General features: G+C 36.8%; 2 protein-coding genes across 2 annotated transcripts; one reads left to right on the top strand and one right to left on the bottom strand.

The window, feature by feature from the left end:
• Positions 1 to 9,752: 9,752 nt before the first annotated feature.
• On the top strand, positions 9,753 to 19,763 carry LOC132857027 (kyphoscoliosis peptidase-like). The gene is made up of 7 exons (XM_060886976.1): positions 9,753 to 9,881; positions 11,611 to 12,258; positions 12,383 to 12,497; positions 13,213 to 13,330; positions 14,186 to 14,377; positions 15,547 to 15,737; positions 17,885 to 19,763. Exons 2-7 carry the CDS (start codon positions 11,635 to 11,637, stop codon positions 19,183 to 19,185), a joined length of 2,541 nt encoding a protein of 846 aa, XP_060742959.1. The 5' UTR covers positions 9,753 to 9,881; positions 11,611 to 11,634; the 3' UTR covers positions 19,186 to 19,763.
• Positions 19,764 to 48,410: 28,647 nt separating this feature from the next.
• Positions 48,411 to 117,882, bottom strand: gfra4b (GDNF family receptor alpha 4b). The gene is made up of 8 exons (XM_060886962.1): positions 117,641 to 117,882; positions 68,601 to 68,876; positions 65,206 to 65,286; positions 59,167 to 59,512; positions 57,450 to 57,559; positions 55,311 to 55,445; positions 52,453 to 52,616; positions 48,411 to 49,425 (listed from the first exon to the last, which is right to left on the bottom strand). Exons 1-8 carry the CDS (start codon positions 117,681 to 117,683, stop codon positions 49,285 to 49,287), a joined length of 1,296 nt encoding a protein of 431 aa, XP_060742945.1. The 5' UTR covers positions 117,684 to 117,882; the 3' UTR covers positions 48,411 to 49,284.
• Between the last annotated feature and the right edge of the window lie 26,219 nt (positions 117,883 to 144,101).

The following is a 144,101-nucleotide window of genomic DNA, read 5'->3' on the forward strand; positions in this document are numbered from 1 at the left end:
CTCCAGTCTGAGTGTGACTCAGGAGTATCGCAGAGATTTAAACAGTCAGTATATGAATACAAACTCAGCTGATTAGATGTATTTCACTTTCACATTGAATATTCTTTAAAAATATTGATATTATTTATATATATTTAAGATTATGCACTGTTTCTAAGACCCTGTTTTAAAATGTAAATAAATATTGATCAGTTCCACCTAACTCTAATCTCATTTAACACATCCATATATCTCCTCTGTGACCTTCCTCTTGACCTCTTACCTGGCAGCATCATCCTTCTACAAATATAACATCTCCCTCCTCTGTACATGTCCAAACCATCTCAATCTACTCTCTCTGTCCTCGTCCCCAAAACAGCCAAACTGAGCTGTCCCTCTGATGTGCTCGTCCCTAACCCTGTCCATCCTCGTCATTCCTAAAAAGAACCACAACATCCTCATCTCTGCTACCTCCATCTCTGCCTCATGTCTTTTCCTCACTACTACAGTCTTTAACCAATACAACAGAGCTGCTCTCACTACAGTTTTGTACACCTTTCTTTGAAACCCACAACATTTTTTAAAATGTCTTACTGTGATACTGCCTGTTATTCACTTTTCCCCTTAGGCAACTCATTCCTCCTCCTCCTCCTGCCTTTTAGATATCTTCAACGGAATTCATGCATAATAAAACAAAGATTCAAGGCATTGTAAAGCATTGTCTAAGTTAGCTTTAATTGTCAATGGAAGATGTTAGGAAAACAAGACATGTAGCACAATTTCAGGCTTGTTGTATTGGGCATTTTGGTGTTCAGGAGAGAATGATAGACCTCACATCAGCACTAGAGGGCAGCAGACACAAAGATCCAGCATTATGATCCTGTACAGTATCTAGCAGTCGATCAGACGTGGAGTTAAATTCACTGCGTTGTGCAATGGCTCACAACGTTTGCTGAATTTTTTGGGCACCAAACACTAAATCTACACTTAAAAGTCAATGGAGAAAGCAACAGAAAATAACGCATCATCAGGATAAACTGTAGCAGGTCTAAATGATGTCCATGACTTAATGAAAGTGACGTGACATACAGCTAAGTATGGTGACCCATACTCAGAATTCGTTCTCTGCATTTAACCCATCCAAAGTGCACACACACAGCAGTGAACACACACACGGAGCAGTGGGCAGCCATTTATGCTACGGCACCGGGGAGCAGTTGGGAGGGGGTTCGGTGCCTTTCTCAAGGGTACCTCAGTCGTGGTATTGCCGGCCCGAGACTCGAACCCACAACCTTAGGGTTAGGAGTCAAATTCTCTAGCCATTAGGCCACGACTTCCCACGAATAACAATAGCCCATATTACCTAAAATGTCTAATATTTGCTTACAAACTTGACATAAGCCTTTCATAAATCCTTATAAATTCATTGATAAAAGATTCATCCAATTCTTATGGATGCATAATGAAGACCCAGTGATAACAGTTTAAATAACGTGTTCCATGGCACCTACATAAACCCTTCATGACTTAAATCTACATAAACATTTATAAAGGCTCACTTCAACAGGTGTAAGATTTCATAAAATCTACCACTTTCAATACCTTAGTAACAAATCCATGTTTTTATATCAACTGATTTTGATCTTTATAATTGTTCATGGGTCCTTATTAATGGCATTATATGAGTAATGAGTAAATAAACAGATCAGCCATCACATAGAGGGTCCATGCTGACCTCTGTCCAACACCGAAAGCACCTTTAATGGACACATCAAAACTGGATCAGGGAAGAAGGTGGCCTGGTCTGAAGCTGATAAGGTTGCTTGCCTGAGGAAACGATAGCACAAGGATGCACTATGGGAAGGAGGCAAGCTGGCAGAGGGAATGTTCTGGACAATGTTCTGCCTAGAAACCTTGGATCCTGCATTCATTTGGATGCTAATTTAACATGTATCATGAAAACACGAAACATGCTGCAGATCAAGTATACACCTTCATGGAAGGGGTGTTCCCTAAGGCCAGTAGCTTCTTTCAGCAAGGTAATGGCATAGTCTCTGTGTTTAAGTCCAGGCTGAAAACACATTTTGTTTAGTGTAGCTTTTAATGAATAGCTTGTCTTAGGTAAATGAGCAGATCTGGAGGGTTCATGTACATAAAGTGCGGGATGTCCGGATGTTGTCACCTTCTCTTAGGTAAAGGAGCAGATTTAGAAGGTTCATGGGCGTAGAGTGTTTGGTGAACTGGGATGTGTGGATGCTATCCATCACATGATTATGATCACATCTAATATTTTTCTCTTTCTCTACACTGCCCCCACCCCTCCTCTCTGTCAAGCTATACCTGCCACTCCAGAGCTCCCAGTGTTCCTAGTGATCCTAGTCTGATCGCCTGAGATCGAAATTGTTGTTGGGTCTGTGGAGAACTTGGAATTTGGCCTGACCAGTGGTTCACTCAACTACAAACAGTTGTAGAAAAGACATTATTTACATTGACATTATTTACTGTCCAGTGTCACCCAAATGAGAATGAGTTTCACTTCTGAGTCTGGTTCCTCTCAAGGTTTCTTCCTCATATCATCTCAGGGATTTTTCCTCACCAACATTGCCTCCAGCTTGCTCATGTCTGTTTCTATAATTTCTGTTTCTTTACAAATAAATTGACTTGAATTAATCCTATCTGAGGGGGGGCACGGTGGCTTAGTGGTTAGCACGTTCGCCTCACACCTCCCTAAGTTGGGGGTTCTATTCCCGCCTCTGCCTTGTGTGTGTGGAGATTGCATGTTCTCCCCGTGCCTCGGGGGTTTCCTCCGGGTACTCCGGTTTCCTCCACCGGTAAAAAAACATGCATGGTAGGTTGATTGGCATCTCTGGAAAAATTGTCCCTAGTGTGTGATTGCGTGAGTGAATGAGAGTGTGTGTGTGTGCCCTGCGATGGGTTGGCACTCTGTCCAGGGTGTATCCTGCCTTGATGCCCGATGACGCCTGAGATAGGCACAGGCTCCCCGTGACCCGAGGTAGTTTGGCTAAGCGGTAGAAAATGAGTGACTGAGTGAGTGAGTAATCCTGTCTGCCACATTTAAAACATTTTGAGGAACACATAAAGTGTTCAAGGTGTTGACTTGGCTTCTAAATTCCACAGATCTGATCAAGCTGAACAAACAAGACCGATCCATAGAGGCCCCATTATTTCACAACTTAGAGAACTTAAGATTCTAACATCTTAGTGCGAGACACTACAGTACACATTCAGAGGTCTTGACACATTCAGAGGTTTTAATCAGTGCATATTGTGTATTTTATGGATTGAAGATGCTTAAAAGGAAGCATTACCAAAATACAAAGAAATGTAAGCAACATTCTGCATATTTGGTCTGCAGTTAATTAATTATTTGTGCTTGTAAGATTTTTTTATAGACACTTATGACACAGTTGCATATTAGTTACCTTCTTTGACCGTAAATTGTTTTGATTTTGATACTCAATGTGTTATCACATCACCGTTATATGAATCCGGTATATCAAAAGAGCTAGAAAAGTGAGTTGTTAAGTAAAAAAGAAAAATGACAGCTTAGTGATACCTGTTTGAGTATGAACAAATCCATTTTTGTGTAAATCATGTTAGTTATACTGTACGGTTGGTATTGTGTGGGTTTTATATTTAGCCACATGACCACCATCCTATGCCACTTCAGGTTTTACGTCAGATTATTTGGAATAACTGCTGCTCGTTTTAAAGCCTTTTTCTAAAGAAAATGCTTATGTAATCCGTATGAACACTGTTCTTATGTAAAGGGTTATTCCTTTTCTCTTGCCACAATACCAATTGTATGAACTAGTTCATGATAGAGCAAATGGAAATATAAAATTAGGAATTTAAAGAGCTGGATTAGATCCACTTTGAAGTATACATGATCTATACGAGTATAACATAACACAAACACGTCTTTGAGTCGAGACACAAGATTTGGTACAAGCTGCTTCCTTCTACACTTTTCCATCAAATGACAACAGTGCCTCCTACTGATCTGAGAAATTAGTGCAGCATATGAAGCACCAACATGCTTAGCATATCTTAACAAAGTAATTTGGATGTGTCTTCTTGTAATTTGCAGTCATGTCTTTCTAGATGGTTTTGTCTGGGTTTAAATACAGTGCTCAGATGTAATCCCATCAGCCACGACACTACAGGCTGAATGATAAGCTTAAGCACATCTTTTCCCATTGCTTCAGGTGCAATTGTTGATTGGATTGCTGTCGAATGGGGATGCATACAGAGGGGAAAAAATGAAAAGAAAAAAATAAATCACTGTGGAAAAAAGTAAACACTTCCTTTTCTTTTCTTTTTTTTTTTTTTTATTGACATAGAAATGACCTTAAGGAGAAAAGGTTAATTGAATGTACTGTAGCAATGGTAAAAAAATAAAAAATAAAAAAAAAAATACTGTCATGAGTAAAACACAGGTGAGGTTTTTTGAGATATTTACAAAAAAAATTGATTATTTCTGAAAAAGGAACACAATTGCTGTGTGGATTTTCTTTACCGTAGTTTTGTTAATGGTCCTGAAATCAGTAAATCAACCTGTGAAATTTTGAGTTTAACATAATAAATATTAAACATAACTAAAGTCTAAAGCTTTATTTTTTTTTAGTATGACATTATATTGTATTATAATTTAGCTACTGGGGATTTATGCACTGTTACACATAGATGATATCAGAATATCTTACAGCTATCATACATAGACATTACACTTTATATTAAGTGGACAGTCTTTCATTCATTAGCATTTAGAGAGTAAAGCGAGTAAATGCTCAAAATATTCTTATATGTATCTGTGTTTGGATTTGAGCCCAAAGTCGGTGTGGCCTAACGTGGGGGGATTAAAAAAACAGAGGCCAAAATGGCAGCACTGTCTGAATTCTGGCTCTGATATTTTCTCATTACTCACATTTATAATTGGATTCAGCTAGAGATGAGCACAGGGCTGGGTTTTTGTATTTACCTGCTCATGATACGTTTTTGAATTGAGATGGTTCTATTTTTTAAAATATAAATAAAAGTGCAATCTAATCTGTTTATTGCTTCCTTACACATTTGAATAGTATATAAAAACCTACCACAACTTCTAGTTTCAATTACATGCCCTGTAAATCTCTCTGGCTAACAAAAGAAACTCTTTTTATATCTGTAATTGTTGACAACACATCTATTCATGATGGAGTGAATATAGTGGTTGCTCAAGTCATTATGGCTCTGGATTGATCACGGTTCAAACCCCAGATCTGCAATCTGCCACTGTTTGGCCCTTGAGCAGGATCCTTAACCCTCCATTTTCTGGGATGCTTTATCTCTGCTGACCCTGCGCTCTGACCCCAACCTCCAAAGTTGGGATATGCGAAAAAATAATTTCCCTGTGCTGTAATGTATATGCGACAAAATAAAGGCTTCATTCATTAATAAAATATTTGTCATCAGTACTGAAAAGTTTAACCCTTGTATGTTGTTCGGGTCTGTGGGACCCATATTTATAAACATCGATCGTTTTGAAAAAAGTTGTAAATTTGTTGATTTCTTCCCACTCATAACTTAAATTTGATTCCTTTTCTTTATTACATGTTATTAAAAAACAACAAAAAATGAGTAGCACTAAAAAATGTAATGTAATAAAGGTAAAAGGCAAATATTAACCATATATGTGTCAGGACTCAGCCCGGACTTTTGGCCATATGCCTTTGTTTACGTTCCTCGTCACGTGTCTGCCCCGCCTTCGTCTGCCCCTCCCTGTCTCCACACCTGTTCCTAATCGTGTCTCATTGTCTTTTGTATTTAACTGTGCCGCGTTGCCTTGTGCAGCGCGGAATCTACTGTTGTCTTTTGTTGTTGTCGTCCTGTCCCTAGTCTGTGTCATGTTTCGTGTTTTTCTGTTATTAAACCCTGTTTATTTGTCTATCCTGCGTCTGGGTCTGTTTTATCCCGTGTTCATGACAATATGCTGTTTTTATATTGCTTTTAATTGGGATGAAGTAAACATCTGTAGAGTATTTTAACATAAAATTTTTGATTGTGTTGAATTAAAAACCCATAAATGCGGCGGGTCGACCAGACCCATGAAAACTGGCTGAGTAACAAAAATACGGACAACATACAAGGGTTTAAGTCTATCAGATTGAGTTAGCATGTCACAACAAATATTGCACACAAATTAGCTGCATTTTATGTTTTAAAATAAGTTCTACTACTTAAGTTGACTGAAACCTTGAACTCAAACATGGACACAGTGAACTCCACTTCCCACAATGCACACTTACTTCCATGTTTACAATTACCAGGCTTTTGATTAAACTCACTGTCTCCAATCTCTCTCACGCACAGTCGCACGTTTTGTCTAGTTTAGTGTTTTTGTGCTCTGCTTTATTTTTGATAACCTGTTTGCTTATCACCTGAACATTGCCTGTTTATTCACTTTTGAGATTGTCTTATGTCACTATTATAAGCCATATTTTCATAGAAAAGTTTCAAAATAATAAAACTTTAAAAAAAAAAATTGAAGGAAAATACTTTCTTATTTCTCATACAAATGTTTCTATCTTTAATAATCACTAAAAGTTTGTGTAGGTTTATCGCAACAGTAAGAAGGTCTCAAATTAAAAGCCAACAGTGCCTTGAATAAATTTATATCAGAATAATTCATTTGTTCATACTAATGGAAAATGTCTTAAGTCAATTTCCACTCTGTCAGCTCAATACTTAATAAAGTTGACTGTTAAACGTTGAATATTAAAAGACTGCAGAATTTCTCTCAGTGGACTAAGAACAAAGGTTACAAAGCATCCTGTCTAGAAAACTCTTCTATACTTGAATTCTTGAATACTGCACTACGTGGTTTGTGTTTGACTTTTAAAAATTCTCTTTTTGTATGAGTCTTTTTTTATATCTGTTTTACTGCATAAAATACAGACAAACAGTTCACGAAAGATAAGGCAGGTAAGTATTGTTTTGTCTTTTCAAACTTAAACGCCACCCTTTGTTCCCTCTGCACTTTAAGCCTTCTGTAAATCAATATAATTGTCTTGCAAAAAAAAAAAAGAAAATGTATCTTACGTTCAGTAAAGTGTCTCACAGTGATTCATGCCATCTCAGCTCTCACCTCCTGCCTGGTCTTTATGCTCGATTACTGGACTGTGGTGCCATTTAGTCACAAATTGCTCAGAGCAGTGGCTGAGAATAAGGGCATGAAATGGATTCGGGGTGGCGAGTGAGACTCGGGTAGCTATCTGAAGTACACCAAAACATCCCACAGGTGAACACAGTGCATTTTGAAGTGCATAACCTTGGCTGACTCACACAGATGTTCTAAGGAAAGATGGCTAGAGACAGTTGAGCAGTAGGCTGGATACTCAAGTCATGCTAAAAAAGCAGTGCATGCACAGCACTGGCAATTAAATTATAAGGACAAATCAGTAATACTATATGTACAGACACTGATTATATGGCTATGTGAACTACATAAAAACTAAGCCTATTCCAGGAACACTGGGCATGATGCCAGTCCATTTCAGGACACTGTGCACACATATACTGACACTCATTCATGCCTAGGGGCATTTTATAGCGATCGATCCATCTAGCTGCAGGATTTTAGAAGGGGTCAAACCTGACGTCCTGGAGCTGTTAAGCAGCAATGCTGTGACAACTGAACTAAATCTACAGAAACATTTATAAAGACATATGTCCTGTCATAAATGCTAATATTAATATACAAAACCTTATCTAAACTCTACATGACAAATTTCAGGCAAAACATTATTACAGCTGACTTTGCTGCTCCATATACAGTACATCTAGTAGGATCTGATATAATTCTGTTTCTAATATATTTATGAATTTTACGCTCTGCTTCTTGTGTAAAGATAATTTACCTCTTCTATTTCTACATCATTATGAAACTCAGCGTTATACAGAGTAAGATTCATTTGTCCTGGTGTTCTAATGAAAGTCTGTCAGGTCTAAATCTGTGAATATGTCTGCAGAACCAAACACTGATCACAGTCACACACTAACATGCTCACGGTCACCCTCATTCACACACACACACCGCACACACTCACACACACACCTGTTCCCAATCACTTGTCCTCATTGCCACTACACAAAATGATTCAGCTCAACACAAAACACACACTCAGTTCAGTCTTTGTTCTTGACATTTCCAAGCCTTATAATTGTACATTGTTATTTGTTTTTTAGCTTCTATGTTCTCCTCAGCCTTGTTTATTGTCCTGCGTGCATATCACCTGACCACTGCTTGCTTTTGACCTTGCCCTTGTCTCGCATTTGGAACATTTTCTTATTAATCTGCCTTATCTGCACTTCTGCTGCATCCTCACAGCCTTCTTTTGTATGTCATTGTCAACCTAATGTCACCTGAAAGTATTACAAACATGTGTTATACCAGCTTGACATCCAAACTGAGAAACAGCAATCTTTGACTCACTCACTCAGTCACACATTTTCTACCACTTATCCGAACTACCTCGGGTCACAGAGAGCCTGTGCCTATCTCAGGCGTCATTGGGCATCAAGGCAGGATACACCCTGGACGGAGTGCCAACCCATCGCAGGGCACACACACACACTCTCATTCACTCACGCACTCACACACTACAGACAATTTTCCAGAGATGCCAATCAACCTACCATGCATGTCTTTGGACCGGGGAGAAAACCGGAGTACCCGGAGGAAACCCCCGGGGCACAAGGAGAACATGCAAACTCCACACACACAAGGCGGAGGCGGGAATCGATCCCCCAACCCTGGAGGTGTGAGGCAAACGTGCTAAACACTAATCCACCGTGCCCCCAATCTTTGACTCATTTTGGAAAAATATTTATGAATGTTTATGCAGATTTATGTCACTTCTCATAAATGAGTCAACAATGAAGGTCATAACTAGGGGTGATGAGTGGTGCATGTAGGTGGAAGGTAGCAACAAACCTAGCATTCAAATAGAGAATATAATATAGTTTATGCAGGTGAATGTTTGAGGATAACAGAATTGTGTCATATAAGGCAATTTCAGTTAAAAATAAACATTAAGATAAAAAGACCACAAATTAGTTCATATTGAAATTAAGTGCAACTCTATAAGGAACAGAAATGTATGCATATTCTTTTATTTGGAAATCAGATTTAGTGGTTCTAGGGTCATACAGTGAAAGGGTTAACGTATTTTGTGGTAAGTTGACAGACTGGCAAACAACAAGGTTCGTGACCTTGACCAAAAGGGATGCCCTTAAATGTCACAAATGAAATAAAAAGTTCCAAGTTGTTGTGAATTGTGTTTAGTGTTCTTACTTAGAAGACTTTCTTGCTTGGGCATGTAAGACTAGGACTACCCCTTTGACTAAGATGACATTATTATGGGTTCTTACATACAGCACAGTGTGTTATTCAAAGTACGAAACATTATAAGCAGTTGGAACTCAATGTGCTTGAGTCTGCTTTTGTATTTGATTCCCAAAATTCTTATCACTACAAAACTCCCAGACTAAGGATGTGACCACAACTACTTTGGTGCCTAAAAGATAAAATGCAATGTTTTTTTTTTTTTTTAAATTCACCCTGTTTAGTTCATGGAGAGCTCTGATGGCCTCCTGGTGTCCCCCAATGCTATAACTTTCCCCTCATGCTCCAGTATCTGATGGAAAATCCTGATGTGCTTTGTAGTATTTTTAGGGCTGTCATCCACTGGATCTGTCTGAGTTACATACCCCAGCCCTGGGCATAGAGGTTATATAACAACCTTCAGTCTCCAGGAGGTTGGGGCTAAATTATCAGCCTAATGACAAAGACGACCAGCAGACACATCAGTACGCCATCAAAGAAAAAGATGTCCCATAAGGTAGGAACTTAATCTCCTATGCAAAGCAAGACATGGAATTATACAGGTGGCACAAATGAGTCAGGCATTTTCACTGCTTTGCCTCTAGCTTTTTGGCTGCATTTTTAATGGTGAGAGACAAACTAGAGAGGTGTTAGATTTTTTTATTTTGCCTTATCTTTTCAGCTGTGAGTCTTCCAGAGATTTTCAAAATTCAGTAATTCAAAGAATTAAATTAGCTGTGCAAATGTGTTTTGAAGGATGTTAGACAACTAGGTCTGCGTCCTGAATAATAATAGAAACGTTTTATAGATGGAACAAATGTAGAAATATATATGTGCAATTTTTCTCAATTTTTGGACAAGAACCTTATACCCATCTGGCTCTAGTAAATACCTTATTTAGCACTAAATGAAACAGAATTACCCACGTTCTCATGTGTACAGCCATAACGGCCCAGTGCTAAGAAAGTATTATGAGTGTCATTGGCAAAAATGTTGGATCAAATCTGTATATGCACTTTTTTTATGCTTCTTAAAGTGAACCACAGTCAGAAAATGTATGACACTTGTGAAAAGTTTCACATTTATTTGTAAATTTAATTTCGAATGCTGTAGAGCTTTAAGAATTTAAAACTAATGGGTTAGGTAAACACATACCTGGCTACAGTATGTAAAATACTTGATTGCAATTGGCTGGCAGGCATGTATTCATTTCTTAAAACGCCATCAATTTAGATGGTTAAAAAATAGAACCACAGATATTAGTCAAAAGCAACAAACCTGGAATGTTACAATGACAATGAATATAAATAATAGGATGGGTTTGGCTTTGATGGTACGTAGAATACAAAGCACTAAAGAATTCTGACAGACTATCCATTTGAATCACTATCTACATGCAGCAAAAAACTCTTCTCCAGCGAAAATAGGTGAGACATAAGTAGGATATAAGAATGTGCTTTTTATTTTTATGTCAGTCAGTTATGACTAAGCAGAATATACAAAAGCTCACTTTTGAAGAATGGTATTAGTTCACAATATAAGCAGAAAATTCATTCAAAGTGTCTTGACTAAAGACCCTATTGGAATGTTTCTATTTTTGTACATATTCTTGATTGACACATCTGGAGCAAAGGATGCAAAGCTTCTCCCTCAATTTCTTTTCGAAAAATAATCCGCTCTTAAGCATTCACCCTGTGACCTGGAGATTGTGAGTTCGAAACTCGTCGATACCGTAACCATCCCTGGCTGCCAGTCAAGGGAGCAAAACATGTGCTCTGTGTGTGGGAGGGTTTGTCATTTTCCCTTTCTCCCTTGTCAATCATAGTAACACTAGCCAATCATGGGTCTCTGTGAGCTTATGTATATGGAAGAGGGCTGAGTGTGTTCCACTGCTCCGTGATGCAGTCAGAAATGGATGTGTCAGGCTTCAACCACCCTGGTGTCACAATGTGGAGGTTGAGATGGATGTAAAGTTCAGCAGTTTAAGCAGTTTAATAATCAGAGCAGATTGGTCCAAAATGCGAGACTGGACCAAAGTTGAAAAACAGCCAAAACAAGCTGGCTGTTTGGTGGAGAATGGCAGGTGACCAAATTGGTCAACTAAAAAATTTAGGAAAAATACATTCTAAAAAAACTACATTCACATTTCACACTGGTGGAAGTAGAAATAAATCCTTATTTCTTTGAAAAAAATTCTTGCTTTACGTAATTTCTTACCTACTCTTTCTTACACTCTTTCATTACAGATTTCACAAATATAAGTGACCGTGATGTCTGCTGACCTAAAGATTTCAAATAATCTACAAGAGCTCTGTCAGGCCACTTGTAATGCCAATCAAATGTGCCGTGAAAATGAGGACAACAACAACAACATCAATAATACCAGTATAGCAGGTGAGCCCTTGCTTCTCCCTAGTATGGTGACTCAGAGCCAAGAACAAGAACACAGAAGTGAAAAGAGTTTCAAGACTCAAGGTAAAGAAGATGAAACAAACGACCCCCGAGGAGATCTGTGTAACACAGTATTCTCTACTAAAATCTCAAACAATAAGAACCAGACAGAAAAGGCAACACTAAAGCATGCTGTTTCAACTAAGAGTTCAGTGTTTGAAAAATGGGCTGCTATGGATAAGGCGAATCAGAGACCCCTTGCCAAGAGACAGCTTTCAGACATCAGCCAAACTTCCACTTCCAGAGCTGTGAAGAAGACTTTGGTGAAAGAGAAAGATCCGACTAGAGAGAAGGTGCCTAGTATTGCTACTCAGCAGGACACGAAAAATGATCACATGATCTTGAACCAGCGTGGGTGTAGAAGAAAACTGCAGAAGGAACTGATCTCCAACCTGGAGGATTTCTACAGAGTGGACTCACATGCAATCGGTGCTAGCCAAGAGGTGAGAAATATGTGTCATCTGATATACCATTTGAGGTGTTGAGGATTTGATCCGTTTATATGCTTGCAAAGTAAATTAAGGTGCTCCTTATTTAATCAGCAATGTGGTCATGTATTTTGTGCAGCTAAAGAGTAAGAAGATCTTCTCAGTACAGACTATTGCCAGAACCATCACCAAGGGAACATCTACTGATTTAGAAAGACTTCGTGCAATCTGGATCTGGCTCTGTCATAGCATCGGTCAGTTTTCAACACTTTCTCTCTTCAACATCTCTATGAACTTTGCCAGTTAAAGCACTGATCCCTTTCCCTAAATGCTAAACAAACACCTTTTTTTAGATCAATTTATTTAGAATTGTACATTCTACAATTTTTAACAATAGAAACAAAATCATAGCATGACAAGGCAGTTCTGACCATCGAGAATTGGTAAACCAAAAGTGCTATAATATAAAAGAATTATGCAATATATTTAAACCTGGATCTGAAATAGATCCTAATTAGAATGTATAAGATGAAGCTCATAAATGGCATTATTAATGATAATTATACTGGTTACATATATGCAGTTCCACTACGACAGTGTTTACATTTGCAGTTCTGGATTGCAGAAAATTATTTGTATCGGTTTACAGCTTATTTTTAAAACTTGGCTAGAGGAAGTGTGTGTATGTGTATGAGTGTGTGTATCTTTGGAGTGCAGTGAGATTTTCTTCTGTCAGTTAGGATCACCACACACACATATATATACATATATATATATATATATATATATATATATACAAAAATATTGTGTTTCTAAAAACACATAGCCTGATATAAATATGTGGTATGCAGTTGTATGTGCACTGAAAATTTGCTTTGGTTAACCTTTTTTTCCCAGTTATCAAAAAAGTCTTTGACAGACAGAAACTGAAATATATGCTGCTATTGATAACAGTGTTGTTCTGTACAGAGTATGATTTGAATGGGTACCTGGGTCTGACTGAGAAAGCGTCTTCTCCTGAGCAGGTTATTGAAACAGGTCGAGGAGTTTGCTGTGGATTCTCCAGTGTCTGCTTACAGCTGTGCAAGTAAGAGCATCGTATAGTCTACTATCTGCCTCTAATTGTCTATGTTAATTAGTAATATGAGGATAAATAATAAAATAATGTTGTAATTTATATATTTGATGAGGTTTTCCATACAATTTGGCAGGTTTTAGTAAAATATTTGCTCTAAAGGAAAAAAAGGTTTCTAGAGATGTGCCAGTATCTGCAAATAAGAAAAAAACAATTACTATACAGTATAGCAATTACTATATATATATATATATATATATATATATATATATATATATATATATATTACTATATAGCTGGATATAACAATTACTATATAGCTGGAGAAATCTTGATTTGTGCATCAGCCATCTAAGAGCCATCTTTTAATTTAATTAATGAAATGTCTTTGTTTTTTTCCATGGTAATAAATGACAATAGGATTTTACTTGTATGTAGCCTCATGCTTGTACAGCAGAGAAACAGTGCACTGCTTAAGACAGCAGCAGAGTTCCTGGGAACTGAGAACAAATGATGAATAACAATGATCTTTCAAGAATGATAGTTTGCTTGCATTTATTTGAAATATCATGCAGATTCAATTATATGTTTTTGGAGACCATTATAATAGTATTTTTCAGATATTAATATACTGTAATTTGGTTAAGTTAAGGTGTAAAGGCTTTTTTATTATTTTCTTCTTCTTCTTCTTCTTCTTCTTCTTCTTCTTCCTCTTCTTCTTCTTCTTCTTCTTCTTCTTCTTCTTATTATTATTATTATTAGTAGTAGTAGTAGTAGTAGTAGTAGTATTAATTTTTACATCTATTATATCCTGACTTATTATATTCTATATCCTGAAAAGCTAAACAAGCACTTGTCTTTCTGCAGAGAGGTTGGCATTGAGTGCAGAGAAGTGGGTGGACATGGCAAAGGTGTTGGATACAAATTGGGTCAGAGCTACCAGAACACCAAGTCAAATCATATGTGGAATGCGGTACGTTTGGAGGATCACTGGTATCTGCTGGATGCGTGCTGGGGAGCTGGAAGAGTGGATATGAACACCAAAGCTTTTATAAAGAGGTACTGTACCACATATAGAATAACATACATTTGTACCAGTACAGTATATACAATATAAAGCCAGGGATATGTAACCAACTAACCATCATGCACATATGTGCTTGTTGTTAAAAAACATTGGCATTAATATTGATTTGGCTTCCTCTACTCTCCTGGAAAGACTTTCCAAGAAATTTTGGAACATTCATGTGGGGATTTGTGTTTATTCTGCCAGAAGAGCATTAGTGAGATTGGAGACTGGCGTCAAGCGAGAAGGTCTAATTTGCAGCCGGGCATACAATTTCTAATTAATTCCAGTTAAGGAAAACCTTAATGCTACAGAATTCAAGGACATTCAAAGACTAATGTGTGTTTGTGCAACAAAATTTACAGCAAGTGTTTGGGGAAATCCTGAATATGGGTGTGATTGCCAAAAGTTTGTGGACATATGATTAAAAACCTCCCGGTCCAGATTTAGTCCACCTTTGCCTGGGAGGGAATGATTTGTCATCATTCAGCCACTAGAGGATTGAATGAGGTCAGACACTGATGTCAGTGTGAAGAGCCTATTCCAGAGTTCATCAGTGTTACAGTTCAACCCAACAGTGTTCAGTAGGGTTAAGGTCAAGTGCAGCACACTTGAGTTCTTCCACATCAACCTTGGTGTATTATCTTTTCATGGAGCTTGCTTTGTGCACAGGGGCATTGTCATGCTTAAACAGGTTTAAGCCTTTTAGTTCCAGTGAAAAGAAGTGGCAAAGCTACAGCATACAAAGACATTCTACACAGTTCACTTACAACTTGGTAGCAACAGTTTGAGTGTGATGGTCAGGTTTTTACATACTTTTGGCCATGTTTCCCCAGTAGGATCATGTTGTTAATTGTTTAATAATTACTACTGCTACTGATGATTTAATTTCCATGCATGTTAATAAGATTCTATTTTCATACTCAGAACACACCTGTTTTGAATCGAAATGAAGTCAAAGAACAGTATATTAATTCAATGTAGAATTTTGCCGAACTTGAATCTGAAAAACAAAGAACATGCTTTTAGTTTATTTTTAATTATTCGTTTTATTTTAAAACTAACGCACAAAAAAAGTCAGTACTGAAAACATAGACACTCAAACATGAATGAAACACATAAAATCAGTCAAAAATTAATGATTCTTCTTTCACTCTGCTAGATACAATGAATTCTACTTCCTGACTGATCCAGAAGATTTCATCAGTTCACACTGGCCTGATGAAGAGGAGTGGCAGCTGCTGGACATCCCCATTAAGCTGGAGGAGTTTGAAAAGAGTGTGCTGAAAACCTCAGAGTTTTACAAGCTTGGGTTAACGCTCATATACCCAAAACAATACTTACTCATTACAGGTAAGTCTCTGATCTCTCCTCTGACTAAGTACAGATTTAAATGTTTCTCTCCTAATGAGTTTTATATTGTCTTATATTAAAGATGTAGAAAAATAATTGAATTTCATATATAACAGTATCCTAATTGTATAAAACAAGCATAAATGGAAACTATGAATCCATTACAGAATACTTATTTTCCTTGTTGGTTTGGTATTTTACGTTTTACAGATAGGTTGATAATTGTGCTGGGAAAAAAAAAAACATGATATGCCCTATGATAATTTTAAAGTTTGTCTAATTTAAGAGTAAATAAATTAAGTTACAGACATAGGTTATCAGATATATGTTACTTATATCTAGAACAGGTAAACATTCCTACTATATTAATGACTGGTATTTGTAGACTATCTTTTTCCTTATTATTTCTTTGCAATTGATAAAAGGTGTAAATTTGAATTAATGCCATAAGATCTTTTAGCTATATATTAGAACATGACAGATGCTGTGTTAAGGGAAGACATGGTGGTCTGAAGCAGCATGTTTATGAATCCGACTTCTGTTGCTGTGTTTTGTTGCTCTTTTATACTACAGCAATCTGCCAACGCTAACCGATGTAACACTTTTTACTAGTATGTTGGTGTTCTATTCTGCCAGTCTTTCTATTCTTCAAGTCTTATATAAAATGAGTTAGGACACTGTAGGCTTTCAGTGGGAGATGTTTTTTCTCACTGTTGGGAATATAACCTTACACAGAATTTTAGCGATTGAAGGTACCGGCTTTGTATTTTAGATACTCATGAACAAGCATGTGGATTATATCAGCAAATAGAAATGGGTTTGATATCACCATTTACATTCAAGATAGAAATATTTATATGGAAAAACAAACCATTTGGTTATTTTGGAACTTTTCTATGAATTGTGTATAATACATATTCTATGTATTATCCCTAGTAGTGCGTTTAGTAGGCTAAAAAAAAACACAAATTTCTGGTTGAAGATAATGCTTTCAAATATTAGACATTTATGAACAAGAGCTTATGGCATCACAGAGAACAGAAATGGGTTTGATGTCAAGATTTACTTTAATGATAGAAATATTTGTAAAAAAAAAAACAAAACAAAAAAACGTATCTTATATGTAGGCTAGGAAAAAAACAGAAATACTTCTGAAAAACTACAAATTCTTAATGTGCTGAGTGTTTAATTACATTTGAGCCATTATTCAGCACTGTGGAGTGTGGCATGACAAAGAAATTCAGTCCTGACAACAAAATGTACCTCTCATAAAAATAATATTCCTTTGTATTTGTTTATTCTGTAACATTTAATGTTGCAGAACATCATTATAACAGCTTGAAAATTGTTCCCTCGTCAGAAGCTCTTTTTGTCTCTCTCTTAAAATGAATAAGGCAGAAATATTAGCTTTGTAGTGGAAAATGCAAAGTCCATCCTCCTGAAGACTTTCCAGTGGTGTAAAACTTTGTTACACATTCATTTTTTTCTTACTGTCACAAATCACAGATACTCAAAACTGCTAGCAATGATGATAAATAAATGCCTTATTACATAAAAAGACAATATCAATAATTACACATTTTAATAAATTTAGGCAGAACGTCCATCATATAAGTCTCTGACACTGTCCTTCATATAAGTTGCTGTTATTATAAAAATGCATCTTAAAATCCATCTTTTATTTGTCTTGCAGCCTGAAATGAGCCAAACAGCTGTAACAGATAATCAACAATTTCTGACTAATCAGAATTGAGAATTCATGACTTATGTGATTTTCATAACCATGCAACCACGGCTCATGACATGAGTTGACCATCAGATACCTCCGGACTCCTGAAGGACAACTTTGAAGCCAAAAGTTATAACCATTAAATATGTCTGTCTACAATCTATATAGGGTATCTTTTTAACCTAAAACATCATTATTTACCATTAATAAAAACACTGTTTCCTAATGGGATTAAAATGCATGCTAGTTGTGACTAGTGGTCTCTGATGGTGAGCTTGTGGTAAAAGGCTGTGGCTTTGTTGATTCAATGGATCTAATCGATATTCAGGTCTGTCTTTCATTTCTGTCTGTCTTAAAGGAAACAGAAATTGAATCATCTTACAGTATATTATAATCATTATCCTATATTTCTGTCCAGAGGATGGTGAGGCTTTCATATCAATGACTTTCTCTCAGCCTGTGGACTTCACATACGAGATTTCCCAGAAGCACAATGGGGAACACAAGGAGCTGAGCACTTCTATGGGTCTACTCACCGTCACACAGAACAGCATGAAGCTCCAACTGATGCCGGCAACTTCAGGAACATTTGAGATCATGCTGTTTGCACGGCCAGGACATACTTCTGAAAAGTACACCTGGGTGTGTTCCTTTCTACTGGAGTGCAGTGTGCCTAAGGCTTCAGAGTATCGCCCTGAGAACCCGTACCTGTACTGGGGAATGACACAAGATGCTGAAGATCTGGGATTGAAACCATGCAGTGGTAGTGAGGCTATTTTAATTAAATCAGGGTCATACGAACTAATGTTGCACACTAGCAGGCCACTTATGATGCTGTGTGAAATAAGTCATAAGGATTTGGATGACACGCTGGCTAAAAGATGTGTGGTCACTCAAATTGAAGCAGATAAACTTACCTGTAGTGTTCTTTGTCCATACACTGGTTTTTACAGACTCTCTATATTTGTCAAGGACTACAAAAGTGATTGGAACAGATTCCAGAATGTAGGGAACTTTCTTCTGCACTGCATCGCCAACCCAATCAACTTAAATCAGCTTTTCCCTCCAGATCTCAGCTACTTTTGTGGCCCTGGGATCAGGTCTGATGAAGCTGGCCTATCAAAGTTCAGCCACACAGCACCAATAGTGAACACACAGCAGGGAAAATGTAACATTACCTTCCAGAACCCACAAAATCTGGACCTTCTTGCCATTTTAATACATAGCAAAGAACAGTCTGGACACCCCCTTTCTCAGCATGTCTTCTTCACCCACAATGGCAGTAAGGTCACTCTCAGTGTGGTCCTGCCCAAGCCAGGAGTTTACAAGCTGAGTCTTTATGGAAAGACTCCATCCAGCCAGGAATTTAATCTTCTGTGTGATTTCATCCTTCAGAACAGCTCAGAGAGTACATGGCCCCCATTTCCATACACCTACACAGCCTGGAGGAAGGGCAGTGTGCTGTTTGAGCCACGCTCGGGCCTGCTTGAACCTCTGTGCTGGGTTCAGTTCCGTGTCCGTGTTCCTGGGGCTCGCAGAGTCATCGTGCTGGGTGAGCAACAAGTGGATCTGCAGATAAATAAAAGTCACATTTGGGAAGGAGAGGTGTTCACAGGGAAGATGGAACAGATCAAACTCGCAGCCAGTCAGGAGGAAACATCTGATCAGATAGAGATCCTGATGTGCTTTGATGTGTTAAAAACACAAAATGAGATGTAAAAAAAGGCCAGGATAGGTGCATTGTAAGGCACGTCCAGGGTCCAAGGTTCGATCCTGATGGATTCAGAGTGTATTTCCACCTTGCACCCAGATTCCCAGGACAGTCTCTGAACAACTCTCATCAGGATGATGTAATTACAGAAAACTGCATGCTGAAAAGTTCAATTCAATCTAGGATTAATTAAAAAATATACTGTAGTGATCGTGACTGATAAACATTAATTGTAAGAATTTACAAAAAGCTCTGGCAGCTTTCATGTTTGTTTTGAATTTTTATGAAACTTTTGTCATAATTTTCTTCAGGGTGCTCAAGAGATTCTGTACATTTCAATGTGTAAATGTGTTTTTCAGAAATGGCACAAAAAAAAAAGCTTTCTACCTATTAGAAATCTGACTGTGTTAGGACACTAAAAGAAATCATGCAAAATGTAGTGCTTAGGTACACTTGAGTCAGAATGAAGCTTTTAAACCTATTAATTGTAAGAAATTCCAAATAAAGAGCATGTTTAAATTTCAAGCATCATCATCATGTTTTAAATAAAGTGCTTTCCCTGTAAAAGTATTTATTCTGTATAATAATGGTGTGAAAACCCATGTACCAATCTATGCTTTTAATTAACTAGCATAATTCATAGAATCTTTTTTGCTTTTTACCATCAAGGCTTTTTTTAATTTTTTTTTTTGCATATGAATACAAAAGCTCTGCATCAGCAATCAGCACTTCAGCTCCGAGTCGCTCTGGTAATCAGCAACAGTACAGGAGCAAGGCCATGCTCTCATACACACTATATATCAAATGTCACAGCAACACATTAACCTAGCTGCTTATGCAAGCCAGCAAATGCTGTGTGTTCTCACTGTCTTTGACACACACGCTATTTTTACACTGCCAAGAACGATAACGATTGTTTAGTCCCCCTGAAGTTACAAAGACCACACAGCTAGGTTTCTGTTTGGCTAAAACATTGACAGTAGCTCTGTTGTTTATTTCTTGACACTCTTTCTTGGCTGATTAGCATTCCTGTCTCGCTCTGTGAGCGGCTGATAATGAGGGTTAACCATATGCTGGTGAATGTCAGGGTTGCCGTGTTTCAGTGAAATAGGCAGCCCAACTAAATCTAACAATGCAAAATGAAAGGATGGTGGTTTATAACAGAACAATGGCAAAATAATGTAAAGTTTGTTCATTGTTAGTTGAAACAATGAAACAGTAGTTCAAACAATGGCTGATTATTTGCCTTGAAATAAAATCTTAGCAGCTGTCAATTTTGTGTAAATAAAGACCCTGGCAACTCACATTGAATGTATAGTATGTTGGCAATATATCAAGAATAGATCAGATCACTTGACGAAAGTTCAGATACCCAACCGAGATATTTTTAGCAGTGAACTGAACTGAAAAACCTTTGTTTCTATGTAGCTAGGTCATAAGGACACTGGAAATTCATGCATTTTGCTTTTTTCTCAAATAAACAGACAACCTGAGTACTAAAGCATGAATCATCTACGTGGAAAATTGATTTACAATGCAAATCAAGCCCACCTGACTCTAATATTCAAATGCTGCTAGAGAGCTTGATTAGCTGGATCAGACACGCACAGATGTCATGTCTCATGTGGACTACTGAAATTGTTCAGCTGCTTCCAATAAGTGCCATGCCCGCTGAACACAAACAACACATTCACATTGCGGTGTGTTTGCATCCTTTCCAATCTTTTCACATACCTTATAGCTGTGAAAAGCATGTCTACTTATAAGTTGGTAGGTTGCAGAGAGGGATGTAGTTGCAGGTTGATGTTTATTTGAATAATTATGTAGTCGATTTAACATGCAGTCCAAAAAGTCGATCCAAAAACAGACAAATCCAGTAGGGACAAAATAACAACAGAAGCAAAACCAAAACCACAACCTCAAGCAAAATAACAACTTGGAAATAACACTAGGATTTATCACGTGTTTGTTTGTTTTTGTGTTTTTGTGTGTGTGCTTTTTGTGTTTTTTTTGTGTGTGCTTTTTGTGTTTTGTGTGTGTGTGTGTGTGTGTGTGTGTGTGTGTTTTATGACAGTTGAGTGCAATCAGGTGGTGGCTTAGTGGTTAGCACGTTCGCCTCACACCTCCAGGGTCGGGGTTCGATTCCCGCCTCCACCTTGTGTGTGTGGCGTTTGCATGTTCTCCCCGTGCCTCGGGGATTTCCTCTGGGTACTCTGGTTTCCTCCCCTGGTCCAAAGACATGCATGGTAGGTTGATTGGGATCTCTGGAAAATTGTCCCTAGTGAATGAGTGTGTGTGTGTGTGTGTGCCCTGCGATGGGTTGGCACTCCATCCAGGGTGTATCCTGCCTTGATGCCCAATGACGCCTGAGTGAGGCTCCCCGTGACCCGAGGTAGTTCGGATAAGCGGTAGAAGATGAATGAATGAATGAGTGCAATCAGGTTACAGAATGATTAGCAGCAGAGGATTCTGGAAGTTTGTGGTTTAAAGCCAATCTAATGATAACTGTATGTTTGGTAATTTAGCAATTTAAGTATTATTATAAATAAAAGCGTGTTACCTACTTTAGGTCACTGGTTACATTAGTTTGTTAAATTACCTTGCTAAGTCAAGTTTTGTTTTTATTAATATTGTAGCAATGATTCACATTAACACATTACCTTAGCAATGATTCACATAAGATTGGCTTGCTGGTTGACAGCTACTCTGTACAAATCAAGGCTGCAATTATGTCAGTTCAGTTTTGCAGTTCAGTAAAAGTGTAAATCACAATTTAATTTAATAATACAATTTTTTTTCTCAATATCAGCAATGTACAGTATCAGTTCATATCACTTCTCTAATGTAATAAGGAAAACAAATATATGGAGGACTTTAAAATGTGTGTAAACAGTCTGTCTGTAGACATTATATTTGAATATCAATGTGTGTGATTTATTAAATCTGGGCCATAATCCAACTGTACTCAATGAACCAGGACAGTGCATGTCATTTCTACTGAGTTTGAGCTGACACTAAAGGTCACTTCCTGTTCTAGTGTACGGACAAGCCATATGGCGGGCTTTGTACTGAGCATCCAGCATGTAATATGCAAACAAAGCATATTAAATCTTTCAGTAAGGTATGAAACTACACCATGTTTTACCTGGGGTCATTCTGGCAGAATGGAGACAGAGGGCTAGAGCTAGGTCGCTTTGTGCTTTTATGTACACTTCAAACTTTTTAGTTTTAATTGTATAATATATTTTTTGACTTTGCTGTGCAGGTGCTTCTGTACTTTATCATAGACCTGAGCATTAATAAACCATATGGAATGGCTGTCAAGTATATTAATTAATGTTTGTTTCATAGCGGGGGGGCACGGTGGCTTAGTGGTTAGCACGTTCACCTCACACCTCCAGGGTCGGGGTTCGATTCCCACCTCCGCCTTGTGTGTGTGGAGTTTGCATGTTCTCCCCGTACCGGGTACTCCGGTTTCCTCCCCCGGTCCAAAGACATGCATGGTAGGTTGATTGGCATTTCTGGAAAATTGTCCGTAGTGTGTGATTGTGTGAGTGAATGAGAGTGTGTGTGTGCCCTGCGATGGGTTGGCACTCCGTCCAGGGTGTATCCTGCCTTGATGCCCGATGATGCCTGAGATGCCTGAGAAGTGACCCGAGGTAGTTCGGATAAGCGGTAGAAGATGAATGAATGAATGAATGTCTCGTAGCATATGCTCTGACTCAATGACAGGTGTGTTTGTTTCTGGTCACTTTTTAGAATGGTGTTTGATATGAAAATTTTGTTTGGGGAAGCAGTTTAAAATTATTCCAAATTGAAAGATTCAAAGGTTTGTCTTTTTTTCCCTTAAAAACATATAACAAGAGTCTAAAAGCTTATAGAAAATGTCCTTTCTTTCTGTAATAATACTCAGATGAAACTAGACACTGCAGAATACACAGGTAAGGCTTTTTTATAGGACTGTTCTATTCTCAACACACTGAACAAAATTGTAAAATTGTAAAGTGTATCATTACAGTGTCTAAATATTGAAAGATTTAAAGAGATGTTTATAACCCAGTTTTCGTGATTCCTATCCTCTCCTACAACATACAGGGTGAAGAAAGGTCAGGGCATTATTAATAGCCATGCTTTCACATTGTCAGCTTAGGAACAGAGATTACCCATCAAGCCATCATTTTGACAGAGCTGATTATTACAGAACACTATCAGTTACTGCTGCTCTATTCGGGGTCAGCTTACAAGGGCGACAGTGGCGATGTGTATAGATCATACACTCAGGGACATAAGGGACATTTCCTCAGATTGTGTGTACTCACAGCTACAGTACATTTCTGTTATGTATTTCTACTTCTTTAGTGGATGAGATTTAATAATAAAGCAGAGGGTTCATTCATTCATATGTCATGTTTACATTTCACAACGTTGTGTTTCTGTTGATAGTTTTATAATCCGACCTTCGTCGGGAAACCATTACAAGATATGGGCTTATTTTATTTTTCTTCATGATGTGCCAAAGTGGAGAGAAAATGCAATATCTGAAAGAACAAAAAGTGCATTCTACTTCAGAGAGACAATAAAACCCCAATGGACTCCATGAACAGCCAGTCTAGACCTATAAATCTAGAGTTTCTACAGATGAGTACTACTATACTATCTCTCTGCTTGCAAATGCAATTCATTTGATTTCACACAATCTATAAAAACAGGCTGGCTATTCCATTCTAACATAAATGAACAGATCATAAAATGTTCTTTATTTTTTTACATTTTACATTTACTGCTGTTCTCCTTAAGTGGGCATGTACACATCTTAAGGATTTATGTATCCTGGAGCATAAATCAAACAAATAGGATTAGTGTCACAGTGTGTTTTTCAAATCAGTCAACAACTACTTACTCAAGGCTAAGCACATTAAGGTTTAGTCCATCATGCTAACACAGGTAAATCTGGAATTTCCTTTTATCTCTTTTGCCTGTCCATCGTCATTAAAATGATGTTTTTGCCAATGGATTAAAACGCATTGCAGTTTCCAGTCTCAAAATTGGATCAGTCTGAAATTTTGGATGATGCAAATGCATATTTATCAACAGTGACCGATGATTATCATGTAATCTCAACAATTTCTATATGCCAGAAGTTACTGTGATCCCATTTTCGGTATTAGGTTCATAATTTCATGTTTAACAGCTTCATATAATCTGTATAAGTAATATTGGTAAATTCCTGGCAAATGTGAGCATTTGTGAACATAGACATGAGAAATAAAGTTAGGTTTTTACACTTAAGCCCTCCTGTTTTGTCTTATGTAGCTCTGTGTCTTGTCTCTGTGTTCCTGGAGGAACGTTGTTGTACTTCCCTGTTTTCTGCTTCAGCTCCATATGGTCTAAATGGCAATGAAAGCTTCTTGACTTGCTTAAAGTTGTTGTGTGTTACACATTGTTGGATCATACAAGCAGCATCGTGTTGTTCATGTTGTCAAAACAAGCGGAAATGGGGGAAATTAAATGAGTCAGATATCCATTTTGCAAACCCAGCATGCTGTTTTCTATCTTTCTTTTTACTTATTGTAGCCACAGATGCTTTTGGGGAAACAGACCTGAAACTGCTGAAACACAACAATAGCCCTTTCAAATTTCCTCATGTTAATGTGCACTGGAACTCATTAAATATGGGTTTCATTCAATCTTGAATCTGAGGAAAATATGTTTTGCCATTTCAACTGAAAGACTGTAGAAAGGCCTAATCACTAGAACAAAATTATCACCAATTATATTTACAAAAGTGGATTTTTAAAGCTGGAGAGTTTCATTATTTTCGTACAGAATAACTCAACGGGTTGTCAATCACACAGTTTCATTCAAGAACAAAAATGCATTTCTATTTTTGGCTTTAACAACAGATGTCTATTACATGTTTTTTTTTTATATAAATCACAGTCTTGAAGCTGATGGTCAGTTGCTGCTACAGGTGACAGTTATGAAACCACACATGCATGTTTAATAAGTGCTGGCATTATGGGAAATAATTGACATTAAGTCTAATATTGTAATCGTGTAAGTTAACATTCAGTCATACACACATAGCTTGAGCTCATTCTCTGATGACTGAATGTTCATATCATAAGTCTTTGTCATTTGAATTATTTTAAATAAGTAATGATAATAATTATTAATCCATCTTGTTTGCATTCTTATAATTGGTAGAACATTTTGAGAAATAAATAAATACTATATACTTTTTTATTATTATTTAATCCAATCGATATTCAGTCCAATTGATTTGTATCATTATGCAGTGATGAATATTGATTTTAAAAAAATACTTATTTTAATCAGAGGAAAAAATGACAAACTATAAGGGTTTAGAGCCTAAATGGCAAATACTAAAGAGTTCAAGAAAGCATTTTATTAAAATATCCTTAGCCTAATTGACTCAATTACTGGCCTTAAACTTTATAATGAGTCCTATTGAATAACTGTATAAGTATCTCCTACAAGGAAATGATTTGTAGTTCTTTACTCACATACACAGACTATGCTACAAATACTGTAACAGGCAGGTCAAGCACATCAGTTGGAACTGGAGTATAAGGACATGAGGACTGGAATTTCTGGAAACTTCTGCACAAGAAATAGAATTAAGAACTTATTTATAAAACTTACATCCTGCATACACTAGTTGACATATAAATGCACTATACAGTGAGGGGCAAAGCTTCACAATAATGCTTATAGCAGTGAACAGAGCTAATGAACTTCAGAGTGCTGCTAAACTTCCGTATTCTCTGAAAGAGGGTCAGAGGGTTTTTGCCACCCTACTGTGATTTCATTATCATTAACCCAGTGTCAGGAGGCTGATTTTGGTCAATGATTTGCCCTCTGGCTTGTCCTGCATCTGTAATGACCTCTCTACTCGTGACTGTGATCTTTGAGGAAAGACTTCCATTAGTAAACAGATGGAGACTAGCATATGATATGTCTCTTCTACACTCAGATAGTAGAATTATGATAGCAAAGTAGCATTTTTTTTAGGAAGCCATTACACAATGTTGATGCTTATCTACAAAATTACTAAATCGGAGTTCATTTTTGATGGTAGTGAGCACCAGAAATTATGGAAGACACATTTATTTAGGGTGAGATGAAATTAAAAAACATGTGTTAGTGGTATAAAAGAGATAAAATATAAAATAACTAGAGATGGTCATGTTTCCTAAATAATCTATGACCTTGTTAGAATAAGGATTCTCAGTCAGGCCACATTTGAGCACAGAGACAGAAGTACCTTGATGCAGCCAGTACAAGATATACCTAATGATGTGGTAGCCTAGTGGTTAAGGTGTTGGGCTACCTTACCTGGGCCCATAACCCTCAATTGCTCAGTTGTATAAAAAAAAAAGAGATAAAATGTAAGTCGCTCTGGATAAGGGCGTCTGCTAAATGCTGTAAATGTAATAAATTACATCCTCAAATTCAGCTGAGAAAATATTTTTTCTAATGTTGTGGAAAGGATACTCAGTGTTTAACTCCAATTCACCAATGGCTTACTGTACTCAGAGTTTAACTCCAATGCACCAATGACTTACTCAGTGTTTAACACCAATCCACCAGTGGCTTACACAGTGTCTAACACTAATGCACCAGTGGCTTACACAGTGTCTAACACTAATGCACCAGTGGCTTACACAGTGTCTAACACTAATGCACCAGTGGCTTACACAGTGTCTAACACTAATGCACCAGTGGCTTACACAGTGTCTAACACCAATGCACCAGTGGCTTACACAGTGTCTAACACTAATGCACCAGTGGCTTACACAGTGTCTAACACTAATGCACCAGTGGCTTACACAGTGACTAACACTAATGCACCAGTGGCTTACTCATTGTTTAACACCAATGCACCGGTGGCTTACTCAGTGTTAAACATTAATGCACCAGTGGCTTACTCAGTGTATAAAACCAATGCACCAGTGGCTTACTAGTGTCTAAAACTAATGCACCAGTGGCTTACTCAGTGTTTAACACCAATTCACCAAAGGCATGACCAATGTTTAAGACCAGTGCACCAGTGTTATAGCCTTTGCATAACACCAATTAACCACTGGCTTAACCAATACTTAACAACAAAGCACCAGTGGAGTTGCCAATACGTAACACCAATTCACCAGTGGTAGAGAAAGTGCATAATATCAATTCACATGAGGGACAGTTACAATGTAATATCAATGCACATGAGATAAGCCAATAATTTATTTCAAGGAAGGATGAAACAGCTTAATTGAATTAATAAATGAGACATGCTCATACATTTAATCCAACACACCAGTGCACAAGTGGTGTTCCTAGTGTTTAACATCAAAGCATCAGACTTGTAGCTAGCATGTAGCATCATTGCACCAGTGGCTTAACCAGTGCTTAATACCAGTGAATCAGTGGCTTAGCCAATATTTAACGCCAAAGAAATGGAGTAGCCAGTGAATAACATTAATTGACCAGTACTTAACACCAATGCCCCAAAGGAGTAGTTATAATGTAATGCAATGCACTTTAGGCAAAGCTGGATGAAGAAATATGCTAAATAAAATTATGTGTAGAATTGATTTGATAAATGCTCATACTTGTCATCCAGTGGCTTAACCACTGCTTAACACTGACACCATTGCACCAATGGCTCACCCAGTATTTAATACCAATGCACCAATAGACAAATTAATGACATAGCCAGAACTTAACACAAATGCACCAGAGACATTGTCAGATTGTAACACCAGTGCACAAGAGACAAGTCAGGAATTAATTTCAGGGGAGGGTGAAGAAATATGCTAAATAAAATAACTGCATTATGTGTACAATTGAATTGATAAGTGTGACATGCTCATGCATTAATTAAACTTTTGGGTGAATTGCCAGACAGTAATGGTATTCAAAGTGTGTCCTTTAATTATATAAGGCACAATTAGTCTTATTAATGTTAATAATAGGAAATAAAATATCTTCATGACACCGTCACTTTCAGCTTATTAGGTACACTATATTCTATGCTAATCATATTCAAGGCCTGGAACTTTCCAGAAAAAGGCAATAAAAAAAGGCAATTTGGGGTTGAATAACATTAAATAGATCACTTCAACCCTCACCCCAACTGGAGATGTGGAATCATTTTAACCCCCACTTCTGCACTATTTCCTTTGGGTACAAATTCATTAAATAGTTCCAGCAAAAACAGTTGGCTTCAAACTCCAAATTATCTTCTTACCCTGAGTAGTTTTATAACATGAGGTTTTGTATTTTTTGATCCTGAACCTTTAATTGCTTTTTAGTTTGAAGTTTTGTTAGTAAAACATGTAAGGCATGATCACACTGCTTTTTTTTTTTTTTTTTTTTTTACTGTGAGTTAATACAAATTCATTATATTATTTATTTATTTAACAAAGCTATTTGTTATGTTCCAATTGGCTTCAATTACATTAATCTTTTTTATCACTTTGCCTAATATAATTTGTGCAAATGGATTTAGCAGACATGCGAGTGAGGTGTGGAAATGTGGTGAGGTGGTCAGGAGGTTGATAAATAAATGACTTTTTTTTTTTTTTGAAAAAGCAAGAATTTATTTATCACAATTTTTCTATCATTTCTTTTCTATTTTGATATGTAATAATATGGAATTTTTGTCAGGTTGCCACTACATCACCCTTTTACTTTTGATTTCATGGCATCCATTGTCCATCAATGATTTAGCCTTATTTTAAAAATCAGTAATTCTATCAATAATTATAATTGCTATACTAAAAGTGTAATACTTATAAAGTAATACTAAAAAAGATGAAACAAAGCAAGTGCCAGAGTTATCAGACTAGTCAACAAGACAGCCAGGAGTAACAGTGATCCAAATACACACAAACTGTCTAGTTGGCTCACAGTAGGATGCAAGCTCAGGTTAGTGTGTAGTTTATTAAGCAGGTGATAAAAGGTCCAAAGATAAGTGATCACAAGTTTCCACAAAGGAAACAGCAGTGAGGCTGTAACTTAAAGAGGCTTATGAAGTTGCACAGTGATAAGTGTGTGATTGTAAAAAGATGTGTTATGAGAAGCATGGTGACTTGTGAGCTTGGAAGGAACATGACGTATAACCAGAGTTTTCCCCTAATATGTAGTTTAGGACTAGAAATAATTCAGTAACTATTATCTAAATTATCTGAATCAAAGTAAACTTTAAAAAACTGCAAGTATTAAAATGCACATATAGACCAAGTTAAATGTAATAGAATGTCTTTCTTTGTAAGAATACTGCACTACTGATAACACTACAGTAACTTTCTTCTCTGCTCTCAGTCTATTAAAGGAGTAGAGAGAGAAGTAAAACACAAATGTAGACACGTGTCCAACTACTGGTTAGATTTAAGTTCATCTGGTATAGCTACATATGATGACAATGGTGATATAAAGACTTGTTTTCTAGGCAGAAAAGTCAGAAAAGTTCTCAGTGGACTTTATGTAAATAGGTGTAGTTTCCACAAAGCATATCTATTCACAGATATAGAACTACTGAAGAGAGCAGAGAAAATGTATGGCTTTTCTCTCATACCCTTTTTCTCTAAAAGCACTCACTGTGCAACTGAAAAGCCATTAAATCTCTGTTGATGAATGAAAGGATGAGTGGTTTCCTGTTGGCATAACCTCATTGACCCTTTCTTTTTTTTTTTTTTTTTTTTTTTTTTTGAGAAATGTTAACTGGAGCTATTGAGCTACTTAAAGTCATATTTCTGTACATGGTTCCTACAGCACAAATAGACCGAATGTTAATCTAAGGACAGAGTAGTTTATCACTGAGATATTTATCAGCAGACATTTGAGAAGTAACCCTGAGGCTCAGTGAGATTGTGTATCAATCCCATGTGGTTATTCTCAGTCCCAGTACAGAGCTGAAGTGTTTCCATTATGTTGAGTAGGCGTGTACCAGTATACAGAGACCTCTTAAACCTCGACCCTGTTCTGTCCAGTACTTTAGAACGGATGTGACTGGCAGTGAGAGCAGCTGGAAAAGAGAACACTGATGAAAGCTACCCAGCGATAAAGGAGCTGTGCTGACATGTGAACTTCGTCTCTTCAGCCAGATCGTTCCCTCAACACTGGCTTTAGGGCTCACCAGGCATGGACCATTTGTTTTTTGGGATACAGATTTCTCTAAGGAATAATATTTATCTCACTACAAATATATATCAAGTCTTGAGTCTATATAATGTTGTTTATACTAAACTAAATTTCCTTTCATCATTATCTATTCATAGAGACATTATCATCTATCACCCGTGGTAAAGAAAACAAGGTTAACTATAACATGATGTTTTACATTGACATGTGTACAACAATGTTATTTTTGTTTTTGCAGCACTTATAGCACGTTTATAGCACTCACACATGTTTTATTATGTTTTATATTCCATTTTTTGGCATGCTGATAAATGTAGATAAATGCTAGGTCCATTTCATTGGCTCTGCTCTATGGTAATGAAGCTGAATCGAATCTAAACCTAATCAAATAACAACATCAAAGAATTATATCCTTATAATCAAGAAAACCTATCCCAATCTGTATACCACCAAGCTCAATAGTTAAACATCTATGGTGTTTTTTAAAGTGAATTTTGTTCTTCACATATCCCAGCTTGTTGGGAAGCTGGGGTCAGGACACAGGGTCAGCCATGATAATCCAGTGCCTCTAGAGCAAAGAGGTTTAAGAGCCAACAGGGGCAGCTTGGTAGTGTTGGAGCTTGAATCCCTGACCTTCTGATCAATAGCACAAAGCTTTATTCCTTTATCTACCACTTACACTCTGTATTCTTACTACACCACCATAGTGCACTATATCTATTTTCTTTTCATTGAAGTGCATTACTAGACATGGAAGCTAGTAAATGCATTTCTAAACTAAAGTAAGAAAAACCTAAGCAAGCCTAATGATGCTGCGAGGCAACATTCTTACAACATTTAGCTATGGAAAGCAAAGTGAAAAGGATATATGTGGGATAACAATGGACAGCTGACAGACTCTGTGGCTTGTGTCCGTGTTATTGAGTAAAATGTTTTCCACTCAACCTCTACTGTCAGGTTTCCAGAGTTTGTTAAAACACTTTTATTGGTGCTTTGGGCCTTGTTCACAACACTGGTGTTGTTAAAGTTACCGTGTCAAATAACTAGCAAGCAGAGAATGTTGTGTTTAATGCTGACATTCTTCTACAAATAAGAGATCTAGTACTTCTGATATAAGTAGTCTTCTGTATGATATAAAAGGAATAAAACTTTTTTTTATGGGAAAATAATCAATGGCAGAGTAGAGTGATGCAACTCAACCCCAAGGGTTATTATTTTCCAATAACAGCATGTCCAAACACCTTTTCCTTTTCTTTTACCACAGCAATTTGATTACTGCACTGAACGTCTTATCATTTACATCCAAGAAGAAATGTTCGCCCCAAACATTTTTCCATCTTGTTTTTGAAATTCAGAAAGACAAGCCCCCATTACTTTCTCATGTCAGAAAACCAAAAAGAACATTTTTCCAAGCTGATACAGAAACCATGAACAATTACATGTTTTATTAAATCTACTACATTTTTTGTGTGTTGTCCATTATACAGTTGTCTGTGTAAGTTACCACAGTAACGATAGCATATTAAAGCAAGCCATTAACAAAATGAATTGGAATGCATTATATTATCATTTATGATAATTACTGCACATTGATCCGATTCAAAAACAGCACAGTGATATATATTTATAAATAAATGTTAAACTTTTTTTGTCTTAAGCAATTATGATCAGCTTTTATTTCAACTGTATTTATTTATTTATTTATTTATTTATTTATTTATTTAAGTTTTAGTCTTTTACTTGAGTGAAAACAGAGCTAAGAATAAAGTGTCAAATTTTCATCTCACTGAATAAAACAATGTTATAACATTGTAATGCATATATAATGATACACTACTCTCCACACAATTGATTTGTACAACAAAGACTAATCCCCTGGAGTCTGATGTACTTTTAAAAGGTTTTTGCCACTACTTATATACTAGTTATATAGAAAATGTACTTTTGACTCAGTGTTATTTGTAATAATGTGGCATGTTTTGGACATATCCACCAAGTTTATATGATCAAATTGATAAAATCTATCATTATTTCATATTTATTCAAATTTTCATGTGTAATTAGTTAACTTTTCTTAACTAATCTTGAGGATTGTGGTGCTGAGATTGATCTAACACCAAATTTCACTAATTGGGTTTCTTTCTGCCTTGTTATTGAAAAAGGCTTGTTAGTGTAAATCAGGTTGAGACTGCAGTCTTGAATATTAACATACTTTTTCTCTTGGAGTTAAAGCATTTCCAATCCCAATGAGGATTTTCCCCCTCTTTTCTTTAGGGTTGAGTCATCTACCAAGAAAGTAGATGGTGGTGGAAAAAAAAATATATATAGTAAAAAAAAAACTGGCTTTTTTGGTCTTCTTCCAGTTTCTCTGTCAGTTTGTCAAGGGCGGTATAAACAGTGGGATTTAATGCTGTTTTTCCGAGCGAGATCAGCAGATGGTCCATGGCATATCAGAGTTATAGTGTCCAATGTCAAGGAGGCATGTTATGCTAAAGCTGTTAGTGTAATAGGCTGAGCAAGTTTACGCATCTGTGCTTTAAGAAATTATAGAATATATGATATTAAACCCTGGGGAAGTTGTTGGCTATTCATAATTAAAATAACTGCAACTGAGACTGGATTAACAGGTTACTAAACATGAATGAATGGATGGATGGATGGATGGATGAATGAATGAATGAATGAATGAATGAATGAATGAATGAATGAATGGATGGATGGAGGGATGGATGGATGGATGGATGGATGGATGGATGGATGGATGGATGGATGGATGGATGAAGTATTCGACCATTGTGAGGATATTTCAACTCTGCGTGGTGTTTGAGGACAAAAACCTCCTCATCAATACGCAATTGTCTCTCAAGGTTTCTTCATCTTCCATCCAAGGGAGTTTTTCCTTGCTACAGTCACCTGAGTCACCTCAGGTTTGTTCATTAGGGATAAATACAAACACATTTAAATATAAGTCTGTTGTTAAAAGTGCTGTACATATAAATTTGAATTGAATTGAATTGAATTGAACTGATTAGAATGAATGAATGAATGAATGAATGAATGAATGAATGAATGAATGAATGAATGAATGAATGAACGGGCAATGCAGTGACGTTGATAAACAGTAGGGGGTAGTATATCTACAAAGGAAAACTGGCTTACACAGACACACACACACATACACACAAACACACACAATAAACAGATGTAACTGTGACTCATCAAAATTATTTTATATATCCCATTCACTTCTCTTCTTCTCCTACACACCCTCTTCATCCTATTCATCCCCTCAACTCATTTCATTAGCAAATAGACATAATGAGCTCATTTCTATTAGCAAATGCGATTTTGGGTGCTCAGCTGTGTCTGGATCCAATTTGACCAAAGTTGGAGTTTCTAAACCTTGATGAGAATAGCAGTGATCAAAAAAAAAAAAGAAGAAGTAGAAGAAAACTCACTGCTTGGTATCACAGTCAGCATTTTTAGAAGAATGCCTATTAGACTGTTAACAACTAATAACTTTGTCTGATTGCGTCTGAAGAACTAAAATGATTGCCTTCGCGAAAGCTCTGATTGCAACTCACAGTTAAAGGTTCAGTGCAGTTCACAGGTAATATTTTTCTCTCCACTCATCACTTGCTCTCTAGCAGTAAGCTACTAAAACTTTCATATCACGTCTTCTTCTAAGGTCAACTCCTGCAGAAATATTTAACAAATGAAAGCAGATCAAGAGATCGGGTGTTAATATCAGAGCAGTCTCCATGTTTTTGCCATCCACTGACAAATTGTTGGCCAACAGCAATCCTATACATCAACACGCAGCTGACAGAATGTCATTGCCAGTTCAGGGGAAGTTTGGAAAGACGACATGATCTGTGTGTCAGGAAATGCTAGATCAGGGCTTCTGTCTGTTTTAGCCCAAGGTCTGGCTGGCCACTCGGAGATGATGGACGGGAGCTGATAGATATACAGCTGGAGTCATTACGCTGGAAATATGCTTTAACTGAATCGCAATCCCAGACAGAAAGAAAGCAAGACAGGAAAGAGAAAAAAAGCAGGAAAATGTGCCAGTATGACAGCTAATCCTCAGCCTCAATGGCCATGCAGAGGATCTCCCTACTGACAGCGTTCTCCATGCTCCAGTCAACACAGATGCCAAACCCGTGCCAGTTATTCAGAGAGATGTGAGTTACAGCGAGTCCGAGAGCTTAGAGCCAAACTTAGAGATCATTGCAATCTGCTTCAAATCTCTGCTTCACCATACAGCCATGAATTTATAAAAACTGCTCAAGCTCTGTCTTTTTTAAGGTCAAAATGGTCATGTTAATGTCATCTGTGACTGGTATGTTTAACTTTGAAACAAAACGCTTCTTTTCTTATTGATACCTAAATTAAATTTTATTAATCACATACATATCATACATGGTACAGGAGAGGATTAAACAAATAAATAAAATATAATACAATAAAAAAAATAAAATAGATAGATTCAGTTTGATATTTTCAACAATGGGGATTAAAAATAGAATACAATTCAATAACGAAATGAAAATAAAATAAGATAAAATGCTCCATATAATCTAAGCCAAATTATACACATTAAAAAACACCCTGTTTTTAAAATGGTGATGTTGTCTTTAAGCAGACATTCATTTAACAGTTATGTAAAGAGATTCAAGTGTTTTGTTACAGTGAGTGACTTTGTTAGACTTTGATTTTAGTATCTGACACATGACAAAATTAAAAATTCTTATTATGTTCAAGAATTGGTCATTGGTCATGTCTGCCTCACACCTTGAGGGTTTCCCTGCCTCCACTGTGTGTAGATATGTGTGTGTGTTCTGTGAAAGAGTGATTGTTTATAGCTGCTGTATAGATCTGATTACAAATTGATTTTTGTAGTATATTGCAAGTTTCGCATTGGGCCACATTACTCCACCCTGTTGTAGATTATATTTACATTAATGGTAATTTATGAATTCTCAAATCTCATTCAAGGGGTTATTTACTATTCTCTATATTATATTCTCTGTTCTCAGTAACTGTTAGCAGCTCGGCTTGTCCCACCATCTCTCAGGAAATAGAAAGTTATGCATCAAGACTGTTCTCTGTCTTAGAACCCGTGGGGTCGAAGAAACTTTCCCTAGATGAATGAACAGCTGAGTCACTAGTAACCTAGTGAACCAGTATCAATGTTTTAATTGATAGAAAATTCAAAAGCATTTCTGTAAGTCACTCTGAGTAAGGAGTCTACCAAATGTCATACATTTAAATACAAATGCAAATATAGTGCTAATCCTAATTGAAATCACAGGATTATATTAAAACTACTTCATTTTGTGCCATATCACACCATGCTGTTATTTTCCATGAATTTCCTTAAGACCAAAGCTTCATTTAGGTGTGAAATGATCTATTGAACTGTGTTTATTTTAAGTCCGGATCTCATGGACGTAATTATCAAACAAGTCTACAAAAGTTCTCTCTTCATCATTCATACCACAGAAGGCTTTTGGCTTATCAAGGGTGTTTGTTCAACCTGGCAACCAAGTGCATTCCAATTACCTGGTTATGTAATGGGGAAGGCTCTTTACCTCCTGCTCCTGCTCGGCACCCTTTTTCTATTGGTTGAGCCAAGACCATCTGTGAAATATCCTTTTCTGCCTGAACACTAATGCATGCTTTGTCTGTTTTATGCTTCTGTTAAACCTAAGTATTGATTTTTGTTACCTTATTTCCTCATTTATTGAACACTATAGTATATCTGACCTTGGGCTAGCATAAAGGAGGAAGAAAAAAGCATTACAAATGAATACAGTATTACACAATTACCGTGCAGGATGTGTTTGTAAACACCGTTATCCACAGAGAAAGTGGCTTTTACACACTGTGCACAGTTCACAGGAGAACAGAGCATAGAGCTTATCGGATGAACAATAACTATTTACTTAATGACATGGGAGAGAGTAGAGAGGACGTCAGCCATGGAGAATGAATCTTCCACAGTGGAATGAGGGGCACGGTGTGAACACAGAAAACATTAAAATGGGTTTGAAAATACAACCTGCATATAGCACACACCATGGGAATCCAATATCTCCTCCGCTCAAATTACTACAGGATTCAAATACTAAATTTAATCTAATATCGTGTGCAAGGACCAAAGCCCATTACTGCAAAGTTATATTATACCTATAAACATCAAACACATATGATAATTACTGAACTTTAATTTTCCACATTCAGTGCTGTTCGGTATTAGGGACATTTTTTAAATCCAAAGAACACAAAAGCAAAACTAAAGATACACTTTCTGTAGTAAGGTCATGGCATACACAACAAAAGTAACTTTCTGATTTGATGCATGAGGCTGTCATTTTCCCATTGTTTTGTCTACGTTTAGAATAGGAGTTAAATGGTGTGCCTAATACCTTCCAGTCCAGTGGTCATGGGCAGCATGTTTTGTGTTGCACCCAGGGTTGTGTGCTCTCTAGAGAAAAGGCTGGGGATACAGAGTCCCACAGGAATTGGAGCAATACACACAATATAGGTCAACAAATATCTGAGACATTCATCACACATCTGGCATTGCAGACACAAGGGGCAGGTAAACACACACAAACAAATAAAGATATATAATCAGGTAAGCATTACACACATAAACTGTAAATTGGAAGACATGTGAACATTGACAGAGCCCATTTGCAGTCATTCATTTATTTATTCATTCTACTTCAGTTAACACCTTATCCTGGTGTTATCTTGGCCAGGGTTATGGTGCATCCAAATCTTATGCCTGGAAAACTGAGCATGAGGCAAGAATACATTCTAAATCCAAGTTCATTGCAAGGTACAGCTGTAGCTGGGCATGGCTCTTGATTGTTGGAAGTAGCTGGGCAGGGTTTACAGAAGCAGTTATTAGGGAATTGATTTGAGGGTCAGAAATAGCTGTGCAGTGTTTACTAATGCAGTCATGGGAGGGGTTCTTGAAAGTTAGAAGTTGCTGTGCAGGGTTTGCAGATGCAGTCATGGGCCAGGGATCTTGAGAGTCAGAACACCTGGGGGATGTGGTAGCCTAGTGTTTAAGGTGACGGACTACCAGTCGGAAGGTTGTGAGTTTGATTCCCATGTCCACCAGGCTGCCACTGCTGGGCCCCTGAGCAAGGCCCGTAACCCTCAGTTGTATAAAATGAGATAAAAAATGTAAGTCGCTCTGGATAAGGGCGTCTGCTAAATGTAATGTAACACCTGGGCAGGGTTCTTGAGGGTCAGAAGTGGCTTGGTAGGATTTACAGATGCAATCATGGGTCGGACGTAGCTGGGCAATGATTATAGTTGCAGGCCAGGGTTCTTGAGAGCCAGACTTTGCTGGGCAGAGATTATAAATGCAGTAATGGGGCAGGATTTTGAGAGCCAGAATTACTTGGGCAGGGTTTATAGATGCAGTTATGGGGCAGAATTGTTGAGGTTCAGAAATTAGCTGGGTAAGGTTTAAGGATGCAGTCATATGAGGCATGGTTCTTGATGGTCATTGATTACATTTTCAGTTGTAAGGTTGATGTTCAAATGGAGATGGCTTCTGGCAATCAAAAGTAGTGTATAGAGGTGCAGGTACTGTATAGGTCAGAGAGTCTTGAGAGTCAGAGGTAGCTGGGTAGGGTATAAGGATGCAGTTAAAGGATGCTAAATGTTTGAAAGTAGCTGGGCAGGACAAGTAGACTGTGGCCATGGGGAATGAGCAAATGGGCTGAGGCATTTGGGCAAAACACCAATAGTGTTAAGGTGACCAGTGTGAACTGTGAGAGCATTCCTTACTCCTTTGCACTGCCACCTCCAACCTGAGCCTGTGTCATAAGCATGTTGACATGTGACATGTTTTCTTTTCTTTTCTCTTATCCTTTTTGGTTTCCTTTTTGTCCCATTTATTCTCTTAATAATAATAAAAAAGACCCTGAGACATCCTTGATGTTATTTTGTCTTATTGCCACATCTGTTGCATACATCGAGCGCATGGTATTTTTTTTTCCACTGCCGCTTAAAGAAAGCTACACTAGGATGCAACCCAAAGACTCTATAATAAAGACAGACATGGGAGGACTAGAGGTTTACAGGATCCATTGGTAGTTAATAATATGAACAAAATATAAAACAAAGGTCAGGGTAAAAACCTAAAAAATCTATAGGTACAGTATGCAGGTAAATAGGACTCAAAATTGCAAGAAGTGAATATCTCAAAGATACAAAAACATTCAAAAACAGAACATACAAATGAAAAAGCAAAAAGAATTACATGCACAATGTTTGTTCTGAATGGTTGAATCTATGAAGCTCAGTATTTTCTCATCTACACCAATGATTTAGGTACATCTTCCAACATTCTGGCAAATAACAATCATGTGCATTTTACATGGAATTGCACAATGGCTGAGATTGTTGTCTAAAGACTATAAATATATATTGGAAGAAGTATAGAGAGTACAGAAAATAGTAGAGAAGTTGAAATGTTTCACAAGGTTTTGTGACAGGCACTTCTAGCCAATGTTGGCACAGCATACAGTACACAACTACATCATGTGTAATGTGTTTAATTAGGGAGGGCATCAGTGCAATGTTGATTTGGATCACTGTTAATGCATTTTATCAATATTTTATTTTTCATAGCTTTACACAACATTGAATATTTAGTCAATTGCTGATTTTTGTCCATTGTGTGTTATTCTGCTAAGCATTTACTTATCAAATAATGAGAAGTTGGAGATTAAATTAATCTTTACCAAGAGGCGGTGTAGAATTTAAACCACAGATTATGCTCAAGTATGGCTTAAGGAAGAAAGCGATATAAAAGACTTTGACTTAGAAATAAAGGTTTTTGTAACATTGCTGAGGCATAAATTGTGCACATCTGGGAACTTTAACACAATCATTAAATCAATTTTAATTCTCCCCTTGCAAAGTCCAGCTGAGGAAATAGTTGTGTGTGCAAAGTGTTCCTTTGAATGCCATCGCATCCTTGGGAGAGAGGAGAGTGAACAGCTAGATATAGAGCCGAGATGAAGCTGGAATGGAACGAGGTTTCGACCCCCCAGCACACTTCTCAATTGTTCCTATTGATCATGCTCGGGTTTAAGACCTTGTTGGAGATGAACTTTGGAGAAAATGGGGTATCTGCAGAGAAAATGCTATTACCAGCTCTAAATAAGACTCTTAGTGTCCTACATAAAAGTTATGCTGCAGCAAGCAATAGAAAATAACAGCACTCACATCAACAGCAAGATATTAGAAGCACCAGGTTGGCATTTTGCTTATGTGCAATAATCTTTATGTTTATCAGCCAGCAAAACAATCTCTTTCTCAGAGCTCTCAGCCCTTTTTTCCCAGACCTCTTAGCCCTACAGAAATCAAGCTCAAATATCAAGCACATATGACTTGCAAATGCCAGCTATAAAGAGTAATACATTCACAACCAATATAGACTTTCCACCATAGTAAAATAAAGTGGGTCAGGATCAGCTCAGCAGAAGGATCACCTTAAAGTTTCATACTCATTTAAATGCCATCTAGAAGGATCAGCCAAATCTAAAGGGACTTGATGAAAGCTGGTCATTACTGTGTTAGAAAAAGCATTTTGAATTTAAAGATTTAAATTGGAATTTAAACCATTTAACCATCAAATATCCACTGACAGCAGCTTGCATTATCTATTGCATTGGGTTCTACACTTCGACCATTCATTTCTGTCTTGTTCTATAAATAAAAATAAATCACATTAGCAAAGCCAGTAGCTTGTTACCCCATATCTTTGGTTTTTTTTTATACCTTCTTTACTTAATAATCATAAAATAAATACTGTAGTAGCATAAATAAAGCTTTGTCCAAACATATTGTTTTTAGAGTTGTCTCAGTGCTTTTCCACCTAGTTTATTTCATGTATATTCTAAGCTGCATTAATATATACAAAATAAAAATATTGTGTATGCCATACACAACACTGATTATGGTTCTCAGCTATGTTTCCTCATTCAGGCTCTTTTGGCAATGGTCTTTGTTCTTCCGGCGTCAAAGCCCTGCCCCAGATCTGTCACGGTATGGGAAACTCGTGGCCTTGTGTCTTACCTTTATTCAAAACTCGATCAGAAATAGAAAGGAAATTGCATTATGATTCACATTCCAAAAAATCTATCAACCAATTACCCTTTCATACAGGAGCCAATGCAGGAGTTAGATGGATTATGACGTGATGGGTTTCAGTTCCAAGGCAGATCAATTAAATGAAAGTGATGGAAATGAGGAGATGAGAAGTCTGGTGTGTGTGTGTGTGTGTGTGTGTGTGTGTATTTTGTGTGTGTGTCTTTGTGTGTGAGTGAGTGTATGCACTACATTATATTTTCATGCCTTTTTCTTTACTGTCCAGGGGCTCTTTTAGAAACAAACTGCTTTTATCTTAGCAGGTTTCCCCAACCCTAAGATTATATTAAGTTTATATTACAATTGATCCATGATGCCTATAGAAATGATCATATACTGTACAGCAGTCACTTTAAGAGGAACACAAGTGCAGCCTATCATTTGGTAGCTAAGGAAAATATAGATATACAGTATCAAAAGCTTCAGTTAAACTCGCCATTAAAAATGAAAATGAAGGAAAATGTGATCTCAGTGTGTTGACCGAGACGTGTTTGCTGGGATCAGATGAGCCGATTTAAGAATAACAGTAACTGCCAATTACTTCAGAGTTTCTATCAGACTCTGGAGTTTACACAAAATGGTGTGAAAAAAAAAATCCAATGTGTGGCAGTTCTATGGGGTTGAAATACCTTGATAACGAGAGAGGTCAAAGAAAAATAGCCAAACTAGTAAATTTAAAAGGGAAGTTATAATAATTCACATAACCACACTCTACAGCCATGCTGAGCAGAAATGCATCTCAGAATGCACAACAGCTGTAGATGGGCTACAATGGCAAAAGATCAGATCGGGTTCTATTCCTGTCTGCCAAAACCTGGAAACTAACTCACCAGAACTGGACAGCTTATAGTTTGTTAGTCTTATATGTATGTTAGTCACGATAATTTTAATAGAACTGATTCTATTTATAGCTATTATTGGCGCTATAAAGATAGCACGTTATATACATATATTTATTAAGGTTTATGCCAAATATATTTTAAAAAAGTTATGAAATTTTGCTAGGGCTTTAGGATTTTGACTTTTTCTCTAAGATTAGACCAAAGTCAAGCAGTGTTGCAGAGCTCAAGTAAAGTGCTTGTAGAAAGTGATCTAAAAATTGAGCATAACCTTAACACCATCAATGCCAGTGTAAAGTTCAGAGATTCTAGGAAACAGAGCCTTAAATTATGCAGGACATAATGATGAGTGTTATCTGTATAAGAATATGTTAAGTCTATGCTACTGATCTATCAGTACAAGCAGAAACCAGCAATTAAACCTTGAGGAACTTCTTGTGATGGGTCAGTATTTCTTTCTAAATAGGGAGAAAAGTGAGATTCTTTAAGAGAGTAATGAGTGAAGAATGTCCAGATTTAACAGATAAAGTAAACACTATCATGGCCTGTCATATTAACATCTTCTTGAGGAAAGTCCGTCAGCATCTTTTCCACCTTAGATGCTTAAGTGACTTTAAACTGCCCTCTGAAGTGCTAAGGAACTTTTACACCTGCACTGCTGAAAGCATCATGATGAGAAGCATCAAAGCCTGGTTTGGGAACAGCACCAAGCAGGATGAAGGATGCATAAATCCTCCTCCTCTACCTTCCTTCCCCCATTCCCAAACACTAAGGTGCAATAAACCTGGAACACATGAACTGGAGGTGCAAGAAACGTTACACACACACACACACACACACACACACACACACACACACACACACACACTATACTGTCATATTTGCATTACATTACTTGTTTTCAAACAAATTAATATATACCTTAGTGTTTTTCTTTTGTTTTATATTCATGCCTCTTTCTATTAACATTAACATTAACTTGTGAGCTGCTAAACAGTCTTTCAGTGTTTGTAAAACAATAGCAATAAAAATCTACTCTATTCTATTGTATTATATTCTATTCTATAGTAAAGCACCTCAACCATCTAAACAATAGACTTTTCTCTCTCTGTTGCTGTCAGAGAAGTTCTTTTGCACCCTGAAGGCCAACACAGAGAGAACGAGGAGGAGCTTCTTTCCACAGAACCTTCAGGCCCTCAGGCCCTCAACCAAGACAACAAATAGGACTAGAATAAGACTCTTCTGGATTTCTTGAACACTCACTATCTCAACCAGATTTCTGCACAGCTCATATAGCACTAATTAATCTTTTACATTTGCTTGTACAGCTAATCATATTTTTCTATTGTATTCGATTTTGTTTCCACTTTTTCACATCATACTGTGCAGGGTTATGTATGCAATAAATACATTTTGAACGTCAATTTGAATTCATAGAGAATAAGAATATTTCAGTGACTGGGGATAGAAAAGACACTATTATTAGGAGATTATTGCTCACTATTAGGGCTGTCTCAGTGCTAAAGAGAAGCAGGTACTACCCTTTCTAGCACTTGAACATTTTAATTATAGTTTGAGACTCATGGGCATCAAGGGTAGAGGGGAAAAAAAGAACAGAACAAGATTGGAAGGACTTGACTCCTTTTGAAGGAAAGAAAACTGAGAGCATAAGTAAGAATCTTGAGTTGGAACACTAATTTGATCATGGAGGAAAAATTAAGTTCAGCATTGGTTCCCAAAACTTTGGACAGAAGTTTATAGTGGCAAAGAGCATTCTGGGGGTTCCACTGCCTATTAATAATAGAGAACAAATAGATGGAGTAAACAGCATATAGTGCATCCCTTTACTTAAATGAATGTTTGCTGTACGCCAGTAAGGTCATAATGTTCTTATATAAGAACTCAATATGCTTACCTGCACATTTCATAACATAGATCATAGGTCTAACAAACGAGAGTTGTGAGTGGATGAGATCAGTCAAGTCTTAAGAGGAGCAAGGTCACTGGAAATGGCAGAAATAAATGATTATAGGAGATGAGTATATCAACAAGATTGGAGAGATCATTGATGTCAGTAAAGGGGGTTAGATGGTACCGCTGCCAAGATGGAAGAAAGGTAAAAAAGATTTGCCTTAAGTAAAGATAAAAGGGTTTCTTACAAGGGTGTTGTTAGAAAAACTGAGACTGGTTGGCCCAAACCCACAACCAAACTATATACAGTGGTGTGAAAAAGTGTTTTCCCCGTTCCTTATTTTTTATTTTTTTGACGTTTGTCTCACTTTAAATTTTCAGATCAGCAAACAAATTTAAATATTAGTCAAAGATAACAAAAGTAAACACAACATGCAGTTTTTAAATGAAGGTTTTTATTATTAAGAGAAAAACAAAATCCAAACCTACATGGCCCGGTGTGAAAAAGTGCTTGCCCCCTAAACCTAATAACTGGTTGGGAAACCCTTAGCAATAAGAACTGCAATCAGGAGGAATTTTGGTCCACTCATCTTTGCGGATTTGTTGTAATTCAGCCACATTGGAGGGTTTTTGAGCATGAACCACCTTTTTAAGGTCATGCCACAGCATCTCAGTAGGATTCAGCTCAGGTCACTCCAAAGTCTTCATTTTGTTTTTCTTCAGCCATTTCTGGTGTGTTTTGGATTATTGTCCTGCTGCAGATCCCAAATTTGCTTCAGCTTGAGGTCACGAACAGATGGCTGCACATTGTCCTTCAGGATTTTTTGGTAGACAGCAGAATTCATGGTTCCATTTATCACAGCAAGTCTTCCAGGTCATGAAGCAGCAAAAGAGCCCCAGACCATCACACTACCACCACCATATTTTACTGTTGGTATGATGATCTTTTTCTGAAATGCAGTGTTACTTTTACACCAGATGTAATGGGACACACACCTTCCAAAAATTTAATCTTTTGTCTCGTTAGTACACAGAGTATTTACCCAAAAGTGTTGGGATCATCAAAATGTTTTCTGGCAAAACTGAGACGAGCCTTTATGTTCTTTTTGCTTTCATCTTGGAACCCTACCATGCAGGCCATTTTTGCACAGACTCTTTCTGATGGTGGAGTCAAGAACTTAACTGAGGCAAGTGAGGCCTGTAGTTTTTTGGATGTTGTTCCGGGGTATTTTGTGACATCTTTGATGAGTTGTCGCTGCGCTCTTGGGGTAATTTTGGTTGGCCGGCCACTCCTGGGAAGGTTCACCACTGTTCCATGTTTTCGTTTGTGGATAATGGCTCTCACTCTGTTTTGCTGGAGTCCCAGCCTTTGTTGGAGTCCTAACCTTTTCCAGACTGATAGCTCTCAACTACTTTCTTTCTCATGTGTTCCTGAATTTCTTTGGATCACAGCATGATGTGTAGCTTTTGAGGATTTTTTTGGTCTACTTCACACCTGAGAAATGGAACTCAGGTGTGATAAACCACAGTTGGTGTGTTATGTTTTAACAGGTGAAGGCAAACACTTTTTCACACCGGGCCATGTGGGTTTGGATTTTGTTTTTCCTTAATAATAAAAACCTTAATTTAAAAACTGAATGTTGTGTTTACTTGTGCTATCTTTGACTAATATTTGTTTGATTAAAATTTGTTTGATGATCTGAAACATTAAAGTGTGACAAACTTGCAAAAAATATCAGGAAGGGGGCCAACACTTTTTCACACCACTGTATGAAAACAAAGTTAAAAGTGCAACAGATTGTTCATTTAAAATCTCTTTTCACCATACCGTTGGTATATGTAGCTAAAACAGAATAAAGACTGGATGCTTTAAATAAGAGTTTATTGTTTTGCTTCAAAACTTAAAAATCTTTTGGGATTTACTCATCAGAATCAGAATAGTTTATTAATCCCCTGGGGGATTATTACCGAAGGTTAACGGCATTAAATTGAGAAAGTAACGCTATCAAAATTCTACAGTGGAGCCACAAAGGTTAAGAATTACTGACGTCTACTCCCTGTAGTTATAGATGCTGTTAATTACAGAATAGGGAGCTGATGGTTACTTTTACTTTTAAAAATTACCAAAACAATAAAAATGACCAATTCTTCTAAACAACCACTTACCAGGTATCAAGCAATACCAGGAGCACCAGCCATGAAGAATTTCTCTCTCACACCAGCCATGAATTTGTAAACATGTACAAGTATTAGAAAGGCCATAAATTGTCTTCTATTTTCAAGTGAAGGAGAACTGGAAATGGGTTCAATGATCTAGCACCCTGGAGCAAGCCTGGTCTATAAATTATCAGTAGTGGCAGCTCATGAAATTCTACACCATTTTAGAAAAACACTTTTAAAACCAAGCACTTCTCTTTATTGGTGCCATCAACTAACCACTATGCTCAACACTTCCCACTGTCCAATCACTGATCATTGTTGTACTCAACAACCAATGACTGATCTCCATTGTTGCCTTGAACTAACCACTGAGCTCCATTGTATACATTGACCAACTACCGACAAACCACTTATCACCATCAGATGAAACAATGAACCACGGATCACCACTATTCCCATTGACCACTGATCACCATTGTTCCCAAAGTCAAACCACTGATCATTATTGTTCTCAGCAACCAATGACTTGTGTTCTTTTTAGTTAATTGTAAATTTTCCTTAGCTATATTTACATTTACATTTAGACATTTGCAGTTGTTAAAGGGGAAAATGAATGGAAATTCATTATAAAAAATTAAAAGGATTTAAAGCTAGTTCATTCATCCAATACCATGTTCCTTTGTGTCTGTTTCCTGACTGCTCACTATTATTGCTTTGTTTTGTTCTTTATTTGTGGATACACTATGTAACAAGCTTGTGTTGTCGTGAACAAAAGCTGTTTTTGCTACAAGAAATAACTTCTGTAAATACTTTTATTCTATCCCTTGCAATCCAATTCAATTCTATTCTATTCAATTCTATCCTGTTTTACTCTATTCTCTTCTACTTTATTTTATCCTATTCTTTTCTGTTTTCCTCTACTCTTCTGTACTGTAATCTCTTTTGTTGTATTCAATGCTTAAGGACCAATGACTCTAAAGACTCAAAAGAAAGTTCAATAATTATTGTCCTAGAATCCTTAAAGTGTTTTGCTAGAGGAACAAAGTCAACCTTTCCCTAACCTTAAAAGGTTATAAACTTGAAGTGAAACGTGAAGCTATAAACTTTAGACGAAAACATTTTTTTCCAATTAGAATATTGGTTACGTACAATATCGAATTATTGTATCAAACAGAAAAAAGAACAAGCTGTACAACAACTGAAACACGTCCAAAATATAGTCAACAAAGCAACCAATAAGCAACCAAACCAAATGCAAGGCCATTTTATAATCTATTGGATGCTGTGCCGATGAACATGTGCAAACAGGCTCTTCATTTTGATTGACCTTTTTATAATTTCTGCTGTGATTATAAAGAACTACTCCACTGCCACAACTGATATTTACACATGTCAAACAGGGAATCTGTGTCATGTATTTCAAGGACTAACACCCCGTCTCAACCACTGCTATTAAACATATCGTTTCTGACAGTCTCAGTGAAGTAAGTGACAAAATCTGTCAAATGTTTCTGAACATTTCTTTTTTTCAGTAAAAAGAAAACATAAGGCTTTAAATGATCCAGCATTGTTTATTGGCAGCAACTGAGAATGAAATTCCACAACCTTTAGAGGAGAGTACCATGTGACCAGCTATAGGGCACATCTCAACTTGCAAATATCATCAAATCTTCCTCTTCTTGTGCTAATAGTCAACTGAAGCTATCTCAGTTATCATAGATGAACGTTCACATTTACACTGTGACTCCCAAAGAGAAGGGCCGTATTCAGAGTCCATGAGATCCGTAATATCATAATATGTCAATATTAACACAGGGAGAGTTCTTCATATTCAAATTTTGGGTTATACAGGTATGGAAGTTGATATTCTCCATGGCATCATTCATGAGAGTTCAGATTGTTAATATTAATGATGCATCATTCACATCTCTGATGTTGCCAGATTTTGAAAAAAAAAGAAAAAAAAAAATCAAAAAAGTAAACTTAAGGAAAGAATAAGAATAAAGAATAAGAAAGTATCCTCTCAGGTTAAAATGGTTCTTCATGGGTTTTTTGGTGGTGATTGGATTATAAAGAGTTATAAAGAGTCAGTATAAAAATAAACAAGCAAAAAGATGAACATACAAATATAAAGATAAATATATTTGTGCAATGGACTGGATGCACAGCAGCAGAAATTGTGATGCTTCCACAGAGGAAAAAAAAATGAAACAAGGAAATGAACCTATGAACTATTTGTAATCTTGTACTGTGTGTGTGTTGATGGAGGCTTTTAATCCACAAATTTGAGCTCATATTCATTTAAAATGAAATCCCATTTGTTTGGTAAAATCAATGAACTCTTCTGAACACGGTTCGAATGATAATGTGATCAAGCATGCATGCTATGATTTAAATAATTCTTTGATCAGAATTTTCTCCACACTGCTTGTCTAAGAAAAAAAAAATAAATCTCATAGAATTTACATGGATAATACAATAAATGAATAAATAATATAAAATGTATGTTTTTAGGTTTAGTTTGAGTTTTTTTTTTTCTATTTACAGATCAACCTTTCCACAAATTCCAATGTGGTACATTTGGATCATACTTAATACTGTTCCTAACAGTGTTATAATGAAGGTAACTCATATAACCTACTCATGAAACCTTTAGTTATGTCTGAAATTTGAATACTGATGTACACTGTTTCTGTATTACAGTAACTTTCACTACGTGAACTCTGAATACAGCCCATATACAGTATATTATACTGGGAGAAAAATCCACACAAGATACAAATCAAAGCTGAGTTTCCTCAAATGCATTATAGCTATAAGAACATTATAAATACTGCTTGTAGATAATGAATTGAATTTATCAGTGTTAATTCAATACACTGTAAATGTGCAGAACTGATTCAGTATTGTTTATGTTACTGTGCTCCTGGACAGTTTGGTATTTGTTTTTAGTTTTATACAATTCATTTGATGCATCCCATTTTTGTCAGGCATCAGGTCTGAGAAATAAAAGATTCAACTACTGTATACAGGATTGAGTGTGTAAACTCATAGGTAAATAACATTGTAGATTTGTCCACTGTTTTTGTCTCAAATGGTCCATTGTGCTTGCACAAGACTAAAGCAACAGATATCACAGATGTTTGGTTTATATTTGTTCTTCAGTCAGGCATAGAGAAAAAGCGCTTACGTTCCTGAATGCACACACACACACACACCCAAACACACACACACGCACGCACTCACATATATATAATACCTTGGAATGATCTAGAAACAGAGATATCCCAAATATCAGTTCAAACCTTAAGAGGCCTTTTGTTTACCTCCATCAGAGGCAGCCCTAGTCTTCATCTTCAGTCAACTTGAACAAAATGACATTAAATCCCGGTTTCCTCCAAAGGCGCCTCTAAACACTTGAAGTGATGCATGAGGAGCTATAGAAAAGATACGCAAGGCTGTGATTCTTTCCTCCACACATTTCAGCCTAGTTTAGAGCATTGCACATTAATTTGGTTATCAAACGCTGCAGGCACCACACTCATAAATGTCCCTAGAAAATGTAGGCCTTGGAGCTAAAATTATTCACAAACAATAAACTCTGATATCGACTCTGCATAATGATATGTACATATGTACAAGGATGATTTCCAATTAGAGTAACCATACACCAGGCTTCAGGTCCATTAATAAACTGTCTTGTCAAATCCACCATTCCACAGAAATACACAGATAGCACAATAAAACATGGCGGAGGCAGTTTTTTTTTTTGTTTTCCCACAGTTCTGATTTAAAAAAAACAACATTGCAGTTGGTCCTTTGGCCCAGGCTCTGTGTCTGTCCCACACAAGTGTTTTACTGCTCCCAGCTCAGCAGAAGGATGAGCAGCAGACAGGTGAGTACAGGCAGATATACACGAGTAGACACCTGGCCAGAGTTAGGGTGTGTGTCGATGGGAATGGTGGAGTCACCCCAAAGTCTCTCCCTTTCGGTGTCCTGAGAAACAAATAAGCCATAAGAGATAAATTAGCAACTCAATATACTCTAAAATGTCCTATTTACTGTTTCCTGTCTGTCACTAGGTTTAACTTGGTTCTTATTCTTCACAGCTTTAGTGTTTAAAAATATATTTAAATAGTTTATTAATGAAAGGCTTATTAATGAAAGGCAGGTAAGGTGACTGTATAACAGAGTAAATATAATTAGTGAGTTGTTATGTTGTGGTTATAAAGGGGAGTTGTTATAGTATACAGTGTTATAGACAGACAGACAGAGAGAGAGAGAGAGAGAGAGAGAGAGAGAGAGAGAGAGAAATGCGCTGGAGACAAACAGACTGAGATAGACAGATGAACACAGGTATACACAGTAAATGAAAATTCAACAGTTCAACATATTTGACAAAATTAATGGCACCCCTAAATATTCCTGGGATTTGCTCCGGATCAACTGAGACCATGACCAGGAGTGGTTAATGATTAAATAAATGTGAGAATGAATGAATAAATGTGAGAAAGAATGAATGAGAGAATGCGTAAATGTATGAGAGAATGAGAATGAATAAATAAGAGAACTAGAGAGTGAATGAATGAGAAAATGAATGACTGAATTAATTAATGAACGAACAAACGAACGGACAAACAAACGAACAAATGAAAAAACAAATGAGAGATTTAATGAATGTATGAGTATGAAAATGAATAAATGAGAGAATTAGAGCATGAAGGAATGAGAGAATGAAGGAATGAGAGAAACAATGAACGAACGAACGAATAAACGAATGAACGAATGAACAGGCAGTACAAACAGACAATGAATATGAATAAATCCACTCTGGAATTGTTCAAAATTGCCATAAATTGGACCTATGAGCTCAGTGCACTGTATAATATAGTGATAAGTCACTGAATATTTGGTGCTGTTTTGTGGTTAATGGTGCAGGAGCTCTTGTGAAGATTGATAGCACCATGACTTCTGCTAAGTACCAGGATACTTTACCACAAACCGGGTTGCCTTTGTCAACAAGAATATGACTTCATCCTCAAATTGGTTGCAAATATTTGCGTCTCAAGATTTTAAACAACTGAGAAGCTTACCTAAGTATATAACAACCATTAATATACAGATAGTCTTTGTATAATATAATTACAAATAGTCACTCTGTGCTGCTATTTTATCTGGATGGGGGTGCCAATAATTTTAAAACCAGTGTTCTAACAAACAAAAAATGCGATACTACATCAACAATGTATGTTTAACCTCAGAATATGCAATACTCATTTTTCATCAGTTTCTAATTATAAAATTGAGTTTAAAATATATTTCATAATTCTAAAATTATTAATATTGGCTAACACCTTAATAAAGCAGTATTTGAACCAATACTGTTCAATGCCTTATAGGAAACTATGCAAGAACTAAAAAAAGAAGAAGTGAGTAGTTTGTTAACTCCTGTTATTCCTATAAAATTGTAAGAACTACTAGTTAATTACTCAGTAAGAACATAAGTAGGAGTTTGTTATTAGATCTGTAGGAAAAATACTGACTATCTACTAACTACTACCTAAGTATGGTTCTTTTATAATAGCTAGGGATTAATTACTGATCATACTGACATTAATTCTCTATAACAAATCCTGACCCTCCTACTGGAGATGTTCTACCCAATACACCTCAACCTACTCCAATGCCTCACTAACTAACGTAAACATTTCTGTAATTATTTAGGTTTAGAAATTGTGTAAAAGTGTCCAGTACTGGCTTGTTCTTCAGTAGTTAATGATTACATAGCATTATAACACATTGATAATGAATTACTAAATTTTATCAATTAAAAAAAATATATATTTGGTTATTACAGCTTTGAAACTTCGTAGATTTTTGTTGTCAGTTTCTCTCTTTGGACCTTGACTGGCTAAATAAACACAGCACACCAATTATCTAGGAAAAGTACCTAAATAATTTAGATAAATATTTATATTTCGGATACTGAGAAATTGAAATAGGTTTATTCAGAATATATTAAGTAATACATCAGGAGGAAGGTAACGCTTAGCTATTGAGGGTTAATGCTTTATGCTAATGCTTATTTTTTTTTTGAGGGTTAAGGTATTAGATCAAAATATGATATTATATAAAAGAGCCATAGTTATCTTGTCCTTCTGTAATAGAGATGTAAGACTTAATTTACAATTAGTTAACCTATTCACACTGATATACTTATTGAGTAATCAACTAATTTACTGTAAAAATATTATATAGAACCTTTGGGTTCTTAACTTAGCTCTGAAGAACAAATAATGTCAAAAGGTTTCTACAGTGACACCAAATTGTCTGCACAGTAAAATCATTCTTATAGTTAAAAATTATATCGGAGATATAATTCCTATATTCTCTTCATTCTTACACTATTCACTCCTAATTTAGGTGTTTTTTTTTTTAATAATTTTTTTTATTGTTTATTACTGAATATTGTATATTGATTCAAATTGTAATTTTACTGTGGTTATTTAAGCTGTTAATAATATGAAACATTTAACATATTTCAGATATCTGTAATATTTTCAGTACAAAGCAACAGTAAAAAAAAATCCAATCTATGTAAATGAATAAAAACACAAAGGTTTCTATAAAACCTTTTCACAGGCTAAACAGAATTCGAAGGAATGAACCCTTTAATTATCCATATAGAACTATTTCTTCTAAGAGTGAAGTTCTTAGTATTTCATAGTAATAAGAACTACTCGTTCCTTCCTGCAAAGTTGCCTATGAGTTCTTGAGCGGTGCTGTGAAGTGTAACCTTGTCTTAGTTGGCATTAGTTTCACTAAAGTGCGTTAAACCATAGAACAAGAGAAGCAAACTTTATTTTCACTTCGGAATTTTTTTGTGTGAAATTTCAAGACTCCACAATACATCAAATCTCTGAATCTTCAGAAATGAAAGGAGCGCTCTTGCTTTAGCGACATGCCAAGAAGAGATTGGCAGCAAAGTGCCGTCTTCTCTCTTCTCCATTCCCTAACCTTCACCTGTCTGGAAATGGTTGGGCTCGCAATGTTCTCTTCTGTATCCATGGAGACAAAGCCTGAAGAACTGTTTCGTGCGTCTCTGTCCGTCACAGGGATTCGACGATCTGTTTGGCTGGGAGTGGGTGTGTGGTCCATTCCATTCCCAAACATCAAAAGAGCGTTGTCTATTCACATAAAGAAAAACACACAACAGGTTGAGAGTCAGAGACTTTTTTGGAATTAGAACAGCAAATTGCCCTGTATCGTCCTGAATCCCACTTTAGATAGACTCCTGCTTCTTTTATAAGGCGGATATTTGAATTCAGAGCGCTGAGAGAGGCAGCCGGACTGGGCCACCTCGAATAGGCAAGACGAGCACTCAGTATTCCTCAGCGGTCCCTGAGCTGCACCTGCCTCTCCACTTCCTCTCATTAACTCCCTCACAAGTGGCTCAGCTAAATGGCTCTCAGGATCCACAAACTCCTCCGCACACATCCCTCATTTCATAGAAGAGCAGAAGAGTTCGTTTGCATGAGACATCTCTGTTTGAACAGGCTCGCGGCACCAATAATAGAGATGAATCATTTATAATTTAAAAAAGAAAAAACAGACAGGTTTGCTATAAGGACGTGTAAGAGTGACAGGGAAAAGAGGAAAAGAGGATAGAGAGGTAGGCATTAGTACGGGAAGCACCTGCTGAGTCTGAGAGGTTCTAAGAGGGGAAAGAAAAAGCATTCCTCAGACACTGGCCACAATAGTCCCTGGTCATTTGCCTTGTCTCTGATCATGACAAGATATTACGAAATAAGAGAAACACTGAACGAGAGATGCAGAGAAAAAGAAGGTGAGAGAAACAGAGAATGAGAGCAAGCAAGAAGCATCCTCTAGTGATTCATACGTCTCGTCATTATACGTTGACAAATGCATGCATTTTCTCCATTTAAAATATTAATAGAAAAGAACATTTCCATGAATGAAAGCAAGGAGGAAAGAAATCCTTCCTGCCTGAATGATGCATGAGGACACAAGGCATGTAAGACAGATGGGTTGATTGTTTTTTCATGTGTTTGTTGATTGGTAGAGCGTGAACTTGCTCATGTGAAGATATTGGGTCTCGGCCTTAACACGACGACTGGCTAATATTCTCTCTTAAGGCCACAATCATAAATCATTATGTAATAATGCCTCATCTGATAATGTGTTGTGATTCCTTGTTAACGGTGGTGTCACTATTCACTGCGATACCATTCTAAATAAAAAACATAACTTGCATAATGTGAATAGTTAATAAGAGTTGTAAGGGTGTAAATTCGATTATTTATTTATTTATTTATTTTGGACAGACAGACATTTACTCATTTTCTTTATTTTAAAAGTGAAATTTAATTTTGAAAACCAAAGTTCAAAGCCATCATAATAAGGACAGCATTTAGCATGTTATTTAGCTAGTTCTTAGGTTTTTAGTACTGTGAACTGACCACAAATATTTAATACTTAATACAGCATTGTTTAAAAATGTATTATAATGAATGACAAAATGGCAATAATATGACATAATAATAATAAGATATTCTAAATGATAAGCCTAAATCTGATACAATAATATAAAAGTCATACTATAACTATGAAAGTCACGTTTATAAAGAACTTTGAAAGTTATAATTTTCATAAATTTAGAATTCAGTGCTATGTGTACGACATATATGTATTTGTGTGTGTGTGTGTGTGTGTGTGTGTGTGTGTGTGTGTGTGTGTGTGTGTGTGAATATTTATATATATTTATACAATAGTAAGGAAATCTATACAGAGTTAATCCTAATGACTTTGTGTAAACATACTACACCCATAAAAGTGGCTCTGGGTTCTTGAGTATTGCTGATTATATGAATGTGTGAAAAAACACTACATATACTGCTTTCTTTACATTACAGAATAAATGTTGCAAGGAGATGCAATGCATTTACATGAATAATTTAAAAAAAATGTGTATAATACCTTATAAACTGACTTATTATGAATGTAAGCACACAGAATCTCATAGGGCATAATTTAAGTCTAATGAAATGAAAACATAGAGATGTGGCAGCTTAGTGGTTAATCTGTTGGCCTGCTGATTGGAAGGTTGTGAGTTCAAATCCCAGGTCCACCAAGCTGCCACTGCTGGGCCCCTGAGCAATGCCCTTAATGCTCAGTTGTATAAAATGATGTTATAATGCTTTATGAATATGGGCTAGTGCGTTTTTTTCAATAAGGTAAACACAAGCCACATTCAGTTCCTCAGTGCTGTCCAGTCTATCTGCATCTAATCGTAGCATGAAATCAAATCTTGTTAAAGGTTGAGCTAATTAGAAGCATTCAAAAGTATTCACTTCAGAGATAATCTGTTCTGATCTGTTCATCGATGTACTTGTTATTTACAAAGGCAGTCATCATATCTCTCAACACTACAACGGAAAGCAAAGAAGGGCAACAGTACCTCTACTGTAGCAGCTCATTAAACAAATATGCCATCACAACGCTCAGACTTGAGATTTTAAAGCAAGCACAAGCATGCACCGAGGTTGTTCTGCCATAATTATGAATGCAATATGGTCGCTGTTATAATGCACATTTTCTTCCACATCAGTTCATTTCTGAGAAACAGAAAAGCACAGCTGCACACATCCAGATCTTAAAAGTAAAATGCATTTCTGTCACTTCTGATCAAATGATGATGTTAATGTAGCCACGCTGATAATATACAAGTCACTGGGCAGTTATAACCTCACGCCCTTGATTACTGTAGAACTCGGATGAGCTCATTGGAAACTGGTGAATGTAATATAGACATATCAGGCTTCAGTGAGTATTATAATCAGAAGAGTGCATGGGAGACTTACTGAGACAGATGTTGTTGGTGAAATAATCCAGAAACTCTGTGCACTGCTGTCTCTGATTGCCGCTCGCTGAGCATGTACACCAGGGCGCCACGTTGGATGTGGTGTTGTCCGCGTAATTTGGAGTGATGGGACTGCCTGCACACAAGACACTTTTTTTATAGAACGTTTTTCTCTGGAAAAACAGACAAATCGGAAGATCACTGGAATAAACTCAGAAAATTTGTCCCTGCTACTTAATTTGAAGCAAAAACAACACAAACTGATGCTAAAAAAGGTCTTTATTTGCAGGCAAATATGATCATTTGTCTTCTCATCAAAAATTACATTGGATATATTCATTCATAGAATCATTTATCATTTTCACTTGATCCTGCTCAGGCTAGAAGTGGATCTGGATTGTATCCCAGGGAAATTGGATTTGTGAATGGGATGCCAGTCATCCAGCAAAGGACACCATACACACACACACACACAAGCACACACACACCACACATTCATACAGTGGGACAATTTAGTGTTGCCAATCCACTAACAAGCTTGTGGAAGGAAACCAGACAACCCAGAGGAAACATGAGAAGAGCATGATGGAACAGAGTGGAACCGTGGATCCTAAAGATGTGAGGCAACGATGCTACCCAATATACCAACTTTTATTTAATATTTGAGAAATAAGATAAAGTGTCAAATCTTGTGCAGTTAATGAATGTTGTTTGAAGTCTTTAACTGTTGCCATAGAAACAGACTTCTCACTCTGACTGGCTCTACATGTGAACCTTTCCCACAATTCCACTCTTTAAGAAATAGGTTCATTAATGCTTGCATTATTAAGCTTTCTACAATGGCTCTGCATAAAAACGTCAAGGCTTCAGTATTCACTAATCTTTGCAACGTCTGCGACACTAAGATAGCGGTTTTATGCTTACATGAATCTTTTGAAAGGAGTTGCTGGTGAGTTTTGAATCTCATGCCTGTGCTTTAATTAGAGTTGTTCATTTGTTACCATACAGGCAGCTTCCTCGCTCTGGTTAGCTTTGCATGTGAATGCTAAATATTGATTCTAATAAAAAAATGAATGCCAATCAAGAAGCACCTTTAATCATTTATTTAGCTTTGAGTGTTTCATAATGGGCAAACAGAAAGACGTAAAACAACAGACAAAAATGTTCAACATTGTCTAATTCCTATGGCATAAGGAATAAAACACCTCCTATAGCACACCCTGTCTTGTTTTATTCCTTTTTTGCTTATCTGTTCTTCTTCCCCAGAGTTGAGTTAACTTTTTATTTCTAGTAGATAAAAGATTTTATATTGCCCGTAAGGCAGGTTGATCTGTCACATTTCAAAAACAATAACCAAGCTGTCACAATAAAGCATTTAACAGATTTAATGTATTTACACAATTCACAATATTTGTGACACAGCAGAGTTAAATAAAGTGACACGAAGAAACAAACCAAAACTTTCACACCTTCTTTCACCTAAAGATTCGTATTATCTCTTCATTCTATCCCACTTGAATATGAATACCTTTACTGGCATAATACACACACATACACACTCACTCAAATACACACTTTTTGTGTACATGAAATGCCAAGACAAAAAGTTGGATTGCTAACTCATGTTGAAAGTGCTCCTCCAACCTCAGGTAGACTAATAAAACCACCCAAGTGAGAGTGTGTGTATGTGTGATTGGTGTGGTAGGTCTATGACCTGCTGGTGGCAACACTTTTGAAATGCATTAAGACTGTCTAGGTTTGTGTTTTAAAGGCCAGAAAAAAATCGGCTCGTTTCCAGAGGTGATATAAAACGATGTACATTTCAAGCCAATCGCCATCAAAGGTATTTCAGAGAGCAATAACAACTCCTGCACTTCAGAGACTGGATTTGGATGGCCTTGTATCCAAGCCTCTAATAAAATATTCTGTCTCTGTCCCTCTATTATTCATATACACACAAACACACACAAACACCAAAACTTTTCTGTCTGTACCTGTTACTTATCCTTATTATCATTCATATTGGTTGTTGATCTGACATTTTTTGTTGTTGTTGTTGTTTCTCCACAGCATCTCTCTCTTTCACTCTCTTTCTCTTTTTTCAATTCAAGCCTTTCCCTCCGTCTTTTTTTTTACCTACCTATTAGGCCGGTGTAGGCCACGAGACAGGCGGCGTAGTTGCCGTGCTTGCAGCCGCTGGCAGACTGCTCCTCTGGCTGACAGTCATACTGAAACTGGGCCAAACGGGACCTGGAGGACAACCAGAGAGCACAGGATATTCGTTAATACATGCTGAACACACACACACGGTAGAGAGATAATGAAAGATTCGGGCATCACGCTGGCCGATGCAGAGCAGGTCTCCCAGCACGATTATTACTACTGCCACCGAGGAACGCTTGACTTCAGAACAGCATGGTGTATCAACATGACGCCGCAGTTACTTTTATGAACTTCAGTGCAATTGAATTTTATCTGTAGAGCACAGTTTAACAATCTTTTTCCTTCTACTTTTCCTAGTGGGGGTTGCAGAGGAAACAGGCTCAGATGGTCAGACCAGACTTCTTTATCCTCTTTATTATCAGCCTATAGCCGGGTTCCATTCCAAATTGGCAATTAAATCTGGGACTAAACTGTCCATCATGCACTGACTACCATTGCACCTGACCCCCACACTTCATCTTACAGGTGCTAAGCCCAAATGTTGGCTTTCCTCCATTTCTGGGTTCAATAGTTGGCCAAGACACCAGACACTTGTCTACAAACATCAGACCCACATCTGGCTCCAGGGGACCCGGTAACACTGATTCAGTTAGGGTACAATTTATCTTTTTTGTACCTTACATGGCCTGGTCATTATAATCACTCTTTTTTTAGATCTGTTCACCAAGTTATAACACATTATAACACATAAGACACATTACATTTTAGAAGCACAGTATAAGCATTACAAGCATTAAGCTCCCAAGGACGTAGCCCTGAGGTTCACCAGAGTACACAAGTGCTGCATAAACAACATTTCAGCACTAGAACTATATCAAGCAATAACTGAATCAGAAATTCTTGATTCAAAGTCCGATAACAATAGAGTAAAGCAGTACAAAAGCTTCTGTCCATGCACAGCTCATAGTTTACTTTATCCCTTGTTATCCTTAAAATAGTGAATTTTTTTTGTGCTATTTATTGGATCAAATTCTATGTCTGGTTCTGCAACAAACTTTTTAAAACCAATTTAAAAGAGAGAGAGAGAGAGAGAGAGAGAGAGAGAGAGAGAGAGAGAGAGAGAGAGAGAGAGAGAGAGGAAAGCAAATCAAACATAAAATTCAGGGTTGAATTCTAAAACCCTGAAAAATGGAGCATTTAAAAAATTATATATATATATATATATATATATATATATATATGTATTTTTTATTATTTTTTTTTTTTTTCTTCATTTATTCATTATTTAACTAAGTAGAATATTTCTATGAATTCCCATTAAACTGAGACTTGAATGTCAGGGCGTGTGACTGATAGCATCTCTTAATAAACCACGATTTTAACCCTAGACGATGTTTTAATAATGCATATTACTATGTAGTGCATAATGTATGATTGCTCAACTTAAACAAACTTCACACCTGAACTTTTGAACTTTCTGAAAGTTTTATTTGTCCCCTGCCAGCAGCTTTTGCTTGTTTAACAAAGTTATAGTAAGTCTTAAGATGCAAAGCTAGAAGGAAAAAAGTCACAGACTATTTTTTTCTCTAGAGGCCTATTGAGCATTCAAGGTCCTACCTGACTATTCAACAGAGTTCAAGTACATTGACACTTTTTTATCCCCACCCACGTACACTTGGCTCATACGTACTGACCTACAGATGTAGTCAGCTCTGCAGCTCCTCATCTGCGTCAGACAGCTGGGTTTTTCTGGCATCTCGTACGAGCAGCCAGGGACGATGGTCTGGCGTCGTCTCTCTGAGCACGCCATATCGCTGCAGGGACAGAAGAGCAGCTCATGCGTGTATTCAGGGGGCACGCGGTCAAAAAATCGGCGCAGGGCCTTGTTGCAGCGGGATCGGTTGCACAGGCCCGATTTGCCTGAAGGCTTGATACACGCTGACACATATTCAGTGCGCAGCCTCTGGCACAGGTCGTCCACGTTGCAGGCTTTGGCCGCATCCAGGCACCGGTTTGCCGTCGAAAGGCCAAGATCAGAGTCTGCAAGGGGTTAGAGAGGGAGCAGGGGGCAGTTATGAACTTTGTGTGGTGATCAGCGGTAAGATTAAATTACTCATAACCTTTGCTCTTGCCAATATACTGTGTTGACACAAAACTCAGGCACTAAGGTTTAGGGTCTCGCTACATTCTTGGAAGAGGAAAAAAAATAGAAATAGAGGAGGTTTGCCACATCTCAGTTGAGAATTGGAAAGAAGTTAAGGTCAGTAAAACCCGAGGGAAATGAAAATAATAATAAAAATCAATCATCCACTCTTGTCTCTGCCCGCCTTGCTCTTTCATTACATGCTTTTTTCACAATCCGTTAGCAGACTGGATTTTTTTGCCCTGAAAAAACACAGACAAAGCCTATCTGCATCAGTCAAAGGAAGCGGCTTTGTTGGTGTTTGCAGAACTTGGAGAAACACGACTGTGAAATACGTTTCCTTGTGGGGTTGAATAAAAGGGAGGAGGATCATTTTAAGAGATAATGCAGCAAAAGGAAATTTAAAAAATTAAATAAATAAATACATGAATAACTAAACAAACAAAAAAAAAACAACAACAAATACAGTACATATTTGAGCTGGCCGGCCTTGTCCCATCCCAGCGGTGGCCTGTGTTTAATTTTGCGCTTAAATGAAACTGTAAAAGATCTCTGAACACTAGCTGAGCTAACCGAGCAAAAAAAGTACTCAAAATGTCTAAGATTGTGCATTCAATCTGCATCTTTGAAGATTTTCCAGAAAGGTGTCAGATATAAAATATATTTACACTCAGATATTCATTCTCTATTCCCTCAGTTCTAGTCTCTAGAAACATCATATACATAAATAGTTCAATCCAAACCAGCAGTTTATTGAAACTTCAAGGAATCTATTATAGCGCTATTAGTCCTCCTCATCAGCACAGCAGTGTATGAAGATGCCTTCACACTTCCACCACATTTGATGTTTGAATTGGTTTTTCATGTGAAGTTAGTTTAAGGTTGTAATTTCACTTTGCTTGTCATTTGCAAAGAATCATATCATCATGCAAAATACAAGGAAGAAACAGTATTTTAATACGTTTGCATATAATAATTGTCTTTCCACAAAGTAACAGTAAAACTTGCCCTGACACATATTTCTAACCAATTATGATCTTTTCACTGACTCCTTAAATGTTGTGGTCTTTAATTTATTTATTGCAGTAATATTTAGTCCCTTAAGTGTCTTAAAAGCGTTATCTTATAAAAATACTGACAAATAAGTCAGAACAATTTAAAGTAAGTGTGTGTGTATTTGCGTGAGTGTGTTAACAATGTGTTGAATGATCAAAATTGGACAAAAGGAGCTGCTTCATTTCCTAGACAAATCACAGGTTTATATGAGTTCTAATTAGTTTCTATAGTAACAGCTCGCTCAAAAGAGCTTGTAGTGTGTACGTTTTACATCATTTACGCCTAACAAACATAATAAACAAACTCTACCTTATTTTATTCTACTCTACTCAACTCCACTATGTTTTTCTCTTCTCTTCTCTTCTCTTCTCTTCTCTACTATGTTCTTCTCTTCTATACTCTACACTTTTCTTCTCTTCTCTACTCTTTTCTTCTCTTATCTACTTGTACTCTTTTCTTCTCTACTCTACTATGTTCTTCTCCTCTCTACTCTACTCTTTTCTTCTCTAATCTACTCTTTTCTTCTCTTCCCCATTCTCCTCTCCTCTACCTTACTCTATTCTACTCTACTCAACTCCTTTATATCCTTCTCTTCTCTTCTCTTCTCTTCTCTTCTCTTCTCTTCTCTACTATGTTCTTCTCTTCTCTACTCTTTTCTTCTCTTCTCTACTCTTTTCTTCTCTTCTCTTCTCTACTCTACTCTTTTCTTCTCTAATCTACTCTTTTCTTCTCTTCTCCATTCTCCTCTCCTCTACCTTACTCTATTCTACTCTACTCAACTCCTTTATATCCTTCTCTTCTCTTCTCTTCTTTTCTCTTCTCTTCTCTACCCTACTCTGCAAGTTTCTCTAACAGTAACAGTCAGTACATTCTACAACACAAAAGGACGGAGGACTTTCAGGTTTTTCATTAAAATGACAAACTGGACTTTTTTAAATCATATTACATAAGTGATAATGGAACTACCTACTGTACATGTTCCACATGTACACACACACACCACACATCCATCCATCCATCCACCCAGACTTCCCTCTCCCCAGACACTTCCTCCAGCTCTTCCAGGGGAATACCGAGGCTTTCCCATGCCAGCCGAGAGACATAGTCCCTCCAGCGTGTCCTAGGTCTTCCCCGGGGCCTCCTCCACACAACTTAATTTAAATCTTTTTATGCAAAAATTTAATTCAAAATAAATATGATTTCAAAATGATTGTTTAAATAAAACTCTCCTATGTAAATGTAATACCTGCCCTTCCATTGTACCTACACACAGTATTTAACACAAACAAATCATAAACTTCAGCATCAATACATAAACCACAATTACACATTTATATAAAGAAATAAACCAAAAAAGCCAATGTGAACTGGCATCAATCAAAATTTCTTGCATTAGTGAGATATTCACTAATTAAAAATTCACTAAAGCAAAATTCAGAATCATAGTTGACAAGTACCAATATTTATACATTTTACACTGGGAGATCAGCCTTCAGCAAGTTATCACCAATTGTAAACATGTACTTTTTTTTTTTTGCTAATTTATGTAGCCGTGTATTGACTAAACATCAGTCAATGTAGTTTTAACACAAAACAGCTAAAATGTGTGTTACTTTTATAAACTTCTCTATACTCACTTGCTTCATATATGGAAAAGTGGTTCTACAAAATGGTTCTTAATATAGAAACATTTTAAAGTGTTAACTGAGAGCAAAATTTCCTCCTCTTGTTAATATTGACTTACTCTAATTTAATAAACTATTCAATCTTTTCATCCATTAATATTCAAAGTCATTTTAAAACATTTTGCAGTCTTATTTACGTAGACATTCCAAAAAGAAATGGCACTGATTTCACTGTACGCACACTTTGAATTATAGGACCATTTTTAGGGAAAAGGGTTCTATTTGCCGAGCGCAGAACCCCAGGTAGCTCTTTGTTTTCCAGAAACCTTTTCAGACCTTACTAATTTGTCTATTGTCCACTACCACCGTCCACGAGTGCTTTTCAGACAGCCAAACTTGGTGAATGCCTCCAAATAGAGACTTGAATTGTCTTTATACTGTTGGAAAAAAATCAATGAATGAAATCTCATCTTACTCTTCATACCTAGTGAAATGTGTGTTTAGATCTGTATGCAAGACAGCTCCTTATTAGGTGTTAAAATACTCGCTTGCTTTCAGATCAATTGAGCTGTTAAGTACAATTGTAAACCAAGATTACATCTCTCAGCGGGTTGCTTGTAGGTACATATCAACACCCTAGATCTCAGCTCTCAGCAACTTGGCTAATTAATAACAATAATTGAGGTCTTGTCAGCTCTTATAAAAGCATCTGAGACACTAATCATGGGTGATTTGGTTCCAGACAGGCTTTGTTGTTATGCTGGATTTGTGAAGTCTGGCTGTGACAGGACTTATGGGTTACACAGAAGAAGCTTTTGTGATTTTGTGCATCTGAATAACCTTAATTGCTTGATTTGCTGATATGGTTGGTGTTTGAAACAGTTTGGTTGCTTTGGCTCATTGCTGGATTTAGGGCGTGTTACGTGCAAAAATTTACAATTAAACTTTAGGTACAAAATTGCATTCAGTGCTAATGTTTGAGCAGGAATTGATTACATCGGGACAACATTGTTTTAATTCACATGTCTCAGAAAAAAATCTTAAACATAATTTACAATCAATCAGGATCAGGTAGTTGTGGGGGATAAAAATGTTAAATAAATACATTAACATGATTCTGCATCAACCCAAGATATATCAGACACGTTAACCCATAATTCCTCTTGCTAACCAAACATGCTGCACAACGCGCTACATAATGTAGTTCCCACCATGCATTGCTATACAGGTCGGTTCTATTGTCGGTTCTACGGTCAGTTCTACGGTCGGATTAATTTCTCACCACAGGTGAACCTCTCTAGAGATCTGAATATGGTTGCCATGTTCATATAACTCTAAACAAAATGAACAAAGAATGAATTCTGAAGATTCAGGTGTAAAAATGACTCATTTTTTAAATCTGTAGCTAATATATGTTGAAATCTGTAAAAGCTAAAAAAAAAAAAAAATAAATAAAAATAAAAATATTCCAAATTTAACAACATTACTAGCATTAAAATCATCGATTATTAAAAGAAGTGTGGGTTGATTTGATATCTTATTAAAAAAGGGACATTATGAAGTATTTACTACAAGAAAATGTGAAATGGCGACACGTTACCCTGTATCGTGTTTATAGACATATAAATCCATAATACTTGCCACTTAGATGTCTATTTGCTCTAAAGACAGAAGTTCACAAATGTTCACAAATGTAGTGTAACTTCAAATACTTCTGTCACGTATTGCATCCTTTCACCTTCAGTGATTTTTTTTTTGTGTGTAAGTTTAATTTTCTCCTTTGAGCTAATCTCTCCTTTCCACTCCTCAGGTGTCTCTCAAATTGCTGAAGCAATAGGACAAATATAGTAAATGGTAGAACTGAACATACATGTGCACCTTTGAATAGATAGAGGTGAGTTTGAAGAGATTATGTGATTAAAATCTAAAAACTTTAGATTTTAACAACAAAAATAGGGTAAAGGTAAAAAATATTCTAACATTTAGCCAGCCAGCTGTCTACCTACAAAGGAAAACGAAAATAAATGTCCAAGACTACAAAGAATATTACAACATCAACTGAAAATACAAGCTTCATACTTTTACTCTGTAAAAGCAGTACCACTTGGAAAACACATCTTTTCTGCCAAGCTTCAATCATTTCCTGAGTTCTTTTGCCTGGCTGCAATTATACGTCTGAAAATGATCTCCACATTCTGATGGTAGTTAATGTGTCAATCTGATTTTAGAACTCTGATTTTTATCACTTCCCACACACATTCTTATAGGGCTTTACATTTGAGTAATTGCAGATTTTGACACGTCAAACCCATTTCTGTTGTAACCCTGAGCAAGTTGATCTCCATTCTGCCTTATGTGTAGGTTAGAGTGAGTAAAGCTGTTCTGCCAAATGAATATATGTAAATTCTACAGCTAGCAATTACCTGGTTCATCTGTTTTCATACACAGAGAGTGAAGGACTGGCTGTGGTCTCAGTTCTCTCGAAGCTGTCTTTGCGATAATGCTAGCCTATTTTCTATTCTTTTTTTCCCATGCATTCAACACCTCACAGAATTCTGCACTTACTGTGAAGGTTGCTGTCATCCAGATGTATTTATACTTATACTTATTTACCAAGTATTTATCTTTGCAAACATCTTTCTAAATATCTTCACCCTTTTTTGTTTACCGATCCAAATTTAAGGCCGGGAAACAAGTCAATACTTATTTTCTTCTCTCATGCTGTGCTTTTTGCACTGGCATAAATAATACACAAGAAACCTGACCTTAACAAGATGTGAATAGGATACAAATAAGAATAGAAATAAATGTAAATTTGTTTGCATTTAAAGAAATGGAATTGCTTTTCCTCTTCTCCTTAGTCAATGGAGGTTAAACATATATATTCTCATTGTGAAATATAAGCTTACCTGCTGTAATGGAGGCTAGACGCACGTAGTCATACCCTTTCTCCACTGTCTCGTATGGATAGCTCTCCACCAGGTTGAGCCCTGAAAGAGACATGATAGCACTCGATAGCTAAGAACCCTTCAGGAAAATGTAACAGTTTAACCCCTTAAACTCCTTGTATGGGTCAGCAAGCCTAGATTTCTATACCATGCTCTCACAAATACATCCCTATCCTACTCATTTTACTGTAGCTACTGAATAATTCATAGGATTTACTGAATAAAATGCTTGACAGTGAATAACTGAATAATAAAAAAGAATATGGCAATGATGTAGGCTTATATACCAAAGAAATGTAGTTGACATCTCCAGACTGGTAAATACTTTGACTCTGTAAATAATATTGACTCTGAGATAAATTATCTCAGAATACACTTTTTCTGAGTTATCATGAGTAACATGTTTAATGCAACTCTAACTGTTTGTCCAACAAGTTCTCCTGAGAAGTTTGGAAATGGTCAGGTGCATTCAAGTCACTTTGATCAGCAAGATAGAGATGAATTGATTGCATATATTTGCAATAATTGACCGCAAAAAAGAAATACAGCAAAGCTTTTAGCTTTACATCTAGAAAATAAATAACAATCATAAAGTGAAATAATGAATGAGTTTTACTTTATGTTTTCAATCAATACCTGATACAACTAATTTGCTTTTATTTCCACTTGCTGCATAAACCAAACACGTTCAATTTCAACACCAGATGTTTCATCAAATGATTCCACTATGTTTTGTTACTGACTCGCTACCAAGTCAGAAACCTGAAGATCAGAGAAAACCCTGATTTTCCCACTCACAATTACAACATTATGGTGGTGTTCAAGTGAGTTCAGCTCTTAACACCATCTTCCAGACATTGATTGAAGCATAATAACCCTGTTTTGTTGGCAGTTTGTTACAAAATTAAATATATCATGTTTTATCAGTGAAATGTTTTAACTCCTTTCAGCAATGTTATGTCAGCAATAAATTAACCTTTTTTAACCCTTGTATGTTGTTCGTATTTTTGTTACTCAGCCAGTGTTGGTGGGTCTGGTGGACCCGCTGCATTTTTGGGTTTTTAATTCAACACAATCAAAAATTTTATGTTAAAATTACAGATGTTTACTTCATCCCAATTACAAGCAATATAAACAGCATATATGGTTAATATTTACCCTTTACCTTTATTACATCACATTTTTTAATTAAAGTGCTACTTGTTTTTTGTTGTTTTTTAATAAAATGTAATAAAAAAAAGAAAATCAAATTTAATCAAGTTATGAGTGGGAAAAAATCAACAAATTTAAAAGGAAGCAAAGTTTTTCAAAACTATTGATGTTTATGAATATGGGTCCCACAGACCTGAACAACATACAAGGATTAATGCAATATCCACAGCAGAGACTCTACTTATTACTCTACTTTCACTAATCATGTTAGTGGATATACAGTGTTTTACATGAGTGTAGCTAAAAAAAAGAAAATTTATATTTTAACCTTTCGTTTTTTTTTCTTTCAAATGCTGATTTCCTGAAAGACTGATTTGCTTTGGCCCAGCTCCTAATCTACTTACATTGCTGTATATTTTATCATTATTAATTACTATATTAACAGCACCAACTAATCACTGTACAAAGACTTAACATTAAAAAAATTAGACTTTAAAAGGTATTTTAAAAAATTCTAACCTTTGTAGATTTTCATATGAGCGGAATTTACAAGTAAAACATGCCTAATAATGTCCAATATCCACTTTTTAATTGCACCGAAGTGTGAAGAAATTATTATTTTTTTCACTTTTTTTAATACTTTCAACTTTCACTCAAGCACTACCTAGCACTATCATATTTTAATTAAGTAACATTTTGATTTTAATTTAATTTAATTAACCCTGCCATGTCACTATTAACCCCTATGAGTTTTTAAAGCCCTGCCTCCCTGGGAAATCCTTTAATGAGTTAAGATCTAGAGATGGATAAGAAAATAATTAGCAATCAATTACCCATATGTTAGCAGAGATACTATTTTTGGAATAAAGATGACGATCTCGTTTGGGTCATGTATGCCTTTACACTGGCAGTTTAGTCTAAAACAGAGAAGAGTTCTCATGAAAAAATGATAATGTGTAAGCTGTCATGTGGACCAGAAAGTGCACCATGGTACTAAAATTGAGACCACCTGTAGAAGTCTTGTGGTTTCGGATGCACTGGATATGTGTCACGGTTCCTGTGAACATGAACACAACTCGTACTCTGGTCTGCAATTGTTCAGGAACTAAAGTAGCCTGCATGTGTGGTTTATTCCATGATGACACCATTAGTTTCCACTATTCGGCTTTAAAAGCATTAGAGAGATCAGACACTGATGTTGGGTGAGGAGGTCTGAGGAGCATTCAGTGTTCCAGTTCATTTTAAAGGTGTTCAATGGGGTTAAGTGAGAGCCAGGGTTCTGCGCAGAACACTCCAGTTATTTCACAGGAACCTTGTCGTGGAGCTCATTTTTTGCATCATGTTGGTTTGAGAGTCTTAGCTCCAATGAAGGGACAATGTTAAAAAAATCTATTTATAAATCCTATACATTTTTTTTCTAATTAAAACAGAAATGTGTGCAGGAAATATGGCACCATTGTGATTCCTAGCTAGAAACACTAGAAAAATAGAGTATTCATGCTTGAGTTCAATTTTATATGTGTTGTTTATGTTATTATGTGTTTTATATTGATTTGTTAAGATCAATATACAGGAAGATGCTTTTCACACTGGTCACGTTTGCTGCAATCCAGATCTGAGTGTGATTGTTCACAGCGCCGTGCAGCATTGGTCAGGTTTCAAACTCACTTGATTCTATCGAACCCTCGTGCTTTTGCGTTCATCTTACATCATCAAAAACGCACATGGGGAACACAACCATATCGACTCACCACATTTAAAAAAAAAATTATTCATTTGGAGTTATTATCATGCGCAGTTAGGCACCTCACCACCTCTGAGTCAGACAATGTTCCCCTGCCAATCATTCTACACGTGTGCTGTGGAAACTAATGATGTTGTCATCGGCTAAAACACACGTGCGGGTTACTTTACTTTCCGAGCAATTGCAGACCAAAGCGTGAGTTGCCTTGACATTCATGTGGATCGCTCCACAGATTAAGTGCAAACAAACTCACATCACCTCCTACAGGTAAGTTTGGGGTTCAGTACCAAATAGTCCACATGACAGCTTTCAGATTAACAATATTTTTTGCCTTGTTTTAGCCTGTGTGAAAGCCCACTGTGTTATATATCATTCTGCCCAATGTGCTACAGTGTTTACAGTAAATCAGTAGCATTTTTTTAACCACTGTAGTAATTATTGCCAATAAACAGCATCTCACCATGTATGCCAGACTGGTAGAGACTCCAGTATATACTCAGGCAGTTCTTCTCTCTCTTCATGCCACGTCGACACTGACAGCCATGCAGTGGGCTGGACAGCAAAGCCGACACGGCATTGGCACACTGGCTGCGTGCACCAGGGCCCAGCTTCATGCTGCCGTCTCCAGCCACACACTGCCGCAGGGTCCGGAGGCGGGGACTACATGTCTCATCGCTGGAGCATGAGTCTCCAGCCAAAAGGCAGTCTCTTCCTACACATAAAACCACCTGCAAGGCTGTAACATACAGACACACAACAGCATCAGTACAGAAGTGTTTCAGATCTATGGAGCAGGAATGTGAGCAAGAAAGCTGAAGTTCAACCTCCTTTTTAGTTAGTGGACATGACATACAAAATTATGGGAACAATTTGTTTTTGTTTAATGTGGCAATACTAAAATAGTTCCTCCCTTTTGATTTATTTACCTGCCCCATCAATACTAATCCATCAATTAAAGCTAACACTGACCTACAACTACAAGATTATGTTATTCCTAAGTTATGGATATCCATCCATCCATCCTTCTATCCTTCTATCCATACATACATACATACATACATACATACATCTTTCCATCCATAAATCCATACATGCATGCATACATCTTTCAATCCATCTATCCATCCATACATCCATCCATCTATCCATCCAACCATCCATTCATAAATCCATACATACATACATACATACGTACGTACGTACATACATACATACATGCATACATCTTTTCACCCATTTATCCATCCATCCGTCCGTCCGTCCGCCTGTCCATACATCTATTTTTCCATCCATTTAACCATCCAGCCATCCATCCATCCATCCATACATACATACATACATACATACATACATATTTCCATCCATCCATCCATCCATCCATCCATCCATCCATACATACATACATACATCTTTACATCTATCCATCCATCTATCCTACAGGGCAGGGTCACATGGACTCTTGGGCCAGGACACTTGGGACACACAACAGGGTTCACCCTGTACAGGATGCGGTTGTCTATGGCAGGGCACAATCACACACAAACCTTTCCACACACTATGGAAATTTATAAATGGCCTACAAGACATATCTTGGGAAATGAAATCAGAATACCTGGAGGTAACCCTGAGGCATGGGGAAAACAGGCAAACTCCACAAACTCAGGACAAGAACTAAATTATGGATACTTAAATTTAATTGAATTTGTTTAATTTACAATCGTATGTATACTTTTTTATTGGGATGCTTTATGGAGAAATACTGCGAGCACATGTCATTGTGAACGAGAGGACAAAGATATTAAGGAAGCATAAACATTCACTACTGGCAAATTGATTATCATTATTATACATACTGCTCCTGGTCAGCTACCCCAGCCATTCATTGCATTTTTACAGGTGCACATAAATGAATCAAAACCTAGACAGAATTTATTCATTTGTGAACTCTAGAGTCTAAAATAAAGGGAGTTGTGTATTATCTTTCAGTGACCTCAATTTAGTATATCATGCTCACATTATTTACACATTCATTTTTAATACAGAGAGAGATTCCTTTATAATACAATAGCTAGTTATAGAGATTATTTGTTTTCCTCATCCTTCACAGATGGATGTGAGATGTGAATTCTTAAGCATATTTCCACATTTGCATGAGTAAAGTATGTCGCTTTCTGGCAATTTTTTTTTTTCCGTTTAATAAACCTCTTTGCAAAAGAGAACATGTCTTAATGCATTTTAATGATGCTAAATTCAACGTGTGAGACAACAGCTTCTTTCAGGAGCAAGACGGAAAATACTAAATAACTACAGGCAGGAAATCATTCAGCTCATAAATTTAATTGCATGGGAAAGGAACTCTGGGCTCTAAGTTCAAACTAAATGACAAAATGTGTGTTATTTTAAACATGTTAATACATGTGTGCGCTTCTGTACAGACAGATTTGTCTCGGCATATTTGTATCTTGAACAACAGCAAAAAATAAATAAAAAACGGTTTTATTCACTCTTCGCTGACAGCTCAATATTTTCAGACGTGACACATCTAGGGAGGCTCATAATCATATACATATATTGAGTAAAGTCACATAGGCTCTGTCTGGTGAGCCGGCGCCGTGTGCAGGCGTTTCTGCGGATACAGCACACGCTTAGCTAGCATGACTACCCACATGAGAATAAGTGAAGATGACAAGAGGCAAAATGGAACCTTGTATTGTGCTTGAGCACTGTTCTGCATCAGCAGCTGAACGGGATTAAGGCAGGGATAAATGCGTTTGATACAAAGCTGGCTAGCAAGACTTCGATCAAACAAAACACAATGAGACAATGCATTATTTAGATCCTTAAGCTTCCTTTTTCCCCCAGCTTCCACATAGAGGCATAGAAATAAGTTCAACCCCTTCTCTGGAGTTTTTATCCATTCATTTTTTCCATGCGGACTTCTGTTTATGTTAATTAATGAAAATGGACACATAAGGAAGACATGTAGCAGAATTTTAATAAGAAAGAAGCGGCTTTGTTTGGTAAGTGCTGCACAATGAGACCTTGGGTTTGGTTTCTTTAATGTGTGATTATGTTAATTAAGGCATTAATGAATATGGGTGTTTTCACAATTGGACCCATGCACAAGTCCACACCCTGGGCAGATTCTGGATTAATTGGACGAGTCTAAAATCACAGGTTAGCTTTCACTTAAAAGAATTGATTGCACAATTTCATTGCTTTGTAAAAGGCAGAAACATCAGTTTGGTTTTTTATTATTTTCTTTTCACTCAAGTGAGGAATAGGAACAGACCTTTTTTGATGCGTGGCAGCTCACTGTCCAGGAATCTGTGTAAACAATGAGTCATATAGCCTCATATCATTTCTCATGAGCCTCATGACTTTGTATATTTAATAGCAAATATTTGTTATTAAATGGTAGGTGAATTGACTTATTAAAACTTAAGAAAAGACCAAAATCTGTGCACCATATATTTATATTTCATGCTTAATAATAGGAAAAGTGTGAGTCTTTTATCTATAGTATATAGAAGGTTTATCCTCTAAGTGTATCTGCCTAATAAAGCATTCATTTAGAGTCCCATCAGGAGCTAAGAGCAACCGGTTAATAAGTTCCCCAAAGATTTAGTTTTCCTTATTTAATTCTGCTTCATTTTATTTGGACTATGGAAACAACAGTGATTAAATTGGAATAAAATAACGGAAATAAACACCAGAAAACACTTGGCAGACTGGAAAAATATGCTGTGTAATACAGTATATTGCAGTTTTTATATACCTAATATACTGTAATATATTCTAAAACAATACCGCTTATTGTAAGTTTCTCTACTTTATCTAATAACCTTTGTGAGTCAACTCCCTGATGCCTGGCCTGAAGTCAGCACTAGTCTGCATTGTGGACTGTCAGGACTTTCTCATGGCTCACTTGGACATCTCACATAAACAAGCTTGATATCAGGGGCCAGAGCATTGGATGGGGGTAATAGAGGATCGACAGCATTTGGCAGACACCCTTATCCAAAGTGACTTAGATTTATCTCATTTATTCAACTGAGCAGTTAAGCATTAAGGGTCTTGCTCAAGGGTCCAACAGTGGCAGATTGGCAGCTCTGGCATTTGAACTTACAAACTTAGTCCAACATCTTAACCACTGAGCTACCACTGCCCTTTAAGATGCTTTTCGGTAGAAATAAAATTTTGCAGGACTCCAAGATTTTACATCTGTAAAATTGAGAAAGGTTTTTTATTTGCCTTGCAGCTGTGCCTTCCCTTGTTGGCTATTCCCTTATCAGAAGAAAAAGTGGGTTGATCTTGCGCTCTGGTGCTGTCGCTCAAACTTGTGGTTGTGGAGAAGGAAGGAGTTATGGACTACAAAACATGAAAATCTGATTATCAAAAAAGAAAGGAGTTGAGAGAAAGAGGGGGGAAGAAAGCTGCAGGAGGGCAGATGACTTCATCCTTTTTTTTTCCAGATGAAATGTGAGCCTTTGTTTCCCTTTGTGAGGGAAAAATACAACTTTTCTCATCCCTTTTTAGTGTGTTAATATTTTGTTTTTGACCTGAATATAGTCTCTGTGGAAAAAATTATAATAATTAAAAAAGTTGCAAATCACAATGAAATTTAATAATACACACTTTATAATATAGCATTTAGACTCAAGCCTGGTGGGAGGGGTATGGAGGTGGGACGTGGGGGCTTGATTTAATGATTTAATGAGGGACCCACCCCTTGTTTCTGTGCCTGGGGCCAAACATTTGGTGCTACTCCAGGGATCAGAGGTCAGGGGACAAATCTGTCAATAAATAAACCAGACAAAAAGGCCAAGGCTTTCACACTTTGCTGTAGTCTGTTTTCTCTTTCACCAACAGAACCATGTCAATCCCAGACTTTCTACATGAGAGCGCTTTAAAATTTGCTCATGTTGTTGCAGCATAATTAAAAAGACCCAGCAATGGTTTTAGCTTAGTCATGAAAGCTGCCAGGCAAACGTTCTCTATTAGAAATGTGTCGGTCACAAACTACCGACTGTGAAGAAAATCCGAATCTGCAAAAAGTTAGAAATCTGTGATGGGATAATAGGTACAGTTTTATCCACTGTGTTGATATCTTAAACTTAAAGATTAAGATTAATCTTAAAATCAGTCAAGACACAAATACAAGTAATGCAAAAAGACTAGGAAAAGAGAAAGTTTTATTTCACTGGTGAGTGAATGCCAAGTCCTTTTTACAGGGTTTGCTCACTACAACACCAAGACATCCAAAATAATTTTTTTTCTCTTGAACATCTGGATGAGCAAGTATAAATTTACCCCTGCCTCTGATTAGGCAAACCTCTCACAAGGACAGATGGTCAGTCCTATGAATGAGAAGGCAGACTGAAACCTCAGCCCCATCTAAACTGCAATTTGTGTCAGTTTATGCTGCATTGGCAGGATCGAGAATGGACGCTGTACATCATGAATGCAAATGAAGTGCATGATTTGACATCCCCAATAAGTCTGTCTCAGTGTACCGGTGGGTTTAGCCAATTAGCCTTGTCAGTAATCAATGCCTTCTGAGCCTGGGCTAAATCCTTGCTTATCCTAGCACATAAATCAAGCACAGATTAGTTGATCAGTTACCCAGATGCATGGACTTAATAGCCCACTTTAGAAAGAATGAGACTGGATATGAAAGTTAATGAACTCCGCTAGGATGACACCAACAAAATGCCTTTAGACCACCATAGAAAAATATTCCTGCAAGGGAAATACAGTGATGTTGCTCTACAGTGATCTTTGGCAGATTTATTATCTTCAGCGAGTAGCTAATCTCATGTTTCTTATTTTAGTGCTTGCAAGACTTGATATACTGCTCCCTGCTTTATAATACTGGAACGAAGAGTTACACTTCCTTTCTAATCCAAATCCTGACCAGAATCCTTAAGTAGCGTGTGTGTGTGTGTGTGTGTGTGTGTGTGAGTGCGTGTGTGTGTGTTTGTGTGTGTGTGTGTGTGACAAATTTCTTTGAAAAAAATAAATAATCTTAGACAATAAGGAAGGAAAAATGCACTAAAAATGATTTAATGAAAATAAAATGTGTTTATTAAGTGCACTCTGGAATAAGTTGTATGGTCGGTGACAAAGATCAAGTTGACAGTAACAAGTTTTATAGCTTCAATTACTTTTCAATTTATAGTTGGAGAAAATAGACCAGACATGTGATCATCTTTAGGATATTTAATGTTAAGTGTGCTAGTTCTAGCACTCATTTCAAGTGTTCACTAATAAACATAGAAAAGACTGAAAATCACTGAACTGTAAACACCCTTAAGGTGATTAGACAAAACAACAAACCTTGTAGACAAAGCAACAAATTGTAGATCAGAGGGAGAAAAAAAAAACACTTTGTCAATAAAAGACCAAGTCAAGTGTGAAATAATTTATGTATGTTAAGACATTTCATGGTCAGATGAGTCAAGTTTTCTATTGTGTCATGTCAAAATTACGGCGATGCATCAGTGTTACGGTGCAATACTTGACACAATCTCATAGAACTGAAACATGGTTAGAAACCCCAGTGAAGTTCTTTGGCTTGTCCTTATAGAAGAACTTCTTTCTTCTCCTCAGATTTCCCATAGATTGCTGCTATAAGATGGATTTAAGTAGAGACTCTTCAGGAATTCAAGGTTAACCAGTTTTCTTCACTAGAACATTCAACATTGTAAAACATAACAGAATATCTATCTATCTATTAGAGATAGTTAGGAAGTAGGACCACTTCAGGGAGCCAAGAAAATTTAACTAGATCTAATAACCTTGAAGAACCTTTTTTTGAAAATAAGATAACACGAGCCATTCTAGAAATGTAAGAACCATAAACTAGCCTTTAAAGCTTCTTCTTCTATAAGTGAACAACCAAAATATCTCCTTGACCTTGACTTTAAATCACAAAAACGTTAAAAATAATTTATTTATTCAGTACTTTCACTTCTTCCCTAACAATTGAGATATTATATCTTTCCTACTTTGTTATCTAAGTCTTCATCTGTATTTTCTTTTTTTTTTGTCCTTTTTGTCTGCGTGTATTTTTGTTTCTGTTTGTTACTTTCGTTTGACTGCTGTTTGTTTATTGTCGTTTATTAGTGTTCTCTCTGTGGTCTATTGACATGGAATATAAAGTGTCCTTGATCTGTGGAAAGGTGCTATATAAATAAAACACTTTATAATTAAATTATTTCATGTATTTAAAAAAATGTAAAAGTTACAACTGAGAATTCTTCAGTATTTTCCTTTCAGTTTTCACACTTGGTCTCTGGGTTCATTCACGGCAGGGGCTCATGATAGCAGGTTTGTTTTCACAAATAGATTTCCTCTCGAACTGTGTATCGTTTGCATCATTCCATATGCCACAATTGTTCACACAGTTTTTCAATATAGGATGCACAAGATTTGGTTTTTCCTTTTTTGACAAGCTGTTCTTGTTTAAGATGAGTTTTAGAAACAAAGTCTGGTAGGAATTCAAAATTTTCATGATGTTCTTAGTGTCACACTGTGAAACGGCAACACACCCTTTCAAAGATTACAATTTCATATGAATCTCAATGACTCCAAAAACCATCTAGTAATTAAGGCAAAATTCTGAGTGTGAAGCTTGGTATTAATCCCACCATTGCCAGATCTGAACAACACTAACCAACCGTAGGCATCGTTTTCTCTGAGTGTGTTATGCTGTCTGAAAAAAAAAATCTGATTGGTCGGTTTCATGTGTCTCCGATGAAGCATGTGTTAGCCTTCACCCTCACCAGGTGGTATCCGTCATGTACTTGGCATGCAGTGCTGAGAGCGCATAGCTTCCACGACCGATGTGGACTGCAATGTTGTTCCGTGTTGAACCCCTGGCCACCATTTTCAAGAGGATCAGGAATTGACTATCTACTCCCAGAGTCAAAAAAAATGCTTTTACACTTCAATAAATGTACAGTACTGCGGGTCTGAAAAAAATGCTAGTGTAACAATGATTATACTAAGGATATATTTAGAGCAGTCTGGATCTTTAAGGAGAAAGCTAACACACTGGGAATTCACAGTATTAAAAAGTTAAAACTAGGTAGGTTTGGGTTGCAAGTTTCAGTATCATGCAAACCTCAGAGCATGTAGTAGGTCATTGGACACATCAAGGTTCCTAATGTGTCACGTCGATGTCCACGGAGCCACGTCAAATGTATTATGATGCAATCCTTTGACAAAATTCTTCCACAATCTCATAGAACTGAAACATTGTTATAAACCCCAGTAAAGCACTTTGGCTTGTCCTTATGAAGAACTTCTTTCTTCTCCTCAGATTTCCCATAGATCTTAGCTGCTATAAGATTGATTTAAGTAGAACTTCTTCTTGATGTCAAGGTTAATCAGTTTTCTTCACAAGAACATTCAACATTGTAAAACATAACAGAATTCGATCTATTCATGGGTAATGATTATATTAAAGTTTAAGCACTCTGGATCATCATTAAGGAGAAAACTAACACACTGGGAATTCAGAGTATTAAAAAGTTAAAACTAATGATAAGAGAATAATGTGTGTAGTACAGAGTGGGTTTGGGTTGCAAGTTTCAGTATCATGCAAACTTCAGAGCATGTACTGTAGTAGGCCAGTGGTTGAGATGCTGGACTATTGATTAGAACAATTGTTCCCATAACCACCAAGATTATATTGCTGGGACCAGGAGCAAGGCTCCTATCCCTCAACTGAGTATAATAAGGTTTAAGCCCTTTATTCATACTTAAATCAGGTGGAACCTTACAATGATAACAGTATACTGTTAGTTAAAGTGAGACACTTATCCAATGTCTTCAAATCTATGAGGACTAGATACATTAAATACAATAGACAGATTGAAGATAAAAGGACATTACAGGTGTTTTGTGTTACTTCTGAATGCTGACTTTTATTTTACCTATTCTGTCATGAGCCTAATGTCTGCATTCTGTCATGCATGTCTTTGATTCAGTCAGTCAAAAAAAAAAAATCAACCCTGAAGCTAAAAAAATGTAAGAGACATGCACCAGGTTCTGATATTACCATTAAATTAAAAGGAATCCAAAAACAAGTTGAAAACTTTCAAAAAGTGAAATGAAATTGTCACTTTCTGGGGAGCCTAGACACAATTAGTCATTTTGGCACAAAAACTACTTAAAGACTTCAAAGGCAAATAGATTGCTCTCGGAAATTTGACACAGAAAAACATTTCACTTTGTTTCTAAAATGTACTAATCCCAGTTCAAATAATCTCTATGTAAGACATCAAACACTTTTTTGTATACTACAGATATAGCCCAAAGCAAAGACAGGTTTGCTTGTACAATGTTTTGATAGAAAACTTATTTGCAAAAGTCACTTTCAGGGGAAATGTGTCCTTCTTTTCCTTTTCCTCAGTTTAAGGATGAAAAATAATGGATATTTTATCAGCTGTTCCACACACTGAGAAAGTTTAACTTTGTTTCCTCCCACTTGGCTTGCCCTCTGAGTTATCATTAAAATAATCAGCTTCCTCTTGCAACGTCTTTCGATGGGCTCCGATTCTGCATGCTTTTAGGTTTGTAACAGAAAAAAAATGAATTAATTAAATGCATATCCAGGCTCAGCGTCTTAAATAAATATTTCTAATGGAATGTATCTAATATACAAAAAAAATACCCAACCAAACCGGAAGTAGGCCAGTGTCAACAGTGCCCTATGAATGTTAAGCACAAAAAAAAATAAATAAAAAAAGAGCGAATGCAAAACTAATAATGTTTTTTTTTTCCCTTGTAGTGAAGCCAGGTGTTTTGTTAGAAGTGTGTTACACACACAGGAATGATTTCCTTCAAGAACAATGAAGCGGAAAACCAAGTCAAGTCTTCATTCCGAAACACTGGCTCCATTGTGAGTTAGGGTATCATTGGTAAACAATCCACAACGGTCATGAATTCTGCTGTCTAAAAGTATTAACTCACACAGCGTATGGATATCATCATAGCACGTCATCCTAAAGCATGGGTTAATGGATCTGCCGCTATGCAAAGGACATTCTGGCCTCTCTGAATCCACACAATCTGCTCACAAATTGCTGTTTACTCCTCGCAGATTGCTATTTATTGTGATTTATCAGTAAGCGTCACTAAAGGTAGAAGCATTTCGCGTCGATAATCTTTCAAGGAGGCATGCAGGCATGCAGCTCCCCATAACAAATGCACAACACGCTACACCCTGGGAGTGATGCAAAGACAAACATTTCGGTATGAAACACCGTCTGGCATGGCCTGTGATTTCCTTAAGGGCATTGTGAATCTGATAGGCTTCATGGCAGCTCAAAAGGGAAGCTTCAGTGCACATTTACAAATGCCTGCACATATTGCTTCATACTGTTGTTTGGGGAAGTGGCACAGGTGAAAGTAAACAACAGAATATATCACAACGATAGACAGTGTCTGAAAATGTGGTGCAAGTGTAGTGCAGGATGTGTTAAGTTTTCCAGTCTGTGAAGAGGATATACTTCGGTAATTCTGATGGATTTAAATCAGGGTTGAATTGACTGTAAAAACTGCAAAGATGAGAGTCTTCATAATTTACACATGCTTGCCACATGATAGGAAAAAAGCACACATATTTCATACAGTACATATCATTTTAATAAAAACTGTGTTATACCTTAATTCTATAATTATTATATAGTCATAAATTATATAGTACCAAAAATTATATAGTGCCAAACATTTCAGCCAATAATATAGTCAGATTTTTCTAATATTTCCTGTTATAAGATTTCAATAATGGTAAAAAGTATAATCCAATTTTAGCCATTGTTTTTTTAGACACTCTTTTATTTATTTTTTATTGATTTTTTTCTAATATTAAGTTTGAAATTATCTTATCTACTTGTTCTATTTTTAAGTACTTTTTTCTAGTATTTATTTCTAATAGTTTAATTTATTTTAAGAAACTTCAACAGTGGAAATAAATTTAAGAAAGACATATATATATATATATATATATATATATATATATATATATATATATATATATATATATAAATACAGACAGAGAGGATAATAATATACAGAATTATGAGAGAAACTTGAAAATATTTGACTAAATATATTATAATTTTGCTATCAGTTATTTTGCAATGTAACTGTTGCACGCATCCACAAGTGACACTTGATTTTTAGTAAATCACATGAACATCACAGGTATATAAAGTAATAACTATTCCAGAAAGATTTTTAAAAATCCCTGTAAGTCACTTTAAAGGTCTATATTTAATAGTTCTGCTTAACACTCAGTCAGTACTTGGTTTCATTTTGGTTCCAGCGGGAGAAGATAGAAAGGAGTGCTGGAGTGACTTTACAAGTAACATATAATGTGTCTATGTATATCACCCAAGACCATTTTATGGAAGGTAAAATACAGCATAATCTTTCCAGACGCGTGCTTGCACAGTCCGTAAAAACTACTGACATGATGGATTTAGATGGGACTAAAATCCAAGAGATATTATCGCATTACTTACATTACCTCCCCTTATAAAACTCACTCGATCTGGAATGTGTTAAACCAGCTATTAAAATATAAATGCGGTCTGTTGGAATTATTTATGACTGGACATTTTGACAGAGGTGAGCATCCAAGTTCACATGTACTGTAGGTCACCCCAAAGGCCTTAACAAAACAGAAGGGCTCAGAAAAGACTATCAGAAAAGGCAGAGAGCCTGTGGCAAGTTGCCAAATCCCCTATTCAGAATAAAAAAGAGGAGGAAAGCAATCGCAGGCAACATCTTTTGAACAGTTTCCATCTTAAAGCACATCACGTTTTCTTATTTATTGACCTGGAAGAGCCAGAGACAAGCCTGGAAGCAGGACACACACACACACACACACACACACACAAGCAAGCTCACAATTAGCCACAAACAATTTGCTGGCTTATAAAGCAAAAGGCAACATTCCAGCTATTTGGCCAAGGTAATAGGTAGGAGCTAAGCATTTATCCCAGCATTCCAGCCTGAAGAAAGGCAGAAAGATGTAAGAAGACAATATGTAGAAGGACAGAATCTATACTGTCAGCTTGCATAAACTACTATTAATACAGAATGGGTGTATGGGTTTACATTGCAAAAATATCTCTTATCTGCAGAGCCAAAGTGCTTTGTAGCTAGCATCAAGCAGAATGTGTACTCTGAGATCTAGACATGTGTTGAGAAGTGGAATTGATTAAAGTGCTAAATCTGACAAGCTATAGCTTAAGAGCACATTACGTATGCAGGAAATGCAGTCAACCAAGGAAAATCTAAGCCATGAATATTTGTATTTGAAGCCATTGTGATAATGTTCAAGCTATCACAAAAACATACTTATAGTTGACTGCCTGCGTTTAAAGCATTTACCATGATTTTCATGTGGCATTTAAATTATACAGTTTAAATTTCTCTTTTTCCTCACTATTTTGCACTATTGTTTTTATTTGTTTTCAATTATTTTATTTCCTATCACAGTTTTATTTTTTTTTGTTTTCTGCCTTCAAACAGCAAACGAAGGAAACCCACTTCAGATCTTTTCAATATCCAGCTCATAAGTTAAAGGTACGGAATCATTAACTATGTAAAACATTCAGCTTGTACAGCTTGTTTAGTAATTCTTCCTGCTTCGAGAGCATTAAATTTTACATTAATTACATTAGTTAGAAAATAATGTGGATCTGGATGCTTTAGGCAGTATTAGCCCCCCAACCCGGCATTAAAGCCCTCACAGCGGGGCGAATGGTTGATGACTTAGCAGCACAGATGCAAAGCCAACGCTAAAGCTTAGGCTCGCCCTCTCTGCTTCACAGGTCTAACAGGTTTGCTCTCCTCAGTAAACCACCCACTGAGAAACCTGAAAGAGCTTTGATTCTCTATCTTTAGGCATGTGAAATTAGCTAAGCCTTTAGGGGCTCCAGCAGAACTGGTTACGTGTATTCCGGGAGCCAGGGCACCAGACACAGCAGGTCTTAGGGTATAGACTGCTAGATGTCCAAGTAGTGCCCCCAAAAACCTAAGTGGGCTTCATAGATAATTGGAGCACTTTTAAAGGCAAGGCTGGCCTGTTAGCAAGGGACAGTGTCCTTCCCACTTGGGAAGGTCCTGCTCTCATTTTTTTGCAGCATAGCACATGATAGCACTGTTTGTAGTCTTAGAACAGGCCTAGTTAATCGGTGACAATCGAGAGTCTTGGACACAATATATGCAATTTGCCAAGTCACTGTTCAAAACATACATTCATGTCTGCTGCAGCTGAGGGATTTATCAGTAGTCTCCCAGAATTATCATCCATAATTGGATCACTGTCTGATCCCATATAACTTGATCAGATGACTGATTACTTAGAGTCAGTGTTTCGCTACACACTAGATATTAAAGCTCCATTCATTCATTCATTCATCTTCTACCGCTTATCCGAACTACCTCGGGTCACGGGGAGCCTGTGCCTATCTCAGGCATCATTGGGCATCAAGGCAGGATACACCCTGGACGGAGTTATTAAAGCTCCAATTAAAAGTAAAATAGTTAAAGAGAAAAAACTAGCACCCTGGTTCAGTGACTACACACAAACCTTAAAACAATCAACTAGGAAATTGAAACGTAAATGGTGTCAAACTAAATTAAGTGGAAGGACAGCCACAAAAAAGAGCTACAAAAAAATTGTTGCTATATCAGTGTATCTCTTCACCCTAATTGTAGTTAACAAAAATAATCCTACATTTTTTTTTTTTTTTATATTGTAGCAAAATCTACTAGGAGTAAAAATAGTAGAAAGGTTCACACCATCAATATGCAGCAGCAATAACTTCTTGAATTATTTCAGTGGAAAAATTGAGAATATCAAGCAGAAAATTCAGACAACCGATTTAAAAACAAACAAGTTGAAAGATAATGCTGGAGATAATAATATTACTGCCCTTAGAATGTTTTACAAGAGACTTTGCACTAGAGGTTTATTTTCACTAATTTCTTATTCAAAATGATCAAGGTGCATACTGGATCCCTTACCTACATGTTTCAGTAAATGGATAATACCAGTAGCTACTGAACCCCTGGTAAAAATAATAAAGTCTTCCTTAAACACTGGCTATGTGCCTAAAACTTTGAAACTAGTCATTATCAAACCCCTTGATCTTAGAGCAGTTTTTGACACCACTGACCATGCACTAGACCATGTTGTTAGGTTTAAGGGGAAAGCCCTCTCGTGGTTTAGGTTTAATTTGACTAATTGTTTTCAGATTGTAGATCTAAATGGTGACTTCTCTAAGCATACTAAGTTATGTTTGGTGTTCTACAAGGTTCTGTTTTAGGCCCACTGCTTTTCTCTTTATATATGCGACCCCACGGTGCAATTACTCGTATACATGGTATTAGCTTCCACTGTTATGCTGATGACACACAGCTATATGTTTAAGCAAATCCAGATGAGAGGCACCGGCTTATTAAGATTCAAGAATGCGTAAGGAACATTAGACAATGGATGCTTATAGGATGCACTTATTTCCAGGGATTTCAGAACAGCGTAACAGATATTGCGTCATCGGGCAGGCGTGGCCTATTTGATAATCTAACCCTAACCCTAACACTAACCGTAGTTTTTGGTTGTTTATTTGTTTTCAAAAATAGCTTAACTGTAAGATAATAAAGCATAATAGATATAAAATATAAAATCTACCTGTATGAATGTTTTGTCCTTCATTATCCATCGTAGGTATGCTCTTTTTTTTTGAAAGAGGGCTTTTTTCCAAGACCTCCAGAAACGCCCACTTTACGTCATGGTAACGGAAAACCTGGAATTTAGTGAATGTCAAATGCTTACTTACGTTCTCCTGCTTAACTCTGACTACACATAAGTGCTCAAATTCTGCATTGATAATATAAGTTATAAACTATTATTACTGACCTATAAAGCACTAAATGATCTCACACCACATTACCTGAGCGATCTTTTGTTATTTTATGATCAGCCACATCGAACAAAAGATGCAGGCTTTGGAAGTACCTCAAGTAATAAAGGATACAACTATTTTTATGAGTTAGGTGAAGAGGCAGATCTGGAGGGTTTATGGGCATAGAGTATTTGGTGCACTGGAATGTTTGGATGTTGTTGCCTTACCACTCTCGCAAACTCTTGCAAATCTTGCTGAAATGGTTGTATTCTTTATGTCCCAGGAAGCCCTCATGTCTGTATCACCTTCTAGCTCTCCCTTTTAGTTATGATGTTATAGCTAGTCTAGCTGGAGTTCCTGCCCTTACTTTACACATAATGTACATTGTCTTTAACCATCACATAATTAGCATACCTAATATCGTATGGTGCACTCTGCTGGGGATAGATGTGCATGGACTGTCTGTGACCCATGGGAGTACTGTGGATAGAATCACTGGGAGACTATCACGCTGTCTTTGAACTGCCATTGCATCAGTCAGCTTTGTGATCAGGTCTGTGAACATTTGAAGACTGTCAGGAAGGAATCAGTGTTAAGTCTGTAATGAACTCAGAAATTATGCTGGCCTATTAGTTCCTCGGGAGCTCTTGGATGCATAATTCCACTTGACCACAAAGTGTTGTAGAAGGTCATTATTTGCATTTTCAATATTTACTGTAGTGTGTCACCCAATTGATGATTGGTTCCCTTCTGAGCCTGGTTCCTCTCAAGGTTTCCTCCTCATACCATCTCAGGGAGTTTTTCATTGCCACTGTAACCTCAGGCTTGATCATTGGGGAAAAATGTTATGGATAAATAGTATCTTCATTTTAAACTTTACATGTTCTATTCTGTTTCAATACTTCTGTAAAGCTGCTTTGTCCATTGTTACAATTGCTATACAGATCATTTGAATTGAATTGAATTGAATTGAATTGAATTGAATTGAATCGAATTGCTGAACAAAAACTGCCACCAAACACGAGCTAATGCTTTCTCAACATGAAACAAAGAAAAAAATGAAGGAAAGCATGATTTCATTAAGACAGCTTTCATTTCTTTGAAAGTATTAAATGGACCTTAATGGGTTTGTCTGATAAAATCAGTTGATGGCAAATTCCACATTCCCCCTGTTGGCCTAACTCTCTAACCCTTCACATCACCTCACAAAAGCAAGTGATCTCTAGATATGCACGGAGTGACAGCAGGACTGCGCAGTGTCTGTTGCTTCATAAGGGTAGCAATTAACTTATCAGCATATTGTCCTTCGCTGTGTGTGAGAAATAGAAGCAGTGTGACTCATGTGCTCGCTGCCAAACAAAGCAACACATCATTAGCATCAGATAGTTTTAATGAGTAACTGTCCGGGTTGGAGAGAACCTGTACGCTGAGGGCATTTCAGAATAATGCAAATATTTGAAGCATGAGAATCCATTAGCTACTTTATGAACAGGTCATGAGCCAAGTCATTGCTATAAAATCATTTTAGAGCAAGACAATTATCAGGCACAAACATCAAGCACAGGATAGTTTTATAGCACATAACAATAATACTGCCCATTAGTGTGTATTGGCAAACATTTGTGTCAACATGACTGCCTGAACTACACGTTGTTAACACTACATTAACAATATAGGAACTGTCTCTTTATAAGGATCTGACTCTACATAAGTATCATAACACACTACATAGGCAAAACTGTAAGTACTGTCAATATGATTGCATCCATCAGAGCGGGTCACATCCTGCTGAGAGGATGGGTGGACCCCTTCATGGTAAATGTTCCTTGAGAACATCATGCATCACATATGTCTCCTGGGGTGTCCTGGTGATCTGCCACTTTTTGATTACATGGATTCCTAAGAGACTAACAAAATTCTTCACAGCCATGGGTCAAGCAGACATCAGAAATCAGAGAAGTTGCCAGGCCTTGGCAGTGGACACACAAAGTATCTAAATAATGCAGTCTAGAAGTTTTGGTATGATGTTACTTTCAAGCTGCTGGTGTCTTGGGACCAACCAGGACTGCAGACCCATTGCTTATCATCTTTTAGTATTATGCCACAGTTTATGCCTTTCAAAACACTAAAAGGATGCTATGCATATATCACTACACTATATTAAACAGTTTTGTTTCTCAAACCTCAAAACTTATCCTGAAGGTCACACTGCTTCCATTATAAAGTTCTACAAAGGTAATGCTACATATGTTAGATGTATGTTAAGACTCCCTGGTGAATATGGGAAACACTCTATTATCAAGAATATCAAGGAGTAAAATGAAGAAGCAACCTTTATTTTTGTCATATATACACTACAGAACAGTGAAATTCTTTTCTTCACATACCCCAGCTTTGGATGCTGGGACACAGGGTCAGCCATGATACAGCACCCAAGCAGAAAGGGTTAAGGGCTTTGCTCAGGGCCCAACAGTCACATCATCAAACCCTAATCTACCAAATGAACAAGTTTGCACATATTAAATGGCAAAATCCAGAATTGAGACTAAAATATAATCTCCGATATTTATATCTAAACATATAATTATATCTATATTTATATATTTATATCTATATATAATTATTGTTTATATTTCATTAATTCTGACTTATTTTGTAAACAGTGCATTATGTTAGTTAAGGGAACCTTTTTGTATACAAAAGTATTACTTCCATTATCCTGCTTTACAAGCTCCTGCTATCTAATATTTACAAAAACTACTGCTCCCATCCTGAAATCTACAGGTTTTTCTCATATCCTGAGGTTTACAAGCTCCAGCATCATTTCAAAGGAATACAAGCATATGCTTCCTTCCAAAACCCCTGCTCCCATGCTGAGGTCTAGAAGCTCCTTCACCCATTCTGAGTTTTACAAGTTACTGTTCCTATCATGGAGTTTACAGGATCCTCAGATGTAGGGTTAGGGTCAAAATATCTGCAAGCTCTGCTTCCATAATTTGGTCTACTGTACATGCCTACAAGCTCCTGGTTCCATTGCAATGCCTACAAGGTCTACAAATTCCTTCTTGCATCCTGAGACAGCTACAAGCTCTGGCTTCTATCCAGAGGTTTACAAGATCTAAAGACTCCTGCTGCTCTCCAAAGGTCTAAAAGTTCTGAGCTCCTCATTCAATCCTACTATCTAAAACGTCTACAAGCTCTCATTCTCACTTGCTTCTCGCTTCATTTCTGAGGCCTAATTGCCTTCAAGCTGTAAGGCATATAATCATGATTCCATCCTGATGACTACAGCATCTACAAACTATTGATCCCACCATTTGGTACACAACTTCTACAAGCTCCTGGTTCCATTGTGATGTAGACAATCCTGAAGGTCTACAAGGTCTACAAGCTTCCATCCTGAGGTCTTCCATCCTGAGGTCTACAATCTCCTGGTTCCATCTGTAGACATACAGTACAAGGTCTAAATGCTTGCCCCTACCCGCTTGATAAGCCTTGGATCCTTTCTCCATCTCATTGACTTTATCCTTTCCAATGCCATGCTTAGGGTCGAGATTGAAATCGGCTTTCTGAATCTGAGTCTAATTTTTACTCTATTTTGGTATATTATTGAGACATAAATATTTGTTTAAGGCTATAGCTGTTTTTGAAAATGTCTACCAGGTACATGATTTATTAAATGAGAACTATTTCAGGTAGGAGTTAGTAGAGTTATTTGTGGCTGTAAGCAAACAAGCCTGGTGTGTGTGTGTGTGTGTGTGTGTGCGTGTGTGTGTGTGTGTGTGTGTGTGTATGAAAAAGAGAGAGAGAGAGGGAGGTGATAAGTTATTACTGTACATTATCACTGCCCAGAGCATTCCTGATTCAAAATGCAATGATAAGATCACCAGACACCTAAGAAAATAATGGTAAAAGAGAATAAGTTATAATTCTATTATAACAATATATGACAGAAAAGATGGGTGAGAGGGGTTGAAACCGTGAAAATAAAAATGTTTGGAATTTCAGGTAGCCTCAAGAAACATGAGGCAAGAAAACTAGAGAAAGAAAAGAAAAACAGACTTCCACATTCCTAAAAAATCCCCAAAATTTCTTCCCAATGATGTAAGGCCCAGAATTAGCTAATCAACATGCTGAACTAATTAATTAATAGTAGACTTATACGGACATATATGAACTTTTACTTTGAATCGGATCTCAAAATCTTCCATTATTAAAACAACAATGTAGCTTGAATCTCATAAGCTGATGCATTTAAGTCAAGCTGATTCAAAGAGTTTTTTCAGTGCTTGTGGCAGTTGGAGCTGTGCAAGATGAGGCAGAGAGTATGCCCTAAATTACCATCCAACATCCCACAGTCCCATATTGTTAGTTTTATTGTAAGTTTTAGCTATGTGTGGGATTGGAATTTGAGTGGGTCATGCCGTCCTGCCTTCAAGGTAGACAAACTTGCACTGGAATCACTTTTGTGTCAGTCTGGATTGTATCCGGACATCCTCTGCACACACATCAGCAGCTGGAGATGAATTAACAGCACACATCTGGATGACCAGGTGTGAATGAACAGGGCTTCAATCATACTGACCCGATAAGTGTTCATGAGCTCGTGAGATGCTGAATGAATTTAAGACAAACTCACTCTACAAAGACTAGGGTGATAGCGAGGATAACTAAACTCGGATTGCTGATAAAGTTCCTAATCATTGATTGATAAATATTTGTTTTGTTTTATATTATTAGTAAATATTCATAGAGGTCCTTGGAGAACATTATTATTAAAGGCTAACGTATAAGCAAGAAGCATGACTAAATAACGGTTTCGTTTTAATGTCAAACCATTTGTCCTTCATTTTCAACTATAAATAAGACAAGTGTAAGTGTTTATATTTTTATTCAGAATGGCACTTCATGTTATGACTTTGCGCTATTGCCATAGATGATGAAATGAGACATATGTATTTAATTTCTTTCTCTTTGAACAGTCTTTTTCCATCACTGCTTTTCATTTTTAAACAAGCCATGTTATTAGATCACTAATCAGACCAGTGTTACATAACAGCTACATAATGTACATATATGCAAGTAATTGGTGGTTAAGCCTCTGCTGTAGAAGCCAAGGTGTTGATCAAGGTCGTCTGGGTCATTAATAATTGTGTGCATGTATATATATATACACACACACATAGAGACACCCAGACACTTAAAGCTTATTATGGAAGAAATAGAAATGCAGCAGCAGCCACCTGAAAACTTGGGACAGGTGGTCTGTTCAAATTATTCCGTCTAATGAACCATTTAGAGAACGAACTTTAATAGTGGTATTAAAAGGATCATTTGTTCTCCGACAGTAAAATTCTGTCCAAATAAAAGTAAAGCCGAGGTAACAATGAATAATTTCCATGATTCACATTCCTTTATCTGAAATTTTTTTTTTATGCTTAATCTTTAATTTGTTTGCAAAGAATGTTTATATCTTAGTCCTCATCCCATTTCTGTAAACACATGATAAGGAGTTTTGTGAAGGACATTACCTGCATTTCCTGTCATAACCTATTCCACATGCTCATGGCAAGCTGTTCTTTTTGGAAAGTCTGAAAGACCAGACTGCCAACTTTCAAGCTGCACTCACTGGTCAGTCCGTCTAGATGAGCACAATTAAGAATGCCTGGTCTCATTATTACTAAAGCTGTAATCATCTAAAAGGTTTTATAAAGACACAAATGGACTAAAACACTTGGACTGTGTTTTGTCAAGGTTGCAGTAACACATCTGAAAACACTCTTTCAGATGTCTGACAAATTGTATAGCAGAACCATGTCAAGCAATGTCTGGGGTTTGTTTTGCATCAAAAACCGGTGATGGATAAATAAGTAGTACCTGAAGGTAGAGAGTTCTTTTGAATCTGCTCTCATTACTTCTTCGCCCCCTCACCCAGCTCTTTCTGTGATCTGCCTTGAATTGACTGATGAAGGTCACTGTTAGGACAGTCTCTACACGTGTGTGTGTGTGTGTGTGTGTGTGTGTGTGTGTGTGTGTGTGTGTGTACTTCACAATGTCTGTGCTCTCTTCTCCCGCTTTTCATAAAAGCTGTCATACATGTTTTACATGACATGGAAGCAAGGGGTAATGCTCCTTGCTAAGATAATAGATATTTGAAAGTAGCACTCAGTTTTGAAGCTGGATTCCAGCCAGCTTTTGAGCTCATTACAGACTTCTGTATAGAACCAGACTTTAAGACCATTGAGAGAAAAAGCTCATTATGGCTTTCATTAGTATCTATATAGAACCTGGTTGATGGAACTTGTTGCATACATTATTATTCCACATTCATTTGAATATTTACTGAGTAGCGTCATGGAAAAGTGCAGGCTGAATCTGGATTAACTTGAACTGGATTGATGGATGGATGGATGGATGGATGGATGGATGGATGGATGGACAAGTGGGGTTGGGTGGTTGGTTTTACCAGAGAAATAGATGAACAAATGGAGAGATGATGGATAAATTAACACTTGGGTGGATGGATGGATGGATGGATGGATGGATGGATGGATGGATAAATGGTTAGAGTGGTTGGGTGGCATTTTGGGTATTTACATCTGCCAGAGAAGTGGGCGAAGACAATAGAGAAAATTGATGAATGTATTGGTGGATGGTTTGATGGATTAATCTATATATAAATGAATGGACAAATGGGTGAAGTTGGATAGATGAGCAAAAATTAAAAATCGATGGATATCTTGAGGGATGAATAGATAGTTCATAGTTTATAAACAAATACATAAGGATAAATAGATGATGGATGGATGGATGGATGGATGGATAGATGAGTGAACAACAAACCGATTAATGGAGTAACAGACAAATAGAGAGATGGAAAAACTGATGGTCACATATTAATTCACTGAATAATTGAAGTTTGGGGCTGATGCATTCATTTTGACATTTTTGGTGCAATTATTTGCATTTGGGAAAGATTTAGAGAGCCACTTAATATCAAATATCACAAAGTTTACTTATGAAATATGAAATATGCTCATGAACTTGAGTATCTACTAAAATTCACCAAGCTTTCATATTAAAGCACCTCAAAGCCTATTTAAACATATCTTGCAGACTGTACTGTAATGAGGTTTCCTGGTGCTTATAGCTCGGCACAAATGTCATTGGTAAATGAGCTGCCATTGCTCTATATTCTTAATGGGAATTTTTGTTCCCTCTTCTCTTCCTTAATGGAAAAATCCATTGGTGGATAAATGGCTGGTGTATGAAGCAGAAAGGCAGGCATTATCATCCTGTCTTGCTCATGAGCCAGTAGCAGCCAAATAAAATATAACCCCCTGTCTGTACTCTCACGCGCCAGCTCTCATGTCACCTCCAACCCCTGGCCTTTATTTAAGGATTGGACGCTCTGGGAGAGACAGGCGCCTAATGGAAACAGTTTGTCACTTTTTCGGGAAACATGGCTGTCTCCATGTTGGGAGAAACAATGGACTTATCCTTGTCACAGAACCCTTGTGAAAGCACACATATTTTTTTATGAGCATCAGCTATGTCTAGTTTGCTTTACTTCATATTTCTTAGTAAAACTGAGAAACTTCTAGATAATCACCATTTTATGGTGATTCTTGGAAAACATTTACATTAAAAAAAAACAACCTTACAACTCCATTTTTCACAGGAACAGTTCTAAAGGTTGGGGAATGTTGATGCTGTCGCACACCATATGTTGCTCTTTGACCTGAGCAAATCCCTGCTGAAGTGTAAGCATCGCATGGCACGGGACTGCTATGCCTCTACACTCCTGCATAAGAAGGTAGCATCCAACAGCTGGAGCCTATTCATCTGAATCAACAAAAACATCTATAAATGTTTTGGAAACATATGGTGCTGGTTGCGTTCCTCTGCTGCTACAGTAGATGCAGAGTTTGAGATTAAACACGAAATACAAAACTCCTCATTTGTGTTTCCAGTTCCAGAGCTCCTGTCTAATTTTTCACAGCTCTAAAGTATGAATAGTGTGACATATTGTATATATGGACAGTGGATCTACTATTAAGGCTCTGAGTTACTGATCAGAATGTCAGCTGCCAATGATGGGCCCTTAAACTGACCCTGTGCTCTAACCTCAAGTTCCAAACAAGTGATGTGCAAAGGACATTTCATTATGCTGTAATGTATATGTGACAAACAAAATCTGCTTCATTTTCTATTACTATAGCATCTTCCAAAACCTAATCAAACATCTAAAACATAAAAAAACTAAAGCTAGATAAAATAAGCAAACGTTACAGATAACCCAATGCTGGACATCGATCTTGACAACAAGCCACTATCATTTCCTGTCTTTCCCATCACTGACAGTGACGGATTTCAATTCACTGAATATAATGAAATGTACTTTACTTACAGCCATACAGAAGGGCTTTTCCGAAGTGATACCAAACCCACTTTAAACCATTGCAACTCTGCATGAGCCAAGCTTACTAATGTACAGTAGCTAGCTAACCTTTTGCTTCGAACTGTGATGTGGACAAGGTGGAGTTTACCAGTTTACCAGCGAGGAAGTGATAAACCTTCAGAGAAAACGTAATAATTTCTCCGGGAGCTAAAATACTAATAGTGACATGATTGTAATATGTAGTCATTTTTATTCCACATAAAGTTTCTTGCATTTAATCTCTTAAACTATAGTTTCAAGTTTTACCCGGGGGGAAAAAAAAAAATTTAAACAAAACTGTAAGGAAAATGATCCCGTGAGTATATTTCCTTCAGGAGCAGAAGGAAATTCACATCACAATATCTTTCTTTCACACACACACACACACACACACACACACACACACACACACACACACGTGATTGCAAGTGCTAGTAGAATCCATTAATCAAGATTTTTTTTTCAAAGGGCAAGAGTATTAAGTGGGAAAGAACTGTCACTCTGGGCCTTCTGAAAGCAAAGATATATCACTGACTGTGAACATTAACATAGCCAAAACATTAGCTGGTCTTGATTTAGGCAATCAGGCGCAGATAATTGCCACATTGAGAGCATCAGCTATTACTTTTTAGGAGGCAGGTAACTGAAAAAACTAGTCTCATTAGACCATTAAATAAAGAAATTAAATATATCAAAGTGCTACAGCCTTTAAGCCCTGGGTGTAGATTACCTGAAACCAGGATTGTTCATGTTGAGATGTTTTGATTTATTACTTTATGATGAAATTTGACTGACATTTACAGGATGTCAATTGAGAATTTGTTGTTGAATCGTAACTGACTCTGCAGCCACCAAGCTGGGAATCATATCTAGGGAAACTACTGTTACACAGGCTTGTTATACCAAGACGAAGGAAATGTGGTGTCTGAAACTTTTTATATAATGAAGAAGTTAAAAAACTTGAAGATATTCCAGTAACTTGCAAAAACAGCAATTAGAAAGCAGTGTTTAATTAGAATGGCTGACAAGTTGCAGTACGGCTATATGACTGAATGCATTGTTAATGTACACTACCAGCCATATGTTATGACACAGTAGATATATTTTTATTGTCTTAAAGTCGTTTTGATTAAGGCTTACGAACTGGAAAAATTGTTTTAATTTTATTAGAGAAGATAATGTCCATATGTGAATTCCTTTCTGAATCCAAACAGTTTTAATTGGTTTGTTTAACACTTTTCTTGGTAACTGCACAATTCAAAAATGTTAATGTCTTAATCATTATTTTTATAGTTATGATAATTAAATGATAGTAAATATCGACAAATATTGTCAATATTGACAATTGATAAATCCCTTCTATGAGCAGGTGTGTTCAAACATTTGACTAGTGAAGAGTAGTACAAAAAAGAAAGCAAGAAAGAAAGCAAGAAAGAAAGAAAGAAAGAAAGAAAGAAAGAAAGAAAGAAAGAAAGAAAGAAAGAAAGAAAGAAAGAAAGAATATAAAATATAAACCATGTCAAATCTAGGAAACATTTCCATATATGAAAGGATTTATCTAAATATTAAAATATTCATTCATTCATTCATTCATTCATTCATTCAATCATTCATCATTAACTTGTTCATCTTCAGTATGTGCTTTATCCAAGTCAGCATCAAGGTAGATCTTAAGATCTGGGCAAGTCAGGAATACAGCCTAGATATACCTCCAGTGCATCACAGAGCATAAAATAATTATCAGAAAGCAAATGTTGTTGCCTGGACTTTTGCTTCTGGCAATAGAAGCATTACACACTAGTACTCATAACAATGCTTCAATTGGTCACAATACACATAAGGCAGAATCCCTGCCTGGAGGAGCTGTGAAACACATAAAAGAAGGCATGCAGCAGGCGGCCTGTACCCTTTTCTGCAACATGTTACAAATACCAAACAAATTTGGGGATTCAAAAAAATAAACAGATTAAAAAAAAACGCAACAAAGGCAACCAATAGAAGGTTGTCTATAAAGCCAATAAAGATAGAAACAACATCCTTAAAATGAGGAGAAGAACATGCTAAGATCTATAAAGCAAAGCTAAAAGAGGCCAAATAAGGCCCCAATAAGAGACAAAACACTTTCCTAATTTAGTGATCCAAGCACTAGCACAGTCAATTAAACTTATCCAGGCTATAGGCATGAACCCCAGCCTACTGACTTACTGCGACTCAAGTCATACACAAATACAACATGCATTAAATATTGGCCTGAAAGAACATTCAAGGATGATTACTAATAGTGTTGTAAAAGGCAGTGTTGTAGCAGAGAAATTTAATGAATCATGCCTTCAAGCTTTAACGCCCATTAGCCACTGATGGCCCAGTGGTAAACAAATCGGTAGGAAGCAAATAAAAAATCTGGGAGCTAACTGTCTGAGATGAAACCAAATTAAAGATAGTATATGGACACCTGACCGATTATCACATGTGCTTATTGAACATTCCATTCTAGTTTTATTCCCCTTTCTGTTTCAATAAGCTCCAACTTTCTGAGAAGGCTTTTCACTGAATTTTGAAGCATGGCTGTTGGGAGTTGTGATAATTGTGATAATAACTGTTGAGAATTAGTGAGATCAGTCAATGATGTTGAGTGAGGTGGTCTTTGGTGCAGAAGGTGTTTAGTGGGGCTGAGTCAGAGTCAGGGCTCTGTGCTGGACACTCGAGCTCCTCAGCTCCAACCTTAACAAACCATGTGTTCATATGCTAAAACAGATTTGAGCCTCCTAGTTCCAGTGAAGAGAGATTGTAGTGCTACAGAATACAAACACATCCTACACAATTCTGTGAAAACAGTTTGGAGAAGATGCTCCTATGGGTGTGATGGTCAGGTGTCCACATAATTTTAGTATAGAGTGTAACTGGTAAAATATTTTAGTTACTTGCTCTATAGCTAGCTAAACCTTTTTGCACATAACATACTGTATAATTGCACTGATTGCAGACAAACACATATATTCCCTTTGCTTGTACAAATACTTATATTTATATATTTAAATCATTTCTTTTTATAACTTTTTATTATATTTCTTTTTCAAATGACTTCAGCTAGCTACAGTAGTTTGTTGACTGTGTGTTTTTTTTTCTGTTTACACAATAAGCTAGCAAATCATTACACACTTTTTGATGCTACACCATTCTCTATCCTTTCAAACTATAGTGCTCTTCTACGGAGACCGTTCTAAAGCTTCATTTATGGTTCTAAACTTCATCGTTTCTTTTTTACAGAGTGCAATATCCTAAAAAAAATTTTCCTTTTGGAATCCTTTCTGAAACGAAACCCATCTATCATGATGTTATATAAAGAACCTTAGTGGAATCCCCTAGAGATGTATGCTGAAGAACCCTTATGGGTTTCCATTTAACTTAGTGAAGTGTAATAGTGTAGTTCCTGAAGGAGTTTTATTTGAAACTCATTGTTATATGATTCTACGTAGAATCTTTCAGGCCCATTGTGGGGACAAGTCTAGCTTTATATAGGGGTTCTATTTAGAGCCCACTCAGATAAGTAAATACATAGAACAATACATAAATTTTACACAACCTTAGAACCTAGGCTACACACTGCACATCATAAAGTATTGAAGAACCTGAAATTATTTCTCTAAATCAATCTGGTAGTTGCAAATCAAAAAGCAGCAAAGGGCAGAATAAATATCAGTGATTTCAGGAACCCAAATCTACAACCTAAACAAATTTTATGTAACATAATATAAAGGATAACATGAATAGCTGAAAGTCCAGGGCCAGGCTAATTGCCTGTGATCCTTTTCCCTTCGTCATTCTGAAGCTAGCCCATTGGAGATATTACTTATGCTCGTCTGGAAAGATTTGTGATGTGCTTAGTGAATCTGATGCTAGTTTGTTGGTTGGTGCTGTTTTTTATTATTCCTACACTATGAGAAGCTGTCACTTCTAATGTCACATGGGAACATTCACAGAAATATTTCAGTGTCCTCATATATAAATGATAAGAGTCAGAGCTCTTAAAAAAAGAGCAAGAGCTTTTCTCACTCTCCGTTTTCCAGCAACGTTCAATGTGATATTAATGAGAAATCCAGCCTAGAAATTGTGAATAAAACAAATGCCGGAGTCAAAGTTCCACAATGCAATGCTGATAGTCAATGCAGTCATGTTGAGGTATAGCAGAGATTTTGTAAGAGACGAGTAAAAGCCCACTAGCAGCAGATAGTCCAATGGCATTGTGAGTAACATATTAAAAAAGAGCAACATTTTGATGAAAGATGTTTAAATGTCACTGTAAATTCTACAGATTATAATGATATATATATATATATTATTATTATTTTTTCAGCAAAAAATTGTATGTATACATTTAGTGGGGCACGGTGGCTTAGTGGTTAGCACGTTCGCCTCACACCTCCAGGGTTGGGGGTTCGATTCCCGCCTCCGCCTTGTGTGTGTGGAGTTTGCATGTTCTCCCCGTGCCTCGGGGGTTTCCTCCGGGTACTCCGGTTTCCTCCCCCGGTCCAAAGACATGCATGGTAGGTTGATTGGCATCTCTGGAAAATTGTCCGTAGTGTGTGAGTGAATAAGAGTGTGTGTGTGTGCCCTGCGATGGGTTGGCATTCCGTCCAGGGTGTATCCTGCCTCGATGCCCGATAACGCCTGAGATAGGCACAGGCTCCCCGTGACCCGAGGTAGTTTGGATAAGCGGTAGAAAATGAATGAATGAATGAATGAATGAATGAAGGAATGTATACATTTATGTAAATGTCCATTGTTAAAAGGGCTATACAAATGAGTTAAATTGAATTAAACCTAGAAGGGAATGAATTTCGGTTCGGGTGGATTTTTCCTTCCTCTCTGAGTAAATGTAGGGGCTGGCTTAACTTGTGTAAAAAAAGGTAAACATGCACTAAAAGTACTGAAAGGATTCCACCTGTCAGCAGTCACAGAAACCTGGATGCAAATAACATACTGATAAACTGGGAATGAACACGTACATCACTAAGCTAAAATACTCAGGAGCAGAAATTCTGTGGATACTCAGCAAACATACCCCTGTTTAGTGTCTCTCAGCCAGTATATACACTATAATTGTGCTAATTAACAACCAATTAACCAGCTGATGAGCATGAAGGCTGGGACAGACTTCACAGACAATCTGATGAAAGTCTAATGTAACGTTCATGTTTTTCAGAATCGTGGCCATTAGCACGATAGTAGCAAATGCTGTTCGATGTTAATTCACATAAAGGTCAGCCTGGCTGGTGTTCCTTCAAGATGCACACTTTTATTCAGATGTTTAACTTAAAACCTGGTCTAATTCCCCTTGACGTTGCTAGAGCGGGAGAGTAAACACGCCTAACATAGAGTGATCTCTCTCGAGGGGAAGGTTCTTGGCATGGGGCCTTGCCTTTTTAAGCGCTCTTCACAGGAGGCTGTCAAATGCTTACTGACATTCCCTCCCTCCAGTTCATTTGGCTCTAACAAGCCAAGGGAGAGATAGAGGACCAAATGATGACAAATGCTTCATCTGGCATGCAGCAATACATTTACTTACTAATAGGATTGCACTGATAGCATTTTGGGGTAGATCATAGTAGCTTAAAATAAATGTAATACCTGCTGCAGGCTTTTGAGGCACTTATAAATAGAAAAAAACACTGATTATGAAATAGGATATGTTCAGCCAGTTAGAGAAGGGATACTACTGTCAGGACTCTGCCCGGACTTTGGCCATGTGCCTTTTTGTTTATGTTCGGTGTTCACGTGTCTGCCCCGTCCTTGTCTTTTCCTCCCCGCCTCTGCACACCTGTCCCTCATGTTTGATTAATTATTTGTACTATTTAGTTGAGCCACGTTGCCTTGTGCAGCGCAGAATCCTCTGTTGTCTTTATGTCTGTTGTCTTTGTCCTGTTTCGTGTTTTTTTTTTAGTTAATAAATCCTGTTTTTGTTAAGCTGTCCTGCATTTGGGTCTGTTTTACCCCCACGCACGTGACAAATACAGCTGAGTGCAAAAGTTAGCATCCCTTATAGGTTTTGAATCGAAATAGAGAAATTGTTGGTGTATGTTGGATTCATTCATTGTCTCACTAGTTGAACAGCAACAAGTGAGATAATGAGGATTAGGGGTATAAAAGTATTTACAAAACATTAGATGTACCTTGGAACACTGTAAAGGCCATCAAATCATCAGAGAAAATGGAACACCACAGTGGCATCTCCAAGAAAAGGACATCCCTCCAAAATGTATAAAAGCAACAAGACAAGACAAAAGTTTACCAGGCAGGCTGCTAAGAGAGCTTTTTAAAGATGCTGATTTAATTTTCCAGCAGGATTTGGCACCTGCCCACACTGCCATAAGCACCAAAAGTTGGTTAAATGACTATGGTGTTGGTGTGCTTGACTGGCCAGCAAACTCACCAGACATGAACCCCATAGAGAATCTATGCTGTATTGTCAAGAGGAAAATGAAAAACAGTAATTAAAGCAAAAGGAGCCCCTACCAAGTATTGATTACATATACAGTGAATGAACATACTTTCCAGAAGGCCAACAATTCACTAAAAATGTTTTTTAAAGTGGTCTTATGAAGTTTTAAAATTTTTTGAGATTGGTGGGTTTGAATTGGTGGGTTTTTGTGAAATGTGAGCCAAAATCATCACAATTAAAAGTACCAAAGACTTAAACTACTTATATAATACACAAGTTTCACTATTTAAGTTGAATTACTAAAATAAATGAACTTTTCCATGACATAATTGAGATGCACCTGTATTTCTTACATTCTTCATGTCTCATGAGACAAATTCCCAAAGGTATGCTAAGTCATGCATCACCAAAAGCACATCACCATGGTGGTCGCAGCATCATGCTACTTTCTCCCACCAGAACAAAGTTTTTTTTGTGCTTAAGATGAAAAGGTAATTCACCTTTTATCAAGACAATGCCATTGTTTTTAACTTAATTGTTATACATTGTAATTTCACATTGCACACTGACAGCAGAAGAAATAAATCTACTGTAACAGTTATCATGTTTTCATTTTTTTACATCACAAAAACCTGACACTTTATCCGTGGTGTGTAGAAGGAATCAGTGGTCTCTAGAATGATCCTGATGTGTATCAGCAATTACTAGGTTTCTAATAACGAAAGAGTGTAGCTTAAAATCTGCCACTAGTCCTTGATGTATATCTAACATGGATCAGTACGTTCTTTATAAATATAGCCCAAGAGAAATGAAGAAAGATGACACTGAAGCTGAGCAAAAGCAGCAGCTCATACAAGTTAGGAATATCTTAAATACCCCTAATTCATTTCTGTATGCAATATATTGAGTAGATCTTTTTTGTATCTGTAATAAAAACTGAACAAGGCTCCAGAGTACACATCCTAACCAGAGAAAGAGCATGTAGAATAGAGTACGGAACTTTCCACTCTGTTTATTGGAATTTATATTATTAACTAATTTATTGAAAAAATATACTGGAAAAGATTATTTCCTGTGTCATATGTTCTTTGTTTTTCTATTTCATTTTGAAACAAAAATTGATTACAACCTCCATGTACCAGAAACCTCTGATACGTCTGTGTTCCAATTTCATTTACAAAAACACACAGTTCCAAATTCGTCTTAAGTAATAAAAGCTGTATTCTGTCACAAGGCAAGAATCCAGCAACAGAGAAAATATTAGAAGAAAGGAAGTTTTGCCATGAATCTCTCAGTCTTCAAAAGGCAGAATACATCTGGCAGAGTTATAACAGATATGTCAAGAAGAATGGGGAAGATGTGCCAAGTAATCTGGTAGAGTTAGAACAGCTACAGTATATAAAACATAACATGCAGGAGAGGTGCGGTGTGGGGTAAATACTACTTCTGAAAGGATTCAAAAAATGCTTGAAGGACACCAAAAGTAATATATTTAAAAAAAATCTGACATAAAATTAAATTGATACCATTTTCATAATTTCTATCTTAAAATACACTATTTGACTGATTTAATTGTCATAATGAGAAAACATGGGGGGCACGGTGGCTTAGTGGTTAGCACGTTCGCCTCACACCTCCAGGGTCGGGGTGCCTCGGGGGTTTCCTCCGGGTACTCCGGTTTCCTCCCCCGGTCCAAAGACGCGCATGGTAGGTTGATTGGCATATCTGGAAAATTGTCCCTAGTGTGTGATTGCGTGAGTGAATGAGTGTGTGTGTGTGCCCTGCGATGGGTTGGCACTCCGTCCAGGGTGTATCCTGCCTTGATGCCCGATGACGCCTGAGATAAGCACAGGCTCCCCGTGACCCGAGGTAGTTCGGATAAGCGGTAGAAGATGAATGAATGAATGAGAAAACATCTGTGAAACTTACCACACCAAAAAAAACTTACTTTGTCATACTGTTTTTTCCACCTAAGGGGAAAATACGATCTTTTGCCCAGACTTGTTTGCTATGTATTTCATATTAATACTGTCTCATCAACTCTATGCTTTAAGACAAACCACTGCTGCACTATGGCTTTTGAGGATGCAATAATTGGCTTTGATAAAAAAAGTCCACAATGACAAAGCCAGGACAAGGAAATGGCAAATAAGCACTCAATCGCACATGTCCTAAAATTAAATACATGGGAATTGAAAACGAGTGCTGTGTGTGCATGGCATTAGTAAGTAGTGCTCTTCTTTTTGCTACTGCTTGCAATAATTAATCACGAGAGGTGGCAGGCTTTCTCCAGCAGAGCAGCAGCTGTAAATCCACAGTGCCTCAGTGAGACAGGTGCCCTCCAGCCGGTTCCTGTCTACTGCGCCACTAATGCTTTGTTTCCTGGTACTTTGGAAAAATCAGCTTGCACGCAAAACCCTTGTTGCACCATCATCTCATCTTGACTAATTTTAGAATTTCAGCTGAGGACGAATTAGACCGAAGTGTCACTTCTCCCTACTGGATTGCATCATAATATAGTTTCCGAAAAAAAAAAAGCCTTAAAGCAGCAAAGTGCCTTTGAGGTTTAAAAGAAGAAGCTTCACCATTGTCCCTTTACTCTTTATTCTTAGCATTAAAGAGGTCTTAGAATAGTGATGTGACGACTGATGACAGTTTTTGGGACATGCAAAGCTGGCTTGTCTTTTAGCCATATGGTAAGGAAAAAAATATACATTGTTTCCAGAATAATGTTCTGGAAGCTGTTTTGGAGCTGTTTGTCATTGAAAAAAAAAAAAAAAGATTAAAAAAACAATGCTAATGGAGAATTATTGCTTGCTTATTTTGTATATTAGTCAATGACAAAAGTATTAAAATTTTCCCTAAGAGCAGTTATAGAATAAATCAAAAACAAATTAGAGCTATACTCATCTTACACATGTTATCATGCTGTTATTAACGCTACATATATAGCTAGTTAGCTTTTTCCATTTCTTTATGTAAACGTAGAAGATATATGCAAATTATAGAAATTATAATAGAATTATAATGCATAGAATTATAATGCAAATTAATTTAGAAAGTTAACATCTGATACAAAGATAGAACCTTTTTGTATTTAGCGGTGAATTTAATGATAGATTTTGCTAACTTGTGTTGTTAGCTCATAGTGTCATTTAGTTAAACCTTTAAGTGTGGATTATGTGGTTGTTTTGTTTTTTTCTAATGTAATGATGATGTTCAAGATAGGTAGTTGTTAGTGGGTTGTGTCACAGTTTCTTTTTAAATTAATTAGCTAGACCAGTTGGGAAGTAAAAGCTCCAACAATTTGCTAATTCCACATTACAGAATTCACGGAAGTCCAATTAGCTAGGCAGTGGTAACTTCAAAAAATCTACCTTAACCTTATGTCTAGCAAATGAATTGCCATAACACAGAGATATGAGGAAAAGTGTATAAAGACCAGAGATATGAGGAAACCAGAGATAACCAGAGATATGAGGAAAAGTGACTAACACTTTTCCTCATATCTCTGGTGAGAAAGTCATGTTCATCATGTTTGCACCAACATCAGAACGGCAGAAAGTCATTCGTTAATATTTCATCTTTGAGCTGTAACGTTCTTTCACTGCGGTTAAGGACATTATCAGAGTCTGACCAGTGCCTTTATTTTCACTCTGGGCAGCATTGTGAGTTGACTGTGTATTAAAGTTATATAACCATTTTTGTGCTGCACTGTACTGTATTTTGTAAAAAAAAAATAAATAAATAAATAAATAAATAAAATAAAATAAATAAAAATAAATATGTACATTCTCCTGTCAGCCAAAAGGTGAAATCTGAGAGTTCACTGAATATGGACAGTTTGGAAAGATTGGAAAAACATCTCCACTTTTTTTCTGATATTCACTTGTCTTGTTTGGGTGAGTCTGTGCCCACTGTAGCCTCAGATACTTGCTCTTGGCTGACAAGAGTGGAACTTGACGTAGTCTCCTGCTGTCATCTTATGCACCTCAAGCTTTGACATGCTGTGTGTTATGTGATGCTTTTCTGCTCACCACGGTTGTAAGGAGTAACCTTGACTTCCTGTCAGCTGAACCTTTGTTAAAACTGGACATTCTCTTCTGACCTCTTTCATCAAGAAGGTGCCACTCACAGAAGGTGCCACTTTTTTGTTTTTTGCACCATTCAGCATAAATTCTGGGGTCTGCTGTGTGAAATATCTCAGGAGATCAGATATTTCTGAAATAATCAAACTAGCCTGTCTAGCAACAGAGCTGGTGTACAGGTGTTTAGATTTCATGAGTGTATATATTTATAGAACATCCGCCACTGTAAGAGGTGCTACACCTTATGAACTTGTATATCGTAGGCCTAATAAACAAATTATTAACATACGTTTACATAAAAAAATATATAAATATTTCTTTCTTTATTGGCATTGATGAGCGAGTGTTTTAAGTTTCAGACGTACAATAATACACTAATCCTGACTGCTGAACTGAATATGCAATATTAATACAATAAAAAAAATGAACAAATCTACTTCTTAGGTATACTTGATTATGTAGTTTGTGTGTGTGTGTGTGTGTGTGTGTGTGTGTGTGTGTGTGTGTGTGTGTGTGTGTTGAGAGAAATTTGGTGAGTTGTAGGGGTTAAAATATGTCAGTGGGGCCAATTTTCCAGATCTCTCCAAGGACCTGGCAGTCCCAGAGGTCGACTCAGCTGTCAAAAAAACACTGAGACTAAAGCATTTCCAAGCAGAATTTATCGCACTGGTGGACTGGCTTTATTGATTTGTTTCATTAAAAGTCTATTCATAAAAGTGAAGTAACAGAAGCACTCTCAGACTTAAACCTTTATTCAGCTTAATCCAGAAAGTCATACAGCTCTATATAAATATATATATATATATATATATATATATATATATATATATATATATATATATATATATATATATATATATACCGGCCTGCACTGGCTGATAAAACAACGTTAGAGTCCACAAGTTGTGTGAAATTTACCTTCCTGAGAATATGAGCAAACATTTGCACAGGTGGCTGTAATTATATGCCAAAAATATTGAACCAGCATTGGTATTTATTAAAAGGAGTGATAATCAAGAAAATGCGGGAAAAATTTAAACGGAAATAATACGTGCGTATCATACAGATGTAATACCTGTTATGTGTGAGGAGCTCATTCATCCTAGCTGTCGTACGTGCCATGTCGTGACTACAATGAAATCAGACAGGCACATCCATCAATGCTTTACTACTGGCATCCACTTAGTGTTTTCTATTAGTTTATTTTCTCTCTGTTCCTCTCATTCACACTCAAACTAATGCTCTTATGCTCTGTCGTTTCATATCAATGCTTGAGTCTGCCCCCCCAACACACACACAAACACACACCGGTCTGTTTCACACAAAAATAACTAAAGAGGAAAAGCGCTTCCTGTCAGAGAAGACTGTCTGTTTCTTTAACAAGCAGGTGAAAAATACATCAGATACTTGTTCTAGACAGGGGTAAGTTGGAGATGAACTGGTGAGTAGCTCCAGTATGACTGACAGAGTAAGAGGATGTGTTAGGATGATTCTCGGAAACAATAACTCATCGTAAGGGCAGCAAAATGGCAAAGAGTCGGCCAAGGGCCAAGGGACACTACGTGTAAAAAAGGGCAGCTGAAGTGAAGACTGACCCCGGAGTACACCTGACAGAAAACTGACTGCTTCTAGTTGAGGAAACTCTGATACCTAATTTAATCCATTTGCTATAAACTTCATTTGCTATAAACTTTGATCACAGGTAAAATTCAGGATTTGCTCTGCTTAAAATGTACTTTTTCACCGCTGTGACCACCTGGAAAAGCATGATCCTTAGAACGATGCATAAATTCCAAACATCCTGTGAAGGGTTTTTTTGAGGAAATACATAAGCCTCCCAGCATTCATCATGCTAACAAATACCGCAGCTCGACGTTGCCAAACACGTCTTGTTTGTTTTCGTTAAACTGCCACGCTCTCTGTGGAATAGCTAAAGCCCTCTATTTGATTTGATGAGATGCTGTCGCTATGCAGCAGAAGACAACAAGTCGATTTCTTGCTTGTCTGGTGGTCTGGGAAGACTCACTGGAGGTGGCTGAGGCTGAATTGTGGTAACAGTTGTGCTGAATTGTGCCTATAATACACATGGATTCTTCTGCTTTAATTTTTTATTCTTTTTACCAAAGGCCAAAAAATGAAATTTGTGTTTGTTTGGTTGTGTCCATGTTCAGCATTGAATTTCTTTGTCATGTCACACTCTGCAGTGCGGCTTAATGCCTCATATGAAATTAGACACTAGAATTTAAGAAAAGAATTCAAGGTTTTTTTTTCTCAGTAATTCTAGTTTTACTTATCTAATGTAATATATACCTAGAACACTTCCAAATAAAAAAGACACGGTTATTATTTTTTCACACAAATGTTTCTATAGTCAAAGCAAATGGTGATATTAAACCCATTTCTGCTCTCTGAGATGCCCCAAGTGCTTATTTATCTAAACGTATCTAAAATTCGAAGCTGTTACTGTATATTCAACCACTAAAGGTTGCCTACTGGTCAAGGTGTTGGATGACCGATCGGAAGATCCTGAGCAAGCCCTTAAATCTCATTTGCTCAGTTAAATAAATTACAAGTGAAATAAAAATGTAAGTTGCTCTGGATAAAGGTGTCTGCTGAACGTAATTTCGTTTATACTGATTGAAAATATCTACTAAGTTGACTTAGTAGAATGTCATACCAAAGTATTGATAAAAAAAAGGGTTAAGCAAACAAAAATATATTTATGTTGTAGAAATATTTAGATTTTTATACTTTATAACCTTGTCCCTGCTATCTGCCTATACGGAGAACGTTTACCAAAGGTGACTGTAGAACCATTCTGCCTTAAAGATGCTTTAATTGCTAGCTTGTTAGATACATGTGTATAAATACCAGCTGTCAAATTATGCGTGATGCACACGCACCATTGCTCACACTGTAGAGATGGCAGCAGACAAGTTGCAATGTTTGAATGGCAATTTTAAAAAATGGGAAATTTATCCAACAGAACAAAATTCACAGAGTTAATCGGTCATTATTTCGGCACGAATGTATGAGACAAACAGTGATCATTCATGTGAAGAGCAACGGTGAGCCTCCAGTTTGTCAAATGTCATGAGTGAGAATTACTTCAGCGGCAGAGCCGAGCGAGACTGAAGTGGATGATGCTGATGATTGAAGTGATTAGACATTTTTCTTCTAATCTTTGATAAAGTGTCACTAACGCTTTTTGATTTTAATGCTAGAGTGAGGGGAGGTGTTTGTTTAAATATTAAAATAGATTAAGGTCATTTCAACTGAGAAAATAGAGGTTAGATGACGAGATATAAGCGTCTACTAAATGTATTTACTCTTCATGAAAAATAAAATGATGGATTCAAATCCGATTAAAGGACTGATTGACAGCTGGATGGGTGGGACTCCTGAATAGCCTGTTAGTGCATAGGCTATGATTAAACGACTATATAAATGGTCATATTTATTATTTCGATATTGTATTTATTACATATTAATGTGTGCTGGTGTCGATTAATCCAATTGGAATTGGACTGAAATATTATTTTCAACCTTTTCACGTCTCAGAGGATTTAAAAATGCTAATGCTACGGCTGAGATGCTGCATGTGTAGAAACTTACAGTACTTCAGTTCAGAAAATATACTTTTATATGACAGTACTAAAAGGATTCAAAAATGTCACTATTTAAATGTAAAGTGTTATTCTAGGCCACCATGCATTTGTTTCCCTCTTGCACATACGGACACGTTTTTTGTTGTTGCTGGTGTTGTTTTTTAACTTTTAGCAGTCAATTAACCGACGCACAATTGGCTCATCACAGTTCTCAAATCCTTCAGGCATCCCCTACATTCCTCAACTGGTGGGAAAAAGCTTGGCTTTCATCCCAACCAAATGCCAGCACTTTTGAAAGCACTGTTTCAGTCTGTAGCGGTAATTTCCAGCCCGCTGCATGGTGAACATTTTAAATGACCTGTCACCAAGATTAATCCTGGCCAAGGCCTCTTAGGTTTCTCAACTGTGACTCCATCTAACTCCCTACATTATGTACTGTTTGGAGCTATTATGGTTTAATATTGTAGGCAGATGATTGTGTGCAGTACTGAATAATGTCAGGATGAAAGGTCAAAGCCATCAAACTGACTGGCATTAGTTGAATGGCAAAGAGCCGGCTCAACAGCAAGGTTTAAGGCATCTATAATTAAACATCAGGAAAAATTTTTAAAGGCCCCTGATATAGCAAGGGAACAGAAGGGGCAGTGTGAGTTTGGTAGTACACATTGCTGCACATCGCTTCCCTATGGTTTTTAATACACCTCTCTGTCAGCGCAAACAATACGATCAAACTCTATTATATCTGAAAGTACTCCCCACAGGTAAGACGCATCAGTTCGTCGGTCTAAATCAACAGTGAACTGTGAAAGTCATGCAGACAAAATGAATTAAAAATTCAGGAATCATAGAGCTAAATAAGTCCATATTAAAAGGACGATTAAGCTCGTAAAGAAAAAATACAGAAGATAATGACAACATAACATAACGTTTGGCTATATTGTGCATAATAAATGTTTAACATTCCTTCATCCATGTAGATATCTTATCTGTGTTATATTTTCCTAACGGTAAGATGACTCTTATAGCCATGCCGTTTGAAGAACGTCACATGTAATACACCCTTCATTATTAACGATCTCTGTTTCACTGTCCTTCCGGAGACAGAACACACTCACCGACAACGCTCTCTCTTTCTATGTCTGTCGGTCTCCCCATTGCTCAAAGCTTCAGATACAGATCTCAATCCACCATGCAGTGCAGAAAATGTGAAGACAATGACGCCTTTATAAAAGTATTACAAAAGACAACGCTCCTTTCTCTCACAGATGGTACTTTGATTCCGTGATTTTTTTAATAATATAGATAAGTCCTGCCAAGTCATCAGAGATCACTGTCAGTCATGTTATCAGTGTGTGGGGGGGGGGGATTTCTGCAAAATCCTTTTCCTTTGTCATATATTTCACCTAGGATTGTCTACTTATCACTCATTTGATAAAAAAAAAAAGGTCCCTGGATCCCACCAAGAATCATGTCTCATCCTTGCAGAGGGTGCCATTAATATTCTACACACCCCATCTCACCCTGTAAAGTTAGACTAGCTGTTTGATACGAAATGGCCATGGTGTGACTATGATGAACTATAGTAGGTTGACAAATAATTAGAAACCAAGAAAGGCCCTTTTTATGTGAGTGCATTTAGTTTTATATCATGCAGCGTTTGGAGGTCTGTCATGATGAGTTCCACTGCACATTTGTCATGCAGATAAGATCAATGCACGGACTGCGTTTCCCAGCTGTGAATTCTCCAGCACGGCTCTGGTGGGTAACCACTGTGGAAATGCTGTATTGGATTCAAAAAACTCTACTTAAATACAGACTATATTTCAGAATTTTGAGTATACAAAGCTACAGACAATCCCTTTGAATGTCTGTTATACTTCTTTTTTTTCCCATATTTCAGGAACGTTTGTTCCCTGAGTTTATTTGGCGAATACATTTACACAATTGTTATACGTATGATATTGATACGAATTAACAATGCAAATTTCATTTCATTTACATTTATTATATGTACAAGTAAACATTGAGCATGCCAGTAATTTAAAAGACATGCTTGCTTCAGATTTATTTCCCCTTTACTGTTCTAATAAGCTCCACACTTCTAGGATGGCTTTCCTTGTGAAAAGGAAACCACAAAGTGAACCACAAGGGTGTAATCAGGTGTCCACGAAATTTTGGCCATGCAGTGTATCTAGTTCTGAAACTACTGGTTTTCCAGAATAGAAATTTATTTGTATCTCAACCAGAAGTAAAGTTCAAGCATTTTAAAGTCTGGTTACCTGTAAAAGTGAAAGGTACCACCTCCAACTCTCCATCTCTCTCTATCTTTATATCTCTATCCTAATCTGCTTATTTAACGCTACATATTATAAGTAATTATACGTTTACAAATATGTAAAACAAACTGGACAAATTATTTGACAAATTTTGGACAAATTAATTTACTACAGCAAATTCCTTGCTAGTGAGCTACTAAATCTTATCCTCTACAACTCATTTTAGTGAGAGTGGACAAAGCATTAGATGTCACAGCAAAATACACAGCATATTGTTGTTGGGTTTTTTTGTATTTTTTTTTTCTTTTCTTTATTTGAATGCATTTCCACTGCAGCCAGATCTCACCTAATTGTCATATTTAGGTGTTTCCATCTCTGACTAAGGGACTATCAATAAAAAAGTGATATATGCTGCAGGCTACACTGCTGCCAGCAGCTGGAAAAAAAAAGCAATCAATATTGCTACAGTTGGGTTGTCAATAATAATAATGAAATAACAAGGTCAGAATTAACATGTGACAGTCATTTCTTTGGATAATGGACACTGATAGAGTTTCTACTTCACAGGTTCCTTGAGCACAAATCGACCCCTGGCTCAGCTAATTGGAGGGGAAGTGGCTGCCTGTCTGTCTTCTCTGCTGACAATGGAATTACCTCAAGACAAATTGAATTAAATCCTATATTAGGTAGGCATTAACTTTAATCCAACTTCTCAAGCTGGGTCCGGTGAAAATGGGCTAAAAATAAGCTCTTCCTTTGGTTTCCTTTGTTTAGTTCAACCCGTTTAGTTGTGAGTCCAGGATTGATCACGAACATCATTGAAGTGAGATGTCCAAGGACTATACATGCTACGTTATCGATTATATATAGTGATAGAATGTGACTGACAAAATATCACAACCCAGGATGCCTGCCAGGTTAAGATAAAATGCAAATGTTGACCTTGGCCTTGAGTGCAACTTACTACACCAGAGACATGCAGAGATTTGTGGATTTTCATCTCGCTTGGCGGCTATAGCAAATTGTTTGGAACTTGTCCAAAGGAAACCCTCTTTTTTTTTGTGCCTTCACTGAAATCCACTAAAGAACTACTATCAAAAGGTTCATAAAATCGTTGCATCGCTGCTGAGGGACATACCTGCACTCAGGGGTGCAATTACACACCATAGAGCAAAGTCTAGGATATTATAAGCACCATTTTTTATTTATACCATTAATGAAAATAAGGAGGGAATAAGTCAGTGGAAATGAATAATTCATCACTAAGATATATTACACAGATTCACACTTATTGGCATTCCCATGTTTAATACTTCCTGCAACAGCGTCAACTTGCCAAGCTAATTATACAGATTCTATATCTAACTTGTTAAGGATGAAGATCACATTTAGTGTTTTATCTGTTCTCTGTGCACCTATGGCTATTCATTGACTACATATGCACTTGAGATGTCACAGGAAACAGTTTACATCCAGGTTAATTTCCTTATCAGCAGGTTGTTCAGCAAAAGTTGTTTTTAAATGTGTTATATGAATAGATTTCAATTGACTTGCCGCACGCCCACGGAAGTACAAATATCATGAACATGACGGTAATATAAAGGTCTTTACTTTAGTGAATCTCACATTTTTTCTGTATTAAATATCATAAAAAGAATGAAACTCTTTTAAACAAAGGTCAAAATATAGCATAGTGTCTATGTTCAGCATTGAATGCATGTCATGTCACACTCCACAGTGGTGGTTAATTACTCTTATGAAAGCAGACACTCAGAATTTGTAGTTTTCTATGTTTTTCTTTCAATACAAAAAAGTACAACAGAAAAAAAAAATCGTAAAAATAGAGTAAAAAAAAAAACTAACTTGTGATATCAGAGTTAGAGTTAGATAAAATGTGAAGGCATTATTCCAACCACTGAAATTCTGAACACTAAAACACTGAAAACCAGCACTGTGTCCTGACTCATTTTATATCCGACATAAATAAATTAATAAAAGTATCAGATAACAGATCAATTAATTTATTTGTTCATACTGTTTGAAAATGTCAGTCATTTTTCATTCCGGCTGAACATCGGCGTACATCAGTGTTTAAAAGAGTTAATCCACACTGATTTGCTAATGATTACACTTTTAAGTTGAACAAACAATGGCATAATTAATTTATCCAATAGTTATATTTATTGTTGTAAAAACATCTGCAGCTTAGTTCCTGTTATCGCTTTTATAACTTTATAACAGTTTTAAACAGTCATTTTGTCAATGTTTTTTGTCTATCTCATGAAGTTGATTATACTCGGCCTAGCTGTCAGAGCTGGTGTTATAAGAAAAAAGTCAACACCTTCTGAAAATCAGATTGGGGAATTCAACAGCACTGTGGGATATATAAAAAAAGTGTTACTTATTTTATCTTTATTTTTTACATTATATATTTAGTCTCATTGTAGACAGATGTAATTAAAGGTTACTGTTATGCTCTTATTCAAAGATATATCCTCGACCCTGGATATTGTTCCACATAGGTAAACTGTTCAGTTGTGAGAAGACAAATTAGTTTAAAAAAAAAAAAAAGTTTTTTTTTTACAAAGATGTGGCCTCAGAACACCAGAACACATACGTCGGTCTTCGGCCATTGTTGTTCTTCTTGTTTGATATTTTCCGCCAACTATTTCAAACTTTGTCTCTTTGTCTGTTTGGATCACGCTGATTAAATGCAGTTCAAATCAATCACTGTTGACCAAATGACAGACAGATTTTGGTGAGGGAAATAAAGTGCAAACCTCTGAGATGTCATGGAAGGTCACTGTCTTGTCTCATGTAAAGGTCAAAAATCTACTTCACTCTGTAAGCAGTGTGGATTTTAGTGGATGAGAGTATTTGTGTGCATTCTAGGATTTCTATGGTCTCTTGTGACAGAGTAAAGGTCCACTTTATAGTTTAATGGCTAGAATTATTTTTAAGTTTGTTTTTATGTTTTTATTTTATTTTATTTACCATTAAGTAGTCTTTAATTACATTCTCCTGAAAAAATGCAAATATATAGAAGAAATATATATATAAATATATATATATACAGTTGAGGCCAAAATTATTAGCCCCCCAGGAATTTTGGAACATTTTCCTAAAGATCTTTCCAATTTTTGTAGCATTGATAAAACTTGATATAATCAAACATTCACCAGTGCTATTTAGTAGCTTTTGGTACATTTTGAAATATAAAATACATTTATAGGCTTGCTTTATAATCAAATATAGTGAAAATGGGGTGGTCAAAAATATTAGCCCCTTGTGAATATTTGCTTTCAAAACACACCCAATTAATCAATCAGCTTTCAAAACACACCAAATTAATCAATCAGTTTTCAAACCACACCTGTGCAGTCAATTGGCTTCCTAACAATACCTGGGCATTCAATCAGCATTAAAGGACTCCAAGGAACAGGGCACTTGAACACATTATTGGGAGAGACTATTTTTACTCACCATGCCAAAGACAAAGGAAATCAGTCTTGAGCTCAGAAAGAAGATAGTGGAGACTCATGATAAGGGGGAAGGTTATACTGCCATTTCCAAGCGTTTCACAGTGTCTAGAACTGCCGTACGTTGCATCATTGCCAAGTACAAGGAGACAAATTCTGTAAGAAACAAACCTGGGCGTGGTCGTAAGCGCAAGATTTCAAGAACCCTGGAGAGGAAAATAGTCAGAGATATCAGCAAGATGCCCCGGACATCTGCCAAGATGATTGTTGCTGACCTGGCCTCTTCTGGAGTTGATGTTTCAAGGAACACAGTTGTGAGGGCTCTTCATCGTGGTGGGCTTCAGGGCCATCGTCCCAGAAGAACCCCTTTACTCAAACAGCGGCACATCACAGCTAGACTGAGGTTTGCCCGTGAACATTTGAAAGGTAAAGATGAGTTTTGGGAGTCTTTGGTCTGATGAGACTAAACTGGAACTGTTTGGGCACATGGATGTTGCTTATGTTTGGTGAAGAAAGGGTGAGGCCTTCAACTCTAAGAACACAGTTCCCACTGTTAAACATGGTGGTGGCAGCATCATGCTGTGGGGCTGTTTTGCAGCTTCAGGCACAGGGAGCCTTGTTCGGGTGCATGGCATCATGAAAAAAGAAAATTATGTTGACATTTTGAGGGATAATATGCAGAAATCTGCTCGTAGTCTAGCCTTAGGTCAACGCTGGGTCTTCCAACAAGACAATGACCCAAAGCATACATCGAAATTGGTCCAACAGTTCCTGAAGGATACCAAAACCAAGGTCCTGGAGTGGCCCGCACAGAGCCCAGACCTCAATCCTATTGAGAATTTGTGGTGAGTGCTCAAAGTCAATGTCCATGCTCGGAAGCCATGTAATTTGGACCAGCTGGAGCAATTTGCAATGGAAGAATGGGCTAAAATCCCTCAGGAAACCTGTGCCAACCTAGTAAAGAACTACTCTAAGAGGTTGTTGTCAGTTGTGGCTCAGAAAGGGTTCACTATTGACTATTAATGACCGGGGGCTAATAATTTTGGACATTTCATTTTTGCCCTTTCTTGTTTCAACTCACTATTTCAATTAAATATCCTAATCAAACTTAGTGGAGATTTTGTCTTTGTTATTTTGGAAACAAATACACTATAAAACACTTGTTGTTAATGGTCATTTCCATGGAGAAATCAAGAGTTTTGTCTAATTTCATAAGGGGGCTAATAATTTTGGCCTCAACTGTATATATATATATATATATATATATATATATATATATATATATATATATATGTGTGTGTGTGTGTGTGTGTGTGTGTGTGTGTGTGTGTGTGTGTGTGTTAATCTGCAATTACTGTAGGCTTTCTTGATAAACTATACATTCTACAGACCTCTACTGTGTGCACACACAATTACTATAGTCAAACATTCATCCTCCACAGGCCCATGAACACGAACACACACACACCTAAAACACACATCAATTCAGGTAAGGTTATAGATCTCGGTGTTTGAATCACTCTTGATGGGAATGCACAGCTATTGATTCAATACTAGAAATTGGCCTCATTTATCAATGTTTTAGTAAAGATGTGTGGAAATGGGTGTGTTTTCATGGGCAATCTGAATTCCTGCCATATTTTCGAGATCCTGTGACACTGATTCCTTTGCGTACCTCTGTGTTGTTTGTATATTCATGTTCGAACAACTCTTTCGCATTCAGTGATCAGGGACCTGAAGTGGAGCTTAACCATTGCACTGTACCATAGAAACAATTAACACATCTTCCTTTTAGACCGTGCCATTACTTTTGTCCTAATTGTATAGCCTTATATGTTTACATTTGTGGATTTGCTTTCTTAAAATTGAAAGCATTTTCGAAATTCATACATGCAATTGAAACAAATAAGAATTTAAAGTGGACATACTGTACATAGGATCACAGTAAATTTGGGTTGATTGACAGTAGTGTCAAAGAAATCGCTGATAGATTATAATCATAACGGCTAAGATTTAAATGCCTGTCAGAAAACACCTTGTCTGCAGCTTTAGAATAGATAAAAAATCAATTGTGCTTATTTTTTTGCCGGAGTTTTTGTAAAAACCTCTGCCGGAGCAGAACAACAAAACATCTGTCTCTGATGCGTCTTAGCTTCTCTTGTCTATGAAAGATTTCCTTTGCTAAATGTAAAAGGTGATTCATTTGAGACAAAAGGAATCATTGTGTTATATTTAAGGTCTATATATATTTTTCAGTTTCATAATGAGGTTAGCTAGAGCTAATAACTGGTTAGGTTATTAGCTAGTCCAACTTTCGGTTTTGCAATCATTATTTTTGAAAAAAATTTAATTTGCCACTAAGTTAGTCGCAAAATTTATAATTAATAAAAACGGACTAAATTGCATTAACAATCAGCAGCCACAGTCAACTTGTAACCAGCTTTTTTAATAATAGCTTTAGTAATGAAATAATAATGAAACGTGCTCAGCCTCCGTTAAGTCTGGCCACGCCCCTTTTCAGCTTCATCAGCATCTCTAATACTCCAACACCAGGGGGCATGAAAGAATGAGGCCATGTGGTACATGATCTCAAAAGTCTAGACGTAACTTAATGGCAGTTGTACATTTTAAAATGTACAAGGTTCACATTATTGAGTCTCCATATCCATACATTTTGAAGGTCTCATAGGACACAGTAGCGTTTAATGAATACCGAAATTACTACAGTAAATTTTCCATCATTTTAGATTATGTTGAGCATGATATATGTAAGCAAAACTAGCAACACTAAAAGCCAAAAGACTTTTTAGTAGAATAAATAGTGTGTGTGGTGTGTGTTCACACCAAAAATTCAAGAACAAGTGCATTTCAAGTACCTGAGCGATGAACTTATTGAACTGAAAAAGCACAGTGTGAAATGTGGTCATTACAAATAACCAACGTTCACAGCTTTTCTTATGTTGTGGAAGATGGGTGGGCCTACAGGTGATGACTCTGGATGATAAAAAATTTTCAAGATGGCAGATGACACGCTGGCAGACAAGACAAATGTCTTATAAACGTCTTTTAAATTAGCTCATGCTGTATGATTGATTTCAACATTTAAAAAATTCACTGTATTCTGCTACAGCTAATAGCGTTTGAGGTCATTTGACATCAACTTGGAAACGACTCATTCTTCCAGTTTATAAAAAATTATGATTATTATTAGTGAAACATTTAAGATGTTAATACATCTAAAATTCATACACTAGACAGTAGAGTACATACTGCATAGTGTTAGTGTATAGTCTATATTATGTCATTTGGGACGCAGCTAAAATACTAACTGGACATACCTTATTAAAGCCTTTAACCAATTAACACCCAACTTGTCTGATTTATGAGCAAATTTGTTTATTGGGCATTTACTCAAGGACGTATACATGATTTATTTGGACATTATTAGCACAGTGACATTCAAAGTTTCCCCTTATAATAAAGGTGATCAGAAACAGCTGAGTGACTTTTTATAGCAATATGCACAGTGTGTATAAATTAAGATTCCTCTCAGCCCTTTTGAGTTTGAGCTGCTCCCATATGGCTGATGTTTTTACATTCCAAGGACCAGGAGGGACATATATAAAAGTCTCTTTGTTCAACACATTGTCCAGGTGTTAAATGGCTACAGGTAAGAGATTTGAATACTGAGTACATTATTGTGATGCTGCTTGACTACTGATTTGCACAACAAGATGCTTTGTATGGTTGTAATATGTGTTTTATGACTTATGTATGGAAAAGCCAAAGACAATCTTTTCACTAACTTGAGCAATAGTCTATCTATCTATCTATCTATCTATCTATCTATCTATCTATCTATCTATCTATCTATCTATCTATCTATCTATCTAATGAATTAGGTAATAACCAGATTAAGGCTTTTATTAAACCTAGACAACCTATATAATTATTAGTAGCCATACAGAGAAATTGAAAAATATTTTCCATAAACTTAATTTTAGCCTTCATTAAACATAAAGTTGCACACGTGAAATTGCTGTCATCCATTACATCCATTGGGAAAACTCAACAGCTTTCAAAACCTAATGACATGTGATGTTTGATCTGTATAAGTCTAGTAAATACATATATAAGTAAGCACACAGGCGGCTAAAAAGCACCATAAGTCTTGAAGATTTGGACCCATAACCATGCTCATAAAATACCTCCACCTTTCCCCAAACCAAGAAATCTAATTAATTACAGATCCTCAAATTGATGAAAGTAACTGATGAAGAAATTCTCCTATCTATGTTTAGTATGTAATATGTTTAATAAGCACTAAGTTACAGATTGTTTTATTTTTATCTATTATTTTTCTGTACCAATAAAATACAGTTTTGTTAAACTGCTGTGTGTGCACGATGTGTCAGTCAGATTTGTACAGTTTAGCTGATTCTTGCTTTTCGGCTGTTACAAAAAACAAAAAAACAGCAAGCTTTTAGAACGGAATGGAGGAAAGATGTTTTATCTTTTTCATGTCATTTTAGATGAGTAGATACTGTGTTTAACAACTCCAAGCATCATTAGAACAACTACAGCTGGAATCATGTCGTGTTGTTTTGGCCATGTACACCATCAGCACATTTACCACTCCGCACGACCCCAACAACCCCCACACTCTACTCACAAAAAGAAGAAGAAGAAGAAGAAGAAGAAGAAGAAGAAGAAGGAGGAGGAGGAGGAGGAGGAGGAGAAGAAGAAGAAGAAGAAGAAGAAGAAGAAGAAGAAGAAGAAGAAGAAGAAGAAGAAGAAGGAGGAGGAGGAGGAGGAGGAGGAGGAGGAGGAGGAGGAGGAGGAGGAGGAGGAGAAGAAGAAGAAGAAGAAGAAGAAGAAGAAGAAGAAGAAGCCCCAGACTTACTTTAAAATGTCACTGATGCTGTGGAGCTGTTTTGCAGCAAGTGGACAGGAGCTCTTATAAGAGCTGATGGTATCATGTTCTGAGGCTTTAACCCAAAACCCAAAATGTTATTGCCTGTATGAGGAGATTAAAGCCACCACACGTCTTCCAACAAAAAAATTAACCCAAACATGCATTTAAATAAACAAGGGTAGACAAAAATCAATGTTTCACGATGACCATATCAATCAATCATTCTCAATAAACTCTACTGAAACCCTGTGGATTGAACATGTACAAACCTATGCATATGAATGGGCTTGTAATGTTCTGCATGGAGGAGGGTTCAGGATCCTCACCAAGTGTCTTCAATCACATTATTCATCACAGAATCAGACTCAGTGCTGTTAAAGATCAGTTGTGGTAATGCTGATCAACTGAAAGCAGTGATACGCAGAGGAAGCTGCACTGTTTAAAAAACTTGTTAGAAAAAAATGTTGCGCTCATACATTACTATACAACAGCTCTGTTTGCATAACCTCAAAACATTACTCAGTGAATATGTTACAAGAATTCTGTCCATCAACTACATTCTTCTTCTTCTTATTATTATTCTTATTATTAATATTCTCTCTCTCTCTCTCTCTCTCTCTCTCTCTCTCTATACACACACACACACACACACACACATATATATATGTATATATATATATATATATATATGTATATATATATATATATATATATATACATATATAATATATATGTGTGTGTGTGTGTGTGTGTGTGTGTGTGTGTGTGTGTGTGTGTGTGTGTGTGTTTACAAAAAGCTGTGTCAAGAAGGAATCAAATTATTGTATATAAATTATCAAGGGTGCCAATAATTATGGAGTCGATTCAATCTATCTATTACACCAATACCACAAACTCACTATATTATTATTATACTCTAATAATATTATCTATCTATCTATCTATCTATCTATCTATCTATCTATCTACAGTATCTATCTATCTATCTATCTATCTATCTATCTATCTATCTATACTCAGGATTGTAATTACTGTATTTGAATGTTCACCCTACAGTGTATGTCTGTCTGTCTGTCTGTCTGTCTATCACAAACTTGTTTTCTAATAAATTACTTAAAATATTTAATCTCATTTTGGAAAAAGCTAGTTTTTGGTTTGCAAATAGACGAGTTCAGTCATATTTGTGTTGATATGAACATTAGTGGTCCAGCTCGCCATCACATGAGCAAACATCATCAAGTCTACGGCGTGTTTGCGTCTTTCAGGAGCTGGACTTTGTTCATATCGAGATCATTTCTACAGCAAACGCTCAAGTCACTCACCTGAGAACAGCAGCTGCATGAAGTACAAACCCGTCAGGTCCATTGTCTGTGGCTTTAATCTCTAATCCCGTCTCCTATACGTTCCGCTCATATATAATCACGACACCGGCTGAAGTCCGATTGGCTTCAGATTACAAACAGACTGAAGCCGCTCCAGAGTCCGAGCGCTTTGGATCAGACGCACTGGCGGAAGAGCGCAGAGTTACACAGGTTTACTGAAAGTTCCCCATGCTGGGCTTTAAACAAACTCTTAATCATACACAGAGCCACAAACGAGGCGAATCTCATACTGTCAGCACATCACAGCTGCAACGCCGTCAAACTCATCACACACACACTCACACACACACACAGAGAGAGAGAGAGAGAGAGAGAGAGAGAGAGAGAGAGCGAGCGCACGTGTTGGAAACAGGGAGACCGAGAACGTGCGCGCGTGAGAGTGAGTGTGAAATAGAGTGAGTGTGAGCTTTAGAGACAAAAACGTGTGTGATTGCGGGAGAGACAGAGAAACTTAAACAGGTGCATCAAGTCCAGACGAAGAATGAAAATGGTTTGAAAGTGGCTCTGAAATCAAAACACCCTCTCCTTAGTAATTTAGATACCTTATAGTTATAGTACAGGTCACTGTATACCTGGAAATACTACTACTACTACTACTAATAATAATAATAATAGTGATACTAATATATATATATATATATATATATATATATATATATATATATATATATATATATATATATATATAAAACTAATAATAATCATATAAAAGAAATAACAAGTAATTAAAATAAAAAATGTTGGGGATTTATAATATAATTTTATTGCTTGCCATTTATTATTATTATTATTATTATTATTATTATTATTATTATTATTATTATTATTATTATTTTGTGTGTGTGTATATTCAATTTAAAGCTATGTATAACATATATGCCCCACCCCCAATAGGTGGGTCTTGCGCTACAGTATTTAGCGGTACAGTATTTTGCGCACTTATTAGCGGTAAACATCACGACACTAATGACATGAGCATTTTCTTCAACATTCTAATTTTTCCATCAGTCATTACTTTTTTTTACATTATTTTTTTTATATTTTATGTCATATAAATTTGTTAGCTTTAATCACACGTGTTTCTTTCAGATTACATCAAGCTGTATCATAGGCTAGCTATTAAAAGTAATTAAACTCAAACAACACATACAGAATGTCAAAATAACATTAAAAATCGCAGCAACGTTAAACTATTTAAATTTTTTATCTATTCGAACTGAGAGGCTTCAGAAAAATCGACATCATTCCGGCTGAGAGAACAAGGTGGACATTGATGCTCCCTGATTTTTGTGATATTGTAGGATTTTCTTTTAGATCACAAACATTTCAGTGAACTGGAAGGATTTTGCGATTGAGAGAGAGAGTCAGCCTTTAAAATGACAGACATCCTGATCAGTGTCCTGACTACTGAAGTAGGGAGCTGATAATTATTGGACCTGCAAATTATTCCATTTTCCAGCCATCCTTGTTTGACAGAAAATGATTGGTGTGAAGTTTTGGATGAGTGTTTAAAGAACATGAAGCTGTTAGATACCAGCACTGATGGAGAATGCGATTCTGTCTTTATATGCTGTTGGATCATCTCCAAAATGAGTAATAATTAATGATCATTTATCAAGGAACATAACATTTAAGACTAATTATATTTAAGATTCCATTTACATCCATTTCACCACATTTTAGCCATTAAAATGTAGAGATGCCAGATGCTAATATGAACACCTGGTACACTGCTCATTAAAGGACTGATCTAACACTGTGTAACAATCCACACAACAGTATATACAAAATGAGAATTCTTTAGCTATAAGCCTGACATTCAGATGCACCGGATGTCCCCCAGTGACAATTTATCTCACCAGTGGCACCACTGATAGTCGACCTCAGCTCAAACGATTACAGAACTACGACTATGATGTCATCCTAGTTAAAGTCGACAGGTGCATGTGAAGGTGATGGTGAGAAATCCTTTATAATTAGAAAAAAACCTCTTCACTGTTCTCCCTAATTAGCTACTTCTATAAGCTACTGACAAGGTTGTTTAAATTTCACAAAGGTGTGGCGTATGTGAAACGCTGTTGGCTTTAAATCGGTTTCTCTAATGATTTTACTCAAGAAGTTTACCCAGTACAATTTTAGCTAAATTTTACTGTTGAGGCTATAGTTCAGAATTCTATTTGACTTATTATTACTTTCGATGGTTCATATCAGTCAATTCCAGTATCACAAATGTAATTATATTTAATTAAAAATAAAATAAAATAAAAACTCCCTGAGTCAAATTAACCGCCTTACAAAGACCTAGATAACATGGAGGACTTGTTGCCCAAAACAAAATTCCTTCATTAACTCTAATGTATAATCAAATTGATAAAACCCAATTAGATCTAATCAAATGAAATATGGCCAGAGATTGAACAGACACTATGCAAAGTTAGAAATCAGTTAGGAATCTCAGCTTTACCAGTCATAAGTACAGCTATCAAAGTCCATCCCTGCTTCAAAAGCCCAGCAACAGCAGTGACTTTAATATCTTAATAGAAATTTTGTAAAACTATAAATTCAACACTTTTAACCTACAAATCGCCACTCCCATACGGTATAACCCTGATTTTACAAATACTGTGAAGAGAACAAATGTCCCAAACATGAGTTATCTTGAACCTATATGGCAAAACAAAACTTTGACATCATTCATCATTCCTATATCTAGAGGTATGGACCAGAAACTAAATATTTCTTTCAATTTCTACAAATCTGACCCATTTTCTTTGCTCTACAATCAAACTAAACACCGAAACCTACTCGTCCCCCACACTTTGGGTGTCAGAACCTTGTCATGGCCAATATTTTTTTACTCAGGAAATATAAACTAATATCCAAAATCCAACTCTACAATTACCATATCATGTAAAAAAGCAATCACACCCAGAGAAGATTTTTGGTTATAAATATTATAGAACATAATTAATAAATAATTACTAACACTGATCTGCACCCGATACACTACAAAATGAACCCACTACTCAGGTATTAAGATGTACAGTATAACATGGGCTACGATGAATCCATTACCTTCACAATATGCAGACAACGTAATCAGTGCCATATGGTAAAGTACAATCGTTCTCATAGAAACAAACTGCTTTGGAAATATCTAGTTTTTGCCACTAACAGAAAGAATGACATGAAGATCACAGGACAGATACAAATATGCTATTGGTAACTGTGAAGCTTTACACAACATGCAATGGTTAAACCAAAATGTTACTATCATCTCAAAATTATTTCGACTTTAAGGTCATACAGTATTTAGAGATTCTTTATTCTATAATCTGTCACAATGTCAAACTTTTACTGGGATCATTTTGTACAACATTCAACAGCCGGTGAAGTCTTAAAGACTTATGTTGAACGCAGTACTGTATGTCTAGCGACTAAACATTTTTTCCTTTTCCGCCCACACTTTCACGTCTTCCCATATAGCGACTGGTGAGCTTGCAGTGAGGCAGATGTCTCAAGTACCTTTGCAATTCAAGGCATGTTCATTGCTGGGAAATTTTAATTATGATGATAGGGCTCAGAAAGATGTGTCAGCAGCACAAACCCAAAAATGCTGAAGACTTTTGATGAGGTTTGCTGGATACGTACAACTAAAAGCTGCTGAAGTGGTGTGGATCTAGCCCATGTGATTTGCATTGACAGTTCAGCTCATGTAGTGATTTGCGGCTTGATTTCCAAGACCAGATCCATGAAAAGATTTGCTTGTGATGTTCTTCTGAAAACAAAGAAGCAGAATGTGTTTAACTTTCAAACTGTTAATCAGCACCAGTTTTAGGCCACTGCAACACGAGGCCAGTTTCATTATGAAGTTCACTTGCTGTTATACGGAGTTAAAACTTCTTTCTTTGGGGTAGCATACGTAAAACTTCTCTGCAAGTTCAGCCTTAGGCAGCTAAATTGATTGTATTTTAAAAGGTGTGCTTACAATTGATTTCTAGCCAGAAGTGAAAGGCACATGTGGATGTGGATGTATATTTCAGTACGCCTGTCTTCTTGTTAATTTACTGTGCAGTCCAATAATCTGAGTGCACCATCAATAACCATTTTAATTTAATCAGCTAAAAATAAGGGTTTCATGCCAGATTATATTTCTCAAACATAAAGTCATAACTTTTTTATTAACATGCCAAACAGATTACCCTTGCTATTGATACTACTCACTCAAGGTTAGAAGGTCCTAATTTTTTCAAATTCATTGAGAATAATATTTAATGTTTATTGGCTGTTGGTTATTAGCAGCATGTCCTGGAAATAACTATGTGTTATATTCAAATACAATTGATTTCAAGTACAGTATTACGTTTAAATGGATATTTAAATCAACTTACATTTTAAAAGAATATTTTAAAAATTGCTCAAAAAGTTAAGACCTAGATCTAGTTAACACAAGTCTTACACAAATTTGTAATAAATAAATAAATTTTATATGAGAAAATAAAAAGTTTCCAGGCCTAGGCCTAAGGGTGGCATAGGCATTTCCTCATTATCACACTTGGTCCTTTGAAAATGTACAAAGTTATTTTTGTTAACAGGTTGATGTCAAGGCCAATTCACACTGGACTTCAGGTGTCGTCTCAAGACCCTTTTCATTTTTCATTTTAACAATCTCTTCAATACACACCAGCCATGTTAGCAGTATGTTAGAGCCCACTTTCCTGTTTTATGTATTGGGTCTAGTTTTTTTCACTGTGGGTGTGAGTGAAGAATAAACCTCATAGAAATCAATTACAAATCAAATCAAAACCACACATTCTATTATAGGCTGTGCATATCAGTGTTTATAAGAAAAGAAACAAAAATATACTTTATTCACTGTCTCTCTCTGTTTCATTTTTAGATGAGAGGTTTTATAATTAAAGCTGGTACTTTGTAATGAAATAGCAAAATAATGAGAGTTGAAGGTAGCATTTGAACTGGAATAATTTCTAAAATAGATAGATAGATAGATAGATAGATAGATAGATAGATAGATAGATAGATAGATAGATAGATAGATAGATAGATAGATAGATAGATACTTTATTGATCTTTATTGATTGGAAATTCAAGCATCCAGTAGCAAACATACAGAGAAATAAGATTCCAAAATAAATATTAAAACCATTTGCTTTTCTTCTACGGATGATATTCCATCTACACTTGTTACACTTGCTTGTTGTTTCTATGTTAAATTGTTTCCACAAAGAGTTTCCACCTCTTAGGCACCTGGAATCCAATCTATGCAGAGCACTTTATTGTTTATAAAGAAAAGAATGTAGACTTTTTTACAGTTTACAAGGACAAGAGAGAATCCCCACCACACAGGAACATAGCAAGTAATGTAGCAAGAAGCAATAAGGTTAAACATAGGTATTATTTATGTAGCCTGTAGCTAACTAATTAGCGCTCTTTACTAGACGTCTTTGTGAAACTAGACCAGTGAAAGAAAAATTAAAAGAGACTACAACCGATTTTTAAACAAACCAGGATAATTGACTTGAGGCTTCATGTAAATGATGAACAGCTGGTAGAATGTAAGCTCTGTCATAGCCTTGATTGAACATACATTCAGGTTTCTGAACTAAAAATAATTAACATGATGAGTCTATCCCAGGGAACTCCGGAGACAATGCAGGAGACACCCTGGACAAGGTTCCAGTCTGTCAAGGCACAATCACACATACTCACACACCTATTCACACACTATGAATAATTTAGAAATACCAACCAGCCTACAAAGCATGTCTATAAATTGGGGAGAAAACCTGAGTACCCAGAGAAAACCCCTGAAGCATGGGGAGAACATGCAAACTCCACAAACACAGAGAATGGAGATGGGAATCAAACCCCCAATCCTAAAGGTGTAAGGAAAGGAGTGTGTGTTCATATTCAGCTAAAAACAAGAAAGAAAACAAAAAAAAAAAAAAAAGAAAAAAGTACATACCACAGTGCATTGGCATAAGAACCCTTAAGCTGTGCTCCATCTGTCTAACCACAGCTTGGTCATTTTATACAGAGATGAGCAGAACTAATGAATATGCATTTTGCTATGTAGCGGATTACAAAGATTTTCTTTAAGAATGTAACAAATCCAACTACAAAACCTGGTAATACACTTTTTTAAATCTCGGCATATTGCATTAAAAAAAGCTGACTATCAATCAATATTGGTGACATCTTACAACAGACTGTGTTGACAGTTTATTAGATACACATATTTAGTGCCTAATAAACTGGCAACTCTGTTTTTATAGCATTCTTTTTCATTTACACTGAGTTCCCAGTTTATTAGGTGCTAGATAGGTGTACCTAATAAACTAGCAACTCAGTGTAATCTTTCTGTCATTGGTGACACCTTGAAATATGTGTTTTTGCTTTTAGTGGTGCAGTGGTATGCACAACTACTGGCCTCTGTTAAAGTCGTGCATTTTCATTTTCATGTGCAGCCAGCCAGGAAACGTGACTGTCTGAGAGCTCATCTGAAAGGAAAGAGAGCAGTCTTTGTCCTGTGTATTGCTATACATCTGCACAGTGCTGCAGCAGATTGGTATGTCGTCCTCTGAGCGTGTTGAAGGACTCAACAGTGCAGTCCCCGGTTGTTAGAAATGATTGGCTAATAGTAGCCTGGCACATAAGGTTTGGGCTGATGGTCCTTAAACTCTGAAAAACTTACCGTAAGGCTCCAGGGTGATTCAAACATTGCTGGACTGCTTGTGTCAAAATTGAAAAATTCAAACAAAAGATTTGAATGATGTACAGTATAAAAATCAGAAAGAGACTTAAAGAGATTTTAGTTTATAACCCTTATAACTTTCCCTGACTATTTGTGCATGTGATAAATAATCCTGAAACGTCTACATGATACTGTATAGTGTTATTATGAAAATTAACATGCATTGTAAAATGCATTGTATTATATGTTATTATATTGTATGAATTAATAGTGTGTGTATCATAGTGTTTATAATTACAACAGAAGATTTTATGTACGCGGTAAGCAGCAGAGCGTGAGTCACATGTCCGTGTGCTCGAAACATATCGCAGGTCTTATAAAAGATTTGAACAACCAGGAACAGTAGAGTTGTGTATTTTATTAATACATAAATTATGTTGTCACAACAGCCACAATACAATAGTAGCACTAAAACTCTATGACTAAGACTTAACACAAGAAAGAAAACATAAATGTCATTGCATATATATGTTTTTTAACCATGCGTTTTGCTCCTAAAATATCAGCAAGATTTAAAGGAACAAAACTGATTGTTTTAATGCTTGATTCACTGCATGCATAACATCCTCTCTATTAGCAAAAGGACATCCTAATGATTTACTTAAAATGTTTGCAATTTCAAAGTGGCAGCATCGGTCAATATCACTGGATACAAAGAAAATCACTATTCTTATCATTTTCATTAAATCCTAAACACATGATTCATGGAACATTTCACATAGTTCATACGTATACAGTATGTGAACCTCATATTTGAAAATGTCCATGTAACAGTGTTTCATTTCTCTAACCTATAATGGTTATCTCATGGAAAAGTATGTTTAAGGCATGAGATAAATTAACTTACTCATTAATCCTAGAATAATGCAGTGTTTTAAATGTTTGAATGATTATATTTCAAGGTACAGTGCAGTTCTAGGGGACTGAGAAAGAAAATGTTTGAGTGCTTATTAATACAAAAACATTGAACTGAAATATGAATAGAGTTTGTTGTCAAGGATATTTTACCTTTTTTGTTTCAAATGGCATTTGCAAATGTAATATAAATAAGTGGGACAGAACTGTTGGATCATCCTCCTACTGCCAGTGTCCAAGCCTGGCCTTGGGTTAGCTTATTGTCTCACCTGTGCTTTGTTCTGTTGTTACTCTTTCTAATATTTAAAAGGAAATAGAGTGGTCACGGAAAATAATACTCCTACTCAAGTCTAGATTTAAAGGAAAAATATAACGCCAAACATAATGCCAAACACGTTAACAGGTGTGCTAGACTAAACCTCTGGAGATTTGAAAGAGCAAGACTACCTGCTGCGAAACCAAGCAGCCCTGCTTGACTTTTTGGGAACAGCTACAACAATAAGGCTCTATATTTGCATCCTGTTGTGTATGTCTCCTATTTGTTGCATCCAGTTCAGACTGGTCACGTTGATGGGAAACAAGCACAGGTTTAAACCCTCAAACAAATGGGAGAGCTATGTAGCTATGGCATGATGAATGTAAATGCGGACATGGTTTTAGTTTAAGGGGGTAACATATGGGATGTCAAGAGGCCACGCTGCAGGATTAGCATTGCTTTGCTTAAGACTGCGTATAAAATCAAACATAATAGTTAGGATTGTTATAATTTGTGCAAGATTGGCCTGGATGTACAGGCAGTTGCATCAAACATGTCTGCTGTCTGTGCTACATTGATACTAAACAGATGCATCTAGCAAGAAGGCAACGTCTTTTTTTTTTTGTTTAGTCACTAACCCAGTGCTGCTCCATAGATTATAGATCAACTCTCACATCTGACTTGACATCTGTTTATCTGAAACATGGATTTCTTATTGCTTCATGAGGATTATTGAGGATTATATTTCTGCACAAAACATATAATTTAGCTACGGAATCATGAAGACACCTACAAATACTGAAAATACTTCCTTGAATCCATCTCTCGCGATTTGGTTCAACGATGCACCAAACAGAGTGTCCAAAAACATCAGCATATGTTAACTACTCATGCTGCACCGGTCTGACACTGATGTCACAATACATAGCTCGAGCTCTGGTTTTGCCAATGCATATCAGGCTTGCTACAAAACAATAGACAGAGCTTTGTCATTTAGACAGATTCCTGGCTGTCTACACAGTGTGGATATATTTATTGTGTATATAAATCAGAGTGGGATTTTGGTCACATCAGATAGATTCAAAGGCAATTTTGGTGTTAAAACACAATCTCTACATCTGTTATATTTCTCACATCAGGACCCATGTCATAATTGACTCAAATCCTAGATATCCTACTTATAAATTATGTAACGCTCCAGTGTGTTCACCAGTCCCATGTTTCAGTTGACTTGAAAATGAAAAGCTAAAAATCAGTAGCTTTTACTGTTTTCTAATGTAGGACATTTCTCTTAAGTCACAGTGTTTTAACTGTAAGCTATGGCATCCTGTCATTGCACCGCTCATGTAGGATATTCTTCAAGTTTGGCTAGAATTCTTATTTTGCTTTAATATATACTATAATATTTTTCATTAAGTCAAGAGTCAAGTCAAGTCAAGAGGCTTTTATTGTCATTTGGACCATATAGCTCAGTAGAACCCTGCTACGTTAAGACACCAAGCGACATAAGACAACATAGAACTAAGGGATGGACATATGGACATGAAGTGGATTTTTTTTTCCACTTTTTTTTCTGAAATTATTGTAATTGTTCCTGACTTCTTATCCACAAAACAAATAAATGTGAAACGTCTGCATGATACTGTATAATTTTATTATGAATATTAATATGAATTTGTAGTATGAACAGTATTAAGTGGGTTGAAAGGGCCTTCAATGTGATTGTAGGTCTGATAAAAGATTTAAACAATCAAGAACAGAAGAGTTAAGTATTTTATTAATCTCGAAGGGGAAATTTGATGTCATAGCATTCACAATACAGCAAGGAGGACTAAGACTTAACACTAGAGCAATAGGGAGGAAAAAAACTTGACAAAATGCACAATAAATGTCATAATATAACACTGTAACAATGTACAGAGATTTCCGTACATTAGATGTGTGATAAACGGTTGTGGTAGTGTTTATAAAAATGTGTGGTGATTATTAGTAAAGTCAAAAGCACTGGTTGATAGACAATCAAGGGACTACTAGAGGTTATCAAGTTTTTACTAGACAGGCAGAGTCTGATGCATTGCCGTTGCAGTTCATTAATAATCAGTGTATTCCTTGCCAACCTGACCATCCTGGCAATAACTCTCCATCACGTATTCATCACGTGTCATTGACTGAATAACAGAGGTGTGGAATGGGCCGGCAGCATCTGCTTCATTCACTGCAGATAATCACCTAATCACATCTGCGGGTTTTACAAACCAAACCATTTGGCTCAAAGACAACAGACTTCACTCTGTCTTCACGTTCCTAAAATGAATATTCCAGACTAGCAAAACTCACTGGACCATTTTACTGTATGTACCCCAAACAGCAGAGGCATAAATAAAGGGATTGGACTATCGGACCACTGGCCAGTAGAGGATTGCATGGAGGATTGAGCTCGACCCTGAGGTTTCCACTGCAGTTGCATTGAAGCCGAAGATCACAGAGCCAAGCACAGCTGCCAGTCCTCAGAGAAAGGATCTGAATAAGAGTCTTCTCTGTAGAGTACCATGCTTTGAATTGGCACAAGGACACGGGTGCTGGAGTCTCGGCTGCTGGTTGACAAGTTGTTTTGAAAAAGAAAAGAATGGAGACGGAGGCATCTTGCAAATTGGATGGTTTATAAGAGGTGGTATTTCAAGCTGGCACTGAACATGAAAGGAGGAAGGAGGAGGGGGTGGCAGCAGGTTGTAAGAGGGTCTGAGAAAAAAAAAAAACTATCAGCAATTACTTGAAAATCGAAACGGCGCATCTGCAGAATAGTGTTATCCACCAGGGTTTAGTGAATGGTGTAGAAAAGAGCTGCCTCATTGTGCTAAGTGCAGTTGAGCTGAAATGATTGCATGGGGAAAAAAATAGTGCCTTAGAGTTTTGTTTTAAAACTGGTCAACTGGCGAAGTCATCAATAATTCTATACTCAACACCAGACTTTCTTTAACTTTGGGGACCTAATGTACTCGTGTGGAACATTATTTTAAAACATGTTACACGCATTGAATGCACACTCAGCTCCTAGTTTCCCAAGAGCTATTTAGCTGATAATAATAACGGTCAAAAAATAGATACTTGTCCTGTTATATTTAAGCATTTAGTCTTATTGTTAGAACACACCCAGCTATGCAAAAAGCACACAGTGATTCTAACACAAGTGGACAGTTCCAGCTAGTTGGTGAGCCTCACTGACACAGCGCTAAATGAGGTCTATGGACATTGTATGAATTATTAAAAACTGCCTTTGGGATCTTTCAGCATGGGTTCAAATTTCTAGCATGAATTTGAATTTGTAATTCAAATTGATGCTAAAAGTTGCAAGGAAGTACATTCCGTCTTCTAAAAGCTCACCAGAGATCTGGTTTTATAGAATGGTAAGATGTTTACACAGCTGTGTGACGTATTGTTGGATTAAAGCCTCGGCATTCTTTGTGAGGAGACAAAGAAATTCAGGAAATATGTTGTACTCGTAAAGCAAATGGAGGTTGTGCAGAGATGTCACTGGTCATCTGGTGCATATGTCAGCTGTGAGAACTCAAAACACACTGCATGACCTGTGTTTAATCATTATGAATGAGAACCTGATTCATTCCAAGTACTTCACAAGTCATCTTAATTCACTTTTTATTCTCTTCTTTAAAAATCCAACAGTAGCTCATCCTCTTTTGACATTCTAACATTTGTTTAAATATGTACCAGAATTTCTGCTAAAACGTTTTTAAGTTAGCCAAAGTATCTGGGAATGACAAAGTTTTCCGAACAACCTGGAAAAAATCCAGTCGTCTGATTTCAATGCCTCAGAAATTCCTTACACACTGTGAGCAAAATAGTTTTTGTCCTTTTATATGTCTCGTATTATAGCCATGAATATTTCTCTTTCTATTGGAGACTAGTGATTTCTGCTTCTTTGCAGGTCTAGCAACAATATCAGATGGCCCTGATGACGCAGTGCTCCTTGTTTCGCCTTTTACCAACTGGTTGGTTAGAATTTCATAATGACAGTTGTTTAGTTGTTTAGCTACTGTTTTATTGCATGCTAGCTTGACTTTTAATGTTTTAGCTATGTATCACTCACACATATGAACTATTTAACTATCAAAGAGGTAACATTACAGAAACAACACAAGTAAAAAAAATCTGTTCAAACAGACAGCATTCAGGTGTGAAATTGTGAAATAATATTATAATTTTTTGATATTTTTCACAAATACTAACACAAATTCCAATACAGACCTACAAATCCAGCATCATCATTGTTGGCACTTTGCACCTTCCAGTGTTCATGGAAAATCTCATTTAAATTTGACAGCCCCACCTTCAGAACCTGAGCACTCGTACGCAACAGCCAATACGCATCCGCAGGCAGTATGCGACCTGTAAACTGTTGTCGTCATACAGAATTCCCAGACGTCATGTAATCGTTCAGTATTCTTTCATCATTTACTTGTTACTTTTGTCTCGACCCCTACTCCAATTGGTTTACTTTGACCCGTGTCACCTTTAATATGCCGCTCAACAAAAGCCAGACAAAAAATACGATGCACGCACAGCCTGACGAGAAACACTCAAAAGTCTGCACAGCTTTACTACGTGTAATAGATGATGAACTCTTCAGTTTTTTTCCCCTCAGGATTCAACTTGCACAGGACATCAGTATTATTGATCTCTTCACTTAATTTCTTGGGTTGTCAACTTTGAGCTATAAAGTTCAAAGTTAATTCTTTTAATATTGTTAGGGTACATTAATGCAACAAGGGGCCAGGTTTTGAAAAACGTGACAGCTCGTGGATTAATGTACAGTAAGAAGTTCTAGGAACTCGCTGTGAATGCTAATGGTAAGAAATAAGATGGCACAGACAATACAAAGCCTTTCAGGAAGCAAGTCTCAATAGTCATTAAAATCGCAGGTATTTTTTCTGGGCTTTAAATAGAAATAAATTGAACATGTGCTTTTAAGCAACGGATAAATTGGTTACAGGCATGTTTCACTGCTTCATAATAGTGAATGCCACTGGAGCATGTCTTTGTTTCTCACGATGATGATGTCATCCAAAGGGATCATTTGCACCCAGCATGTAACCTGCTCTCTACTCACAGTGGGAAATATCTGTAACTTTCTTATCTACAGCCTCTGCAACGGAGCTGCTGACTGAGCTGTGTAAAACGAACACGATCAGTATTCACTCTGTAGATGACTCACCCGCCATTTCACCCCATACATATGCATTTTCTTCCCAAATTATCTGATGATCACGTCACATGAGGAAAATGAATTTCATAGATTTTTTTTTTTTTTGCCTGTGCGCTGTCAGCAAGCTTGCAGATTAGAAAAATAGCACCATTGTTTCCCTTCTTGCCCTCTTTAGTGGAGGTTATGTGTTATTCTTACTGTTTTCTTTAAGTGGTTCCAGAAAGTATTAAACACCTGTTTTAAAGATAGAACCGTGCTTACAATGTGGGGAGATTTCGTGCTGGGTTTCCATGCATGTAATCACCTTTTCACCTCCCACAGAGACAGATGGACTGCATATTAGCCACACACGCACACACACACACACACACCTATATATACTGGATATGGAAGATTGGGTTACAGTGCTTCGGCTGTGTTTGTCCTTAAATATATCTTCTTTTCACGCCGTAAAATCACACATAAGGACTCTCAGTTGTGGATCAACACCTCTACACTTACACATCTGTACAGTTCTCTAGATACAAGCACACAAGCATGTATAGACTACACATCTCCTCTATACACCTATATATACTGAAATAGAGGACACTATGCAATTACACAAGCAGTCATAAAACATTGGCATTGTGCAAGGGCAGCTGTGGTGATGCAGATCTTAGAACGCTGACTCCGGTCTGTCCTTTACTGCAAACAGAACGGCTCTTTGTCTCAGCTGGAGTGCAGATATAAAACATAAAAGCTCTGTCTGGTCTCTCAACACTGAATGGTTTTTTGAAGCTTCTCAGTTTCTTCAGATTTTGTGAATAACCGTGACGCGGGCATTTTCAGACCGATCGGGTTCCTCTAGTGGTATTACATGCCAAATGTTCTCTAACGGGACCCTCTGTGTCTTTACAGGAGGAGCAAAGGTTGGATCATGCTCAAGCTGAAAATAATCAGAGGGCACCTGAGTCAACACCAGACACCATTTTAAAGGTTATAACATATCCACATGGGACACATAAGAGCCAAGACCCTGAACCGATCCACAGCCTAGAGGCCATGTTGGACAATGGCAGATGTTTATATTAACAAAGATTTTGAATTTTAGGTCAGTAGGTGCAGGACACATTCCTGGACATCATTGTGGTCAATGTGGAACAACTGATTTGACTTGGGTTCAAAGCTGTGTGAAGTAAGAATGGTTGGTTTTGCCTGTGTGTGTGTGTGTGTGTGTGTGTGTGTGTGTGTGTGTTGCAATTATTCAAATTAGTGGAGAACAGCTTGTAGAGTCAAGGGTCAAAGGTGAATCTGATGATCAGGACAGCACAGGATGCTGGGCAAACAAAGAAAAAGAAATGAATAAAGAAAGCATGTGGTTTTGGGAAAAGTTGGAGCCCAGACTTAACCAAAATAAAATGAGATTTTTTTTTAAATAAATGCTTGTAAACATCGAGACTCAATTACACTTTGGTTAAAGTATCCTCACAAGAAATGCTTGCTTTCATTCTTTGACATCAAAACTATTGATATTTCACTTGCCACGTCATTTCAAAATGTAATATTTTTCCTCTTTGTTTTCCAGTTCCCTGTCTTTAATAGACCCGCGAGTGAATAAGCGAAAGAGACGAAAGCCGAGCTCTTTAAGAAGAAAGACGCATTTGCATTTTATAATGAGTCTGCCATCCTGAAGTGGATGCCACAAAGTACCCAAACAGAGGTTTTGCTCATCAGCATATTTACAGAAGCTTCTGATTAACAAACCATGCAGAGAAAAAAGCTTGCAAATTATCATTCAGCTTCCCAGAACATTTATATAATTTTGAGAATCACATTCATGAACGCTGTGTTGTGCAATGCTGCTAAAGTGTCTTTGCAATTCCTCAAATATGAGGAGATGAAGAAAACCTGACGCATTGTAATTTTATCATTCCGTGTAAACCTTTTTTTTTTCCCATCCATTCCACCTCCACCCCCTTTCCATCCATCATGGCTGATTTCATTAAATATCAAGAAGGCTATTAAAATACCCAGGTGGCTATAAAGATAGATGCCTAGCAACAATGGTATTTGCTATGTTGAGGTTAAAATAGGGTGCTGTGCTACACATGCACTCCATTTCTATCAGCTTCCTGCTTGCATTGGTTTACCAGAGCAAAAAAAAAAGTGCACAACCAGGTGGATCGATTTGGGAAAGAAGAAGCATGAGCAGGACAAGAGCTGGTCAAACATAGTTCATTAAACATTTTTGACAGTTTAAGCAGAAAACGCATTGTAGAAAACTTTCCAGATTGCTGAGTATGGAGCGCTATAAATAGTGCTCATTCCTCCTTTTATGTGGTTTATCAGGCTTCTGATCACGAATTAGTGGCACTGCCTATTCATACGTCTCAAGTTATATTTGGAAGAAATGCCTAATTAGTTTGTTGTGGCAAAATAAATGGCTGCATAATCATTAGGCATTGCAGAAGTAACAAGTAGTGCAGCCTCCTCACAGCTCCTGGGTTCCTGGTTCAATCCCTGTTTGGATTTATGCCAACATATTTTGCATGTTCATCCTGTGTCCCTGAGAGTTTTCTTCAGGTTTTCTGGTTTCTTCCCATCTACCCAAAAACCTGCTGGTACAGTAGGTGGATTGGATATGCTACTGTAAATTGGACTAATCCCTGCTTCCATCTTGTCAGTGTTGCTTCTATAAACTACAAATCCATCATGATCCTGACTAAGTGATTACTGACGATGAATAAATTAATAAATTACTAAATAGGTAGCACCTAATAGAAGAACTAATAATTGAAACAGATATTGTTACTAATGGTGGACTGAATTATTTCCCCAAAACAAGACGCAGAGGTATTTTTTATCTCTTACACCACAGCAATTTGCCAACTGTAACATATTTTTATTCATTAAAAAATAACACATCATTAGATCTGCAAAAATGTAATAATTACATATCTTCTACTTATATCTCTAAACTGAAGGTTTTCCCTTACTAGAAAACAGTTAGCCTGAATGTTAAAAGCACTGACACTGGAGACTCTTTCCATTAATGCTAAATAAACATCTCTTCAGAGAAAAACTTTACCATAGCAACAATTACACTCGTTTCTGTTTATCTGTTCATGTGGTGCATTTATCATGCAAATAATGACCTGCCTAAGTGACAGTAAATATAGAAAAGATAAAACATTGAAACAAGATCATTATTATAAACCATGTAGCCGGATCAGAGTGGCTATTATTGAAAACTGATCAACACTTTTTGACCAATCAGATTCAAGAATTCAATAGCACTGTGGTATAAAATTAATTACATCTGGAGAGTGGAAAAAAAAAAAACAGAAGAAATGATGATTAAATAAAATAATGGAAGCAATTAGGTTCCAAAGTGAAGGAGAAGCATAGAAAAGATGAGAATACACAAAACAACCTTATCCCTTTATTTTCCTATGTCTGAAGCAGTAGTAGACATATGGCATAGTCAACATGCCAGTTGCCCAGTGCAGTGAGACACATTCTGCTTTATAGCAGGGGCTCAAAAGCTTGTTGTAGCAGGTGTACAAAATATGGAGCCACTTATTATTGCAGCACAAATCATTTTAGGAGCATATTCCTATTCAAATTTAAATATTGTTCAAATATTAGGTACAATAAACAAATAACATTTGCTCTACGTCGACATGATTGCATCACACAATTCTTGTAGACATCCCAAGGGTGGACTACTGGATTCCTGTGACTGAGGAGGCCACTGAAGAACTCATTGTCTTGTTTATGAAACCAGTTTGGGATGACTTTTGGCTTGTGACATTATCAAGCTGGAAGTAGCGTTTAGAAAAAAAAGGTTAATTGTGGTCATTAAGGTATGCAACAATACTCAGGCTGTGGTATTCAAGAGATTATTGATTGGGATTAATAAGCCAAAATTCCCTATGCTATTACACCACCAGCATCAACCTGGACAGAAGACACAAGGCAGGTTGGTTTCATGGATTTATGCTGGTGGCATCAAATTCTGACCATCTTTGTTGCCTCAGCAGAAATCAAGACAAATCAGACTACAATTTCCCAGCCTCATCTTTCTGTTCTTGGCTGACAAGTGGAACCTAACATGGTTTTCTGCTGTTGTAGCTCATCTGCCTCAATAAGTTGTGCATTCTGAGATGTTTTTCTTCTCATACAGAGTGTCAGAGTGTTTATCTGAGTCTCTGCAGCCTTTCTGTGGGCTCAAACCAGTCTGGCCATTCTTCATGGACCTCTCTTATTATCAAGTCATTTTCATCTGCAGATCTACTGCTTACTGGATGTTTTTTCTTTATTGTACCATTTTGAATAAACTTTAGAAACTACAGTATACTGCATGAAAATCCCAGGAGATCAGCAGTTATAGGAATACTCGATCCAACCCATTTGGCAACAGCAATCATGATATGGGCAAAATGACTGAAATCACATTTTCCCCCATTCTGCTGGTTGATTTAAATATTACCGAACCATATCTGTATGATTTTATGTAATGCACTGCTGCCACTTGATAGGCTGTTTAGATACTTGTATGAATGGTTTACAGGTGTACAGGTATTCCGTGTGTAGGGAGTGAATGTACCACTGAGTAATATATAAAACATGATGGAAGTGCTGTTGTGGAAAGACAGGTTTGGTGTGATGCAAGACCAGATGTGATTTATTTATTTATTTTTTTTTATTCTTAACCTTAGCAATGAAACACTACACAGCTTCATGTCAAAGTGGTGACACAAGACTGGCCTTTTATAAATTTTAAATAAAACAAAGCCTTAGCATAACAGTATGTGTTAATATGTGTTTCTTATATTGTACAAAACTTTGAATCTGTGTATTGTTAAGCTTAAGCTAAGTGAGAGTCTGTGCGATTGAACTGTTACTATAGAAACAGTAACTGAAGAAGAGTATTTATAGTGAATGTTTACATACACTGAGGCTAAACACATTCAAACTCCACACTTTTCATATTTACTTTATTTCCCTAAGAGCTTCTTTCAAAATAATTGCTCAGGGGCAGTTTTTTTTTTCAGTTTCACTTACTATATCATATTTTCAGTGGGTGGAGATATAGTATGCTTAGGATCGTTGTCTTGCTTGCTGTGTTGCTGTAGTATTTCTATGTAACCCTCCTTTCTTGTTATTCCATCTATTTTCTGATTGGCACCATTCACTTTCCAGCAAAACACCTGTATAAGTTGATGCTACCACCCCCATGCTTCACAGCTGGGATGGTATACTCTTGATTCTAAGAGTAAAAGGGTGAGACATGATCACTGTGGCCAAACAGTTAGATTTTGTTTTATCTGACCAGACAATATTTCACCTCTAAAACTTCAAGGTTTTTTTATTGAATGCTGGTCTTGGAGTAGGGGCTTCGTCCATGCAGTTCCACAACAGATTTGTCCTCATGTTATCTTAGGGAGAGTTTCTGGGCACTTTTGCCCTTGGCTTGCTCATTAAAGAGATAAATAGCATTTTTGTAAAGCTGCTTCGTGACACTGTCTATTCTTGAAGGTGCTGTACAAATAAAGCTGAATTGAACTGAATTGAGTTAAAGTGAAATTTTGCAGTATGTCCTATTAAACAGCATGCTTGTCTGCTTCTGTCTGTCCCTGCTCCTAGTCCCCTGCTCCCACTGTCCTGAGCAACAGTGCAAATAATCATCAAAGATGTCAAAAACAGAGCATTCACTGCAAGCAATCAGACTACACATCTCCTCCCATTACACACAACTAAGGGCCCCTTTTCCCACCTTTGATCAAAACGAGCACAAGGGTAACCATAATTTAAAACTGATGGTGATTTAATCAAAACCACAATTGTACAAAATACAATGTATAGGCAATTAAAAACAGCACTCTATTTATGAGTAAGCAGAAACCTGCCTACTGTCTATATACATTAAAACAAAACATAAATCAATACTTGAAATTGAGTAACGTCTGTGTCACACCCAAAAGATCACAATGATGTGGCTCAACATTTGACAGACAGACAGACAGACAGACAGATAGACAGATAGACAGATAGATAGATAGATAGATAGATAGATAGATAGACAGATAGACAGATAGATAGATAGATAGATAGATAGATAGATAGATAGATAGATAGATAGATAGATAGATAGATAGATAGATACTGGTTTGGAGGAAGTATTATGGATGAAATACCTAAAACATGACTGGGAATCTGGCTTAATGATATTACACTATTTTAAGTCTAGCCATTTTACTGACCATTTCAAGTGATCTGGGTGACTTTTATAGAGGAAGAAGTCTGCAAGACCACATAGGATCTGCTTATAGAGACATCCAAACATGTTCACCCTGTTTCACAACCCCCTACACTAATCATCAATCAAGAGGTGGGCACTTGGGTAAGAGTTGAAACGTTAAGATGAACACAAATCCAGACGCCTTGAGTAATTATTAGTACACAATCTAATTACTACTAATTGCTATAATTATACGATGTGCATTAGAGCTGGACTGAGTATTACCCTCATTAAGCTCTTGAAGGTGGAGAAGAGTTCCTCAGAAATGGTGTCATTTATCTACCGTCTGTCTTGAATGGAAGATTATTTTTTCACTTTTGGCTTCCTGTCAGAGATACATTTTACCTACTGAGGAAATGACTTTTAAACATGCATTTATCAATTACTACAAACACTTGTTAGTAAGTCAATAATATCTTTGATCGTGTCTAGCCACACACCCACAACAGAGTCTCTTTTCATCTATTGTGTCCATAAAGGACATCTATTATGCTATAGTTAGTCATGAATGAATGCTGAAATGTGTCAGTTTGTTCAACCTGCTCCTCTTCTGTGTTTGTTCAGAAAAAAAAAGTGTTCAGAGGAAGCTTTGAGGCCACAACACAACGCAATACAAGCAACTTCAGAGGCTCACTGGTCATCAATAGAAACTATGTGTATTCACACAAAGACTGTAAAGCTGTATAGTCGAGTTTTCACCTCGCCTTGTAAAACAAGCTTGTCTCCGAGCTGTGAGTAAACCCTGCTCACATCTGGTTTCAGAATATACTACAGGGCTTTGACCTCTGTGCTTGGAGACTTGAATCGCTGATGAGCTGTTTCCTTAAGCTTAGTTAAAATGAAGCACAAGCTTTAAGCATCACTGGTAGAGAAACAGCCTGAAGTACTGAGGTAATTCACTATGTTATTATGTTTTCCATTTCAATTAAGTAGCTGTTTGGGAAACTCTGATGAACTCTGGTTGCTAATGCACTGTTTTAGATCGTAGATAATTATATTAATTGGTAATCTTTTGTTAGATCCATATTCTGAAAATCTTCTAGTAAACAAGGGAACTTGTATAATGCCCATGGATTGCAAGAAAAAACATGGATGTAATAAAGATGAAAGTATAATCAAAGTCATTTTGAAAAATACTTAATTCACTGTTTTATCCCATGTTAAAAGAGGCCACCCACTACTCAGATTCAGTTTAGTGAGGTCCAAGAGTGCCTCATAAATTTAAACAATGCTCAGTGTGGTGCTGGAGTTGCCCTGCCCTCTGCCTCTGGCTTGGGTAATTGATTAGGTCAAAGGTCAGGGGCTAAATGACAGTGGCTGCAGGTCATAGGAATTTCCTGTTTCTGCATCTATAATTCAGTGGTTTCCTGAGTGTGCACATTCTCAGTGTGGCTCATCAGACTTCCCAAGCTGACCAAACTAGCATTCTGCCATGGATTCAAGGGTCTGTTGGATGCTCTACTTGGATCCCATGACTCAGTGGAGCAGCCTTTAATCCAAAATAATCTGAAACCCTGGGTCTTTGGGCAGCATATATTATCTCTTCAAAAGTCCAGTGGTCATATCGGCTGAGAACAAACTGAGGAACAGTTGAATCGTTCTCATACAAATCCAGACTTTGACAACAACAGAGAAATTTTCTAGTAATTTTTCATGATTTGATGATTTCACATATTTATTCCATGTTCAACTTTACGTTAAGAATAATACAACGGCATTTTCTTTAAGAGCATGTCCTAAAAATGTTTATTCCTCTTATAAGGCACCAGTTTGCAAAATTTTAAATTTTTCGTTTATTAATTTGTGTTCTTTTATTAATTTATTTATTTATTAGATTTAATGTGAGATAGATTCAACATTACAAAAAAAGAAAAAAAAAATAGACAATAGCCCTATTATTTAAATATTGCTGACCATGAATATCAGAAAGACATAAAACCTGCACACAGGACATTAAAATCTCTCTTTATATAGTGACCATACGAACCCAGAGGCGATAATCCGGTTCAGGAAAAGTGACTCATGAGAAAAAGGATTTTAAGCCCTGAGGGTCTTGAAGCTCAAAACCGCTAGTCAACGTTTCCTTACCCAGTGCTGTGTGCAGCTGCTGAAAAACTGCAGCCTGCTAAGTAAAAATCAGGAATTTTATAGCATTCCTCTGGGGATAGACAGGGAACACTTCACTAGGGGATTTCAGCACTGTGGGATTAAAGCTTGCACTAGATTCCCAATAGCCTCAAGTGACTAAAAGAAAAAAAATCCAGAACTCTCACCATATTAAACAGGGGCATATATCACTTTGGCTGCATTAAACAGGTTTATAGTAAATAAAAGTTAAATATTTCCTTGGGAGCTTGTCTGCACGACTCAGACTGCGTGAGGCCCGACGGGCCAGGTGGGACTGCGTCGAAGAGGCTTTAGTCAAATTTTCTGGCATTTATGCTTGCCAGAGTTTCTGCAATGTAAGGCTGGGAGCATCTTCAAGTTTGCACAGGAAAACTTTTCTAAAGGAAGACAAGACTTCAAAGGTAGAATTGGGGATGAGCACAGAGCAGAATAAAATCCTCTGACATCTGATTCATGCTGGGCATCTCTGGAAAATGACACCTCTTTTTTCATCTGGGTGCTGGAATATGTAAGGACCGCTTAAATCATTTAAACTCAGGCACTTTCTAGTTAACTGTTTATGAATGTTCATTTAAGTATCATAGAAAAGATGGGGCACGAAATAAAAAAACAACCAACCAAAAAAAAAAAAACATAAGAAAACAAAACAAAAAAAAGCAAGAAACACATTTAGGGGCTCCAACCCGAGCATCCTTGAATGCGAATGTGTTAAATACATTAGAAAATAACACCTTGTGGGTACAGTTCAAACAGGTTTCTTCACAGGTTCTCACATTTTACATATATTCTTAGCAACACTGTTTAAAAATGCATTCCCAAGACATAATGTCCATTGAACTAAAGAGTAGGAGTTGTATATTACTAACTAGAAGGAAAGAAAGCTAGACACTATGAATTTATTAACATGATCAAGGCAAGGTCTGCATTCAAGATGGTCCTGTCATGCATTTACTTTAAAACCTGGAGTGTGGGCTTATGATCTTCTTCCGGCTTCCAAAAGTCGTTCCACAGCCGCTATATTAAACATGCACACCTACGACACCTGCACTTAAACAAAGCAGGTAATTCTGTCTATATTCTCACTCTCTGTGGGCATGTTGATTTAATAAAATCGTGAACGTAACATGCGACTGTGCTTTTTCAAACGTCAATTTAAGTAATTGTCTACTCAATTGCCTGAGATTGTTTTAGAGTGGGGGAAAAAACAAGGAAAGAAATGAATGACATCCACTACAGGCCCACATATAGTGTGTCATAATGTAATTGGCACTGTTGGAAATATCACAAGCTGAGAACTCATTTAACTTCTGCACACTGGGAAGACTGTCTGGATGGATGTGTGAGGCATTTATTAACATATTCACTTACAAAAATAGTTACCTAAAAAAGTTACCTCGATAATTGCGTGTATGTGTTTGTGCTGCGTAGCTCTTCCACTGTGGTTATAAGACCATCTTTCCAGCAGAGTAGTCTGTTATTACAGGCACTTCGTTGTTTTCATGAACCGTAAGGAGTCACAATGTGAAAAAGAAAATAGCATCGGAGACATACAAGCGCATTGTGGTGTTTTCTCTAGTCTACAGAAATTGAAGGATTGTATGGAAAACAAATATCCACATGGCTTTTGTTGTGAAATCAATTGAAAGTGAGGGTTTCTGGAGGTTTTAATGGGAGCGTTGGTGACCGCAGGGCCTGAAGGAAAACAGGAATGTTGTTCTGTTCTAGAAACAGACCATTTCTTTTAAGACTGCTGGCTCCTACTGAGTATATGCCAACAAGTGATCTGTTACCTTTAACCCCAGAAAGAGAGAGAGTGTTAGACAGGGACTGCTATTGATCTTAAAAGTAGTTAATTCCCAAATGGTTTTCTGTTCTCCGCAGGGTAAGCTGTAATTCCCACAGGTTGCAGCAAATGGTATCACAACAGGTGAAAAGTTGGGGCTACTGATAGAAAACAAATCCTATCTTTGTGGTCGATTTTGTCATTTTGCTCCTTTGCTTGTGAAAGGGATGCAAAATGAAATGAAAAAAGATCAATTCAAACCCTAAAGCATTTTGACAGAACCTTCTAGAACCATATTAGTAGACTAAAGATGATTTATATTTTATATATGTAAATACATCATTTATTTTTCTCTTTAAAACCCTACAAAGAAACATTTTGAAAAAGATTTAGCAGCCAATAAGCAAATATTGCATTAGATTCATCTCTAGAAACTTCATGACTTCCAATATTTCATATCACAAAAGCATTCCTTACACACCACAGCAAATTATATCTATTACAGACATCACTGCCAAATGTTTAGCCATTTATAATTAAACAGGGTAAAAACATGGTCTCTTACAGTAAGACATACAAAACACTGCTTGTTACAAAGAGACAAACCTCATATCCTTGGTCTTTATATGTTTGTATACAATCTAAAGGAACAGCTGAACAAACCTCTGGCACTAGAAAATCCTCACAACTAAATGTTTCCTTAAAGAAATGATTCACAGTAACAACAATTATATGCTTTTTAAATATGTAAATTATTAGTGTTAGATTACACGGTCATGATCATCTGCCATGTAAACTCCAGTGAATTATAAATTAGAACAAGAATATTATATCTAAACATGAGATTTGCATTGATATATAAAGCTGGCGTTATCCAAATATTAATCAACACCTTCTGGCCAATCAGATTTGCGAACCACTCCAGCACTCAGAAGTAAGTCCCAGGCCATTGTACGCTTTAAAAGAGATCTGTGGTGTCAAGTACTTACATTTTTCTTCACGAGAGCAGTAATAAAGGCAGAAAGCAGGATGTGCAATGTCACATTTAACCCTAGATAAACCTGAAACCTTCTATTGATTTTGGAAGAAATTATTCTAAATTGACTTTCTGTCCTCCTTAGGGTACAGGTATCATTCCAACGGGTTGTGGTGAACGTGCAGATAGAAGGTTTGTGAAACAGTAGTAATGAAGTTAATGAAACTCAGTGACAGAAAATGGCCCAGAACTTGAGTAATATGCCTGTGTTGGAATAAGAGCCTAAACTCAGTGTCTCTTACTCTCTCCATGCTGTTCTTGTGTGGGTTTCTTCAGGGTTCTCCAAATTTCTCACCCACCCAAAAAATATGCCAGTATGTGGATTGTCTACTCTAAGACAGTAAATTGCTGCTAAGCTCCAGATCCACTGTGTCCCTGGAAATGAATCTGAACGATTATAACCTTTTAGGGTTCATTGGTTTGGTTGATCATGTTTCACTTTTCATAATGTACCTCATACTATACCCAGCTTTGGCAATTAATCCTGGCTATTCCTAAGTTGGCGTTTTACACTTTCCATTCCAAAATGCTGGGTTAACCTTCTTATTTGCATATTTGCGATGCCAGCAATCCTGATTGGATAAATACAGTGTGCGACCATTTAAATAACAGCTTGTCTTGTGAGAGAAAAGGACAAGTCTGCCATTCTGTGCCAGAGCAGGTGTTATTATCTTTTACAGCTTTCTTTTATTTGGGCCTTTTTAAGTTTGTGTAGTTAACCAGCACTTCACAGATATCCAATTTCCGTTAATTTTTGTGTCAAGTATTTCCCCCTTGCTTTGGCGCACATTTCCTTGATATGCACTGTTTTGTTGCTTGACATAATTACTGAGCTGTTTTTTGCTAAGTGTTGAAAAGTTTTGCTTTTCACATGATGTGATGCACATTCTACTCTTATGTTTGTCGCTAAGCATCACATTGATAAGCTGTAACTTTCTTACACCGTATTGTTTCACACTGTAAAATTTGGCACCACAATGAAAAAGCCTTGCTAGGGTTAAAAGCAGGATCTAGATCTTCTACTTCAGATGGGTTTATTGTTTGTGTCTCTGTAGTGATACGTCTATGCAGTGGGGATGTATACGCTGACTGATGTAAGTGTCTTAAAGAAACAGGTATCTGCAGAAAAAGAAGACAGAGATCAGTGGATGTGATCTCTGTCTTCTGTGTAAGAAAGACACAACAGGTACCCATTTAGGAAGTTAAGGGCACTTAAAAGAACAGCTTTACACAAAATTAAGTGTCTTAACTTTATAAAGAACCCTTGAGGTACAATTTCTTTGAGTGTACAGCCAGTCTTAGTGAAGTTGTTCCATCACGTTCAATTAAAGATCTACTTTATGGTCTAAGGGGTCTATGAGGAATTGCCAGGAGGTCTAAAATTATATACTTGTGTTACAGTGGGGAAAAGCACAACCACTGTTTATCAAAGTTATTAGATTGCTGAACTGAATTGTATTTGAGTTGAATTGCTTTAATCCAAACCTCAATTAAAAAACCCCAAAACAAAACAAAGAAACAAACACACAAAAAAAGAAACAGTAGGCAGATAAACCCAGTGTGTAATGTGAATAGATTGTTCAGGAATAAGAACATCTAAGGCTCTAATAAATAGGGAATATATTATTTCATGCATGCACGCGCGCACACACACACACACACACACACACACACACACACACACACACACACACACACACACACACACATATATATATATATTCTTTATAAGCCAAGTAATGAAAGCAGGAAACAGGATTTGCATTGTTGCATAATAAAGCCTCTGAAGGTTCTGAAAACAAGAAGAGAATGTTGCTAGCAGGAAGCGCTTTTGATTTGGTCATTTCAATGCAGCCTTTTATCCTGCACACATCCACAGTCACTGTTGCTGCTGCCTGCATCCATGGCATTTCAGCTGAGTTGCTAATTAAGGTGACTTCATAGGAGCGCATCATTGCATTTAGTCATAGTATATTCAGATCAGCAAAGAGCAATTATTCAACCGGTGATGGAGAGCAAACAAAAGGGCATCAATTTTGAAGAGGAAGAGGCTGCTTCATTG

This window comes from Tachysurus vachellii, chromosome 14, assembly GCF_030014155.1.
Source record: "Tachysurus vachellii isolate PV-2020 chromosome 14, HZAU_Pvac_v1, whole genome shotgun sequence".
NCBI lineage: Eukaryota > Metazoa > Chordata > Actinopteri > Siluriformes > Bagridae > Tachysurus > Tachysurus vachellii.

Excerpts from the sequence above, each read along its gene's own strand:
- LOC132857027 (XM_060886976.1), top strand. The coding sequence starts at position 11,635 with ATGTCTGCTGACCTAAAGATTTCAAATAATCTACAAGAGCTCTGTCAG. Across the intron at positions 13,331-14,185 it reads GTCTGCTTACAGCTGTGCAA|AGAGGTTGGCATTGAGTGCA; the intron begins GTAAGAGCATCG and ends GTCTTTCTGCAG. Across the intron at positions 14,378-15,546 it reads ACCAAAGCTTTTATAAAGAG|ATACAATGAATTCTACTTCC; the intron begins GTACTGTACCAC and ends TCACTCTGCTAG.
- gfra4b (XM_060886962.1), bottom strand. The coding sequence starts at position 117,683 with ATGGACCTGACGGGTTTGTACTTCATGCAGCTGCTGTTCTCAG. Across the intron at positions 68,877-117,640 it reads CATGCAGCTGCTGTTCTCAG|CCTTGCAGGTGGTTTTATGT; the intron begins GTGAGTGACTTG and ends TGTATGTTACAG. Across the intron at positions 52,617-55,310 it reads CACCAACAACATCTGTCTCA|ACAACGCTCTTTTGATGTTT; the intron begins GTAAGTCTCCCA and ends TTATGTGAATAG.